General features: G+C 38.6%; 14 protein-coding genes and 1 long non-coding RNA gene across 33 annotated transcripts; 7 read left to right on the forward strand and 8 right to left on the reverse strand.

Moving 5' to 3' along the window:
- Window positions 1–459: 459 nt before the first annotated feature.
- Window positions 460–8,809, forward strand: LOC116261455 (uncharacterized). 2 transcript variants are annotated; one of them, XM_031640220.2, is made up of 11 exons: window positions 460–656; window positions 2,222–2,905; window positions 4,313–4,423; window positions 4,504–4,650; window positions 4,765–4,842; window positions 5,876–5,968; window positions 6,196–6,315; window positions 6,558–6,635; window positions 6,729–6,908; window positions 7,966–8,067; window positions 8,163–8,809. In XM_031640220.2, the coding sequence occupies exons 1-11, from the start codon at window positions 546–548 to the stop codon at window positions 8,394–8,396; spliced, it is 1,938 nt and encodes a 645-aa protein (XP_031496080.1). In that variant the 5' UTR covers window positions 460–545; the 3' UTR covers window positions 8,397–8,809. The 2 variants fall into 2 exon arrangements, with proteins under 2 accessions (XP_031496080.1, XP_031496081.1); XM_031640221.2 differs by having other exon boundaries at window positions 2,222–2,860.
- Window positions 8,810–12,206: 3,397 nt separating this feature from the next.
- On the forward strand, window positions 12,207–14,007 carry LOC116259986 (expansin-like A2). Its single transcript, XM_031638034.2, has 5 exons — window positions 12,207–12,495; window positions 12,606–12,715; window positions 13,012–13,190; window positions 13,375–13,507; window positions 13,641–14,007. The coding sequence occupies exons 1-5, from the start codon at window positions 12,375–12,377 to the stop codon at window positions 13,887–13,889; spliced, it is 792 nt and encodes a 263-aa protein (XP_031493894.1). The 5' UTR covers window positions 12,207–12,374; the 3' UTR covers window positions 13,890–14,007.
- A 1,059-nt stretch (window positions 14,008–15,066) lies between these two features.
- On the reverse strand, window positions 15,067–18,136 carry LOC116259930 (2-C-methyl-D-erythritol 2,4-cyclodiphosphate synthase, chloroplastic). Its single transcript, XM_031637941.2, has 4 exons — window positions 17,942–18,136; window positions 17,583–17,845; window positions 16,784–16,914; window positions 15,067–15,543 (listed from the first exon to the last, which is right to left on the reverse strand). Exons 1-4 carry the CDS (start codon window positions 18,052–18,054, stop codon window positions 15,310–15,312), a joined length of 741 nt encoding a protein of 246 aa, XP_031493801.1. The 5' UTR covers window positions 18,055–18,136; the 3' UTR covers window positions 15,067–15,309.
- A 3,192-nt stretch (window positions 18,137–21,328) lies between these two features.
- LOC116260706 (non-specific lipid-transfer protein A-like) lies at window positions 21,329–21,679 on the reverse strand. The gene has a single exon (XM_031639142.1). The coding sequence runs from the start codon at window positions 21,677–21,679 to the stop codon at window positions 21,329–21,331; it is 351 nt and encodes a 116-aa protein (XP_031495002.1).
- A 557-nt stretch (window positions 21,680–22,236) lies between these two features.
- On the reverse strand, window positions 22,237–25,066 carry LOC116261602 (uncharacterized). Of its 3 annotated transcripts, none has more exons than XR_007574353.1 (2): window positions 24,095–25,066; window positions 22,237–22,889 (listed from the first exon to the last, which is right to left on the reverse strand). XR_007574353.1 is itself a non-coding variant. In XM_031640443.2 (1 exon), the coding sequence occupies exon 1, from the start codon at window positions 24,827–24,829 to the stop codon at window positions 24,194–24,196; it is 636 nt and encodes a 211-aa protein (XP_031496303.1). In that variant the 5' UTR covers window positions 24,830–25,066; the 3' UTR covers window positions 23,734–24,193. The 3 variants fall into 3 exon arrangements, 1 of the variants encoding a protein (XP_031496303.1); XR_007574354.1 differs by having other exon boundaries at window positions 22,242–22,791; XM_031640443.2 differs by lacking the exon at window positions 22,237–22,889 and having other exon boundaries at window positions 23,734–25,066.
- Window positions 25,067–31,240: 6,174 nt separating this feature from the next.
- Window positions 31,241–46,650, reverse strand: LOC116260351 (uncharacterized). 12 transcript variants are annotated; one of them, XM_031638626.2, is made up of 14 exons: window positions 46,520–46,650; window positions 44,995–45,083; window positions 42,304–42,473; window positions 41,991–42,137; window positions 41,828–41,879; window positions 40,385–40,559; window positions 38,606–38,688; window positions 37,601–37,813; window positions 35,876–35,956; window positions 35,523–35,679; window positions 34,003–34,110; window positions 32,122–32,187; window positions 31,758–32,017; window positions 31,241–31,569 (listed from the first exon to the last, which is right to left on the reverse strand). In XM_031638626.2, the coding sequence occupies exons 1-14, from the start codon at window positions 46,578–46,580 to the stop codon at window positions 31,540–31,542; spliced, it is 1,692 nt and encodes a 563-aa protein (XP_031494486.1). In that variant the 5' UTR covers window positions 46,581–46,650; the 3' UTR covers window positions 31,241–31,539. The 12 variants fall into 12 exon arrangements, 9 of the variants coding, with proteins under 9 accessions (XP_031494486.1, XP_049935496.1, XP_049935494.1 ...); XM_050079539.1 differs by having other exon boundaries at window positions 34,027–34,110; window positions 38,606–38,721; XM_050079537.1 differs by having other exon boundaries at window positions 38,606–38,721.
- A 712-nt stretch (window positions 46,651–47,362) lies between these two features.
- LOC116260349 (cation/H(+) antiporter 15-like) lies at window positions 47,363–54,447 on the forward strand. Of its 2 annotated transcripts, XM_031638624.2 has the most exons (5): window positions 47,393–47,409; window positions 48,490–48,616; window positions 50,215–50,380; window positions 51,572–52,555; window positions 52,893–54,447. In XM_031638624.2, exons 3-5 carry the CDS (start codon window positions 50,252–50,254, stop codon window positions 54,189–54,191), a joined length of 2,412 nt encoding a protein of 803 aa, XP_031494484.1. In that variant the 5' UTR covers window positions 47,393–47,409; window positions 48,490–48,616; window positions 50,215–50,251; the 3' UTR covers window positions 54,192–54,447. The 2 variants fall into 2 exon arrangements, with proteins under 2 accessions (XP_031494485.1, XP_031494484.1); XM_031638625.2 differs by lacking the exon at window positions 48,490–48,616 and having other exon boundaries at window positions 47,363–47,409.
- Window positions 54,448–54,575: 128 nt separating this feature from the next.
- LOC116260352 (uncharacterized) lies at window positions 54,576–57,965 on the reverse strand. 2 transcript variants are annotated; one of them, XM_031638633.2, is made up of 7 exons: window positions 57,806–57,965; window positions 57,585–57,717; window positions 56,720–56,823; window positions 56,460–56,631; window positions 56,012–56,152; window positions 55,645–55,904; window positions 54,576–55,561 (listed from the first exon to the last, which is right to left on the reverse strand). In XM_031638633.2, the coding sequence occupies exons 1-7, from the start codon at window positions 57,835–57,837 to the stop codon at window positions 54,832–54,834; spliced, it is 1,572 nt and encodes a 523-aa protein (XP_031494493.1). In that variant the 5' UTR covers window positions 57,838–57,965; the 3' UTR covers window positions 54,576–54,831. The 2 variants fall into 2 exon arrangements, with proteins under 2 accessions (XP_031494493.1, XP_031494492.1); XM_031638632.2 differs by having other exon boundaries at window positions 54,576–55,570.
- Window positions 57,966–59,738: 1,773 nt separating this feature from the next.
- Window positions 59,739–60,095, reverse strand: LOC116260707 (auxin-responsive protein SAUR36-like). Its single transcript, XM_031639143.1, has one exon. It carries the CDS (start codon window positions 60,093–60,095, stop codon window positions 59,739–59,741), a length of 357 nt encoding a protein of 118 aa, XP_031495003.1.
- An 8,757-nt stretch (window positions 60,096–68,852) lies between these two features.
- Window positions 68,853–69,299, forward strand: LOC116260708 (auxin-responsive protein SAUR64-like). Its single transcript, XM_031639145.1, has one exon. It carries the CDS (start codon window positions 68,853–68,855, stop codon window positions 69,297–69,299), a length of 447 nt encoding a protein of 148 aa, XP_031495005.1.
- A 5,993-nt stretch (window positions 69,300–75,292) lies between these two features.
- Window positions 75,293–75,613, forward strand: LOC116260709 (protein SMALL AUXIN UP-REGULATED RNA 12-like). Its single transcript, XM_031639146.1, has one exon. It carries the CDS (start codon window positions 75,293–75,295, stop codon window positions 75,611–75,613), a length of 321 nt encoding a protein of 106 aa, XP_031495006.1.
- A 3,454-nt stretch (window positions 75,614–79,067) lies between these two features.
- On the forward strand, window positions 79,068–83,438 carry LOC116259856 (lysine histidine transporter-like 8). The gene is made up of 5 exons (XM_031637813.2): window positions 79,068–79,767; window positions 79,863–79,996; window positions 81,299–81,726; window positions 81,867–81,998; window positions 82,621–83,438. Exons 1-5 carry the CDS (start codon window positions 79,178–79,180, stop codon window positions 83,107–83,109), a joined length of 1,773 nt encoding a protein of 590 aa, XP_031493673.2. The 5' UTR covers window positions 79,068–79,177; the 3' UTR covers window positions 83,110–83,438.
- Window positions 83,439–84,158: 720 nt separating this feature from the next.
- LOC126410355 (uncharacterized) lies at window positions 84,159–92,818 on the forward strand. 2 transcript variants are annotated; one of them, XR_007574189.1, is made up of 4 exons: window positions 84,159–85,361; window positions 88,756–88,953; window positions 89,859–89,960; window positions 91,874–92,818. It is a non-coding gene; the product is annotated as an uncharacterized LOC126410355 (long non-coding RNA). The 2 variants fall into 2 exon arrangements; XR_007574190.1 differs by having other exon boundaries at window positions 84,159–85,316.
- A 962-nt stretch (window positions 92,819–93,780) lies between these two features.
- On the reverse strand, window positions 93,781–95,122 carry LOC116261220 (uncharacterized). The gene has a single exon (XM_031639873.2). The coding sequence runs from the start codon at window positions 94,887–94,889 to the stop codon at window positions 94,011–94,013; it is 879 nt and encodes a 292-aa protein (XP_031495733.1). The 5' UTR covers window positions 94,890–95,122; the 3' UTR covers window positions 93,781–94,010.
- A 3,068-nt stretch (window positions 95,123–98,190) lies between these two features.
- Window positions 98,191–108,152, reverse strand: LOC116260510 (glutaminyl-peptide cyclotransferase). Of its 2 annotated transcripts, XM_031638923.2 has the most exons (12): window positions 107,994–108,152; window positions 107,720–107,870; window positions 106,039–106,095; window positions 105,212–105,247; window positions 103,768–103,832; window positions 101,892–101,955; window positions 101,414–101,531; window positions 101,152–101,249; window positions 99,668–99,738; window positions 99,499–99,526; window positions 98,709–98,763; window positions 98,277–98,471 (listed from the first exon to the last, which is right to left on the reverse strand). In XM_031638923.2, the coding sequence occupies exons 1-12, from the start codon at window positions 108,020–108,022 to the stop codon at window positions 98,359–98,361; spliced, it is 885 nt and encodes a 294-aa protein (XP_031494783.1). In that variant the 5' UTR covers window positions 108,023–108,152; the 3' UTR covers window positions 98,277–98,358. The 2 variants fall into 2 exon arrangements, with proteins under 2 accessions (XP_031494782.1, XP_031494783.1); XM_031638922.2 differs by having other exon boundaries at window positions 98,191–98,471; window positions 107,720–108,133.
- Between the last annotated feature and the right edge of the window lie 7,282 nt (window positions 108,153–115,434).

Genomic DNA, 115,434 nt, shown 5'->3' on the forward strand with positions numbered 1-115,434 from the left:
GTAACTTTGTTTTAGGGTGCTTTTGTGATGCCACCAACAATTTAAAATCTTAGTGTCAAAATTTGATTTATTGGCTCAACGGGATTGGGCTTGGCTGAGTCGGTTTAAATTCGTGCTGGATTTGGATCCCATCTTGTAGGAATTGAATAGAACCGACTTGCTTTAAAATCGATAGTGTAAATAAGTTTTGATCTCAGTGGGGTTTCAGCTTTTGTATGGACTTAGATCCAGATGGGCAATTGGACGCCGACTCAAACCCAATTAGCGCGACCCGGTTTTATTGAACCTCGTTTACTGGATTTGGCCCATTTGGGTTCACGAAATAGTTCTAATCCATTGGGCATTATCAGAGTCTCAAATATGGGGCTTTTATGTTTCCCAACCCACTTGCCAGTTTAGATCCAAACCAGGCAATTTAGGCCCAGGTCCAGGCTTGGCTTGGGTATTGCAACAGAGTCCGACCCGTGAGAGAGCTCCCCTTTTTTCCTGAGCGTTCACAGTGGCGAGAGAGAAGAGAGGGAGGGAGAGGCGGAGACCGGGAGGAGATGCATCGAGCTCTGCTTTTCCGCCATTTCAGGGGAAGAACTCTCGGGGCTTTGGATGGCGTTGCCCATGGAAGAACCGCCATCAGTCGCCAAATCGAACCAGCGGCTTATGTATGTAACCATCTCTCTCTCTCTCTCTCTCTCTTCCTCCTGAATTCTTGCTGATAGACACCTTCCAACGACGCACGTTTTAGATGTTTCGCTGCTGACAAATGCGGGACATGTTGATTTTTACTGCTTCCTTCTGTTTCTTGTTCCTCTGATACATATACGATCGGCCCCTTATGCAGCTATATATTTATTGACTAGGATATAACTATATTGTCCATTGGACATGATTTACATGACGAGCTTGATATGAGGAAAATGAGCTGTTTTCGTGTAATGAAGTGATTTCCTTTTTAAGGGGATTTTTCTTTTCCCTTTTCTCCGGACAAGCAAGATAGGATGGGAGATGGAAAACCAATCGCATTACTAGGTATCGATTGATGCGGTTCGAATTGTATGGTTTTGACCTTAACCAGTCCACTTGCGACAACAAGAAAATGGGGCGTCTGCATGTTGGACAACCAGAGTGCATCATCTTTCTTTCTTGAGTAATTGGATCCCAATGAAAATTTAAAATGTGGTACTGCAGATAAACCGAAGGATGTGTGGAAACCCTGAATTTTCATCTGGTTGTTGCTCGAGTGAAGCTCTGGATTGTACTCCCTGGTCATACATTGCATCAATTGTCTCACCATTGAATTGGTGATCCTCTTGACCTTACATTTTTGTTCCCCGATTGGTGTGCCCTACCTTTCTAGGGGGACATTTTTATGTCGATTTAGGTTGATCGCTTGCTTGGTTGATCGATGTCATTTATTTCGGTCTCTCTGAGGAATGCTAATTTGGTGTCGTTTGGATGGAAAAATCTCACATTGAAGACTGTCGCTGTTTCTCTTGATATTTCGTTTTGTTCTGTAACTTTAAGCGGTATCATCAGCCTGAAACGCCAATGAGCGTGAAGAGTCAAGTTCGTCTAGGTGTCTCCTTTATGTACTATTGGATTGTATGGCATAAAGGATGTGTTTCCAATAGGCAGACCTCAGAAGAGAAATTTCAAATTATTAAGTTAGCTATGAAGAAGCATGAAATTGGATGCTTTGAATATGTCTATAACAATTGTACATGCATATCTATTCACATGTGCCAGAGGTGGAACCAGTAACACGAGGAGGGGGGGGTGGGGAGGCACAATTTTTTCACAAAATTCTCAATTTAAAAAAAAAAAATTAAACGTTGGAAATTTCAGGAAGGGATAGGACCCCTAGGCCTCCTGATTTGCCTCCCATGTCTTCCTATTTGTCATTATATAGTATATTAATAAGTTTATTAGGTTGTCAAACCAGAGTAAATAGAGACTAGGTGGTTGCACACCTAAATTGATCAAATAAAATAGGGCAACTATGAAAAATGCAGTGATCTCACTGCAATCTTATTAGATTCCTTAATGAAAACAAATAAAACACAAGCTAGTATAGTTTGTATGTTCTTTATGTGTGTTATTTATTTTAACATGTCGTGGCAACATCACAAACATATCCAGTTCCTCTGTAGATATGTGCTTGGACATGCATGCACATTTATTGTCAATAGTTGCACATGTTTTGACTGTTCTGATATATTTCAAGCAGATAGCTTCATCAGTCTCTTCAAGCAAGCAATTTTCAACAGCATCTCGACATAACGTATCTGCAAGCACTTCTCCACCTGAGAAGCCTCCGAGCTCAGGAAGCGGAGCATTAATTCTTGGTAGTGCTGCTGTTGCTGCTGTTTTTTTAGCAGCTCATCAAGCTGGCTATATAGAATTACCTGGTAAAAGTAAAGTTCATAAGTCACCTGACTTAGCCATTCCTGGCACTACAAACCAAAAACCTGAAGATGTGGAAAATGGGGTAGAAAACCTACTCATACCAGAGCGTGGTGAGGACACAGATTTGGTTTCTCATGAGAAACGGGAGAATGTTGCAGTCCAAGGTACTGATGAAGAGCCTGAAGTTACTGAGGCAGTCATCACAAGTACAAATCATACGCATGGGAGCAGTTACGAAGGTGAAAGTCAACAAAAAGAAGGCACAAGCATTCAATTTTCAGAAAGCTTGCCTGATACATGGAAACAAACTTCTTCTGAAGATGATCTATTGCTGAAAAATAAGGTTCCTGCACAGAGCCCATCTCAAGAAGGCACCTCTGATATCTTTAAGCATGAAAATGAAGCCAGTCAAGAAGACCTTAATGTTGAAGTTGAACATGAAGCCAAAGAGAATTCTCAGGTGCATGAAAGTGTGCTTCAATCCGAAGAGCCAGTTTTGCCCCAAGTTTGTTTCTCTTTTCCCTTTGTTCTGATGATACATATATTTTTTAAGACATTTTGTTCTCTGCAATTGTAGAGTCTCATGAATTCACTTATGCCTTTTGCTCCTTATGTTTTCTTTGGTCGAATATGAAGTTGTTAGTTCACCTATCATCTTCGTCGTTTTATAGTGCATTGAAATTTCTTGTGTTTGCTTTCTTCTCTGCAAATATTTAAGCATTTCTATTTGTATCATGATGGGGTTGCCTCTGAATATTCAAATCCATCAATTCTCGTGTGACCTCAAATTTTCTTCTTTTCCATTTTCAAAACAAAATTATTATACATTATTTTGCTTGGAGAATTATAGAACTGATTGATGGCAATACTGAGAAAGAAGACAAGTAAATCAGAGGTAGACTCTGAAATTGGTTTTCCCTTACGAGCTGGGGAAAAAAGCGAAACGAGTTCTGTGCCAAATTCTATGGGAATTAAAATGCTTGATAATACATGTTCTGTATCATATTCATCATATGGAACGTCTGCAGCAAAAAAGCTGCAGCTATCTTTCTCTGGAATGAGATTACATATAAATTGTCATTGTCTGATGGCATATTTGGTTCCCAAATCATTCAGTTGGTCCTCTTCTAGACTGCTGTTGTAAGCAAAGCATAATACAAAGCAAAATGAAATGATAAATACATAATTTATTACCTGAATCAACTACTTGAAAACCATTCAGGTGAAGCAGATGGTAGAATGTAATGTAATTACTCATACACTACACATCTTTTCCAGTAGGACCGTAAAGCTACATGATACAAGTAAAGCATCATGAGAGGGATAAGCAAACTGGTGTCCCTGTCCATAGTATGATAAGATGGTATGCAATTAGGTTTTGGTTAGAGTTATAGTACTCATATTGCATGTAAGAGAGAAACTATATGGTGGTCTACTCTAATACATCAGTTCGGCTGGAGGTCATGTAACTGTCGCTCCAGGACTTAAGAGTCAGGGCACTTCAGGCTATCTGATGGAACCATGCATCAGTAAGGTCAAGCAACTTGGTGACAGTTGATTTTAAGTTTTTAATCTTATATGTGCTTATGTGTGCTTTCAGTTGTTGCTCCTTGAAGATGGATGGTGATATGTGTCCACTGTCCATCTTGATGATGGTACTACGACCACTTAGAACTTATATCAAGTACCCACTAAACTACAAACAGACCTGGTGGGACCATGCTAGTTCCTCTTGTTTTACCTTCCTGAAGGTGATATCTGTGATCAACTGATAACAATGACGAGTTTATAACTGGGACCTGCTTTCTGTGGTATTTCACTGTCTTGTTGACTAATGTTGAATATCGTATTTACTTGATTGTCTTTGCTCCCTGTCTCTCTCTTTTTGTCCTGATGCGATGTGCTTATACAGGGTAGAGAAGACGAATCAACTCACAGAAGTCTGGAAGATTCTCTTTCTGATGACTACCTTCTTCAGGATGAGAGCTCTAAGCTCCCCTTTCCAGGGAACCATAACCAGGAGGTTACTTTACCACATGAATTTTTACCATTTTTGTTTGTTTCCTTATTGGTTTAGATGGTCTAACTAGATGCTAGTCACAGGTGGAAGTTCCTCTACACGATCCCAATAAAGATGCTTCTAAAGATGAAAAGCTAGTAGTAGACTTGATAGAAGCCATTCATGCTGCTGAAAGAAAGCAAGCTGAATCAGATGCTAACATATTTTCTGAAGAAAAGCGACTGTTGGAGGTTGTTGAATTTGATTCTGAAGCATACCATGTTTTGACAGTGTTTCTATCAAATTTGGTCGTCTACTGCATGTAGTAATATTTAATGTGTGTAACATCACATATGGATGTCCAGGAGAAGTATAAAAGAGAACTAAAGGATGCTTGGGCAAGGGAACTTATGTATGCTGAAGAGGCTGCAAGCTTAAATAAGGTACAACAGGGCTTCTAAGTTGATAATCCTATTCATGTTTGCAGATAATATGGTCTTTTTTTGTGCTCATCTTTCTCTTCAGTTGGTCATTGTGTAGATTTCAGATACATTAGTGTGTTGTTTATACGTGTATAACCATTGTGTGTTGGTTGCGCGTATAACCATTGGCTTTCTTCTGGCTTCTTATTTATTTTTGTTAATATTTCTAGCTATCCATGCATTCGTTCATAACTCATTTTCATTTTCTCCATCATCTTAAGTGGTCTAGGCTGATCAGTATATGCGCATGCAGGACAGGTTTAGACACGAAGTAGGATTTTACCATAAAATTGCATTCTTGTAGATGGGCTGTGATGCTGAATAGTTGTGAACGCTGGAATATGGGCATTTACAATGTCATGGATGTTTTTAGTTTGAAGGCGTGTTCAGCTTGTTTTTCATTTGTGTCTTGTATTCTGCGGGTAATTCTTAGCTTCAATCAAGAAAAGAATCTTGTCCTCCAATATCAGGCTTATTTTTCATATACATTTTGAACTAAAAATTTTGGCTTCTTTTTAATCAACTATATGTTGCAGTTTTGTGTGGTTACTGCATGCATGGAAATTTTAGGTAAAGGTTGTTTATTTTTGTTTTTCTGGTGATATGTGAATTTGTTATTTATCGGCAGTTTGTCTGTTGCGATTTTGTTACCCATACATGGACTTATTGTACTTCATTGCTTTTTTCCTCCTATAATTAATGAAAATGTCTTAATATTATATTCTATTACATTTTCTGTGCTTCTTGTGAAAACAGTGGGTTACCTTTTTGTTAAAAGTGAAAATTTATGTAAATTCCTTTGGCACTATGTTAACAAAAGTGAGATTTTTTCTATTAGAATTAAACTGTTTTATCCTTGCTTCCAGGTAAGAATTGAGGGCAAATATCGTGGGTCTTGCCTTTGAATTTCTTTTTTACTTTTACTCAATTATGAAGATTAATTCCGTCATTAGCTTTTGTGCTTCTCGTTGTTTTGATGTGATCATTTGCTCAGGAGCTGAACAAAGAAAGGGTAAAGTCATCTGCTTCAATCAAGTTGCTTGAGGAGAAGGCAGAGGAGAAGCTAAAGGTTGAATTACAGCGAAAGGTGGGCTTTCTGTCCTTCATCGTCTGCCACCAATTTCCCTCCCATAGAGTATGCTTATGGATTTGTTGGATAGCAGCAGGATAAATTATAGCACTTTTACTGTGAATAATATGTAAGGAAATGTTCAGGTGGAAAGCCTTGAAAACTTCATATGGAGGAAGTCAGTTGTCCATGGGAGTAAAAATATTCTTGATCTATGGATTGACTTGACTTTGCCTTTATTACAGGAAGAAGAAGCAGAATTGGAGTTGAAAAAAGCGAAGGAGCTTGCAAAAGCAGAAATAGCAGCAGCAATTGCAAGTGAGAAGTCATCCCAGCTAGAGAAACTGGCTGAGGCCAATCTTCATGTATGGCTTGTTGTTAATGCTATCTTGTGTCTTTGCTTGTGGTTTTGAAGTGTTATTTTCCCTTTTCTCATTCCCAATTTCTTACATACTGTTTATGAACATTGTTCTTATCCGGAATTAGAATTTAGCAGTGTAACTGCATCCTTTTCTTGGGAATTCTTTCTAATTCAAAAGGAATTAGATATGCTTTTGTTATTTTGAAAAACAATTCTGGAGATTTATATCAATTTGCATTCTTTTAGATTAATGCTTTATGCATGGCATTTTATGCCCGATCAGAAGAGGCACGCCAAAGTCACTCTGTTCACAAGCTTGTCTTGGTAAGTGTTTGTTTTTATGAATGGCATCTTTTGTGGTTAACCCCAAGAAAAGGTTTTGGTAGTTTTTTTACTCTTTTGTTATTGACTATACAGGGAATTCTTGCTTTAGAAGATGCGTTAGCAAAAGGCCTTCCAATTGGGAAAGAGATATCTTCTCTGCAGACTTCTGTAGATGGCATTGACAGAGACTCGTTTCTAGATCTGGTGCTTTCATCGCTTCCAGATGAGACATTGAAGCTTGGTACATATACACACTTGCAACTAAATCAAAAGGTAAATGTAATGACAGGATGAAAATATTTGTCTCCTTTCTGGTTGTCTAGTTTGCTGGTGACACATGCGTGCAATCTTTCTCCTTTTCTCATGAGATTATATAATTTATATTCATGATAGGAACTGTAAATAGGATATTCAAACAACTCATTGATCTACGCTTGATAAGCAATAGGTAATCAGGCCATCACATAGATGTGGATAGCCTTAGCAGAAAAATATGCTATGAAGTCTATCCCTTTGCTTTCTGGCGTCTGATATGTGTAAGCAGAATGCTGGCAGATACGGGTTTCAAGCAAAGCTTCTTAGCACATATCATCCACAAAACGTAAATGCATTTGGTCCAGACAAAACGAATCTTCACAGAGTCTTAGACTTGTTGAAAGAATAGCTTCTTTGCATGTGTCACAGGATCAATAATGGTTGTGGACCTAGAAGGCAGCAACTGAACTCCTATCTTGGTTTCAACATATTACCTGCTAAGTTGAAAGCTGCATTTTCAAGGAAATGTAATCCCAAAAACAGATTCCAAACTCTTGTTTAAGAGATCGTACCTTTACAGAGAGTGATTGTCAATGTACTGTGGAAATATCTGAGATCCTTGATCAATGTATGCAAGTTGATTAGATCAAAATTTTTACATTTATCATGTGCTCATATTCAGTCTAAAAGATAATCTATGGATAGTTCAATATCAATTATTCAGAGAAGATATGGCTTCATCAAATAACTATTGGTATCTGCAAATACATGATTGCAAGCGCAGCGCACAGATGCAATTTCAAAATGGTATTGGAACCTGAAGAAGAAAAGAAACATCAGTTTCTAATTCTTTTAAGCCAATTATGTAAATATGAGATTTTGAATAGCTAACATTCTTGGTGGTGGCATATTTCTGCATTAATCCTTTCCCTTTAGTTGATTTTTTTGAAAAACTTAATTTATATTCGTAATTCATCCTTAGATAACTGAGATGGCTTTTGTCTTAGATGAGGTTTTTTCCAAAAGAGTAAATAATTCTTCTTGCCTCACCAAAGTTTGTCATTTCAAATGTTAGTTTGAAGCATCGAAAAGAACACTGCAGCATCTTGCACTTATACCAGCTGGTGGTGGTGGTTTGCTAGCACATTCCTTAGCTTTTGTCGCATCTTTTCTTAAGGTATTGCTTAACTTCTCTTTGTGACTCTATGCCCGTGTTGTTGATTAACAAATAGGACCAATCCAAAACTACTTGTATTGCTGATCTGTTTGCAGGTGAGAGAAGATACTGAATCAGGAAAAGGTATTGAATCTGTAATTAGTCAAGTGGAGAGATTTTTAGCAGAAGGGAGACTTGCTGAAGCAGCGGAGGCATTGGAGCTTGGTGTGTCTGGTAGCCAGGCAGAGGGGCTTGCATCTGAGTGGGTAAAGTTGGCAAGAAACAGGGCAATAACAGAGCAAGCACTTTCATTGCTCCAATCATATGCTACCGCTGTCAGTTCTACTTAAATCTTGAAATCTGATGTGGGAATGTTGCCATGTACACTGTCATTCTGTGAGCACCATCCCTTTTCACCTAATTCTTTTTGCTGTCTTTGTACCTTGAGGGAGATTCCCCTCACACGAATCTTGTCAATTTTGCACCTTTGGCCTTTAAACTGCTTTGGAGGTGGAAAAATCCAGCTGCAGGTACTCCTGCTTTTTTTGGTCATTGTGTCCACACATTCCAATTAGCCACTCATGTGTGCGATAGAAATACAAATGATTTTGATGTCGAGAGAAACTTGTAATAATGTACTTGCATGGGAAAAAGGAAATGGGCTCTTCAACATGGGGAATGAAACGGAGGCCTTTTGTTATGTACTTTATGTTAAAAGGAGGAATATGTGGATGAATAAAATTCTTGCTGACCTTGATGCTTCTGAGCCTTCCAAATGGTGATTGAGCACCGAAAGATCTTCTGTACTTTGAGCATTGGCTTTCTACAATCCTCAGTTTTTAGTTCCTCTTTCGTCTTCTGTATCCCCTTTTGAATTGGCCATCTGTAAAAGTTAAATGTTTGCACCATGGCTTTCACCGCCATACATATTTATGTTACAGAATATGACGAATTCTCTCCGCAATCTAATGATCCATTTGTAGTCACATATTTGTAAGAGGTATTTCGTCCTTTTGTAGCAAAAAATTGTGTCTGAGAACTTTCTTAATAAAGAAAAGCACGAACATTATCCATTTTAACAGTGACTGGGTAATTCGTGAAGAACAGCAATAGACAGACTCTCTTGCATACGGCGTTTCCGTTTTGTGTTTTAAGTAAACTTATTTCATGATAAAATATCTACTTCAGCTAACTTTTTTTTTTTTTGGTAATATTCCAAAGACATGATTTCTAGTCGTCGGTCCTTGCATAAAATGGACAAAAATCGTTTGGTCCACTTCATTATTTTTCCTTGATACGACATATATGGTCATTATCCATTTGTCATCATTTTGTCCTATAGATATACAAACTTATCTGTCAAAGTTTTAAAGCCAGATGACTTGACGTAGCTGGAACCATGGAATCGGCAGTGCTATCCGGCGAACATGCTTGGCGTGATGTGACACACCAAAGTTGTTTTTCCCGTCGGGTATCATCGACCACCTTATCGCTTGTAGTTCAGATGATAATACAATAAGGTAGAACATTTTCAGTAAGAAGTTTACTCATCCACATATTGCTGAACGCCAAGTGTTGAATATTTTCAATTTTCTCGCTTTTTTGTAAATTTAGGTTGATGGTATCATTTTTGAAATGCCGTAGTACAACGCGCGTCGAGGCTTCTTGGCGATCCAAAAATCAATGACTTAAGATGCGATAAAATTCTTTTTGATGCTAATAGTATACATTTTGGTCTAAAGATGTAAAAAAATAGTCAATTTGTAGGCTGTTGATAATGTTGAACACACATGAAGTCAAGCCAAGACAGTTTGCATGGTAGGATCTACACAAATACATATATAATAAATTAAAACTATCACGTATATTTGAGTATAATTTTATGTTAATCGAATATCCTAATCGTGAATATTCTTGAGGAAGCCAATTGACAAGAATGTACTGGAAAACCAGAGTGTACTGGAAAAACAAAATGGAAAAACAATGCATATTTTTTATAACCTAAATGTTTTAAAAGGACATAAAACTCTGCAGCTTAATTTTTTTTTAATTTATAAAATCCTAATTCAAACACACTACATGTTAAAAAGAAAAAGATTTTTAAAAGGTTTCGGAGTATGAACTTAACATTAAGTAAATTAGTTTGTTTCAGAACCAGAGTTGCGTGATGAACAGGTGAACTTACTGTCCCTCTCTTCAACTCAAGAGTAGCACTAATCATTGGGCTTTCTTTGGTCCACCAGCTTGACCGACTATAACCCTTCAGTAAATTAATTTGTTAAAAAATAGATTTAATATTTCGTTAGAGAGACAACAGACAGGAAATGTTTGACAAAATGGGTGACAAGCTGTCTCCCAGTACAAGAACAGCAAAAACAATAAAAAGGCATGGAAGAGAGCGAGAGATAAGCGGGGTAACGTCCAAAACACAAGGAAGATGCATGTCTCTACTAAGGACGTAAGAAAATAAGCGAATAAGCTGTAAACATCTCTGGAAACCAGGTCATTGCGCGTTGCCACACTCACCATCAACAGCTAATGAACCAATGACAATTGAGAAAACGAGTCAATGCTTGTACAGAGCGAGAGGAAGGGGAGAAGTCGAGGGAGGGTAACGTGATTGCAGAGAAATTCTGATGCTGATGTGATTGCTTTGAAGCCAAGTTTGTAGCTTCCGATGACGAATTTGTATGTATTTATTAGGAATAACGGTTGGCACAGCCTTTACAAGCAATGCTCTCGAAGCCTACACCGGGAAAAAGTTAGGCACCTCTTCCCCGCAAGTCGGTAGTCTCCCTAGAACTGCTGTCAATTACTCACTTTGGAAGGAAGACACGGAAATTAGTGATCAATGGCACCCAACTGATCTACAGCTGTAACTTTTGTTGACAAAATTAAAATCTTTCTTTGGGGAGCTCAGTTGAATGCCAACCATCGCCATTATTTCCCCAACGACGAAGTGAAAGGTAACGCCACATCTGATTCAAGCTGCTATGGTGTGAATGCGCGTGCTTTTCTGAGGAGAAAAGGAAAACTTTCGTCAGGAATTTCGGTGGTCTTGATATTTGTTGGTACATGTACAATGTTCCATTTGAGCATATCTTAAAATTTCAGGACTTCAAATTGGGAAAATCTTCCACAACTCCAGGTAGCTTTATTCTTGTAACTCTTGGCGGTGAAGGCTCGTTCTTATTCATAAAAGAATATCGAACTCCACAATTTTTCCCATTTAAAGAATGGTTTTAAAACGAATTTTCCACAAAAAACACGCTACGTGTTGATGTTTTACATTTGCCCAAATTACTGTGTATTACGCAAAATGAGTAGTTGATGGAAACTTGCAACATATATTTTGCTTGTTCGCACAAAGTTAACCGCCTTATTGAAACGTTAGATCGTGATTACACTTGGAAGCCATTGGCAGAAATCTTGATCAATCTGATCTCGAGACAGCGGCTTCCGACCCAAGCAAAACATGCTAGGACAAAGTTATGAATATTGGAGCATAATTGCTCGCGTCCCCACCAAGTCTGTTTGTCGGCCTCTCAAGAAATGGATCCCAATTCCGACGCTCTGTTCATTACTCGATAAAATTGTTAGTCGACGACAAGCTATTTACCCAAAGACGCTTAGCTTTTTAGTTGCACAAAAAGAGGCAGTGCCTAAGTTTGAAAACTTTTCATTTATTCGCTTCTTTTGTCTACTTGATACAGTTAAAAGCAAAATATTCGAACACGATGCACATGTTTTCGTTGAAAGCATGTTCTTGTAAAATATTCTTAATAAATTGCTTTCCGAAATTAAAATGTTCATAATAAACCTACATAAAAGCTATTAATACATGCGAACTGTCTTCCATTTTTTAGTAAGAGGATTCACCTGAACATTGGCAAAGGGGTAAAGGATTGTTCCAATGGAGACGTGATCGTGTCCCTACTTCAATGGCTACAACTTTGGTACGATACTCTTGCTTGGCATGGAGGACAGATAAGCTTGACTCCTCGGTCCTATCTGCTCATCAATACGCACGTAATTAAAGCAGCGCCATTTTTTTTCCAAATTCCTATTCGATGCTGACTTGTTATGAGGGACCGCCATATCTATAATCATCACTTCCACTCTCTGTTCCAGAGTCCTTGTCTTTTACGTTCGTCTCCTTTGTCTAGCTCTTTATTTTAAGAGAAAAACTGGGATCCCCACCAAACACATGGCCATCTGTAGCCCACTGTCATCTTAGACCACCTTCTTTTTTAAGAGGGGAAAGGCGAGGAACATTCTGCAATCTTTGGTTCATCGAGAGCAGGACCTCCTCTGTCAGAAACACCAACATGGGATTCTTCTCTTTGCTGGGCGTCTTCCTTCTTTTCCTTTGTTCTTTATCCATGGCTTGTGATCGATGCGTGCATACTTCGTCTGCTGCTTATTATTCTTCCGCTTCTGTTCTGTCAGGTTTTGCTTTCTGTCTTCATATTTCACTTGCTGTTCTTCCAATTTTTCACTTCTCGTTAGCTCCTTTCGTTCAAGTCTAAAGATACTCGTTTTTTGTTCTCTTTTATCAGTTGGGGCTTGTGGATATGGACCTTTAGCTTTGGATTTCAACGGAGGATATGTTGGGGCAGCTAATTCTAGTTTGTTCAGGCAAGGAATTGGTTGTGGAGGATGCTTTCAGGTATGCATTGGTCTGCTAAATCTGAAAATTTGTTGGTCTGTTGGCTCCCCATGGATCTTTATGTTAGGCAAACCTCTGTGGCTCATATTGATCAATTTACAGGGTTGTGTGTTAAAGATAAGGATTGAATTTTCTCTTAACCATGGTCTATCCAAGATAGGAAGGATAGGAAAATGAGAAATGTCTTCCTTACCCTATAGAGCAGAAGAAACTCATTGATGGTTCATTGGTTCATTGCAAGAAACTCATCGATCAGTTGGATTTTGGATTTAATTTTTATATTGTTAAATGGGCAGATAAGGTGCAAAAACCCGAGGTTATGCAGCAGCCGTGGGGTGAAGGTGGTGTTAACAGATAATAATTCTAACAAAGAAACCGGCTGGGTGTTGAGCAATAAGGCGTTCATGGCTATGAGTCGACCAGGAATGGGCCTGGAGCTCAAAAAACTAGGCATTGTGGACATTGAATTCAAGAGGTAATGAAAATTTGAAATGGCAATTTCCACCACTTTTTCTGTGTTTCATTTGGTATTACAGACCGGGTTGTCTCACTTGTTATGACAAGCGAATTTTGCTTGGAGTACTTATAATTTCATGGCAACTGCTGACAGCAGAAAACTATTATGGAATTAACAGTTCTAGGCATGTTTAAATACGCAGGATACCCTGTGATTATGCAAATAGAAACCTAAGTGTGCGAGTGGAAGAGAGCAGTCAGTACCCACATTATCTAGCCGTCAAATTCCTATTCCAAGGTGGACAGACAGACATTATGGGCGTTGATATTGCTGAGGTACTCTCTCTCTCTCTCTCTCGATACGGGAGGTCTCTTACCATGACAGCGGGATACAGGTGGATCCTCCAGATACTTGATTTTGCAAATGAGAAACCAAAGAACTTGCTTAAACCTGATGCTTTCTTTGCAGTTGGGATCTCCAAACTGGACCTTCATGACGAGGAATCATGGAGCTGTGTGGGAGGCTAATCGTGTTCCCTATGGTCCTCTGCAATTCCGGTTCGTGGTAACGGGTGGTTACGACGGAAAATGGATTTGGGCAAAACAGAGTGTCCTTCCGGCCAACTGGAGACCTGGATCGGTCTATGATTCTGGTGTTCAAATTCATGACATTGCGCAGGAGGGATGTCCGCAGTGTGATGACAGCAACTGGAAATGAACTTACAATGTAAATACTGTAAAGCTTGCACCAGTTCAATACTAGTTTCTTCTTCATAAACAAAAACCTTATACTGTATCACGGGAAAGCAGTTGGTAAAATATCAATTTTTATCTGATACAGCTGTTATGATATCAACTTGTTTTCCTACCCAATTAAGGGTTACTACCCGCACGAGACCACAAGATAAGTTGAAAGCGGTCGATGGTTGTTTTGTTCACTCATCCATTCAAGATAGGTGTGATACTTTTTCTTCTTTGGTTGCAATTTTGAAAGTTCTCAATTCTTTTATAGAGACAAGCTTCTTTCCCTTTTTGTTGATATGAAGATGGGTCGAACAGAATAGCGAATAGCGGATGAATGAACGCATTCATAGAAAGGATTCCCACCTTTCTTCCATTGTTACATAATTCCATAGAAGATACAGGAAACCATGGATAATGTAAGAACCAAGGCAAATTGTTCTGAAAAATATGATATTAGCATCGGCAATGGATTCGACAGAACATTTGTGAAGCGGGAAGCAAATGAGAAACAAAAAGCAAATTTTAGAAAACAAAACCCAGCTTAACTGATACCATGCTCAATCAAACATAGCAATCCAGTATATCATAAATAGCGATCAGGTCTGAGGGTTTTGTCATTTTCTACCATTTATTTATGATCATTTAAGATTTGACGTGTTGGGGCTCTGAGTGACTCCCTAGTACATCGTTGCTCGGGAGGCCTGCTTATCAGTTTGGCTCTGTGCAGGAAAAGACATCAATAATGTCAAACCCATCTGATCCTTCCGTTCTGACACCTTACACTTGCCCCTACCTAACCGCCGGCGCTAGGGGTGCTTGAAGTTTTGGACTCATTAGACAACTTAGAGAACCGATCAAATTCCTCAAAAAAAAAAAGATCCATGTCATTTGACGTTTTATACAACTTACACCAGGAACCTCAGACAGGATCCGGACGGTGTGTCAGAGTACTGTTGATCTACTAATAAACGAAGGAGTGTGTCCAAAGTTGCATTTCACATTTCAAAACAGTGGATGATCCAATCTGCACTCTTAAATGTCACCTGCTTTAACCAGACTGAACTTACAATTAAGTTGGCGCTTCGAAGTTTTTAGGCCCATCTATCTGGGTAGACTCGGGAAAATACCAATTATTACCCGAGTCAAAAGCAGAACATAACATCTAAATTGATCATTTATAATTGGGATATTTACTACAAGGCAAAAAGCCTCAGGATACATGAATACAAAACCATCTCCCGAAGGATAAACATAACCAAGAAGTCAGGGAGAAAACGACCCCACTCTTTTCACATTAATACTAGCTGCACCCAAATGTGCATCTTCAAGGGACCACAGCAGAACGATTGCATCATAGGGCTATAAATCTATCTATCTGGCCATGTCAAGGCAGATCACTTTCTCATTAAGAGGACTACAGTGTGGGCAGCGATGCTTCTATTCTCCCCAAGGCTGTCAACTTTCTCATGAGTCTTTGCCTTAAGATTGACTACAGATGGATCAGCCCCAAGCAACTCACATAAGTTGGCACGTATAGCCTCCTTGTGTGGGCTCAGTTTTGGTCTCTGCAGTATCAATGTGGCATCTAAGTTTCCAAGATCATAACCTGCCTCATGCATAAGCCTGACCTGAAAAACCATGATAACGAGCAATAAATGAATACAACAGAAAGAAAAAGCAAAAAAGAAAGGGACATCTATCCTGCTGAAAGAAAGAAAAAACTTCCTATTCAACAATAAGAACACAGTTGGAATAGCAGCCGAGCAGAATATGATTTCAAAAACCAAATTGATTTTTCAGATCTATGCAGCTAAAGTCGCAGCACCACAACTTCCAACTACCAGTGATGAATGAACTATTAGACTTTAATGTCTTCCATAAAGTCGAGCAAACATGCGTTTACAACTTCTCTGTTGCATCCAGATGCATTCTTGAGTCACAAAAATACAAAGACTGCACTGTCAAAATTTGCCTAAAACTGCAAAAAATCTCCAGACCTATAGTTAATGTAAAGATATTCAGTACGCTATCTCTAGCGTTATTGTTAATGTGAAGTTATTCACTGTGGCTTATAGTAAGCCCCACCTACCATCGATGTGAAGTTGTTCTGTAAAGCATAAGTAGATGGTTTTCAATATTTTATAAGAACGGATTGGGTGAAGTCTCCTATTTTGTATACCGGAAAGAGGAATGATAGATCAGGTTCAGTGATTTCTGATGACCATGTTCAACAAATAAAAAAGAAAATGAGGGCAAATGCAGATACTGCGACAGAAAACTTCTAGTACAGAGCAGAGCAAAGAGCCAACACACACATAAAGTCACTCCTGAGACAAATGGAGCACGTCTGTTTGCATAAATTATTTTAAGAGAGCGAGAGAGAAAGAGGGGTCTTCAATCAATAATTGGAAAAAAAGGATCAATCTGTTGTCCCTGAACCACATTTATTACAAACCCTACCTGTATTCAGACCCCAACTGCATACCGAAAGATAAATTGGCATTGTTTTATAAGTTGTATGTTATTGACTTATTCTGATAGTTATAACAAATTATATAACGTAAAAATAGGACACCTAGCAGTAGTCTTGCTGATTGGTCAAAAGTTGTAGTCACCGAAAATTTCTTTTACCAGGATACACAACACTAGAAAAGAAAAAAGCCGTAATGCCTCCATAGAAGGTCAGAAGAAACAAAGCAATCAAATGATGGTTTCCACATCGCAGATGGTCCTATAGCTATCTCATGGAATGACAAAACAGCATTATTAGTAACCAAGAACAGTAAAGAAGCTCAATGCACATTATAAATTTATAACGACAATAAAAAATTCTCTCATGAAGGGATTAATGTGGATGGAGAGGCATACAGCTTCTTTCACAAAGACTGATGATGCTGCACCACGCCATTTAGGATCACTGTCAGGGAAAATCTGACCGATGTCCGGAAGTCCCAAAGCTCCCAAAATTGCATCGACAACACAATGCAACAGCACATCTCCTGTAATTTGAATTCCCATCAATACGACAGTTGTGGCAGAATTGCTTATCAGATTTAGTTAATGGTGAATTGAAAAGGAAACAAAGGTTGGCATCATTGACAATATTGATGGAAACATGAAACCCGTAGCTTATTTACTTCTCTTGGACTTCCATATTAGAAGGATAAATTTCTAAGAAAATGGACTAGTCTTGCTCCTGCAATCAGAATTCACAATCCCAAACACTTAGAAGAACAACAATAATAAAAGTAAACCTTTTCACTGCAGACTCTATCTCCCCCACCATGGAAACCAGCGAAAAATTCAAAAAATACAAACAAAAATAATTTCTAAATCACGGTTACGGCTGCACCTCTAGTATAAAATTCCAAACTTTTTTGCAATAACTCGAAGCATGAAGCCGAAATTTCGAAACATCAAGGAACAATCAGACCAAGAATTGTCTCACGTGCCTAATCAATCCGCTATGTCAGAACAAGTTCCACATTCTCAGCCGTATCCCCACAGCAGAATTGCATGAAAAGAGAGACTGCAGATGAATATTACAAATCAAATAATCCCCAAACGGATGAATTGACAGAACGCCAGAGAACCATTACATAACAGAATCCCAGTTGACGCAATGCCTGAGGAGAAAGAGCAGATCTTCAGAGGACCACAGCCTTACCATCTGAATGAGCTTCGCATCCTCTGTCATGAGGGATATCGACCCCCCCTATAATCAACGGTAGGCCTGGCTCCAGCCTATGAAGATCAAACCCATGGCCGACCCGAAAAGGAAGCGAAACACGGGGTCGGCTTCCGCTTCCCACCTTCGTCTCCGCCTCGGCCCTGCCGTCGGTGGAAGCCTCGGTCCTGAGAGTAGCAGCGGCCACCCATCCCCTTCTTGCAGAGGTGTTCGTGAGGTTAATTGGGGAAGCATCGAAAGAACTGAACGAAGACCCAAAGTGCCATCAGAGTCAGAGTTAAACAATACGAAGAAGGGAAAGAGAAGCACAAAGGATTCGGAAGGGTACGATCACTTACAGCCTATGAGAAGATAGGAGCATGTTGGGGGCAAGCCCGGAGAGGGATTTTCCAGTAACCTTCACCGGAAGCGTAGAAAAGGAGAGAGCAGACGCAGATGAAATCGTCGCCATGAGAGCGAGAGCGAGAGCGAGAGCGAGAGAGGGAGCGAGACTGTAAGGCGCGGAATTTTCTGCCTTCCACAGCCGCCCCTTACATGTGGGAAGTAAATAGTTCGGTTCCAGATCAGCCCAGCCCGAAGCCCACCACTAAGTTGAAATGTCGACATTCAGGTTCAAATCGGATATCTGGCCATATCCGAAACCTTCTCGCATTAGTAGTAGGTTTCTCGTCAACTAACCTCCTCGGATCACGAAACCGACTTTGCATTGACCATCTGAATCCAAATCCAAATTGTGTAATAGCCGTCTCTGGCGACTTTTGACCAGTCAAATTTCAAATATTCACTTAATTATATTATTTTTTTAACAAAGAAGTCCTTCAAAAGCATCGACGACAATGGGATGAGAAAATATTCACCTATTATGTTGTTTCGGGGCAGTGTTTTCAGGTTGGTAGATTCTGTGGCCGATTCTAGAGTCCCACATTTCATGTTCAATTGTTCTTTTATATTGTTATATATATATATATATATATATATATAACAATTTTAATATGTTTGACCGATTGCAAGTAAATCAATGAATCAACCAACGAATCAGCAGCCGCACCAATTCGGTTCATGAACTGATTTTTGTAAAGCTGGTTCAGCTTAGTTTCTTAGAATGGACTTTTGGTTAGCGATATCGCATAAACGAAGAGTGGGATGGGAAAATGTTCAATTAAGTTGGTCCAACTTGATTCTGTTCTCTTTATATGATGCGGGTGAGATAGCCCTGTAAACGGTTCAAACTCGAGCAACATTCTTTAGATCGGTTTACTGTACAAGTCCAAATCGATGAATTGGATTCTCACTTGGACTCTATTTTTTAAACCATATCTGATTCCACCACCATAAGATCTGACGATCATGCATAATGGAGTCAGATCTTTACCATATCTGGTTGATATTGGGTTTGGATTTGGTTTGGTTATGAAATTGCATACTTAAGTTGGGTCTTATTGGTATTTGAATTTGATTTTGTTTAACTTATCTGATTAAACTAATTCAAAGTTGAATCCATAATTGAATATATCTGATCCATTTACTTCCCTAAGTTAGGTCCCTGCTGCTAAGTTTGAGAACAAGACCATGCATGATTTGAATTGTTCAACTTGTTATCCTCTACATTCACCACTTACCAGCTGCACACCAATTGCGAAGTATAGTTTCTATAGCCCAAGTCATTGGCTACTTGCAGAATGATTTGGAGAAATTGTAACATATTTCCAAAGTTAGTACCCCCTGCCCTGGGGCCTATACTTCATAGAGGGGTTGACACCCACAGGAATCGAACTAGCAACTGGTTACATGTCAAGCATTAGCCCAACTAGCAGGGCGGAGCCAGAGATTTTATGCTCAATATTAGAGATGACCAAGGGCACCAAATAAAAACAACTAAGTAACTGAGTGGCACTAATATATAAATTTAGAAAAATAATTTGGACAAAACAGTATGTATATATATAGATTTTATGGCACTGTGTGGGCAAAGGCCCACACGTGCGCACAATTGGCTCTGCCCTGCCAACTAGTTACACCAAACCCCTTTGCGCGATCCATATACTTGAGATCTTCATATTTACTCTTTTATACTTGCAAAAGTACTATTTAAAAATATTAAGGGGTTGGTATGCTCTTAAATTCACAAATTTAAGTTCCTCAAGATTTAAGATCGAAAGGAAATTAGAAGTAAAGCAAACAGTCAAGAACCCTATATGTCCGATGAATTTTGTTAAAAGATCAGCTTATTGCCAGTTTTATATACTGGATTGAGCACAGCCATCCCCACTTCACAACTCGTACAAACATTATTACTGAAAGAGCTTGACATCGATAATTCAAACAACCTTCTGACATTGACGATCTTGATTCTATTTATGACTCAAAATCATACAAAGGAAATCGAAGGAATAGAAGGGGCACCACCAACCAAGTGAACACACTTTATTAGCCTAAAACTTCTTCACTTTATAAGTGGAGAAGATGCGGCCGTTGCTGCAACACCATCTTCAGTTTTTACAAGAGGATCCTGCATACAGATATAAGTCAACAGATTCAAATGCAAGATGTATATAAAAAGCTGAGTGACAAATTGACAATAATCTTTCCTAAAATGTGAAAGATTAAAAGCATGCCCACGTGAAACTATCAGACAATTTGAATATCGATTCATAACAAAAGACATGCCTATAGAGAACATGTACGTTTCTTCTGGTATTAAAAAAAAGGAGCTAACTATATATAAAAGCCTAGCAATTATGGAGCAGAGGTGGCTCCAACAAAATAAATCAATAAATACATGAAATTCAGGAGAATCTAAGTTGTTTCTGCTTTCTTTTTTGACAAGAAATAAAAGCTCCAGGTGAGTCCTTACCATCATATGCCATTTGAGGATGACAGGATTATAGAATCTGAATACGACTGCAGATTGTGGTGAAGTTAGTTCTGCTGCTGCCAAGGTTTCCAAATTCCAAGGCGCGGCACTAAAATCTCTCTCTCTCTCTCTCTCTCTCTCTCTCTCTCTCTCTATATATATATATATATATATATATATATATATACTGATGATCTATGTACTAGAAAACTTCTATATTCACGAAAAACTTTCATGACTTAGTTATAAGATTGGACATAGCATCTCTAAATCTAACGTGTTAATAGGACAGTATCCTGAGTGTAGGAAGAGAGGAAGGGACAAGGATGACCTACCCTTTAAGAGAATAAAGTCTCTGTCAACTAGCCAATCCGTGCATGCAACTAATTTGATAAAAGCAGACCAACTTAAGAAAAATAAAAAAATGCTCTTCGTAAAAGCATGACCAAAATTTCTGAAGCAATGGTTTCTATAGGTAATGTAAAACACAAAACGCAATAGACACACGGAGTCTCTGCAATGATGCTGAACATTCTAGTTCGTCCACAGAATATACACATACATAGACCTTAAGGCAATCTACACACACACATATATCTCAGAATATGAGTAAAACTAGTTCTGTTTTGAAACTGATTTTCTCAGATTCCTATGCCCCAAGATTCATGACTAGTATTATAATGGAAAGAATAGAGAGCAAAAGGAAAAAAGAAAATGGTGAAGGTGAGAAACTTAGTCTTAAAATGAAACTGGCTGAATGTATTCCGCACCCCTCCCTGTCTCCGTGTATATACACACACAGACACACAAAAATAGATGCAGGAGAAGTGGCTCATGATGCAAGAAAGAAAGATGAAGAGAAGAAAGATTATCACCTATTGCAGTCCATATAGGTAGAGAGCGCGAATGGCAACTCGACATGGCATGTGCTTGGGAGCTCTTTAACAGCAGCTTCCTTGAGGTTGTGGATGCGCCGTGTTGCATGTCGGATGCAGGTACATGCCAGCTCCTTGTCCTCATGAGTTATCAGCAAGCTGCGAAGGCGTTGAAGGCCCTCACAGCAATCAGGGGAAGGCGCACTCTCACTTCCAGTCATGTAAGACACGCATTTGTGCAATGTCATGACCACTTCACCACAAGTCAGGTCAGCCTGGAAGCTTGGCTGAACAAAGAGCTGAACTGTTAGGAAAATTAGCAGCACCAGTGCTGTTGCTTTCTTCATCTTTGTATCAGACCTTCTTCTTCTTCTGTGAACTTGTGTGTGTGTGTATGTGGAGACTCGATGAAGGTGCTACTTATAGCTGGCAAGGGCACAAGCTACAAAAGTCATTTTTGTGGTTGTGTATGCCATCATCAATTTGTTACTGAAGATTATCCTGTATGAGAAAAAATAAATATCAAATCAACAGACATATTTTCGGTCCTACCATGATTTTCCGACATATTAGATGGTCAATTTTTAGTAGTACGGTAGGTCTATGCTTCCAGTTTTCTTTTTCTTATGTTAAGCAGTATGATCCGCATATATGAATTTAGCTTCTTTGTCCGTTTACTCAACAATAAACTGGCTGAAGAATGATCAAGCATTTGAACTCATATGAATATACTGGAGAGATGTCCCTGATAATTTGAACACACATGCACACACACACACACACGTATGTATATAACCACATTTTTTGCGCAGAGACTGGCAAGGCATATTGGTGCACATACGAAAAAACAGACGTTTATTTTATATTGCACTAAATGCTTTTATATATGAAGTTGTGTAAGTATATGAAAATTATGCAAAGAATTCCCAAAAAAAAAAAAAAAAAAAAGACAAGTGGAGGAAGTTTCTGCCCGCCGGTTTGCACCAAAGTATGGCAGCCACAGACACATCACTCCGATCAGTGGCGAGGCGAGTAGTCCTTTTTATTATATAAAGCCATTAACAATGTCCACAAATTTGAAAAGTTCATCAGATTGATCATAGCCAGAGAAGCAGTGGGTAGCACAGTAAAGGACAGATCTGAGCAAATGGGGAAGGAGGGTGACACATCTGCTTACGTCGGCACAGAACTTCCAGGCAACCCTCATGCTTCTCTTTGGCATAACAATTTTGGCAACATCGAAGGTGGACAAATCTCACCATCCTTTCCCCAACAAACTCGTTCATCCTTCTCTACTGTGACCTTGGCTCACCAGACTGCCAACTGCTAAAGCATGACGGATCGGATGTATCCGGCTCTTCCACTTGACTGAGCGCCAATCAAACAACTTGAGTGATACAGATCCGTGGTGCTCTTTATCTTTAGCCCTTCTCGTTTGAAAGTAAGCACAATGGTTATTCTGCAGTAGTCCAGGATCATCCAGTTTATTTCACAACTTCTCTAATAAAAATTACACTTGCTGGTAAAAGCTATCAAGTCGGCACTTAAAATAAACTTCTGTTAACATAAGAAACAAAAAAAGGTTAGCTAGAAGAACGGCAATATAATTTAATAATAAAAGGTAGCGTTGAAAAAAGATTGCAACTGGCGTTCATTTTTCAGGTTATAGGAATTTCCCTTCAAGTCCTTATTTGAAAATTTTCAAATTGGCCTCTGTTTTGAAAACTGTAGACAAAAGGCAATCCCCAAATAAAAGATTTTTGCAAAGAGATTATGGGCTTCGACCAATCGCATAGAGATTTTCACATTAAAAGCGGGAAAAAGAGAAACGCTTGTAAAATATTAGAATTTCATATCAAGTTGGCATTTCGAAAGGAAGAGGTTTCATCCCCCAGGAAGGCAATTCTCTAGGAGTACATCCAATGGTCCATATCCAGAAATTTCACAAGTAGTTCATATTCGACGTTGCTTTTTCCTGTTTCAAATGCCAGTAGGGGATGATGCTCCCACTAGTCATGGATAATGCATCATTTCAGCTGGGCGTACAGCAGTGAACCGCGTGAGAAAAAGAATCACCCCAGAGTTCGGCCACCGGAAAACAAGTCCATTCAACCAAGAAAGATCCATGCAGGCGTCAAAACATATATCACAATGCATAAAAAGTTGATGATCATGTGTTTCATCACATTCATATGCAAACATTTACTGGTAAATGTCATAATATTAGAAGCATGTTTGAACTTTCTTGGAGTTCCAAACAGTTGCTTTTAGCTGTAAAAGTAAAACTGATAAAGTGTTTCATTATCTCCGAACAGTCTTATTCAATAACAGAGGGAGGAGTCTAATCTTAAATTAAACCAGATCAAGGATAATCAAATGGCCATGAAGAGAAATAAGCAAATGCAAAACAATCCATGATACCACAAGTAATTACCAGAGCTCAAGTTACAGGCAGCAGCAGGAGAACAATTTAGTAACTTGGAAAATAGGGTGATTGGTTGCATAATAACAGCAGAGGGAACAGCACAGACCATGTAATTCTTATGGCTACGTGAAGCACCCCTTGACATTCCAGAGAATTCAAGGCAAACCAGTTTATACATACGCAGCGAATTCCTCAAACCACAGCCTCCAGATGATGGAGGCAAGAAAGGTCTTCACAAGGAGGTTTTGGTATCATCAATTACATCTCAAATTACAAACTAAGGATAGTAGGCAAAGGAAGAACCCGTCCAAGCAAATCAGGACTTCCGAATTCTCACCATTGTCCCAGTGTGTCCCAGAGTTAACCCTGCACAGGCTCTCACCCTCTACAGATAGCAATCGAGTCACGATTTCTCTTCAACCGAAAAAATTATTCTTCATTGTTTACGCTTCTCTTTCTTCCCAACTTCTACCTTCATTTTACTCTCAGCTCTATCATCATCGCTTTCGTCATCGTCATCGTCATCGTCACCATCGCTACCCTCATCCTCTTCATCACTTCGAGAAGAATCAAGACGAGCTGCGTCCTTTGCCCACTCCAACAACTTCTGCACCTCGCTGTCGAAGTCCTCGTCTTCGCCACAACCATTGCCAGCAGCCACCGATAACGAATCCATGGGCTGCTTCATTGCCACATCTGCTTCCCCTTTCATCGGACCCTTTAGAGCTAAGAACCTGGCAGATAGCTCCGCACCGAAGACGTCGCCCGACTTCCCGTCCCCAATTTGACCACGCTTTTCCTCCGATTCATTACACGCTGCGGAGGGATTAGGTTTTTGCGCGGACGGGACTTTTAGTGCCGCAAATCTTCGATCGAGATCGGCGTCCAGACCAGAAGAGGAAGAATGGAGACGATGGGAATTGACGTTCAGGCGAAGGAAGACGTCATCCTGAGCGACGCGGAGGAGTTCCTCCACCTCATCGACGTGGCTCCCGTTCATCGGCTCTGCCCATTCAGGGATAGGCGCAGAATCAGCACCGCCGGTGGCTTTCTTTCCCTTTCCCCTTCTCATTCCCTTCCCCGTTCGAGGGCTCGCGGCTTGCCACAGCAAGGATCAGGTGTGAATTGTGGAAACCACGACGGTCGGAATCGAGTTGGTTAAAGTCAAGGGCATGTTAAGCCAATCCAATTCTCAAACGAATCTGCAGAGACAATGGCATGTTCATGACCGCGACACGAACAGGATTCACAGACTTTCATTCAGGCCAGGCCATTACAAGCCTAGCGGAGCCAACGATGGCTTTCCATGTTTGCTTGGGCGCCTAACTTTTCTTTCAATCCTCATTTATTCAACCCAAGTCATTTTTTAGCCCAAGAAACGTTCAACTTTTTTTTGTGCAGCAAAAGACATAAACCCGTAGCTGCATTCCTAAGGGCCATCGCCACTCTCACTACACCATCCGCTCTTCCTGGATTGAAAAAAGAATCCGAAGTCCAATTTTTCACCAAATCCAACTAACGAGAAGGATTTCTTGCATTTGTTGTCGCCTATTATTCAACAGCTTATTTCTTTTTTCAACTGGATAGCTGCAACGTTCTATCCAACGGAAGTCCATATATCATTTTATAGTTTTTTTTTTTAATATCTAAAAGGATATAACTTAATACATGCATACGCTAAAAGGGAAAGCCCTTTTGACTTTCCCAAGGAGGCTGGTGCAATGTGTTGAGCTGAGGATGTCAGAGTTCTACCAATTCGGATTTAAGTAAATATTCGATCGGATATTTAACCATCTTATCCGATCGGATACGGATTCAGATTCAGTTTTAAGTAAATATTTGATCGGATACTTAACCATCTTAACAAGTATATGCGAATCCAAATTACAGCTTGATATCCGAATGTGAACTGTGAGTTGCTGAGTTGATATCCGAATTCGAATTACAGTTGATATCTGAATCCGAACCTGTATACACCAAACACCAACTTAAAGTTATGATATAAAAATAATATAAACTGTATATGAAGGTATAATTAAAGCACCAACTAAACATTATATCTTAAATAATGTATTTATTTAATTAAAAAAAATAATAATAATCTTCTATAAGAAAATTTCAATAAAATTAGTATTTTTAAGAATATGAAAATGAATCACAAATAGATATATTTAATATGAAAAAAGTCTTGAACTCATAAAAAAGTTTTAATTTATGAAATTAAAAATTATTTATTCAATCAATCAAGTAAATCATTTTGTATAATCATATAATATGTTCAAAAGTCTTAGATATTTCATATATAACACATAATTCACCAATTTAAAAACAAAAACATTAACTATTAAGAAAACAACACATTGTTTGATTTAATAAACTATCTTACATATCATTGGAGTAATTATAAAATTTTATGTAAAGAATAATTATTGTAATAAAGGTTAGATGATTTATAAATTATTTTATATTATTAAACACTCTTTTTATGTGTGTAACACAAATTATTTTAATTAACTCAATAAAATGAGAAAAAATTATTAAATAATATTTTTTTAATGATAAATAATATGGGTCATCATCATGAAATAATAGTTTACTCATTTTAAAATATATTATTAGTTATAAATAAACTAATTAATGTTCAATGTTCACAATTTTAATAACGAAAGCATGAAAGCTTCTTCACCATGTATTTTAGCAGGAAATCTTAAATAATATATTTATTTAATTAAAAATAATAAAGAAAACTTCAATCAAAAAATTCAAAAAAAAGAGAATTTTCAAAAATATGAAAAAGATACTTTTTAAAGCTATAAATTTTAATAGACTGCTATGTCAAATTAGTTTCAAGCATAATTATATTATATATTTAAAAAAGTAAAGGTGTCAAGAAAAACTATTGGCATGTATGTCACGTATGAAAAAAAAAATTGATAGCAAAAAATATACTTTTTTTAAAGCTAACTTAAAATAAAATATGTTTTATAATAAATAAAAAATCTTAAACGCATTATGATATTCATTTTAGTTGAAAGCTTGTTCACTGTGCATAATCTCAAATAAATATATTTAATATAAAAAACTGCTAAACTCATAATGATAATGATATCTGATATATCATTGAACACCCTTTTTACGGATGTAAAGCAAAATATTTTAATTAACTCAATGACATGAGTAAAAATCATTAAATAAGATCTTTTTTTAATGAGAAATAATATGGGTCACCTAATTTAATAATTTGCAATAAGTAATCATCATCAAATAATAGCTTTTTTATATACGATATACTTACTAGTTGTTTTGTTGCCAGAGTCAAACTATAATTTTAAAATTTTAAGTGAAGCCAAAACATAATTTTTAAAATTTTTTTTAGCAGTGAGTCACCCTAACTGTTTTATTTTAATGTCTCATCCGCGTCGCATCAAGTCAGGTGCGCACCAGACATGGGTGCGGCTCCGACTCACACCCGAGTCCAGTTAGAATGTCATATTATTAAATTACTTACATTATATGTGTTGTTTTGAAATTTTTCTATGAAATACAATTATTCAAATATGTTATATACATTAATAACTAAATTGTAATAATAATATATACATGCCTAAAAATACTAATAATAATAAAATAATATTTACAATTTTCAACTAGCTTTAGGTTGGACGAAATTAAAAAACCATAGTTTTTCCTTTAAGTTCAATTTAAGTTGACCTAATTTAAAATGAAAATTAAGCTTCCCGCCCATTTTGTTTGCTTGTAAAAGCAATAGTTTCTATAGGCTGTTAAATGAACGTTATTGAAGATGATTGGTGTTGTTTCTTTTTTCCTACGGCCCAACAAAAAAACAAAAAAAAGAAACAAAAAAAAAAGAAGAAGAACTGCTTGACGTTCTTCCTTCCCTGCACCGAAGATTCCAAGAATAACCCTTGCCATTCTTCCTCTCTTTTCTTCTCCCTCTCTCTCTCTCACACAAGATTCGAAGATTTCGTCCTGAAAGCACTCACCCTCATCGTCGCCAACTCACTAAGGTAATGTTGTCCAGGCCTGTGGTTTTGATGTATTGCTTGCCGTCTGAGGGAACGACATCTACACTCAGCGCAAGTGGGATTCTCATGGTTCGTCTGGCCCCCATCCTATCGGACTCATTTTCCTCGAATTCTTTTTCCCTTCTCTTTTGTGATTTTAATTACAGACTCACGTTTTCCCAAGTGTGGGATTTAGCGAATGGTCCCCATCCCACTTGAATGTATTTTATCGTTTTCTCTTTCCCTAAACAACGAAAGGGGTTGGAGAGTTCTCAACTTTGTTATGGTTGAAACACCTCATACAGGAGAAAAACTTGCATCAGTCATCAAAGATTGTTTATTAAAATGGAACATTGATCGCAAGTTATTTTCAATTACATTAGATAATTATTCGACAAATGATATCATGGTTACAAAATTGATAGAATGACTTCTTGAAAAGGATGCACTTGTTTGTAATGGAAAATTTTTTCAGGTTAAATGTGCTGCTCATATTTTTAATTTGGTTGTACAAGATGATGTCAAATAAAAAAGTGATGTGATTGACAAAATTAGAGAAAGCATAAAATATATTAAGGTATCTCCAGCTTGATGTTAAATTTTTGATCGAGCAGTGCGTCATGTCAAAGTTACTTGTGAGAAAAAGTTGTGTCTTGATGTTCCAGCTAGATGGAACTCAACATTTCTTATGCATGATATAGCTTTACAATATAAAGAAGCTTTTGGTCGTTTTGAAGAACTTCATTTCAGACCGACCAAGGATGAGTAGAAGAAGACTACTATTATTCATAACAGTTTAAAAGTATTTTATGATGCTACTAATGTCATTTTTGCAGTCAAATGTCCAACTTCCAATATCTTCTTTAAAGAGTTTTGTGAGATAAAATTGGAAATTGAAAAAATGTGTTCAAGTTCACATATTTGTCTTTCAAATATAGCAATGAGGATGAAAACAAAGTTTGACAAGTATTGAGATATATGCAATTTAATTTTAACAGTTGCAATGGTATTTGATCCTCATTATAAGATGAAAATAATTGAGTTTTATTATAGGTAATTTTATAAAGATGAAGCATATGAACTTGTCTCTGCAATTAAGAATTATTTTAGTGATCGTTATGATGAATATAAAGCTACTTATGCATTGAAAACGCTCTCTGTTGGTAAGCCTGGGCACCGGGCCGGGCCGCCGCCGGGTACCTGGTACCCAGCCCACCACGGGCCCAGGCCCGGGCCTTGACAAAAAGGTTTTTGGGCCAAATTCATCGGGCTCGGCCCGGCCCGGGCCTGCCACTGTGATCGGTGCCGGCCCGGGCCTGCCACTGTGATCGGTGCCGGCCCGATAAGCCCAACATGGGTTTTTTTTTTCTTTAAAAAAAATGAACTTAGAGAATTAGGAACTTAGGGTTATGGGTTAGGTTTTCTTTTCCTCTTTTCGTTTCATTAAGAAATTTCATCGCCGCGAGCTCGAGACTGCCTCCTCCAGTCCTCCAGTCTTCCTCATCGGTCGTCGCCCCTTGGCTGCCTCCTCCGGTCCTCCCGTTGGTCGCCGCCATCGCACAGCTGCTCTACTTGCTTCATCGTCGGTTGCATCGAGTGCTTCTCCTCCAGAGGACTACTTTCTACTGGTTGGTGTTGTTCTTGTTTTTGTTATTTTATTAAGTGCACATGGTTTACGTTCGTGCTCATTTTTTGAGTGAGCTAGAGGCTAGCAAGTAGCAACCCGCCTCAAAGCCCATCCCAGCCCGCCCGGCCCGTTAATAATCGGGCCGGGCCGGGCCTCGGGCATAAACCGAAGCCCGAGGCCCGATATTACATGGGCCCGGCCCGGCCCGTTTAGAAACGGGTCGGGCCTCGGGCCAGCCCGTTTTGAATGCCGGGCTTTGATTTTTTCATTTTTAACGAGTCGGGTCGGGCCGGCCCGGCCCGATGCCTAGCCTAATCTGTTGGTAGAGGTTACATTGTTGATGTTCAGAATGATAATGATGCATCTAGTTTTACTTTTGATTGAAGTTTCTTTTAATAAGAAACCTAAAACAAGTGCACTAGATGACTTTCTTGAAGAATCATCACAAAGCCAACGCACAAAATCAAATTTAGAGATATATTTGGAAGAGTCCATTTACCCAAAAAATAATCCAATTGACATTTTGATTTGGTGGAAAGTCAATGCACCTAAATACTCTTTGTTATCTAGAATGGTATGTGATATTTTGGCTATTCCTATATCAACTGTTGCATCAAATTCAACATTTAGTACATGTGGACGTATTCTTGATTTATACAGAAGTAAATTAGGTTGCAAGACCGTGGAGACTTTGATTTATGCACAAGATTGGTTGCGAGATAAGGCTGAAGGTAATTTACTTATTATTAATGTTTTTAAACATATTTTTGTGTTGCTTATTTTATTTTTTTGTTAGATGATTCCGATTTGCCTACACTTTTACTTGAAGAGGAAGCACCATTTGCATCTGCATACATTGAAACTGGATCATAAATTAGAGGTATATATTCTTTTGTATTTATCTGTTTTCATTGCATCGATTAAAACGTACAATTATGTGTTATGTATGTTTAAGATGTTTATTTAATTAAAGTTTTCATTTGCATAATGCAGGTTAATTTGATATCATTATCCTCAGGACCTTAATATATTATCAACATGGTTGAAGTATATATCCAAAAAGAAATGTCATATATATTGAAGGCATTGAAAGAAAAATTAGAAAAATTTTGCAAGCTTGGACTATATGATTATTTTTTTTTTATTATTATTGAAAGTGTGAAAGATGACTCGTCTAGCCTCTTGTTGCATCAATGAACAACAACCAAGTACAATTTTTAGAAATTTATATTTTTCATTTGACAGTCCAATTTGAACTAGTGTGATGTTAATTGACTTTCATAGTTCATTTAGTGTGATGTTAATTTCAGATTTGGATCAGATTTATATATGACTTAAAAGTCAGAAATTGGATTCAGATACAACTTAAAAATTGAATTCAGATTAGATTCAGATCGGATTCGGATATAACTTAAAAGTTAAAATTCAGATCGAATTATGGTATAACTTAAAAATCAGATTCGAATATTAATATTCAAATTCAGATCGGATTCAAGTATAACTAAAATTTGGATTTGGATCGGATTCAGATATAACTTAAAAATGATATTTGGATCAGATTCAGGTATAACTTAAAAATCGGATTCGGATAGGTTTCGGATATTAAAATTCGGATTCGGATCGGATTCAAGTATAACTAAAAATCGGATTCGGATATGGTATAAAAAAAATTTCATCCGAATTCGAATTCTAATCCGAATCCGAATATATGAATATCCGAAAAATCGGATATGATAAAAGGTATATCCGATCTGAGTCCGATCCGTTGACATCCCTAGGTACGGGCCATGGGAGTGAGAATACTGGCCACAAGGTTTTATACAGCCAAGCATACAACTAAGTCACATGTTCGATGTGGTTTCCTTGTGTTAAAAATGAAAACATGTGAAGCTCATAAGTTCTTCATCCCTATAAAATAAAAGGGGCTAACGTATTTAACTAGAAAGTTCAACTGGTTCTCATTTCATAGTTAGTGCATGATCATCAGTACACTGACGATCATGCCATGGAAATACATGCAGCCCTCGCGTATTGTATGGACACCAAGTGACCTGATCTCAGTTGGCTTCCATTGTCAGCTCCCACCAAGAAGACACTCTACAACTTTCAGTAGGTTTTGGTCAGGAAACACTAGCTATTTTCAGCAAATCTGCCCAAGTCCTGCAGTTGAATAAAAATGAACATATCATGTAAATAATTAAGGCACAAGATTGCAATAATCTACAGGAAGCTACTTCAGGAAGAGAGCAAGAAGTTTCAGTAAGACCACCAATCCAGGTACAACGATTGGCTTGTATTTAGACCAAAACAAAGAACTGACAGCCAATCAACAGAAAACAAATACTGACCAGCTCGGTAAAATCAAGAATTCTCCTTAAACTTTCAACATCGTCCACCTTTTGGACAACTTCCTGCCACCATGCACTGTCCCTTTTGATACTGTCAGTGTTTGGAATGGATGAAAATGGCTTTTCATCTGTTTCACTGAGTTGTAAATTGAAATTGTTATTTGCTGTTTCTTCCTTTATATTGCCTTGAATCGTGTTGAAACTATTGAGGCTACGGGGGATCACATCATAAGGTAGTGGGTGCATAGGAGAACGATAACCTGATGAAAATCCAATTTCAAGTCAAGCAGGGATAAGCAAGAAACAGCACAACCACATGATATCACAAATTATCTAGAAAGGTGAGCTGCTTCAAGTTTCTCACCCCGGCACTCAGGATCATGGCACTTCTGGTAGTAGCAAGACCTTCTGAAATCCACAACATACATCACTGTGACGAACACAGAAGGCAAGTCACACAAAATATTTACCTAACATACTGATATCCTAATGATCTCGATGGTGAAATTGAAAATTTTCCACTAGCTCTTCAATAGCACATGAATTCCACAAAATGGTGTCCAAAAAAGTTAAGGCACAACTAGAACATAAAGCCATTTCAAATTGCATGGACAAGCATGTGAAGACAGCTAAAGAGCTTAATATCTTACCCATGTGTTATGGGCAATCTTCTACAATTCAGCAAGCACTGTGTACAAGAGTGGGACCAGGCCAAACCCAAAAAGTAGGCGAGCCATCACGCTCTGAGGTCTTGATTTATAGTTCAAGAGCTCATTGTCTTAGGCACCGTCCACAGGCAGGCAAGAGTGGAACCAAGCCAAACCAAAACCATGGGTGACCATCATGCTCTGAGAATCAATTTATAGTTCAGGAGTTCATTGTGGGGACCATCCACAAGAGTGGCACCAAGCCGAAACCAAAGCATAGGTGACCATCCTGCTCTGAGATCTCGATTTATAGTTCAAGCATTGTCTGAGACTCATGCTGGAAGAAAACAAAATATGCTTGAACGTTACAGAAATGGAGGACTGGTTCAACTTTTATCTGCCAATGACGATGTAAGTCCAGACAGCTTGCAGTATGAATCAAAATTTCTGGCTTATCCTGAGAGGAGAAAGGTGCTTTTATTTAATGCTTCACCATATACCAAACTTAATCAGGTTCAAACAACAATTATCAATTTTTGTCCTGTCCAGGCAGGTGCCAAAATTTTATCATATTGATAGTGCAAGTAACCAGGGATCTGTGCTTTTATAGACAGGGGCGGAGGGAGGGGAGGGCCCGCCTAGGCCATGGCCCCACCCTAATGAATTGAAAGAAAAAAAAAATACATTGTAAAAGATAAAACCTCTGTTTGGCCCGCCCCTGAAAAAAATCCTGGCTCCGCCCCCTGTTTATAGAACCATGTGTAGAGTATAGAAATGTGGAAAGTTTACTACCTGCCCAACCTAGAATGCTAGAACAGGTCAATCCCTAAGCTTACAAGCATGTTTAAGACTAGCAGTGGATTTGGATTGGTGGTTCAGTAGTCATGACGTTGAGTTCATTTCCCCCACAAGGAGAACTAAAATTGGTTGCATCCAGTCAAACCAACATTAGCAGGCAGGTCTCAGAAATTGGACAAACTGGTGTGAAATACACAAAAACCTACGGTCTCAAAATATTAATTAAAAAACTGACAAATTCAACTGCCATAGGAGAATAGAAGCAACAAATTAATATGCATACACCGACAGACAAAATCATACTCCAGTAGAAATACAAAAGATTCATGCAAAATTCATATGCATGAGCTTAATAATTTAGAAAGTTCCACATCCTATAAAAATGACCGAAAGTGCAAAAATCTGTGTAAACTAAGCAACAAATTCCATTATTGTCTACAATTATATCCATAGACAGAACATGCTCATCAACATCTCTTTAGAGGAACAGACGAACATAAATCTTGCTCAAACCCCGCCATTTTCCTTTCAAAGATCCTAGCCGCCAGTAAATAAACACAATAAGTTTAAATTACAACAAATTCTAGGCATTTGATGTGGTCAGGTAAAACATACAGTCAGGGCAACAAGCTAAGTAACATAATGCACCAGGAAAACCATGTACTCAGACAACAGACACTTCACTTGGAGTAAATAACAGAGGCAATAATTCCACACCAGATGGTACTATAGTTAGCATAAACATCTTCAAACAGAATGAAAACTGAGTAGAAGCAGAAGCAGTATGTCCCAAGAAGTACCATGGTTACTTTTATGCTGTCTACCTATTCTTTCACAGAATCTATTTCCAGCAATGTTGTAAACCATCAAATCATAATCTGAAAACCAATACCAGCTCCGTATCCATCCTGTCAGATGAATATTAGACTGAAAACAGGGAACTTCTACAATTCAGTCAACATAAATAAGAAAAAGCAATAGCAATACAATGAAATCTTTGCACTGGATACATCCATAGACACTCCATTATATGTTGACAATATCAGAAAATGTACAAAAAAATTCACTTCAAACCATTGTATGGAAAACCAATATATTAAGGCACAATAATCATGTTTTCTAGGTCCAAAAAGAAAACGTATACCACAAGAATTTCGAAATCACCAACATTGTCTCACAGGGTCAAGTTTCATTTACACCTTAAAAACTGAAAACCAGGAACCAGCATTATATCATAGAATCTGCAAAATATGTTTGCCATATATCTTCAAAAGTAACAGAGAACAACAATTTTCTGGACAGTTATTTCTTAGTTCAGGAAGACAAGCAATGATCTTCCTAAAGTATCAGCTCAAACAAATAACTTGGGCAATCTTATTTATGTGCATCTCAAGAAACAAATGGTTTTCCAATCTAAATAAACACAAGAAGAAGAAGCTGCAGTTAGATTCCATTCATGAGACAGATTAGCACAAGAAGATAGGATATTATTTTCCTTCAAAACAAAAATCGAGAGGTCATATGGCCTGCATAACATGAAAAAAAGAAAATTGACTCTTCAACTCCTTAGACATGAACAAAGAACCCAAGGTCCCAAACTACAATATCTGATTTAGTACAAAATGTAACACAACTTGAAGCCTCTTTCATAGTACAAACATCTAACTTCTTTATGAGGCCCTGCAGTGCCAAATTTCAATGAAATCTTTTCAATAAAATATATTATAGATATACCTGAAAATCCCCCTTAGCATCTTAAGTGAAAAACAAAATGCAACAAAGTTGTAAGACAAGAAAATGCGTCTTATGTTACAATTATTCTAACTCTTATATAGTGTATAACCCTGCAGGGTGCCAGTTGTTGACAGCATGGAAACTATACAAAGTTTAACTTTCTGTGTGGTTTCTTAACGTTTCTTTACCAACAATTTGAGGTTGGAACATGGATAATGTTGAACGTAAATGATTTACAAATGGATAGATACCTTTTGACAGCTAATCCTCTTGATAGTACGATGGTAGCAACGAAGATTCTAAATATGCAAATGTCATAGAAAAAGCAGGGTCAAATTGGCAACAATTGTCAGCAGTTATTTAGTTTATAAAAATATGCTTTACCCAAATACATTGATAAATATCTGAACGTAAATATTGATGTTCAATTGTTTTCATTTTTCAACCATTTTGTCAGTGCTAAAATGTCAGTGATTTCAAAAATTGTTTTTAGCACTTAATGTAACTAAATATGACAATAATTTGAAATGGAACTAACAAAAGTATACAAGGAAAAAATAGAGTTGATATCAGTGATGAGACCAACCATGGACGCTGCTGTTAGATACCATAGACTCAATAAATCTGTCCAATGATATAAAAGGTGACTTCCCTGACAAGTGTTCCTTAGGCATATCAGTTGTGAAATGGCAAGCCGTTAACTCTTGTGAAATATATGAAGCTGGTTCACGGTTACTGTTTTCCTAGCACAATAAAAACATTAAAAGGGATAAGAATTAGATTAAAAATCCTCATCATTGAAAAAAATCTTAAAGGGTTGATTTGAAGAAGTACTGGTTATTATTGGGTGTCCATGTGGATGAAGGGGTCTTGATTGTTCATGCCAATTACAGTTTCTTGCCAAACCAAAAAACTTGGAGAAAACAATAAATTACTTACCTCCAAATTAAAAGTGAGTAACTCCTTACAGTTGACATCCATTCGACATATCAAGGACTCCATAAATATCTGTTGCTTGCTCTAGAAATTTGAGACCATGGTTAAAAAAAAAAAAGAAACATCGATTATTAACAAATTAACAATCCCATTATAAGGACGTGATGGACAAAAAAAAACTACCAATTGGAGGAAATAATACAATTCCCAAGCAACCAACTTCAAACAAAAGAAATCATTAAGTTGGTTCAATACATGCATCAGGACAAGAAGCTGCAAGCATTGAACACTTATCCACCAAATATGGTTGTAGAAATTGATACCAAAGGGTAAAATTTTAAACTAAGGCAGTGCACCTAGTCTCATACTCATCAATTGACATAATCATTATGCCCAAGGCTCATATTTCTTACGAGGTAAATGATAAGACCACCTGAATTATACTGTTATCCCAAATCAAGAACTAGGGGCAGTATTCATAGCAAGGCATTCATGCAAAGGTCTAGAAGAATGCATACCAGTCTCCTACATTATGTGTTGGAACTTGGAACATGCAGGGTACTTTGTTTATTTATCTTGTATCAGGGTCAGAATTCTTCAAGGACTAAATGCAAAAGCCAGGAAGCAATACATAGCAATTGGATAACAATATATATGCTAACAAATGCACCAAGAACCACAGGAAGAATTCCTGGTAAGGACAGCAAAAAAGGCAGATGAAATGTAGAGACATGACTGTAACACATATGACATATCACAACATGCAGGGTTTTTAAATCACTTTGATGTATCAGGATCACTTTCCATAGTCTTTTCCTTCTTGCTAAGAATCCAAGTATACAAATATGAGTTTTTCCCATGAAAGAGCAAGATAATCATTGCAGCATCCTTGCTTAGCTCTATATACAATATTCTTCCCCTTTATAATCTCAAGCTTTTCCCAACAAAATTAAGGTATAACCTCATGCTTGAAATTATATTGTGCTGACAATACAAAGGGAAAATCAACACAAACCCATCAATAGATTTGCATGAACCAAGAAGCTTTCACAACACTCGATATTCTCAGTACGCTCCTCAAATGCATACATGAATAAGACAAACTGAATGGAGGAAAAAATCTCATTTCGTAGAAAACCAGAAAGGACATACAAGCCTGTACGCAAGAAGAGGTAAAGCCTCAACAAGCGAAATCAGGTAGAGGAAAATCTAGCAATTGAGCTAGCTCCAACAGCTAGAAATCTCAGAGCTAAGCTCATTCAGCCACTTATTTGGCTGAAACAAAGAAAAATGAAAAATAGAATAATGAAAAATACAAATCTAAAGTAAAGCAATTGGAAAAGAAAAATAATACATGCACGTGCATGCAAATATATGTCATCATGTACACTATGTATGCATAGCATCTGCATGTATATAGATACAAATCTGAAAGTGCACTATGTATGCATAGCATGTGCACATATATAGATACAAATCTGAAAGCGCACAAACACATATGTACATAAACACACTTAAAAGATATCCAAGCATATCTGTTGAAGTCATCAACAAATATCACGTAGTTAAAGAATCCTCCAGAAAATACAAGAGGAGTGGGAAATTAACAAGTTCAAAAGGCTTCTTGACACACAAGCTTGTATTAGGCAAAGGCAATGTCTTCATTCTTCCCATAATGCAACCACAACAGTACATATTTGTTTTGGCTTATGCAATTATTGTCCTTACCAAATTATTGCATTTGAAACGGCCAGTAGGCAGCAGCACTGACTGTTTCCCTGCCTTTGAAGAGAATGGTAAGCGAAAACATCGATTACGAGAATAAACAGATTTATCCAAGAAAAGCTGAGTCGAAGATTCAGATGAATTTGCATCTTTTGCAACATACAGTTGATTAAATCTTGGATCCTTGAGTTTCTCACAGGTAATTCGTGAGCACACCTGCAGCCATAGAAAGCAATTGGCAAAATAAAGATATCACTTCATTATGTGATTTAGGCCAGAAATATTCATAGCTCACAAAATAAAATGCAGATCGTGAATAGTGATATCTTAAAGAATTCAAGAACAAGCACCCAAATCATAAAGAAAGAGAGAAAGGGGGAGAGAGAGCGAGCGAGCGAGCGAGAGAGAGAGAGAGAGATCTTCTGCAAGTATTTGTTGTAGACCATATTCAAGGAGAACTACTTTCCTTGTAAATTACTGACTAACATGGATTAGAAAAGCATGAAAACGGAATATCGAATAAAAAAATATAAGAAAAGGAAACAACAGACAAAACAAACACAGGAGAAGAAAGAAAAGGCCAGGTGAAGGAAAACACAATGCAAAAAACATTGGCTCAGATTTAGAGCCAGGAGGAGAGTTCTAAGATCTAGAAAAAACAAAGCAAAAAACCTTACAATGTGTAACCTCTCAAGTCTCACCTATGTTTCTCAGTTAGGCAGTATTTAAAAAAGAAGATCACAAGAACGAGTTATAACCACAGCAAGCAAAAAAAATGATCTGTTATATATATGGATAAGTTTGATATACACCGAACAAAAAAATGATCTGTTGTAGACATGGATGAGTTTGATATATACCAAACAATAAAATAAAAAAATAATAATAAGACTAACATATTACAAACCGGCAATCCAATATTAGCATCTCTAAAGGCATTTAGCATGGTTTTCTTTTTTCATTTGGCTACAGTACAAGAATGACCGTTCTTTCACCACAAACACTCACCTCAGCAACAAATGCTCCGACATGAGAGTTGTCTTTAAAGGCAACATATGGTATACGAATAATCAGATGGCGTGAAAATTTCTCTGGAAGAATATCAAGAAAATCAATTTTTATTCCTACATACAACACAGGACACTAAGGCAAAATAAGTGCGCATAATGAATAAATATGCCAAATAAAGAGAACAAACACAATAAAAATTTAAAACTACTCCCCATGATACATAAACACCGCAAATGACAGGCAAAGAAGTAACAGTGTCATGGGAAATAGCCAGGAGAGTCCATGATGTGCAACTGAGTCCTCATTATCCAGGTTACAGTCAATGAACAAGTTAAGAAACATAAAGTGTGAGTAGTGGCAGAGGATTACAGATAATCACTGATATTGATTTTGAAAAGACCTTCGCTTCAGTAAAGTTTAATCAACCTTAATCTCCACATGAACTCTCAAACACTGGCCACTGCTAAGAGCAGTTCCACACATCAACCAGATGTAAACAAATTTTCCCCTCACAGGAATTAGAATAAACTATTTACATATGAAACTTGCTGTGTTTAATGTGAATCAAGGCTATGAAAAAACATGCCCGCCAAAGGAAACTATTTACCAAATCAACAACAACTATCAGCTATGTCATTAGGCATGTGTTAGGTGTCGGACCCTGGGGGTTGTGGGCCCAGTTCAGTAGGGAGTCACAGGTTTGGTCCTTCAGGGCTGAGCATGCATGTTTGAGTCTGTCATGTTAGGTAGATGGATCAGGTGGACAATAGGAGATAATAACCCACCCCAGTCAAGTGAATCAGAGTATATAAGGTCATTAGGGAGTTAACCCCAATTATGAATGAATACCGGAGATTACTGTGAAGGCTGGGCTTTCACTGGAGCAGAGTGTGTGAGTTAATCTTCCCCTGTTAGTTGCAGATGCAGGCTAATAGCAGGACAAGAATGAGACAATGGAATTGTCCAAATGAAGTCCTCAATGATGAGGCCCTCAAGCAATTGCATTATCTTTTTTCCATTGAAGTACTAAGTTAATAAACAAGCTGTTTTTTTGTTGTAAAGATGGTACATAGTGCATTTGACAGTTGATTATGCAGCATTTTCTCAATTTTTTGGTATTTGCTACTAGAGAGGGTACAGTTTCTTTAATTCTTCTTGACTTGTAATGCTTATAAAAGATGTAACAGGCATGTGTTTTATCTTCTTAATTATCTGATACCTCCTTTGTCTATTTCTTCACCTTCTTTCTCAGTAATTATCAGAACTGAAAGATGTGTCCTTAGCAGTTAGCACACAATGATCTACATACACAACAAAATGGACATACTTAATTACCGGTGCACAGTCAGGTGTCTGCACACACATACTGATTGATCTATATGGTGGCCTCATAAATATGGTGCAGCAGATTGTCAATTTTAACAAGCAAACATATGTAAGTTACTATGAAGAAAAGTAAAAGCATAAATCTAGCAACCAATAGATCCAGAATACCTCTTCTATAACTTTTAGAGGTTGACAAAAGAGACCTAACTTTTGTTATGTAAGCATGCACCAGTCACATGCTCCAAGTGGCTAAGTTGGAGAAAATTTTCATCTAGTTCAACTTTAGAATTGATCTGAATAATCATAAAGTGAGAATATAAAAGATACTTGCCATGCCAAGAAATTTAACGGAGAAGTGCAAGTATTTTGCAAACAGAATAGGCTCGCTAACTTTCATCAAAATCCTTCACAAGAATGAATAACAGAATTTTTTATTAAATAGAAGCCAACCTTGGGTGGAAGAATCAAGCTCCACAACCCAGTCATGCTTGCAGCAGATACCATATGTGTCATGGATGACTTCAAAAATAAAAGACACTAAAAGATCAACCATATGCACACCATTATGCTCTCTATTCACTTGTGTATTAAACTCCAAATCAAAGTACAGGTGGCAAGGCAAACCCTGGAGAATGAAAGAATGTATAAAATTACTAAAATATGCTGTCTCAGGAAAGAAATGAAAAAACTTGGAACCAACCAAACTCATCACTGAGACACATTTAATAGCAAATTTATTGTAGGGCAACTAAGATGATTCAAATTGGATTAACAGAGAAGCACCAACAGTTTTTTCACTGAGAGAGAGAGAAGTTTACTACTACTTTCCAAGCCTTTTCCACAATATAATTAAAGTACGTGTCTGCTTTGCCTGAAAATGATTGCAATTGAATATGAAAAAACCTGATTACACTGACAGAATGTGAAATTGTGAGTGCATGAAAACTATCATTTTTATAATCCCTTTTCATTCCATGGGATATCATTAATACTAAAGAAAAAGAAACAGAGAAAAATTATGCAAGGCCATTGATTGAGATGTTGCCACTGTACAAAGATAAGAGAAGTAATTGAGCTCCACACATTGGTTCCATTCCAGATACATTAGATCCATTGCCACTTCAGTTCTACCATGATCAACACATCGACCACATGTGTTTGTTAACCAAAGCTAATCATCAAAGCATAACACAATTCCCCTTTCCATGGACTTGACAGGGCAGTATCTCTAAACAACTAAAGGAGCATGGAGTAGTCATGGATGGCGCTATCCATGCTTAGCATGCATTCAACCCTCTCTATCAAGGGAGCTGTGGTGATCCGGTTTCAGATTGACACACTCAGAAGTTGGACACAGGCCATACAAGACACTGAAAGGACTAAAAGGGACTAGCCAGTCTGGCTCAGTCCAAAGTTGGTTGAATGTTGATAAATAAATAAATACATATATTTTTATGGAAAATATAAAAAAACACATATATCTATAGAAAGAACGTCCATACAAGTTTACAGGTCAGGGTTTAGTGGACAAACCAATGACTAGGCTGTCTAATTTACTAGTCTGGCCAACTGGTCACTGGTTTGAAACACCACTTGGTTGATAACCAGCTCAACTAGCTAATCGGCTGATTAGTTAGGATTTTGCCAACTAAGGTACTACTTGGGATTTTGACAACCAAGGTATAAGTAAATATTGAACCACATAGTTGCAAAAAAAAAAAAGAAAAAAGAAATGGGACATATAAAAGAAGCACAATTAAGCATCATACAAGGGATTTACAGTTTACATCATTAAAATTACCATGATTGACAGTTTACATCATTAAAATTACCATGATTGACAGTTTACATCATTAAAATTACCATTTAAAGAGAAGAACCAGATACACTTACCCCTTGAATTACTTCATAATGATGACGAAATTTTGAATCCATGCTCGAGTATCTGCACCATCAGGAAGCAAAAAGAAACTATTCAGCAAAAATCAAAAGCCCAAATATGATATTCGCCCATTGCAAGTAAAATCAGAAAAAAGTCGCAAAGAATAATAACGACCTTTGCCAAAACTCCTCATAGGATGACACAAGAAACCTCCTTTGTCCACTTAAATGATCCTGATAACTAAAAACAGAAACATCTTCATGGCTATCAGCAAATTTGATTGCATCATCTTGTCTTGGAAAAGTAAGCCAAACACCCCTCCTACAAAATAAGAGTTACTTATAAGCTGTATAAGTCAACAAAGGAACCATATGTAAGAGAGCAAATTGTGAAAAGTGAAAACCTCTGATGTTCCAAATAGGTGAACATATTAATGCATGCCCCAATAAGGTCAACAACTGTCCAACACAGTGTGAATGTGAAGTACCTTATGATCAGCTCAGTCCTTTTGCTAAGATCACCAGTATCATTCAATAATCTCAACAATTGATGTGGATTTTTAGCAGGTGCACCAAGTGGTGATCCATAGAATACGCCTGGAGAAATTTGCTTGAAACCCCTATTCAATTTCCTTGACATGCTTGCTGATGAAAAACCCTGGAATGGATGCACTTCACAATTAAGGGCAAATAGTTCCCCAAGTAACATCAATAGAAAGAACAGCCAAGGTATTGTCCAGCAGCTTTTTTGTTAGAAATACTGTTGCCCATGTTACAACCTCTCATGTACTAACCTGACCGTACACCAACTTTTATCCAGTCAACTTGAGAGGACCATCAAACCACTGCTCATATTGAAAAAAATGGAATTATACTATTACAGTTAATAATACCAGGCATTCATTCAGTGCCATGGCATTTTGTCATGGCTTTGAGGAACAAGGCCTGCCTTGTCAACTTAGGAGATCCGAGAAGTTAACACACTGTCAAGTTTCAACCTTTCAAAAATGTAATTCTGAAGAAGGTCATGCCCATGTTGATACCTGTTGGCACTGGTACTGGAACATGGAAACAAGTCAAACAGTTTCTCTTTTACCTAATCACACTCTACCTATTGGCTGTCATGTCGGTTCATTTTATCCAGTTTTAAGATGGATACAGTTATGTTCATTCCTTCTTATATGATAAAAGTAAAATGCATATTCATATGCTCATGAATGCATACATTAGTGTGAAAAAATATATTCAAATTCCAAATAAAGTAAGTGCAACAACAATTTCCACCTGAAACTGCATACCTCATTGGCACCACATTAAATTACCAAAAGCAGTATCAAACCTGAATTTTCATAGGCCATTGAAAAATTAATAAGGTCCACATGCGAAGGTTAAGTAACATCATTCACAACTCAAAAATCATTCTGGGGATTCCCAAGTTCTAAATTCAAGTCAACCTGCCAGCCTTCTTATACATGTAAGAATGACAGAATTATGGAACCAGAAAAGAACAAAGGAGATGCTGGAAAAAACAGTCGTTTACTCTTCTTTTTTTTTTTTCTCACACAAGACATATTTCAACATACAACCATATACTAACAAAATTATTCTCCGAACAAGAACGGCTGCTAATGACAGTCCAAAAGAGTTTGAGATTGTGTTTGTGAAAGCAAAAGATATGGACAAGCAAATAGGTTGAGAGCTAGATGTGGCTTGCATGAGATTTGGCATGTTTGTTTTAAGATGTTTGTTAAATATTTTCAATTTTGATCAAATGCTTGTTATAATAAATTTAGTAGGAAATTCAAACTTTCATCTTTTATTTTTTTAAATCAAAATGCCCGAGATATTCTTGAGAAAAACAAATTTCCCAATTAATACTTGAAAAATTGTTGACCAATAAAAACCCAAGAACAGTATTTTGACAATGTTTTGTCAAAGTCAAACAATTTTGTCGACCAATTGATCGTAGCAGCAAGAGCAACCAACAAGTCTTTCATTTCTTATAGAGGTATTTTAGACTATGCATGATTTTATAGTCTAGCCATGAAATTGAAAACTTATCATCCTCCACTATGTTCTTGACCTCAAGCAAGCGCCCAAAGAAGACCTTGATGTAGTCTTGAATAGAGTCGGTCTGTGACAACCACCAAAGTGCTTCACAGGTTTGTCATGCGATGTTTACAAGCAAGAATTGGTGTTTGAGTTCTTCTTTCAACTTCTCCCAATTAGAGGTCATTGCACAGTGCACACAGAAGTTCTCCTTCCAATTTGTTTTCCACTAAAATTGTCATCATGCAAATACATGTCTGCAATAGTAACTTGGTCTACTTCTGGAGTTGGGCAGCCTTAAATCAGTGCAACAAGTCTCTACAGTTTCTTTCCCCACAGAGATCTTTAGGTTATGATATCTTTTGCAGAAGAGGCTCATCCCATCATCAGCACCAAGAACTTGCTTAAGGGTGCATCCACACCTGGAGCTCCAGATTCTTCTCAAGGAGTTTTGCACTATGGCTGTCATGCCTCTGTTAGTCGCAGTGCAATGCACCTCCAAGTTTCCTTGAAGGTCTAATCTAAATTCCCACAGCATAAACCCAACTTGCCACTCTAATCATGTCTTGCGAGACCTCGATGTCTGAGGCACTTCTTCATTCGAGCCTATGGTGGCTCCACAACGAGCCTAGTCTTGGCACCAAGCCAGATCAGCTACACAACAATGTCAATCTACATACCTCTAGCTACTTCTGGAGCCTTTTGCATAGTAAGTGAGTGATTGAATTCCCAAAGGTCTGCACACCTTGGCTGAGCCTTGGTCCATGTTACACATGCCACTCCTTGCAAGAAGATACTTTTCAACATGCACTTTGTTTTTGAAAGTCTCAAAACAATTATTTGATATTTTGATGAAGTTTGTCGCAAGCTTTTCAATATCAATCGCCAATCGATTCTATTACCCAAAACTAATAGAGCAAAAAATAAAATCTGGTAAATGCAAGGAAGCTCAATTACCATGGTCAGCATGTTGTATAACATCTGAAGATCCAGTTCAATTTTATGTTGTACTTGCAAAATGATCAGTTTCACTATATAGATGTACATTGTACACAAACAAGTGCATGACCTTCAACTTCTTTTGGAAGCAGTAACTCTTCAAATATAGCCAAATTCAAACTGATACCCACATTTTCCATCAGCAGAAACTTGTCAGTAATACCATCATCCCTGTGTTGTGTCAAAATAGGTGAACAGAGTTGCCCAGATGGAGAAGCTTCTGCACATGAAGTACACAAAGTAGCATGAACTGTCTCACGTTCAGAAAAATTGTCTCTTCTATACAGCAAATATTCTTAAGGAGAAAATGAACCCATAACTTTCACACCTTATATGCACAAAGAGCATGTATTTGTGCAGGCATATTTATGATACAACAGAAAAGGGTCAAACAAATGCAGCAAATTTTCCACTTCAAAAGGGCACTGAACATAAGAATGTACACATTTATATAAGAAACTACACGTTTTAGCAGATAGTCTAAGGAAATAACCTTTTCATGCCAAATTACAACGAGGGAACAAAAAACTACCCGTAAAAATCTAGAATAAAGAAGCTATTCAACATTTTTTTGTTTTTGTGTGGTGAAGACAAATTGGAAAGGCTTATGGTTTGCCATCCATCAACATCATACGAAGCTTGAATAGATCCCATCAACCTTAGAGATACGACTTTAATGGTTATAGTGTATGACAGAAGAATATCAAAGAACCTATAATACAGTGGCCTGTGAGTAACTTTAGACAGTCACAATTAATTATGAACACCTGCATGACACATCTTATATATAGGGAAATACAAATCAAATGACTAATTCAAGTTATAGAACTCAAAAAGTCAAACTATCTAACGCAGCTCAAGCAGGGTAACTGAACTGCATTTTTTACCATTAAGAAAACTATTGACTTCATGGGCTGTTTCATGGCTAAATTTATGAAAATTTAATACTGAAACAATGACTTGCAAATTATAAGAAAAAATAGATCTTATCTTGAAGGGAAAAAATAAAAAAAAAATTGTCTATTCAAAGGCAAGGGAGCCACAATGGAGTAAACAGCAAATCCAACAGCTGGCAGTTTACAGTTCGGGACAAGTTGGTGATTGTGAAACTGAAGATTCTGCCGATCACTAAATCTGCCACGAATGTCTCTTACGTAATCAAGTAAATTATGCCCGTTATGGGGAAGAATCTATTACTTTAGGATATAATGTAGCATGCCATCCAACGACGGCGATCAGGACGATGAGAAATAAATCTAATAATACAACTAAGTGAAAACAAAACGCCACACTTCTTCCCCGGTTGTCCCCTACTTCCATAGTCCAAACCAATCATCTTAACCTAATATCCACAGGCTTCCGAAATTCACACCACGAATCTATCTGAACTTCACGATTCAAGAAAGGAAACCCATACCGACATAAATAACAAACCGTCCTGGTGAATCTAGACCTCCCAATTGCTACATAAGGATCGAGAAAGCACAAAGAAGCAAAACATCGATCAATCCAATCGTCGATGAGTTCTTCCCTTGCCGAAAAAGAAAACAACCATCACGGATCGCGATCACGACGAACCAAGCACACAAAAAAAGGCATCCAAGAATCGCAAGAAGACAAGGGATTCGAGTTATCGATTCAAGATCGAAAGAGTACCCGGCTCGGGATCCCCGTGATTCATCGCCGGCTCGCCCATGGCGCCACCTTGGCCGTCCATGACGTCAGGAAGTGCAGCAGGGAGGGTCAAAGGAACGTTTCATCGTTCAAAAGAACGACGCGGACGCAAGATGATGAAATAGGCGGGAAGAGAGAGATGCGGCCTCTTTATAACGGCATATGGTTTTTGGACCAGTTTTTGTTCGCACAACTTGGATCGAACCCGCCTTTCACTGTTTTAAGTGAGGGGAGAGTGCGAGACCAACTTTAGGGAGTACTACTGGGTTTAGCTAAAACACAGTTTTTTCTAATACCTGGTTTTTAACTACGATCACTCTAAATTAAAAAAAAAAATTATTGTATTTTACTTTCACTCAAACGAAATCCTCATTTATTTATTTGGCTTTAAATTTTAAATTTTAAGTTCAATTTTAAACCCAAAACAAATTTGCGACTATTGAATCCAGAACCCAAACACAAAATTGAGGACAAATTGAATCAAATATGAATTCAAAACAAGACGGGAGTTACTCAAAATAAAATGGACCACTTGTTTGTAACAAAAACTTTTTTGTTGCATATCTTAAATAAAAAAATGTTTGACGGTTCTTATATAAAAACTTTTTTATTTATTTTATTTTGTTTATTTAAGAAAAACTCGCACGCCCACGCGCTGGCGCGCGCTCTCGAACGCGGCTTCGCGCGCTGTGCGCTGCAGCGCTTCCCCCCACCCCACCCAATTGCTGAGCGGTCAAAAACTACTCGTCCTTTTCAGGTGTTTCCTAAACTGAAGGCATCAATACCACCTGGCGCGCGCGCAGCGTCTTCAAATTCGTGCCTTCCATGGTGCTCATCGTCTCTTTCCAACTATGACGGAGAAGTGCATAAAGGTAGATTCGTCCTCCTTTTTTTGTTCCCTTTACTTATATTTCTTGTTTTTTTGACTGCCTGTCCTTCGTTTTCTTCATTTTCCGCCGGCTGTATCGACTTTCGCGTTAATTCTCTTCGTTCTCGAATCGGCTTCGTTGTGGTTTTTTTTTCTTATCTGGAATCTTTTTGTTTTGCTGTGATTTTGAAGCGAAATTCTTCTCCGCTTTGCTGTTTTCGGAGGTAAATTGAAGAAAATTCGTACTTGGAAAATTTACCGATCGATCCGTCCTTTTCTCACCTGAATTCATTTGTTTCATTCAAATAAAACTCTCGGTCCTTCACTTTCTTTGCCTCTCTTGGAGGTGGGTTGGGCTGACTTCCTTTTAATGGTGTTTGGTGATTTTTCTGTTTAGTAAATGCTTTTACTTCCTTAGGTTGGAGAATTTTGACTTCATTAATTTAGAATTCTGGGCATTCTTTTGATAAGTTTCTGAAGGTTTTAGACGCTTCATCAATTTCTCACCTATTCGCAGTCTTAGCTTTTGCTTCTTCCTGTTTTCTCCTTTCTTTGGTTATCGAATTGAGTAGGCGCCTTTCTGCAACACTTCCTTTCTGACAACTTTGGCTGGATTTTTTTGCTTATGAACTCGAGCTTCTTCATTTCCTTTTAAATCTTTCCAGGTTCCAGCTTTCCTTTTTTTTTTTTTACTTTTTCTTTTCATTTATCACGTTTTGTGTTTTGTACCCTAAACCACTCCAAATTTTGATGAAAAACCACACTCTCTTGGGTGGGCATTGGGCATTAGCCCTGCCCACACCCTAAATGGGTGTTTGCACGGGCCAGTCTCACTTAATGAAAGCCTATTTTAAAAAAATAAAATTATTTAAAAATATTTAAAATTTATATAAAAATCTTGTTAAATAAAAAAAAATCAAATTTTGAGTTTTTACTCCCAAATTCTATATAAATACCCCCACAATCTTTCTTCTTGGACATAACTAACCCTTGGGGAACCTTTAGTGCTCTTTCATTTGAGGATTTAGAGTTTTTCTTAGCTCTTTTTCTTTATTTCTCTCTTATTCTCTTCCAACCTTGGAAGCAAACTTCTTCAAGAGAGCACAAGAATATCTCTTAAAGACATCTCCATCACCTTGGACCTTCACCAAGAGCAGGCCTAGGATCATCCAAAGAAGGAGATTCATTTTTCAAAATCATTATTGTTAGAGGTATGTAATTGACGTTTCCATCTTTTTTTTCCTTACATTTTTTATTCTTCATTTCCCCATGATCATATAAGATACCTTTCAAATCTTCACCTTAGTGTCAAAAATTATTCTTGAGTACACCAGGAGCATAAAAAAGTAAAGTGAGTTTTCATTTTAGGATTAAAACATGTTTCTCTCTTCTCTTGGATGTTGTTTTGTTTTTAAATGTTGTTCAATCATTGTTGATCGATTTTTCTCATTTATATATTAATGAACGGTGAGAATGAGTGTTTGGGGTTAAGATCTCTTCATTTTTATGTTGATTTTGAAGTTGGGGTTTGTCTAATTTGGGAAAGCCATTCACGAATATGTACATATTGAAGTACATTTTCATGTCATTTTCACGCTTAGTTTCTTTCTTAATCACATGATTAAAGACCATAATGAATGTTTTCTTACGTTGTTTTTCGTTTTATGAATGTTGATTTTCTTCCATACCCAATGGTAGAAAAAAATATATTATCTTGTAACAAACAATTATGATTTTACGTTAATATACAAAATATTTGGAATCATATTTTCCAAAAAAAATTCAAAAGTAAATATCATCTCCAACGATGCATTGGAGACTTAGCTTAGACTCTTGCATGAGTCCAAGATCCTCTCCGACCCACATAAAAATTGAAGTCAGATATTTTCAAGTTATTTCTTGATTTTAACTCTCATTGAGATATATACGTATATATATGTTATACGTATACATGCGCATGATTTATCTCTTTTTGTCATTCTTTTTTTATGATTTAACACATTCTTTTACAAACTCTCATATACGTATACATGAATATATATATGTATATTTGATTTTAAAATCTCTTTATTTTTTTCTAAATACTATACTCTATCTAGAATGAAAAAAATGTTTAAGTTAAAACGAAATGCATCAAGGATAAACATAACTTTTGGATTGATTACCTCCGATAAAAACACCGAAAACAGTCAATCCTCGTATGGACAAGCGAGTCCCTTTCTTTCTCATTTCAAAATAAAACTTCATTTTTCTAGAGCACTCTAAAAACAAAAAATTTTTGAGAATGCCAACACCAACCCTCCTACATTTTATTTACAAAAACTTGGTTTACATGTTTACCTAAACATAAAAGCAATTTCATAAAAACTCATTAAAAAATTTGGTTTTCACAAAAATTGGTTTATGAAACGTGTCATTTGAATAAATCAGGTCATACATTGTAGCTCCTAATGTTCCTTCTAGTTGAATGGAAGACCATTATACAAAAGTGAAACTTAAAATTTTCATCAGTATAAAATAAGAAAATGTGGGAAACATGTCTTTTCCATATTAATGACATGACACAGCAAACAAGTCCGGAAGCCGAATAAAGCAAACCAACCACTTCTAGGTCCCCCCTCCAGCTCCTTCTCTCCATGGCTTTCCTAATTTAGGCGCTGCTGATTTATGGTTCAGGTTTGTCTTGTTGAGAAACTGTCATCTCAACATGCTTTAACTTTGTCTTGGAAGCGCATCCTACGAATCACGATGCATTTCTAACACTGAGGACCTTAGCTTTCTATCTTTCCAACCCTTTTTCTTCTTTCAGATCGATTCTGTTCATCTTTTTCGTCGTTGGTGTCTCGATGGGCTGCGCTACCCAGGCAGGTGCAATCGTGTTGTTAGGCCAGGCAATTTCCGTCCTTCTGGTGTTTCAGGTGGTTCACTTCTTCATAAAGAGGATCGGGCAACCTCGAGTTATCTCAGAGATTTTGGTAAGAATCAATTTATTGTTCTGCATATGTGCATATTTTACCATGGGGACAGGTATTTATCTCGAACAAATATTCATGCTTTACTAATGCATTTGTCTTTATGCAAAAGAACATGGAATTGGGTAGGCATTCAATTGATTCTAACCCGAATTATGAAGAAAATGTGGTAAAAAAATTGTCAGATGTATCGAAGTCCTTGAATTGTCTCAATTCCGGTTCTTTATGGTTTGAGCATTTTCATTATGTTGCCATCAGAAAGCATGGTAACAAGTCTACTTGGGTATCCCTCTTTCTGATGGGCTTTTTGGTGGCCTGCACTTAAGGGTTTCTGAATAAAGAAAATGTTGCATCTAGATGCGTCGATTAGGGTTTATCTTTTTGGTTCCCCTGGAACCTTACATGACTGTTGTGCATGGCATTGTTTAAAACTTGAATTCTTGTTGGGTTGTTCAAATAAGATGGTAAAAAATTTGATAGGCTTTTATGATCATTCAGTTGCTACCTTATTTGTGTTTAAGGTCATTTTTTTGTGAAAGCTGGCATGTGATTACATCTGTATGGTTAGATAAGAAACCAATTTGAAGAGTTAATTATGTACATCAAGAAGCCCTACCGACATATGAGGTGGCCAACTTCAGCATTGGCACTTGAATTTAGTTCCCTCTAAAGCAGAACATGATTAAATTTTAATTTATAGATACCCACTTAGAGTCTAGATGTATCGTTATCAACAAGGATTATTAAATTATCTAATCTATGATGAATATATAAAACCCACTGTCATCATTTCAACAACCTTGAAATTCTTGTGCACAGAACATAGAACACGCATCCATTCTTGTAAAATTGGACATAAGGATGCAAACAAAATTAGTGTTAGATTTAAAGAAAAAAAGTTGTACATTTATAAAATTTCATCAGTTGGCATATCATCCAAATTAAACGTCGGTTTTGTTCTGTTTAGTTGTATACGTGCCCAACTTTTATGCAAGTCTATTGAACTTGTTACGGTATGTGTTGCGTTCTATCATTTGAAAAGGAATTGTACTTTTGGGACACCACCTTATGCTCTTTCCACAAAGTTACAAGCCTTCAGAAGTGCGAAGGTGGACGACCACTTAAGCTTCTGAAATATTTGCTTCCGAATCAATGCACCGGCAACTAAACATTCATGGTCTGTGGATGGTGCAGACGGGTATGCTGGTTGGGACGGTGCTAAGCAGGATTGGGCCTCTGGGTGGTGAATTCGAGGGTGCCTCACGGGAGGTTCTGGGCGGCGTCGCCAAGATAGGGCGCACCTTGTACATGTTTATGATTGGGTTGGAGCTGGAACCGGCGTTCCTGTTGCAGAGCAGCAAAAGGGCGTCGCTAATCATGGTCAGCACCCTCTGCGTCTCCACGGTTATCAGCCTCGCCTTCACGCCGTTGGTGATGGACACATTGCAAACGAAGATGGGCTACTCTCGCTTCGTCTTCCTCTTTACTGTCATCATCGCCGGCACCAGCGCCCCCACGGCCGTCAGGGCTGCAGCTGAGCTGAAGCTCGCCACGACAGACATTGGCCGCCTGGCCATCACCACTTCCATCCTCAGCGACATGGTCGTGCTCTTACTCGTCGGCATCAACCCCGGGCCGTCATTAGTCGTGTTTTCGGATATCGTACACGACACTTGCTTGCTCGCCATCAGCCTGATTTCTACACTGTACGTCTGTCGTCCGGTGCTCACGTGGTTGAACAGGCGGAACCACGGTAGGGAAATAAACAACTTCCAGTTTGGCGTCCTCATCGTGGGGCTTCTGTGCCTGACGATGGGTGGGAGCGAGGGATCAAGCGAAGAAATCTTCTTTGCCTTATTTATGGGGCTGGCATTCCCGAAGACCGGCAAGCTGGGGAGGTCGGTGGTGAGGCGGATGCGGTCACCGGTGCACGAGCTCCTGCTGCCGCTGCTCTTTGCTTACGGGTCGATGCAGGCGGACGTGAGGAATATGCGTGGGAGGGACGTGGGGCTGGTGTTCGCCACCGTCGTGCTGTCACTGGTGGGGAAGATATTGGGAACCACCTGTGTCTGCAGGCTGCTCGGCATTCCATGGGCACAGACCACCGTTATGGGACTCCTGCTCAACGTCAAAGGTCAGGTGGATCTCATCATTCTCAGCCGAACCGTCAGCAACGACGTAAGTGATTTTCTTTCTCTCTCTAATTATTCTAGTGGCAGAGCCAGCCAAAAATTTCTGGTTGACGGGCACTCCTATTTCAAATTTTAAATTTTTTAAAAGGGGATTAATATGTTAATGAGAAAATAATTAGCGGGTATATTAAACATGATGTGTAGGTTTGCGTGGGCAATTGCCCACACATGCCTACTCCACTGCTCTAATATATTAAGTTGATCAGCTGCTACTTTTGATTCCTTTGAAAAGCAAATATGAAATGTAACAAGTTCAAAATGCAATACGTTGTTCTGCTTAAACTATAACCAGTGCTAACTCAATGGTTAGGCCTGATCTACAGAAAGCAGAGCAGGAGGTACTCCTAGTGGCGATAATCAGCGCCATTATCAACACAGTGATCACACCCCCTATGGTGATGGCAATTGTGAAGTTCGAGCGGCAGAGCATCACCGGATACAAGGCGGTGGGTCTCCAGCTGCTGCCGCCAGAGTCCGAGCTGCGCATGCTCACGGCCGCCCACATGACCGCCTCCCTCCCTTCCCTCCTTAGCCTCGTGGAGGGCATTCGCGGCCCCTTCGCCTCCCCCACCTCCGTGTACTTCATGCAGCTCATCGAGCTCACCGACTCTAATGCTTCTACGCTCCTGCAAGCCGAGCGCGAGAAGCCCTCCTCCCTCAGAGGTAGGCCCGTCAGTTTGGATCCCGCAGATTCATCAGTCAATGCCGCCGCCGCTGCTGCCATTGCCGACGACGAAGAAGATGAGAACTCAGGCACGACCTTGGCCTCAGAGACGAGGCAGATCGGGATAGCGCTAAACAGCTTCAAGCAGGCAACGGGCATCTCCATCCGCCATGTCAAGGCCATCTCCGGCTTCTCTAACATGCACGAAGACATCTGCAACGGTGCCGAAGACCTCCGCGCTTCCCTCATCATCATACCGTTCCACAAGCAGCAGATGGTCGACGGTGGAATGGAGACCGTCAACGAAGGCCACCGCTCGGTGAACGAGAAGGTGCTTCGCCACGCCCGGTGCACCGTCGGTATACTAATAGACCGCGGTCTGGGGCTGGCAGCCCAGGCTCCGGTGGCGCCTGGGCTGCTCTACCAAGTGGGAGTCCTCTTCTTCGGCGGGCCCGACGACCGTGAGGCCCTGGCCTATGCAGCTCGGATGCTGGACCACCCAGGCGTGAACCTGACGGTGGTGAGATTTCTACCCAGCAATGACGAAGACTACGGGAAGGCCCTCGAGATGCAGGCAGCGATCGAGAACAAGGTGCTGACGAAAATCAGAGAGCATGAGAGAGAGAGAGCGGACGACAATAACTACGTTGCGAAATTTTACACGCGCTACGTCGCAGCCGGCTCGGTCACTTACCTGGAAAAATATGTCGCCAACTGCGTGGAGACGGCGAACGCGATGGACGAGCTGCAGGGTACGTACCACCTCCTGGTGGTTGGGAAGGGGAGCAGCGAGGGGACGCCTCTGACGGCGGGGATGGCAGATTGGGTTGAATGCCCCGAGCTAGGCCACATTGGCGACCTGCTGGCGTCGACGGACTTCGGCTACCCAGGCTCGGTGTTGGTAGTCCAGCAGTGTAGGAACAACGAGAACGCGGAAGAGGAAGACGATTTTGCTTAGAGAACAGACAAAAAAATTGAGCTTGAGCTTGTCATCTCAGCTCGTTTCTTGAGCATTCTTCGGTGGTTCGGCATCTGGGATCATTGGTGGCAGAAGCTCGTTCGGGCTGCAAATGCTGCAGGGCGCAGGTCATTGAAAGATGAGACAGACTCTGGGTGTTCCACCAGCACCAGAACTTGTCTGAAAACTGATGGCGCCACAAAAGATATCACGAAGAATGGCAAATAGCTTCCTCTTGTGTATTATTTACGGAAGCAGGATTGAGGGTCTGTGGTGGTTGTATTTGACACAGATTTTGTACATTTCATATACATAAAAAAAAAAGAGAGGCAATTGGTAGTCATCGATTTATCTAAATCTAGACACAATTGGCATATCTCCATATGAAAGTAGCCAAAGAAAAAGCTCTGTTGACCCCGCCAGGAAATTTATATGAAAAGTAGCTACTACAAATTTTAGCTTCAAAAACATGGAGCTGTAACTACATAGAAGAGTGGAACATACTAAAGCTGCGAGAAAAAGAAAACTGCAGAACATACAAATTTAGTATAGCAAGTTTCGGTAGACTATTATGAAAGGGAGTGTTGCGTCATATCTGAAACTTCTGTGCATCACACTCCAACATGGAACTTTCAGTTCATTATTTCGGAAACTTCAATGCTTCAAACCGTGCTGCAAGAGAATCATAATCCGGCAACTTGGGATGAACGTGAGGAAGGGATTTCCGTCTCCCATCCTGCAGATCTTCCATGGCAGGTGGGGTTGATTTCATCGGATCAGTGGACAATCGAGGCAGTGATGGAGCAGGTCTGCTGGGTGGCCCCGATGAAGGGCTGATCTGACGGCTATTGTATAATTTATGATTGTTGAAACTATTGGTATAGCCAGATTCACTTTCTTCCTCTGTTTCATCTCCAGAGGAAGCATCAAACCTTGGACCGGAGGAGCCGTTGCTGTTCGTTTGAGGCAAGTTGCAGCTGTGCCTTCTAAGCAACTTCTTATTGACTAAGCGAGCAGAACTCTCTTCATCACTTGAATAATGCATGTCGTCCGGATTTCGAGATTCGTTCCCTCTGCTGCTCTGAAGGATGCTGTCACCAACTCTACGATTATAGTTCTTTGGAGCAATGTAATCAAGTTCAGAAGCATCTGACGTGAAAGGCTCAGTCGGAATAGGCCTGTTGCTGCTGAATTCTCCACTGTTCCTCCTGGACTCAGATCGCAACTGAGAAACTCTTTGATTGAACTGATCTGTGCTCTGATTAGCGAGAGAAGCAGCAGAATGTGCAGCAGCAACTGCTTTATCAGCATACAGGGCTGCAGCATGAGCAGCTAAGGCTGCGCTCTCAAAATATTCAACCTTGGTATTCCTGCTAGCACTACCAGCAATGGTTTTAGCACACGGAAAGGGGAAGTTTATGAAAGAAATGACTCTCCAAATTACAGAAGCTACCTGTCTGGAGGATGATTAATGAAATTATCGTCTGATGTCACGGTTTCTGCAGACAAATTATTAGCAGGACGGGGAGAAAGAATGTGGTCCGGTTGTAAAAGTTTTGCTGGCATACTATTCTCAGGGTTACGAGAACTGTTGTGATCTGATAGCACAGCCTTTGACGGCATATTGTTTGCGTGATGGTGGGAGATGTTATGATCAGATGGCACAACCTTTGCTGGCGTACTATTTGCACTCTGAAAGCGAGTTGGACCTTCCTGACATGTATGCAAAATTTAGAAAGCAGGAAATTAAAGAGTAAGAATCCATCCAGAGAATGACCATATGTGGGAAAATGGCTGACAAGAAAATGTTTATTACGTACAAGCGCATCTTCAGGAGGTTTGAGTAGTTCTCTCTCCGTTGCGGATGAATCCCATTTGACCTGATACTCTTTGGCTATTTCCTGAAGAACCCTCAGCTTAGTCTCTCCGGAAGGTGCCTTGACAGTCAGCCTCTCGATTAACTGTTGGAAACAATAAGGATCGTCATCGCTTCAACCACTAGATACCACTACCAGAAAACAACTAATCCCAAATGTAATTTGTTTCTTATACATTTGGACCTTCACAACAAAGAGAGCATGAAGCTAGATGAACACATGGGAAGTCAATACCACATGTTTCAAAGCCAATCTGAATGGACATAGATCAGCAGATTTCAAATTGATCGCCAGTCTATTTCAATATTGTTTCAATGTTTTCCATCAAAAGAGTAAGTGCCAAATAACTTGTTCATATTGCAAAACTTTCAACGTTCTTTAGAGAACTTACAGAACGGTTCACGCCACAGTCTGGACGCAACTCAGCTGCCCCAGCAACGAACTCTTTGCCATATTTCTTCTCAACAAGTTTACTTATTTTCTGGAGTTCAGGAATGTCAGCGCAACGAGGGGCTGCGAATATTAAGCTGGAGATTCCTTCCTTAAGATCAATGGGACATCCCCTGGTAATTGGTATCAATTGAAGACAACATTAATATGATTGAGTTCTGTTATTTTGAAGTCTAAAGCAGAGAAAATAACGAAACAAACCTTTGTGATTCGATTACAGACAAGCGGGCTATGACAAGCTCACAAAACAGCTCAATGATCTCATTTGCTGCCATAATATTTTGTTCTCTGATCACATGTTCCACCTATAATGCAACAAATGCAATTAGTGATTAAGCTGAATAAACAACAGAACCCCGTGTGTTTCACCTTCACAGTCTTCCTGTATGTCCACAATGAAAACACCCTCTTTCTGAAATATAATGGGGAACCATTCATGTTCGATAATGGCGTTTTACATGCCGAAACCACTCAGAGACAGTTAACGTAAAAGCAGAGAACTCTCCGAGCTTGGGGTTGGGGGTTGGGAGGGATGGCATCTTATTATAGTTCACAGAAACAACCCAGTTGCCAATGATGGAAATGGCCCCTAAGGATCTATCAGTAAGCCAACCTGTGGCATGATTTTTCAATGAGTAAAGAATATCGATTTATCTTGCTCTGTCGGAAAAATTTTCCTGTTTCTTATCCTTGGGGCAAAGGGATGCACACTGCAGGCATTGTAACTCGGAGGATTTAAAGCGACGAGAACTTATCAGGAAGAAGAAGACGATGGTCTTCGTTCGCATATGCTCATATGGCATATGAGAAGGAAAAGTATTTGGAAATCTCCCCGTAGAAATGGCTGCTAATTCCCCTGATGGCTAAGCCAATTTTGGAAAATCTCGTAAAATTAACGTTCTGTAACATTGTCCCTTTAATTCCTACTGAAACACAGTAATCGGTCCGACGGGTGACACAATGACGCACATTCTGAATACAGCACGAATCTGTGCTTTCCTAATCTGTAAACAGTAATCGAAAGAGAAAAAGGGAAAAGTATTAGATCGGTTTGAAGCATTAATACCCGAATCCTGGCGCTGGTTTCCTGCCCGGACTCCAGGAGCATGGCTACATCGCGCTTCATCTGCTTAAGCACCGCACTACGCTTGTTCCTCAGCAGCTTTATCCTCGAAATCGCAAGCTTGATTGCCGTTTTCCTAGCAGCAAAACCCTCGTCAGGAAGATGAAAGGCGACAATAAACCCCCCAAAAGCAAAAAAGAAAATATCCACGCTTCTTTTCTTACCATTTCGACGAGTTGAACCCCTTGAAGAACATGGCTCCTCAAAATCGGCGTCTGAGAATCTCTGCGCCGAAGCAGAGAAGAAGGATTTTAGCGAGGGAGGAAGAAGACAAGTCGGTGCCTCCGAGTCCCTCCTCTGCGCCCGTTTCTTTTCTTTTCCAACGGTCACTAAAAAGAGTTCGAACGGGCAGAAAAGTGTGGGTCGGTTGCTTTTGATTGGGACCCTCCTGACTTCAAGTCCCGTCCGGATCGGGTCCCGAAATGTAAGCGGTTCGAATCGAATTTGGTGTTTCGAGCATGGACATTGTTGGGTCCCGGCTAGTTATTTGGATCCTGGATCAGGTAATACGAAAATCTGAACGTAAGATCTGAGTTACTGGTTCTAATGTCACATCAGCATTTGGATCTTCTGTAGCCAACCTGTCATGGGGAAGTTTATAGGTAGCTCTTGGGTCTCTTGAATATAAGAAAAACTTATTTCATGTTGAATATAAGAAACCTAGGAATAGTTTAGGAGACGAATCGAACTTGGATTGATATTTGAAAAAACTACTTCAAAACAGTTAGACGTGAAAAAAATCCAACAACTAATTGAGAAATTGGATCAGATTCGGGTTTAAGAATTGACATGTGATCAGATTCTAACTCTAATTTATTGTTAAATAAATATCTGATCAGATTTCGGATTTTAATTTTGGATTAGTTTCAAATAGTTGTTTGCATGTCCAATATCTATACATGTTGAGAGTCAGTTCTCAACATAGCATGTTGCGGTTAAGATTAGGTTGTGTATGTTAAAAGTTAAATTCTGATTGAGATATGAATCTAAAACTCCGATTCAGATATGATTTGAATTGTGAATTTAAACATCAGATTCAGATATAGCATGGACTTTTCTTCATTTATACTGAAATCCAAATTTGAATTCTGAACATGTGAACATCTGATAAATCGAACATAGTAAAGGGTACATTTTAAAATCATAACATGATAACTCAAAAGTGCCGGTCACCCTGGACACCCAATTGGGGACTTGATTTCAGCTTATCTCTAGATAGATGAATCAAGCTCTCCCCTACAAATTAAACTGCCAGTTGAGCTATATGATGCTTGGATTCATTATTATCTTTTTTTAAGAGTTTGAAACAAACTCAGACATGGATTTAGCGGGGAAGGGGCGGAGAGACACTCAGATGGGGTCTTGATTTGGATGTGATTTGGAATGCTGATTGAAATGCAAATTTAGAAGAGTCTGATTTAACAAGTGGGTACCTGATCATAATTTCCTTGAGGTATTTTAAGTTTTTATATTCAAGAAAGATTTGTTCATAATTTCAGGTGAACAAGGGGTGAACAAAAGATTAACAATCCACCACTAGGAAAGAAGCAGGAAGGCCTCTCCATTCTCTTCCTCTTCGTCTTTGAGGTTTTGAATTGCATGTGAACCAGTATGGTACACCAATGCGATCCTCCCAAGTATGAAAAATAGCAACCCATAATTGCGGAGGGACTTGATCAAGGGAAATTTCTTGAACGGAGCCAATTAAGCCAACGAAATTCCGACTGCATGCGACCGGTAGAGACTAATGACTTCAATCCACAGGGCAAATGAAGTGAAAGTAGAAAAGGAAAAGGATTTATTAGAACTGGTCACCTTTTCATGTGATACCAAATACAATACAGAAAGATTACATCCCAAAGAGGAGAAAAAATTTTGGTTTCACAACCATCCAGTGCTCTAATCCAGCTCTCAATGTTAAAAAACAAACGGGAAGAAGAAATCGAATATATTAAGAGGGAAGATCAGGTGGCTCCATTGGTGGCGCTGCTAAAATATTGAAACACCATTAGAGTCCACAAGTTTTCACTGTCTCGCCGCTGGCAAGAGACCAGCCTCGCTATATAGTGCGCACTTTGAACATTTGATCCTTTCTGCTTAAAGACAAACGCCGGGAGAAGAACATGTTAGAGAAACCAGCGCCTGCTCGACCTGCTGCGAAGGGTTCCTGTTGAGCAGAGAAACTATATAGTCCATCAGCTCCCCTTCACAAGGAAGCCTAAGGGGGCCATGCCCATCCAGCCCAAATTCTTCTTCTGCCATACCCAACAGCTCTTTGAAAATTGGGTGATTCAAGTACGTCAATGGAACCACATACCTCTTGCCATCAACTGCATAGACTGCAAAATGGCCCTTACTGTACCTACCCAACGTACTCTCATCTTCTATCTCCACCTTTCTACTCTTCTTGGCCAGCCACTGCCATTTTCTGGCGATTTCAAAGAGAAGGACCATCTTGGAGCTAAGAACTGGCAGAAGAGGGAATAAGGGGAAGCTGAAATTTAACATTACTGGGAAGGACAAGAATAGTGTGGGAGGAGTGATTTATAGCAGTGCAGATGGGCTGGCTTGCAGAAAAGAGAAAGGGTGGAGGCGGTGGTGTGACATGTGAGTCTGAAAGATGGTGAAGGGTGGATTTTGTATAGAATGATGATTGGGTGCAATGTAAAGTTGTGCAGTGAAACTTTGAGAGCGCTTTTTCTAAAGTTTCTTTTTTCAAAAATCTTAGTCTTACACGTGCATGAAGCCGCAGTACGTCAGATCCTGCAAATCTAGCAGTCTTAGATCCTTTTACTAGGGTATCTGGATAAGATTTTATAGGTCATTCAATCTTGGGAGCTTTTAGTTGTTAAATTTTTTGTTCCCATAAAAATCCTACTTGCAGATTCAACTAAACCCATCCAAGGTTAAACATCTGGTTCATGAACTATGAAGAACGCATCCATAACGTTGAATTTGGAAAAGAAGCTAAGAATTAAGTTGACTTTTGAAGTGCAACTGCATAATCTCATTGCAGTTTCATTGAACGGAATCTATTGTGACTTAATTGCTATGTAGAGTTGATGGGGGCTTGAGAAAAGAAAGTGTGCGTGTGTGAGAGAACAAGGCTAACAGTCTCTCATCTCATCCATCAGTTGGGGAGGGGCTTTCATGTGATGCTCTTAAATGGGCTCCTGCTTTTCTTTAAATTGATGGGCTGCATCAATTTGTGTGGCCGCTTTTCTGAAAAAGCAAATTTTTTGGCTTTGATTGTACAGTAGGATATGGTTTCTCGCTTCTTCTCTACGGATTCGTTTTTATTTTCTTTTGTTTTGTCTTATTCATGTTGTGATCTTGCATCCATACTCTTTGAATGCTTTGAGGTTTGTTTAATAGAAGTTCCTTTTCGCTAAGCTCGTTTAATCGAAGTTCTCCTCTCTGCCGTCATCTTTTTTATGGGTAGAGATTTGTGGTGTGGGACAAACCTGAAGAACAAAAAAGATCTGGTGGCTTAAGAATATGTTACTCTGCCTAAGAATTACAGATATCAGAAAAAAAAAAAATCTCTTATTTTAAAGTAGTGGGTTTTTATCCAAGACTCTAATTCAATTTGTGCAATGGCCTTGCGACACAAATACAATTTCATAGCTTCTCTTTTCTCTCGAATAGATGAAGAGTTTTTCATTTGATGAGATCTTAGATATCTACTTTCATTAAATGCAGTTCGAAAACAATTTTCACAAAACATTTTTCTCCATTGGCATGAGATGGCACAAAGTGTTTCTCTCTACAAGGTCAGCTTGCTTCAACCTCCTGGTGTTGACTCCCTCATAATCTCCTTTGGGCTGGGGGTCCTACTCACTGATCCAAAACTATTGCATGACTTATTCTGTTGGGCCGCATTCAAACTCAAAATAGCGTTAAAGGGTCTGACTTTCACCTTATGAGCAGGTGTCTTCTATGTTGTTGTGTCGAATAAACTACCAGTCACTTATTGTGGTTGTGTCTAGTGTCTCAAGATCTTTATGCACTTACTTAGTCTACGTCTCGCATTGAAGTTATAAACATATTTACAGTTTGGGACCTGAACCATGAACCAGCTAAAGTGAAAAACAACAGGAAATGACGTATCATTTGGAGAATTTAGTTGTTTACGTTTTGATGGGCCATTTGGAACTTCAGAAATGATATTATTTATAGGAATAAGTTGTCTCCGTTCAGCGCATGACATCCTTTATTTTGTATGATGTTTGATTAATTTATCATAACTTATGGGAGAATGGTAGTATCTTCATCTCTTGTCCAGGTTCAACGTTTCTTTGGACTTGTGTTAATGTTATTCTCTTCTCTCTCTCTCTCTCTCACACACACACACACAATTAACATGTTATTACTAATAAAATAACTGTATAACATGTCACTACTAATCACATAAATGTAGAAACGAACTAATAACGAACCGGATTAAAAGAACAATTGTGTGCTTGGCTCCTTTTTCTTTGGTACTGTTTTGCCGTTCCAAATCCTACTTAATTTTGATCCCCTGTTAAAGTTACTAATTCATTATATGTTAATGACCATGGATCTCAGTTAACACCCATTATAAGCAAGTTGATTGCGAATGATATGTTCATAGGTTTGTATTCACCAGCATACTCCAAGCTAATTTTGTCAAACTTTTACTCTAAGTCACGTGTTGTATGAATACTGTGAAGTGGATACAGATACACCGATTTTAGAAAATTTGGGTACGAGGTGTGGCAATGTAAACATATACTTATACATATAACAATCCACAAGAATATCAAAATTAAAGATAAATGAAAGAAAAATATAGAATCTTGATGGAAAGAGAAATAAAAAAGAAAATCAAAATCAAAATTAAAAAGATTAAGTCTAAAATTATAAATGTTTTAAGTTTTAAGATACAGATGTACTTACCTGTGTCTGCGTATTTGAGTCGTCATACTCGCAGATCAGACTACAAAGTTACAAACATCTTCCCTGTTTCTCCTCAACAGTGCGTTTCCTCTAAAGCTTATCAGTCAATGCTAAGAAAGTGCACTATTCTCAAGAAAAAACAATACGAACATCACTTTTTCTTTTGTAACTCTTAGTCAGATAGAAACAAACTTTCTTGCTTTTTCAATTTCATATGTCGCATTCTTGTTCATAGTTAGTACATTGCCATTTACTGATATTTGGGGAAAGCGATATCTGTGGGTTAAAGGAAGATGGTTTGCTCTTACAAAAGCGAAGGCCTTACCTCCATCCTTTTGGTTTTAACATGGTACCCCACGCACGTGGAGATCCTTACAAGGTGAGGATACTCACTAAAGTGCAAACGGTTGTTGCAACTAAATCTACTTTATCTCATAACTTCATGGATTTCCCCGCTCTCACTATACTAGTACACACAGATTTCACTTTTTATACTAAGCAATAAAAAGTAACCGAAAAAAGAACTGTTTTTTTAGTCTTAAAGGGTTCGGCCTAGCTGATAGGGGCGGAGCCAAGGTAGGGTCCTGCATGGGCTTTGGCCTTACCTCAAAAAATTTTTTTACAATAATTTACATGTAAATTTCAAAAAATTTCACTTGTTTTATATAAAAGTTTTGAAAAATGAATATTTTGGCTCTAGTTAAAATTTAGAAACTTTAATTCGGCCCCCCTCATAAAAAATTTCTACCTCTACCCTTGTAGATAGCTGGTTGGGTTAGCAGTTAGTATAAAACCAGTCGCTGATTCAACCCTTCATGCGAGCCTAATCAAACACAAGTCCTAGGAGCAAAGTACTACCCTCAGGATTGTATAATGAGTGGCAAGCAATAAAGTCTCTCAACCTGACTTGTAGTTATCAGAAAAAAAGATGTGTTGTTCTTCAGACAAACAAGCGATTTAAACATATTTGAAAATTTTCTGTCTGAAAATTTCACCTACTAAAAGTCTATGCATGGCAGCGTGTTCTTATCCGTTGGACAAATTTTTCCTTGTTTGTGTGCAACGGGAGATCAAATTAAGTTGATAAAAAGAGAAAGAAGAAGAAGAAGAAGCAAGGGGAACCGCTACTTGCCAAAAAGAAAGCCTTCATATGTGAATAAACTTCTATAAAGATTTGGAAATATTTAGAAATTTTTCTCATGAAATTAGTTTTCTTCCATGAGAAAAACAATTCCACGATGATGTTCTATTTGCCGTTTTCCAATTTCTTGATTTTCTTATCTTCTCATTCCAAACGTGGCCATAATTTTGTGTAGAGTTTATATTTCAAGCAGAGAAGACAGGGGGGACAGGTCCATCCACCATGTTTCTCAGACTAGATAAGTTCATTTTGATGGGTCCGGTTCAGTCTTCAGAGAGGCTAGGTTTGACCGGGCCGGCCAGCCCAGTCGTCACACGGGCTGCACCAGACCAACTGAGTCCACCGACCTAACACATTAAAGGCGAGTGAATCCCGCGGATAAAATCTAACTGGAGCAGCAGTTCGCTCTCTAGAGCGCGTCCAATTCGGGCCCATCGGCTCCCTCTACACAGACAAGTGACAACCCATCGACCCGTAGCGTAGGGTGCCCACACCCTGCTGATTTGCTTCCAATTTTTATACATGGTCATAAACAACGAAGAAAAAAGTATGAACTAATAATATTAGATGATGAAAATATCCATATATATATATATATATATATATATATATATATATATATATATATATATATATATATATATATATATATATATATATATATATATATATAAAATTTGACGAGAATCATGTACAGTGTCGATTTCAAAAAAACTGGCACGATCAAGATTAAATTACAAATATCGAAGGTCAAGGTGTGTTTTTCAAGAATGACTTACATGTAAAATGAAACAAATGTTTTTTTGAGGGAACATCAACAATACCGTAAAAAATACGGTGACCATATAAAATGAATTTCACGTTGGAATTGGAAAATGAGAATCCAAATCCAAGATATCAATACTTTAAATGTAAATAATTCAATACTATGAAATCTAACCTTTTAACAAGAAAAAATGTAACATACTTCACTGCACCATGGTCTCTCCGTCAATGTATCCACTTGTAAAATTTCTGAGATCCAAAACCAAATTTGAAGACGATTCCTTTTCCTTGTGTATATCCTCTCTCTCTCCTTGACAACTTTCGCGTCCATCTCTTTCTACCAGAAAACAACTTACTGGAACCAATCAATTCTTTCGGACATTGCTAGCTATCGTCCAAAGCATCGCAAATTAAGTTTGAGATGACGTTGCGACGGATCCATGAACAGGTCTGGTCCACCAGACCAACACTGCAGGGTAGGTGGCACGCACCCACCTGCATGGGTCCGGGCCCGGGGTCGCCTTCCTTGGCCGACTTCTCTAATTCGGGTTCATGGGGACTTAAATCTGCTGGGGACAAACCTGGTCTACCCTTCACCTCCTGGTCATGTTCATGCACTGACATAACGCACGTGTTACGTAACTTATCCCAGCCCTTTGGATCTTGGAGGTTACCAGGTGGCCACTCCCAACAGGTCAGATCCGCGACAATTGAGATCAATCATACATGATCAGATCATTTTTCTGTGAGTTTTAGACATTGCGTTTCTCGATGTCAATGGATTGGATTCGAATAGGATTTACCTTCTATGATATTCTATTTATTGATGTTCCCATATTTACATTCGAATTTGGATTTAAATGTGGATGAGGAAAAATTTATACCATCCAACGTTTAAATTCATATTTTGAATCCAATCTAAATCTGTCTTTTAAAGAAATTATATGGATATTGGATATTTGTTCCAGAGTGAAGTTGACCCTGATATATATAATTTGAATTAAATATCCAAATGCTTTAATAAATAGCATCCAATCGGATTCGGATTCAGATTTATAAAAACATTTGATCAGGTTTGGATTCAGATTGTATTTAGTATTAAACCTATTCCTTTTGAAAGTCAACTGGATTCGATTTAAAATTCAGATTTGGAATAAGATGTATATTCAAATTGTGAAATCAGATTTTAGATTTGGATTTGGATACGACTTTTCTTCATTCACATTCGAATTTAAATTTGAATCCGAACATATGAACTTAAAAAAAAAAAAAAACAGATACGATTAAAGTACATCCGATTCAATTTGATCTGTTGACATCTCTAACCAAAATCAAACACAACAACTTATCATTTCTTAAATCTGAATCCAATCTAATATCTCAATGGAAATATTAGATTTTTTTCATATCCAACATATTTAAAGCAGTTCGGTCTGATATTTGCCAAACTCGCTCCATTAAAGGGTATATGTAAGTATGCTTTTATGTTCAGGAGTAAGGGTTTGATATATGGCTCATTAATGAGCTATATCTGGTTCAAGTGTTTTGTCATTTTCTACTACATTGAATCCGACTGGTGCTCTCCAGTGTTTGAGGGTTTGCTCGCGCGGAACAAAACAGCTAGATCGACGGAAATGTGTTCATCCAGTGTAGACAGAGACCCGTTCTTTGCGTCCCCTGTTTGCATCGCTTCCGATCCCCTCAGGAATATCAGCGAGGAGAACTGTCATCAAGTATTATTTTCTGTCCTAAAGTCTTCTCTCTATGCGACCCTAGTTGTCGGATGATGGCCGGGTCGGCGTTAACTATATTTTGAAAAAAAAAAAAACTAAAATTTCTTTTTGTCATTTATTTATCGACAAGCTTGTGGCCAATACATTTATTAGATTAACTTTTTTCAGAAATAATATATATATAATTCTTGTCTTATTCAAGAGTGTGTGCCCTTTCCAAAACACTCCACTTTCTTTCACAAAGTTGGAAAAAAAAAATCGATCATCATTTTTTTTGTCACCATGGATGAAGCCCTATAGATCCACATGGTGAGTTAAAAGATTGGTTATTTTTCAAATTAGTTGGTTGAGTAGCGGGTATGTAAAAGGTGTATTGTTGTTACCTTTTTAAATTGTAAACGGTAAGTCGTGACACTTTAGTTGATAGGTGTACCACATCTTATCCAAGTCTCAATGTAGCTTAAGATCCCGAAAACAAAGGAATATATTATTTTCTGTGTTCTAGTTGTTAACCTCTTGCTTACTCAAAATCGAGATTGTAATCCAATAAATAAATAGTTGTGAAGAAAAAAAAAATATTTCTATGGAACAATATATGAAATTGCCATTGCTGAAACTTGAAATGGATGGCCATGTGATGATAGAGAAGAAAGGAATGCGATGGCCATTTAAGACCATAGCACTTGATGATGGACGCTTCAAACATGACAGGTGCATTCATCCTTCTACCATGCAATTATGTCACATGATGTCAAATATGATTAATTATGCATGGCCAGTAGCGTTCAGGTGCATGAACAGGCGCCCCATGTGTTACTGTCCATTGCCTTCCACATCAAGCAACATTGATAAATTTGGAGCCCGCCGTTTGCGCATGAATATGAGCACATCCTACATGCAATGTTGGGTCATCGTGTAGTGGTTCTTTGGATCCCTATCCAAATCCATATTTATTAGGACCTAACCTGGGTTCGGACACTTAGTTTAGTGGATCTCAACCTGCCCCCAACAATTTTGATTCTTTTTTCAAAAAAGTTACAAACCAGGACAACCCATTAACAACCTTCTTTATAAGTATCTTAAGATTATTCACAATCTTAAATATGAGACTAAACTTTTATTAAAGTGTTACACTATTCCAAACATTAGATTAAATCCGATTAGTCCATAAACCAACCCGGGCCTTTTATATATTAAGAAAACTAGCTAGTTGAAAATTTACATCCAGATTTTGTCTAACCACATTAATATGGCACATAGCATTAAGAACCATGGAGTCTAGAATTTCAAAAAAGATGTGGACAATGGGGAAGGATGTTTGAAATTTTCATTGCTTAGTCTTCGAAAAGTTGCTTGGAATAAGAGTGATCGAAACTCTGTGCCGCATCAATTGACTTGCTGTGAGATCTCCTCCATGATTTTGAGGCCCAAGATTTTCATCAAATGCACATTGATTTGACTGTCAATTGGATGCGCAGTTCCAAATTTCGGATCCGAGTGGAGTTGATTTGGATCTTTTGGCCGAGGACCAAAATTATGTGGGACACCTACCAAGTTTTTACGTTATTCTTGGTGCGTCGGTTGAACTTATGATATGTTGCCAACTCCGGATCCAAACTTTTTCCAAGTGATCAGAAACGAAGAATGCCTGTTCCCCGGTCAACCAGTGGCTGGACCCGCAAAGTTCATTAGAAGGACACTGGTAGGCCACTAGCTGGTCTGGAACCTCCAAAATTCTGAACTATTCGGATCCATACTTAGTGTTGTAGGCAGCCCATAAAGGTTCAATTTATGGTCCTAGTCTCTTTTGACCAAAGTTGCGGGCTTTGCAAGTTTCTGGTAATATTGGATTGGATTTAGATCCACGGCTTATACTTAGCCATTATGGATCTCATCCATTTGCATTCTAACTACTCGATCAGTTATGGTATAGACTTGTCTTATTCATATTCAATTCTAAAATTTGAATATATATATCTGATCCAAATCCGATCTATTAACATCTCTAACTAATGCAAGCTGCATGAGTTATACTTTCTTATTGAAATTCATAAACATATTTTAGACAGGGGATCTAGGATCTCTCATGAAACTCATGAATCCAAGATCCTCAACCTTAGATCCCAATCTTGCATCACTTAATGCAAAGTCGATGAGGTTGAAGCCAAACTGTGTCCTACGTGGGCCTCTACCGGCTCGGCAGGTGGCCGCTTGCGGACAAGTTAGTTTCCGGCCAACGGCGGCCGGAAGTATGCCGAAGCACCTATCAGTAGCCTACCATATACGGGAACGGCTGTAAATGGAGACAACGAAAAATAATGGTGCTGTCCTACCACCCATGGTTTCTTGAAAATCTGCTGTTCTAAAGGTAGGTGACTTGACTCGCTTTTTTGTAAGATAGGTCCCCACAGGCGGCTTGATAGAGAAGGGCAGAGGCCGATTGCATTGCCATGATAACTACCAGCACACCCATTTTCCTTGTTCATCTCTCATGGCCCCCACCCCACATGCATCTCCACTAGCCCTTAGACAATGAAGATGAAGACATACCAATCATTCTCTCTCTATATATAGAGTACCTCAAGATCAAGATTACTCAAGCTTTAGCAGCTTTCCCTCAAAGTAGTTTCCTTCATCATCGAGCTCACAAGAATGCTAAGTGGAAAGAAGCTGGTGGAGATGGCCAGGAAGTGGCAGAAGATGGCTTCTAGGGGGCGAAGAATTGCAGATGGTGATGCCGAAAGCGGTTGCATCGGCGGCGGCAGAGCCGCAGGAATTGCAGACAAGGGCCATTTCGTGGTGTATGCGGCCGACGGCAAGAGGTTCATGCTTCCCCTGGCTTACCTCCATAGCCCTGTTTTCCAGGAGCTGCTCAACATGGCCGAGGAAGAGTTCGGTTTGAGCATCAATGGTGCAATTAAATTTCCCTGTGATGCCGCCGTCATCGACTACGCCATGTCGCTTGTGCGCGGAAACGTGCCAAGGGAGGTCGAGAACGCGTTGATGGTGTCTCTGAGTAGCAGTAACAGCAGGTGCTACTCCTCCTCTGGCCTGTCCCGAGGGCACCTCTGCCACCACACGCCGCTTCATGGATTCTGAAGTGCTGTTGTAAAGAGCGGAGCATGTCCATAGTTCCATACTGGCATATGCAAACATGTACAGAGAGAGAAATTTTGAGTTAAAATCTTTTGTATTCCTTTACCATGACAAATTCCCAAACAGTATAAAGTTTGTGCCTCTGAAACTTCATTCATGTGATGCATCAATGTAACAGTTCAGTTAATTGGGAATACCACTTAACTCTGGGGTCTTCAAAATCTCGTTACCACTTAGCTCTTCAACAGTAGAGTGTTTGAGTGAATTCCACGAGGGAATATGCTTGATTCTATCAAGGTGTAATAACTGCAAGGGAATTAATTTTGTCGGTCGGTAGAAAGTTCATCCTTATCTGGAGGACTCTACAGAGAAAGCACCAGAATCATGGAAGACAAATTCGGGGCTGCCTCTACGAAAATGAAGGAAAGTTGATTACTCAAGCCGAACGTTGTTGAAAATTTGTGAGGGGAAATTATGTACGTTTTGGGTCGTTCTGTCACGGTAAACTCACATGTTTGGAACGGTAGAAACGCTTTCCCATTCGGGCAATCGAAATTAGTCTTATTGAATAGGAAAGTGTTTCCCAGTTATCAGGAACAACGCACGGGCAACGATGATTTCGGGAACACAGTAACACAGAATCTCAGATTGACAAACGCGCAATTTGAAGCCGTCTCTCCCAACTTATCCCTTCACTAGATTGCCCCCAGCAGAAGCAGAGATAGAACCATTTCTTTCTCTAAAAGAATGATGCTGACATCAATCCCGTAGAGAACAGTTAACCATAAACACAGATCGTGTGAAACCTACGACTTGGATTTGCAAGTTCATCATATCTCATTTTCATTTAAAACATGTCATGGTCTCACATTCAAAGTGAATGTTTGACCCTCTTTCTTACTGTGGATGGAACATTGATTGTGGAGACAGTGTGCTTCGCTACAGACACTTGTTTTCAATCTGAAAAGAGAAAGAAAGAGAGAGAGAGAGAGAGAGAGAGAGAGAGAGGCTCCATGGCTCCATCTCCGGACACGGGTTACGTAGCTTCAGTGTGCTAAGAAGGAAAGGAATGAAGAAAGTTATTGTGCAGTTTTGGTCTTACACGGGCAAGTGGGGGGAAAAGTGCAGCTAATGTGATTTATATATTAGCTGTTGGTTTAGGCCGTATAAGACGTTTAAAAGGAAAAGAAAAGGATGGAAGGAGCCGTACGGGATCGGCTTAAGAAAATAACTTGGTTTGAAGCTTGTCTGACAGAGACTTCAAACTGAGTTTTCTGAAGTTTCAGATCAAAAAATTGAAATCCTGCCTGGAATGAACTTGGAAAAGTTTTGATTGAGTGCAGTAAATTTCCATAAAACTTGTTTATGGTGCATTGCTAGGGGCCCAGGGAGCCCATGTCATGTACTGGAACTATTCTGGCAGGCTAGCAAAAGGCTCTCTATGATTTTATCTTTTTCTCTTGGATTTCCTCATCCCCATCATGAGGTGACCTAACGTGAGATGCAAACTGTGCAACTTTTGGAAAAGAAAAGGGCAAGGCATCTTGGCACTTCAAGAAGAGCAGTTCTCAATGAGTGCAAGTGAATCATTCTTCCAAAAGGCATCCAAATTAGTAATGGCACTCTCATGTCTCCCTCTGATGATACAGCCCTTTGTGCGTGACATGCCCGTACAGAACGAACCTAGAAATTCTTCATTACAGGTGTTGAACTATAGTTTAATGACTTAAAATGTAAATTTTCAAAATTTTTATATATGCTAAACTAAAAAACTTAAAGATCTATTGGTTTCGTTACAAATGAAACTTGTTGAGTTTTTTCAGATCCAAAGTTAACTTAAAATTCCAACATGGACCACATTACAGGAAAAACTGATAATGCAAATCTGGTACAAATCGTATCCAACCTGAATCCAAACCACTAGGAAAACTTGGTGAGCAGAAGGCAATTGGGAAACAGTATTAGAGGAACTATACTACAAAGAAAAGTATGCAGCTGAAACACCCAACAGAAAAATACAAACCAAGGAATTGATGACTCTAAATAAGCAAATATGTCACGACATTTAGTACCGGGTAGCTGTCAAGTGGAACAAAAGTTTCAGGTTCAATCTACCACATCTTGTGTGTGATGACCGGGGACTTTTGTCTCTCCCTCAAAAGTTCCAATTATTTAGATGGAAGAACAAAAATACCAAGACCAATTATTAAAGTTTTATATTTGTTTTTTCATGAAACTTTCTTGGAATTTTGAGTCCCAGTTCCACTTCTCCAGTGGAGCACCATGTCAATGGATCTAGAAGCCCGTTGCATTTGGGATTAGATTCAGTGCTGCTTGGTTCCGGATCAAGTTTTAATCAAGATCAATATAATTTTTATGTGTGAAGTCGTGTTTTTTGCACTTTTTCTCATATCTAGTTTGTTTTGGACATGTTTCTATTGGATCCAGTAATATGACTAGATTTTTGGTTTCTGATTTATAAGATCCCAAGTGCGGTATAGTTCATGACATTTTTTAACTTTTGGATTGTTTTCCTCTATATATATATATATATATATATATATATATATATATATATATATATATATATATATATATATATAATAGTTTATTTAATTTCGTTGTTTTTTTTACATTTTCTCCTCAAACAAACACGGGAATCATTTGCTCACGTTAGTCGGACAAGATCGGGTTTCCTGGCGGCCGACTTGGGTTTGTGCATCTTGGTCTTGTTTCTTACTGCACTTCCTGTTCGATTGGGCGTGGAGAAAAATAGTGACTTTTGCTTCTATAGGCGTTTGTACCTATCGAGGGGTCTTCGGGTTCTAGCCTTAATTTGAAACTTAGGGATGAAGAAACCGAAACGTCTGGGAGGTTGACCTCCATTGCGGTGAACTCTCCCCGATCGGTTTAAGAGGCAAGAATGAAAGCAACGATTTTGAAAGCAAAAACGCTTCTGTGAGCTCTCGATCTTTACTCACATCATAATTCTGAAAGCAAAAACGCTTCTGTGAGCTCTCGATCTTTACTCACATCATACTCTAGTTGACATTTCAATGCAATTGATAGATGCACGATACTCTAGTTGACATCTCAATGCATGCAATTGATAGATGCACGATACTCTAGTTCAAGAGATCTCAGACAGAAGCGTTTTTGCTTTCCGAATCCTTGCCTTAATACTCTTAAACAAAGCAGAGATATCAGAGAGTTCGCTGCAATCCGGGCCAACCTCCCAAATCCTTCACTTTCATCATCCCTAAGCTTGGAAAGGCTAGAACTCGAAGGTCCCTCCATAGGGACAAACGTTTATAGAAGCCAAATTCACGATTTTTCCTAAAAAATTGATCTCCACGCTCAAGCCAACAGGAAGTTCAGTAAAAAAGCAAGACCAAGATGCACAAACCCAAGTTCACTAATCTTGAATACTGTTAAAAAAAACTTATGAAAAATAACAAACTAAGGAGATGTAACAGGGTTTTCCACCACGGAAGGCCTCCAATCGATCTTATGGATTAATTAAATTTAATTGTGATTCTAACTAAATAAATTAGAGGTTAGTGGTCATGTCAAATATAATAGAAAACGACAAAATCCTCAAATCAGATTGATCCGCGTGTAGTCTGCAGCAGCTAAGAAAAGAAAAGGAAAGAAAAAAGAGACAAAAGCCTTATGTCCTGGATTTGCTTGAAAAGTGTGGGAAAGCTTACCATTTAAACACATGGCTTTGTTGTGTAGCAGGAGACATTAAGGGTCATTCGATTGAAATGGTTCAATTTGGGTTCTTCTCATCCATCCTATTAGGAAAACTAGGTTCTTTCGTGCTCTCTTAATGCATCAAGAGAATAGAAATCAGATAAGTCCATGACCACTACATAAAATAAGTCCATGACCACTACATAAAAGCAGTTTTCATTATCACCATAATAACTAGACCCACTCCTGAACTCGAGCCCTTGGTTTGACGGATTCCAATCCGCCCCTTAACAATTTTGACTTCAACTCAAAAAATGCTAAGAACTAAAACTATCATCTCATTAATAACTCATTTTATAAATCATTGAAGATCTCTCACAATCTTTCAATACTGGACTAAGCATTTGAGATTAAGGCAAAACCCAACATAAAATTGATATAGATGCTCTTACAAAAAGACTATCAAGTATGGATTAGGCTCCACAGTGCAACACATCCTGCCTTCATCATCATACTCTGCTCTTGAGAAGGGCCCATTTTGATACGCTCCCAACTCAGTTGTAAATTAAGTTCGACGTTGAAACTTGGTTAAAGAAATTAAAAAATAATTTTAAAAAATTAAAATATATTAAAACTTAGTTACTTGCACTGATGTGGGTTTTGGTTGGTAATCTTAGAAATACTTAGTTAAGACCCAATTATTATGGCATGCTAGCAAAAGTCTCTCTATGATTTGTCTTCTTTCTCTTTATTTCTTGGATTTCCTCATCATGAGGTACCTTTTAATAGAACAAGAATACCAACAGGTTAGTATCATTAGAAGACGCCAAACTAAACTTAATCACAATTATTACACAAGAAACAGAAACCCAATTTAATGGCGTTTGCCGGATCGGAAACAAAAAATTCAAAGAGGGTGGGACTACGGTCACTCCATAGGTCCCGGGCGGGACCTGACGAGCCAAATATGCCGATAACTAGTCGTGATTTACGAACTTGTAGCTCTGATACTTAACACTGATGAACTTTGTCCACAGAGGATCTGTGAAGGAATATAGAGATGTTTCTAGTCCTTCATGGTTGTCCATATATGTAAGGTGAAAATGATTGATGAACGACTGCATAAGGTTAGAAATCGGGGACCAAGTTTTCTATTTGGGGTACACTACCCGGCACTGATGTCCCACGCGCGATTTGGTTCTGAAAGAAGAGTTTGAAGGAAGGAAGAATTGGTCTGACCGGATTTCCGGTTGTTTTCAAACAATTCTGACCACATAAAAGCTGTTTGATTGTTCAAACTACTATCATTTGACAAGTAATTAAGAGAATAAACATGCACGTAATATATATAGTGTCTTATCTGATGGAAGACAAAATCTTGCTTCTTTCTTTTTATATAAATATTGAGTATAAAAGCTTGTACTTTTACACATACAGACTAAAAAAGCTGGTGCAATGGATGTAATATATATATATATATATATATATATAGCAATTGATGTAACTTTGGTAAGAAAAAAAAGAGAGTGAATGATGCTATTGTAGCTGGAAATCAGCAGTTACAAGATAAAATCAGTTGTATTATATACTTTTGTCTTTTTGTTTTTCCGGTTTGCTTTTGTATTTAAGAAACTTCTTGTCTCCCAATTTTATTATATATTTTTTATTTTATTGGCACATGACACTGGTTTGACTAGAGTATAAAAATTTATAGTGGAATCTCAGCATATGAAATGACATTGGTGGACACTAGTCGATCTCCATATGTTCAACGAAACAGAGCAAATTTAGTGGACTAGAATCCTCAACAACGAAGAGTGCCTGCACATACCCTGTACCTGAACTTCCTCATCTGCTGAAAACAACTGACCTCCATTATGATCCGCAATCGCGGCACAGTCTTTTTTTCTCGAAGCTCATCAATCCAAAACATCTTTCATGGATCTTCGTGTTCCACGGAGCACCAAATTAAAGCAACAGATTCACTAAGGCCAAAATTTTTCAGTGGAGCAGCAGAGCCTCCAGGACCCCATCACCTGCTCCCCACCAAAGATCCATGGCGCCCTCATTTGGTGAAGTCTATTCGTGTTTAACAGTTGCCCAGATTCCAAAATATCAAATCATTAAGCTAAACTCTCTCTCTTTCTCACATGCTCCTGTCCTCACCCGGCCTCCTTTTCATGCGAATCCCACATGGCAGTGTCCCTTCCTGGTTTGTTTTTCCTTGATCACTTCTGTGTATAAATTCATCGAGTGAGGCGCATGTCTGAGTAAGAGGAAAGAACTAGACGGTAGTGGTGATGGGGAAGAGGTGGCAGATGCCAACAATGGCGGTGAAGTATGGGACGAGGGAGAAGGAACCAGTAGCCAAGGGCCACATAGCAATATACGCAGGGAAAGATGGCAGCAGATTTGTGGTTCCATTGAGTTACCTCAGGCACCCGATCTTCAGGTGCTTGCTAAACATGGCAGAGGAGGAGTTCGGGTTCTCGCAGCAAGGGGGGCTCACGATTCCTTGTGAAGCCTCTTTCTTGAGGAAGAGCATCGATCAGGTGAGAGGCAAGTTGGCTCCACAGGAGTATTGCAGTTGTGCTGAATTGCTTCAGATTGGGTTTCGATAGAACAATTTATTTGATGCACCAATTCATGTAAATTATTGTACATTAAAGGGAGAGAGAGAGTTATGTTGGCTAAGAATTAGCCATGCACCATGCAACTGCTAACTGCTTGGGCCGATTCTTCATCTTTTGGTTTCCCTCAAAATATTACAAAAGGTTTAAGTTTAATTTTAGAAAAGAAATAGGAAAGCATAAAACTAATTTAAAATTTTACAATATTTCAAAAAGTAGTACAATTGAACTAATTTTGGTACAAAGTATCGTGATTTGATTAAGGCCCATCTCACACACCTTTGCATTTTTTTTCCTAAAAAGAACGAGTAACTCAGCATTTAATTTTACGATATAGTATTTTGAGAAATTTAAATTTGCAAAATTAGTGTCACCATGAAAATACAGGGAGAACAAAATCACAATTATTTTCAGAACATCATTGTCATGTTGTTTGGCTTAGATATATAAAGAACGGTCACAAACAGATCCAGCAAGGTAGTACCTTGTCTGGAAGTGGAAATTGGTACGACAAATTATCTCGGGACACATGGGCAAGGGCACGTGGTTCGTCTCAATCTTACTGACGATACCATCTTTACCCTGACTTTAAACCAGTCATTCACCAACGAGTTTGGGTCCGGTAAGCATAAGATCCGCTTTTTATATTGGGTTTCAATTGGATATGCTACTCGGATTCAGATTTGATTACGAATCTGCATGAATATTCTGGTTAATGGTTGGATCTGAATTTGTTTACGAGATCGGACTAAATTAGGAAGGCATGCGCCAGCTTGATCTCTTATATCAACAATAAATTTTTGCCTCCTTTTCAGTTGCGTAGCCACATGGTGATTGGTGTGGGCAACTGCCCCACCAGATTTGAGTATTTTTAAACAAGTGCTCTACTACTGCTCCTTTCCTTTATCGCCACATATCAAAGGTTGCTTTTAGAGTCTCAAGGTTGAAATGTTTCAATATATATATCGGTGTCACTTCTTGAAATAATTGATGTTATGGAACTTGCAAACAAAAATTAGCTGGCCGGCCGCATACCAACCCTACGTTGTCCATTACGCCAACCTCCTCACTATCACAGAACTTTTTCTTTTATGTTTTAAAAATTCATTGTCAACTTGAAAAACTATAATCGATGGTCTACCAACTGGTCAATGGGCAAGTCAAGAGCAAACATAAAAAGAGGAAGAAGAAGATCCAAAAGGTGAACATCCCGGATCAGATATTTGGGTTTGTTATGTTTGGGCAGGAATGAAACACATGGGAAGAAACGGAGAAAAAGAAAAAAGAGAACACCCCCGCTTTTCAGGGGACCGGCTATCCCGGCATCTTTTGTCTAGAAAAAGGTGAAGAACTATATATTTTTCCAGCATCTGATGTCCTTTTCATTCTTTTTCTAGCACATTTCAATTGACCAACGCCTGACTAAAGTGGTCTTCAATCAAATGCTTGATCTCCAATACATTGTGAACACAAGACTAAGAATTTTAGTTGGCCTCAACAATTCACCAAATTGATTTTCTGTGTGATCGGTTTCGATTGATCATTTAAAACTGAAGTCGGATCCATTAGCATAAGATCTGACACTTATATGCAACTGGGTAAGATCTTTATCGGATTCGAGTGGAAAATCTAAGCTCGGGTTCAAATTAGTAACCAGATCTTGACTTGACAGATGAAAAAAGAGAAAAGAGTAGCTTCTTATATAATGAATGAATCACCAATATGACCAATTAAATTCTCTTATATAAAACATTCATACATTTTAAAGGTCGGCGGTTAACATGTCATAATAGAAGTTAGATTGACGGTTTTGAATTTAAAAGTTGGAATCTGGAGACAACTTTTCTTAAGCATCCGATAAATCGGACATGGTAAATGGTACATCCAATTCAAATTTGATCCATTGCTTTTGCTAATTATGTATCAAGTAAGAATGGTTATATAAACCGAACGAATGTTAATAGAAGCACTCATTTTTCACCTTGGTTTCTAACAAGACAAGCATTTCCGGTCTTCATTGTCACGTTCACGCGTCATTTCTCTGTTTGCGTGGTGTGTTTGGATCCCAAAATACTTGTGGACATCAATTCACACTGGAGGAGTCAGTAAGAGTCGCCGTCGCAAGCACGGCTTGTGGACGAAATAGATCACCGAACTCTTCTCTCTCATGAGATCAGCCCCTCCTTCCTCACATGCTTGCGTCATAAACCATCAAATTCACATCATATAAATCTATGCGTAAAATGAATATATTTTTCAAAAATAACTTTTAACGGCCTGGATTTTCAAAAATTACAAAGTAGCGCTTTTATTTTTAAACGAAAACGAAAGTTGTTTAGGCCATGATACACTTTTCGGTGCCCAAGAAGTTTCGCCGCACCATCAAGAAGTTTCTTTCCTGAACCCACGAGGCAAGCTTCTTCATGGCTTCCTTTCTCCCAAAAAGGCGCCATTCTCACCCCACCTTCTTCTTCTTGCTTTATCAAATTCCTTTTTCGTTACTAATCCCATGCTTGTCTTTTCCCTTTAGCATCTAATCTTAAAGCGGCACCGACTCTCAATTATTAAGATATATATTTAACTGAACCAATAGTGTTGTGCCAACGTAGATCAGCCTTTATAAAACTTCAGATTATTCAAATTGTCAGTAGTGTAGTGTCACTCTTTATATTTGATAATTAGTTTTTTTTTTTCTTTTATTTTAATAGATTCCGCCATTTCTTTTTCTACGAGGAACTCTCCGAGAACCAGATCGCTTTAATGATCTTCTTGCTTCATATTCTTTACGAAGCACAATTCTGGAATATATTTTTGAAGAAACATTAGTTGAGCAGTTTTTTAATGTAGATGATCCAAATTCTCAATGGACCCACCGGTTATCTGTCGTGGATGCTTCATTCTGATGCTGATCATATGGTTTTGGTGGACGGCAAAAAATGCCCGATATTCAGGGCGGCCGCAATTTTTTTCTTGGGGAGGAATTTCCTGCATCAGACATACAGTTTTTCCAATATCTGCAACATTTTTAAGCTTTTCCCAATTCCATGGTCAGACCTCAGTGTTTCTGCCAAGGAATTTTTGTAGTTTTAGAATGCGGAACCCTGCATAAGTTGCATGTAATTGGCAATTATAGCAAAAGAAAGGCATGTTATTTAATACCCAAAATAGTTCACCATCATTGTGGAATTTTACAGAAAAAGTAGTATGAAATCGAACATTTCTTTCTTTTCCTGCTCACCGTCGCATCATCTTCCACAGAGGAAGTTCACTCGAAACCACATCCCCACCTACACACACCTCTCTGTAGAGAGAGAGAGCAAGAGAGAGAGAGGCAGAGGAGTTAGGTAAGTACGCACCAAAAGAAAGACAAGCCATTAAAAGCCAGAGAAGGACACTTGACGAGTCCAAATAGAAGATGTCTCGAGTTAAAGGGGCCATCCCAAAAATAAAGGAAAAAAATATGGTCAAACTCAGCTTCCTAGGCGGCTTCCCTGACACCGTTAATATTATATATATAAATATATATATATATATATATGTCTACATCAAATCCCCATGATCTCAGACTTACGGCGGCCACAACTCTTCTCTCTTCTTTGCCGATCAACATCTGCCTATATATATAGGCACTGCACGTACTGGCAGCACACCAATCCATCTCATTACCACAAGGTAGAGAAGATGGGTGTTGAAACTGAGGTTGTGTCGGTGCCTGCAACACCAACAGCGGCATCAACGCCACCGTTTACAGTCCCTCAGTCACCCCTGAAGCCCACTGCACCACCATCCTCTGCCTCTTCCCCTTTCCATTGCCCAATCTCTGCTCCGCCTTCCAGCTTCCAGTACTCCCCTTCTATGTCGAGGTCGCCCTTCCTCGCCAGGATCTCCTCCGCCGCCGCCAGCCGGTTCTCCTTCTCCGGCAACGCCACTCCGGTGAGGAGCAGCCCCATGAGGAAGGTGATCATCAACATGAAGAGCTACCTGGAGGAGGTGGGGCACCTCACCAGGCTGGACCCTCAGGACGCCTGGCTGCCCATTACCGAGTCCCGGAACGGCAACGCTTACTACTCGACGTTCCACAACCTTTCCGCCGGAATCGGGTTTCAGGCTCTCATTCTTCCTCTCGCCTTCACTTTTCTTGGATGGTAGAGTGACTCTCTCTCTCTCTCTCTCGAAGTGGGCATGATGTTACTCTTTCTTTCTCTCTCTATAGTTGCTTAATTTTCTTGTGTGTATGCAGGAAATGGGGAATTATGAGCTTGTCTGCTTTCTACATATGGCAGCTGTATACTCTTTGGATACTCACCCAACTCCATGAATCAGTACCAGGCACACGTTACAATAGATATATCCAGCTAGCTATGGCAGCATTTGGTGAGTCTCTCTCTCTCTCTCTCTCTTCTCTCTACAGTCAATTGTAACAGTAATCTACTCAAGAGTTTTAATTCTTTGGGCACAAGAAAAGTTTGAACTTAAACATTTTGGAAGAAGGTTTCTAAACAGTTAATTAGAAAATCTTATCCAGGTAAAACTTTACCCCAAGATCTTAGAATTTGTAGCTTGGATGGAAATACTATGATTTTTAATCTCATGTACTGGGGAGAGAAAAGAAAGGACGGACCTACATGGCCGGTCTTGGCGGCGGCGTTTGGCGGCCTCCTACTAAACAGCAAAGCAAATCTAGCCTTGCCCACACGCTAGTAAGGGGGTTCGCAATCATGGGCCACACCAGCTTTTCTTTTTGTCTTAAGCTCTGCTTAAATTCCTAACCATGATCTTGACCGCACCTACTCATCACTTCATTGGTCCAGATCCTAATTCAAAGCATGTTGGCTTTCAATTCAACAAAGTTGAAGCCAATTTCTCTTGGTAGGCAAGGAAAGGGACATGTGGAAAAGCCTTAAGCATGTTGGAGATGTGAACCGTGTTCGGACTTGGATTAGACCCGGATTTTGATTCAGTTGTCAAATTGAATACTGAATTTGAATCCGACTAGGAATTTGATAAGAATTTCTTTCTCAGTTCCAACCAAATCGTTTTCAAGTTAGGATCAGTTAATGTCCAACCCATCGAAAATCTCCATTTGAGGATCAACCAAGTTAAGTGGTTGTGAACTTGCAGTTTCAAAGTCGGCAAATTTTGAGACAATCAAAAGACCTTTCTGCTTCACTTTAATGGGTCATGATAAGTTTTAAACGTGTTAAACTTGCCAACCTCATGAGGAGCATGTCTGTGTTTTGTCTTGTTTCAATAATGTTTCCGTGCAACATATAATCCTTCATATTGCGGCGTTTTAGATTCTTAACTCACAACTGAGTGTATAAAGCTTCCTTCTAAAGCAACTCCCAATTCAATAAGTTCTTGCCATTCCTACCATATAATTTTTGTCTGCTAAAACTTCTTATTTATAATATGCTTATTAACGAAACAAAACTAGAGATAGTGTTAATGGTTAGAATAAATATGGTTTCGAGATATCAACCGCCGTTTTCAGGTGGCACCAAGTTCGACCAAATCTGATTGAATCTAATTCTATTTCAAACCTAACCAAAATAGTTAATTTCTCTTGTTCTAATTTAAAAAGAAGATGAAAGATCCATCTATTGAATTGGTCTTTTCAAAAAAGTTGATCGTATTACGATGGATGAGATTAATGTAAGTAAATATTTTGATCAGGTCCAAAGCTCGGGCTGTGCCTGACGAAGTTTCCCATAATGTATCTCTCTGCCGGAAACTGCACTGCGCTCATCCTCATCGGTGGAGGCACCATGAAGCTGTTCTTCAGGGTCGTCTGCGGCAACTCCTGCCAGTCGAGGCCGCTGTCGACGGTGGAATGGTATCTTGTCTTCCTCTGCCTGGCGCTGGTGCTGGCCCAGCTGCCCAATCTCAACTCCATCGCCGGCATCTCGCTGGTGGGTGCCATCACCGCCGTCAGCTACTGCACCCTCATCTGGGTCATCTCCGTCAGCAAGCACAGGCCGCAGGACATCTCCTACCAGCCGCTCAAGGGCGAAAACGACGCCGCCACCGTCTTCTCCCTCCTTAACGCCCTCGGCGTCGTTGCCTTCTCCTTCAGGGGTCACAATCTTGTCCTTGAAATCCAGGTTGGTTTTTTTTTTTTTCCATCCCGACGCCACCATTCTGGCCCTTTCGTCCTAGTAGAGACAAGGAATCAGGAAAATCCTTTATACTTCCATAACGAGTGACTGATTTTTGTTTATTGCATGATCTTGGTCTTGATCAGGCCACAATGCCATCAACGTTGAAGCATCCTGCAAGTGTGCCAATGTGGAAGGGAGTGAAGGTGGCCTACCTCCTCATCGCATTTTGCTTGTTCCCCCTTGCAATCGGTGGATATTGGGCATACGGCAACTTGGTAATTAAGCATATTCTCTCTAATCTTTTTTATTATCATCATCATCATCAATCATCTTTCCTTAGAAACCGTCAATAATTTCCCCTGCATTTATACCCCCACTTCTAGCTACGGCATTTAAGACTCGTGATGTGAGGGTATATGTCGATCGTCACACCTTATGTTCTCCATTTGCGTCACATATACACGTCATGCAGGCCAACATCAATGTAGCTCTCGCATTAAATTGACCTTCACTGATCTTATTGCATCTGAAAGTATATAAAACAAGTCTCACGGACAACCGCTCTTAGCCGGCCATTTCTTATCATGCAAACGAGTGGTGGAGATTGCAAATAATTATGCACCAAATTACAAGGAAAACTAAACTTCTTGTTTAAGGGTAGTGGTTCATTCCACCGCCCTCTAAGAGAGGCCACTGACCTTCCTTGTGGCTGGCCACCTTCTTGGGTTTTCACCATTAATGCTTGGGGACTCTTTTACGAGATAGAGATAGAGCGCACTAGAACGTGACAGTGACCACTCTTAGATCCTTAGAAAAATCGGACCACCTTACCGTCCAGTATGCTATCACCCCTTAAGATAAGAAAACTAAACTTAATTTGAATCTTTTGAATTGCAGATACCACGATCAGGGATCCTCTATGCTCTGCATGAGTTTCACAGCCATGACACATCCAGGGCGCTGCTGGGGCTGACCACTTTGATGGTGGTGATCAACTGCTTGAGCACATTCCAGATCTACGCCATGCCGGTTTTCGACAACTTGGAGTCGAGCTACACGTTCCGAACCAACCGGCCGTGCCCGTGGTGGCTCCGGTCCGGGATTAGGGTTTTCTTTGCGTCGGTCGCCTTCTTCATTGCCAATGCCCTGCCTTTCCTCACCAGCCTGGCCGGACTCCTTGGTGGCATCTCCTTGCCTGTCACCTTGGCCTACCCATGTTTCATGTACAACATCATCAGGAAGCCGGAGAAATACAGCCCAACTTGGTACCTCAATTTGGGTCTGGGAGTTGTGGGAATGGTTCTCAGCTTCCTATTGATCACTGGGGGGATTTGGAGCATTGTGGATACATGTCATAATTTTCACTTCTTCAAGCCCCAACAGTGATCTGGCCAGATCCAAACGGTTCGGGTCCGGGGCGGTTTTGGTCGCACGAGATTTGGATCCGGTGATGCCCGGAAGGAGTTCGGGCCAGATCCGATCCATTTGCTAGTCCATGGGTCCTGCGGATTCATTGTGGTCTTTCAAAGGCTTGATTCTTGCTTGTGTAGATAGATTCGTAATCGCCATCCTCTTGTAAATGCTTTGTGTTTGTAAAAGGAATGGCGATTGATGCCGGCTCTTGCCGTGGTTGTGATTCTTATGAAATATTTCTTCCATGTCTGTCGCCAAATCTTGTTTCCTTGAATCTTATTTTACAATTATTACATTTTTAATGACGGCATTTTTTATTACAATTACGAGAAACTTTTATTCGTTGCCTCAAGATGCCTTTTGCCGCTATTCTAGAGAGCACGTTATATGTTATGGTTCCTAACAAAATCCGTTAAAAATGGTCAAAATACTTTTTTTTTTACTTAAATAGAAAGATCTCTCCTTGTAATGGTAAAAGTGAAACCTCAAAAAAAAAAAAAAAAAAGTCCAATAAAATTATTTTGCCTTGAGCTTTTATGTAATGTGAAGTGGCTAGTAAGGAAATTAGAAAAAAAAGTGGTTCATGGATCAAAGTTATAAGTAAAAGGGAGGGTTGAAAATGAAAAATCTAAGTTTTGTTTTTCGAAAAGAAACACACTCAACTTTTTAATTTTTAATGTTACAACAAAGACACACTCGCATTTCCATGTATTTTATATAACTGGTTAAGTTAAATACAAAATCAGATTCGAGCTTAAATCATTTTTTTTTTACATCAGATGTCGGATGAGGTGACATCGCTATCCAAACCCAACTCCAGATCCAAACCAAGATGTCGTTCCTTGAGAAAGGAGGCAGCCGCACTACCGTCGGACCCGCAACGACCTGCTTGGATCCCACGGTTCAGGTGTAGCGGACCCGCGCCGCGCAACGATGGCGGGAAGTGAGGCTTACGAAATTCCCAATTAAAGGCGGCTGAGGCATAACCGTTTGAAATTCTTGGTATTTGCTTGCTTTCATCATCTCTTCGAGTCCGTTTGTCAATCAATGCGCTGATATTCCATCGTCTCCGGTTCCGGTGGACCAGATGCCGGCGTCGAGGAACAATGCTCTCTCTCTCTTTCTCTGGGATGGCTTTTGTTTCTCTCGTCTGAAGTCTTTACGATGGAAATCCTGATTCTTGGTTGATTAGTTTTTCTCGATCACCAGAGCCCATCAATCTTCTTTTCTATTTATATCTGAGCATTCTTGTTGTTGTGTGGTGCTTCTTCGTGCTCGATTGTTGGTATTCGTTATCCTTTTTTCCCCTTTGGGGTTCCGATGAATCCATTGGTACTCCCTCTTCTTAGATGGCCTCCTTTTTTGTTTTTGTCTGAAACCTTGACAGAGGAATCTGTTTGACCTTCTTTCCCGATTCTTTTTCGGACCTTCTTCCGATTCTTTCTTCACTCTTTTTTTTTTTCTCTTTTCATCGAAGAGCCTATCGTTTTTTTTTTCTCCTTTTTCTTTTTTTTTTTTAAATTGCTTGGTGATTCTTAGTTCTTAATCCTTGTTCTATGATGATTTTACATGCTTGATTGTTGCAGTCTAGCGGTTCTAGTTTTTGTTCCTCGTTATGGTTAAATCTTTTTGACGATCTCCCCCTTAGATGGCTTTGCTTCTTTCTTGCTAGGTGTTATTTACCGTTTCTTGGTTCATTGTTTTCTGATGGATCATCGGAGAGCCTATCTTGCGTCTCTTTTTTCTGTTCCCTTGTTTCCCCTGACATGATACTGATAGTTGGTGATTCTTCATTCTTGCTTCGTAGTGTTCCTTTTTTCTCTTTTAACTTCGTTCTCGGTCTTCCGTGATCCCTGTTTCTATTTTCATCTGAATGATTATGAGAGAATCCGTCCGGTATTCTCTCCGATCCTAGGTTCATCGGTCTTTGCCGATCCTTAGAGAGCATATAACACCTCACCTTTATCTTTTCCCCTTCCTTTGGATATTTCACGGGCATTGAGTTTTGATACTTGAGGGAAGCTCCTCTGCTCTAGATTTCGGTTGTTGCACTATTGATTAAAAATGATCGGGCATTATTTCTGTCAGGTTCTGAGACTCTGAGGTGGCGTTTGTGAGAGGAAGATGGGTGACCTTGGAATAAAGGAACGTTCTGCGGGGTTGTTTTCGTTGGCAAGCAGGTGAACGAGATTGTCAAAAGTTTTTTATCCACAAGAGCTATGCAGGTTTGTTAGAAAAGCAAGTTAGTGGGACTTGTTGCCCTTTTGCTGTTGGATGCACTGGATTCATCCAAGGGGTCTACAGTAGATTGACGGCCTCGCAGTGGTTTTATTTTAGTAAAACGAAATGGTTTTAGTTTTTAACCATTGGAAGATGATGCGTTTCTTGTTTAATATTGTTGCTGGGTATTTGGTTTACTCCTTTGTGGTTGTTGGTTTATGCAACATTCTTTACCTATTGCCTACTTGAACATAGCCAGGATTAATCTATTAGTCAATGATGTCTATCTGAATTATTTGGCTTGGTTTCTTTATTTGCAACAGTATACTTTTGTATTATCCTCATAATACTATTTATAACCACAACGTTATGAGTTATTTATCCCTGGCACTCGAAGTGTTGTGCCCATAAATGTTAAGGAATTATTTGTTTTATATTTTGTTTCAACAAGTTTCTATGCCTGAAAACCTTGATAGGATAATGTGTAATCTTGTTCTTCATTTTCCATTATTCTGCTATTTTATTAGCTGTACATTTATTGAAGAACTTATTTTTCAAAGATTGTCATTTTTTTAATATCTAATTCTTTTCAAAGGTTTAAAATAGGTCATTAAATGACTTCTTTTGCTAAAAAAGCCTAATGCTGAGAATTTTGATTATGATTCATAATGATTCATATAGATGAGCTATGGAAATTGTAGTTTCGATGCACATTTGCTTGCACATTTAAAAGTCAGTATGAATATTTGCAATAGTTGCTGGCTGCAAAGTCTGAGCTGATCTTTGTCGGTCACAAGTGTTTGTACGATTGGATATGCTTTTGCAGAATATGGCCTTATGAAGAGAGTTGGCAAAGCAATTCCATCCTCAATACCAAATTCGAACACCTGTTAGAAAGTGAATGTCTTGACAAGCTAAACTTCAGTTAAAATTTGAATTTTATCAATGTCTTGTTTCATGTCCTGTTCATGCCAAGTTAATATAGGATATGAGTAGTTGCAAGTAAAGTTTCTTCAATCATAATTGTTAGTCTGTCATCACAAGCAAGACATTTTCCCTGTAGGCCTATGTTATTGAACTATTGGATGGTACTAGAGGATTTCATTGACCTTCTTTTTTGCTTGAAGGTGGGATCTCTATGATATATGCCAGAGCCGATGGAGATTCCTTTAGGAAAGATCATATTGAGCATTTTCATGACGATTTGATTAAAAAATTAATGTATCATGGAACACCTTTTATTGGCAAATCAATGGGTTCCTGGGGTAATCTAATTTGTAATTATGGGGGAATACAGAATTTGAAAATTACTCCTGCTTATTCTCAAATTTTCCCACCTTGTGAAATCCAAATCGAGATAGATAAATTTAACAAGTATGAATGTCCTTCACTGGGATGTACCATTAAACTAAGATTGCGGTTATCTGCAAATCAATTGATTGTTTTAAAGATAATGAATTTGGATTGTCATGTTACCAACCAACAAAAGGTGGTGAGTCCAGGTCCAATGATTCACAACTCTTCAAGTCCAAAAAGCCCTATCCTTTTTATGCTAATAGAATTTTGCCTTCCTTATTTCTAGTTATTGTGGAGGGCTTAGGTTGTCCAATTTGGCAATTTGTTGTTGCCATTCTTGACATGAATGAGCAAGGCATCATCATATGATGTAATGATTTGAGCCAATGTGCTGAAAGGTGCATGGAATGATGTTTGTTGAATTGGCCATGTTGTCAACTTGGGCACAAAGAAACTGATGATTGTATTGCAGCAACAAAGAAAATTTTGTGAGAAAGCAGTCGAACAAAGAAAATTTTGTGAGAAAGCAGTCGACCATTGTTTATAGCTTCAAGTTCCAAAAAGGTTGGTATTGTCCAGTGAAGCAACAATTATTTGACCAAGGATTGATAAATACCGCTTTGGAGGACATAAAGAGATGTTTGCTATGAGTATAGTTAGTAATACCTAGCAATTAACTTGTATAGGCATTTTATCACATGTAATATCATGTGAAAGTGAATTAGCACTCAGAAGATTGTGAAGATGACGATCAAACTTGTTTAATAGGAAGATAGCAACAAAAATTCGATGTAAGGGCATGCATTCCATCTGAGGCTGAACATACATACAATGATATAATTGTTATGTGTGAAGTTGTATGCGTGAGGTTCTATTTGTCCTCATGGTTTGGTTCCCTTCAAAATGTGAGTTGGATTGTAGTGATTTTTTAGCACCTACCAGAGCCATTTCTGAATCACATTGTAGTTTCAATTATAAAGATCTATTCGACGGTGTCATGGTGCCTTTGGGAATCTCGTGCTAGGGGAAATTGAACACTTCAGTACTCAATTTCATATGGACTTGGTTGTTTTATTAGATTGATATCTTTCATTTATCCTGATGTGGTTCATTCTAGACTGGATTTCTTACACCCAAGCTCTATAGAACATTTTGTGATGTTGCTTGTACATCTGTACGCTGTTACTTACTTTTGCTAGTGTTCCATTGTCATGACAGCAGGGGAACCTTAGAAGCACTAGGACTTCAATGGGAGTCCAATCAGAACTTCCTAGTTCCAACATTACTTTAATTATCAGATGTTGACCTCAATCTCCTTCAGAACCTAGATTTTACTGATTAACACTTCCACTTTCTGCACAGCTGTGTACTGTTTCAGCGTGTCTTATACACAGAATTGCAGATACTTTATAGAGTTTAGCGTTTCTTGCATTTGCCTGTGTTTGTAATTGCGTGTTGGACTCCATATGACCTCAAGATAAATGCTACAAAAATTATGCTATAAAAATTAGTGGTTATGGGAACTGGCTTTACATTCCTAGTCCTTGTAAGTGATGGGCCCCGTGATTCTTATATTTTTAGTTTCATTTTCCTCCTTTATTCTTTCCGTTTCCAGTATAATTGCATAAAACCACAAAGCTCACTCTCTCTCAACTTTCAACATAGCATGGTGAGGGAGGATGGGGGGAAATTTTGTCGGGTTTTTAATTAATATTCCAAAAAACTTTGGCATTTTCATAAAATAAACCTGTCCATAAAGGCAGTGAAAGTTTCTTTTTTCAATTAATGCACGTTATTGCAAGACCGTTGAAGAACATCTGAGTCTCGCAAGCAAGAGAGAGAGGGATTTGGTAATAACTCATATGGTTACACACACACGTGTAACCGAAAGAAGTTATGAAAAATGCATATAATACTTTTTTTTCTTGTTTTTTATGTTATGGTGTTTTTTTTTAAAAAGACGCTTCTTTTTGTTGTTTTATACGGCTGACTTATTTTTCACATATTTAACATGTCTTTTTCGATTAAGGCGCGATATTTGTGACAGTGCATTCTCATGGATTTGGAAGAGTTTTCTAACTAGATATGTAAATCATGGATTAGGTTGCTGCAGTCTTCAGCAGTACAGCTACAGTAGTGGATTTACTCGAGATTTGGGAGTCCCTTAATCTGGGACATAAGAATCATGTGAATTGTTTGGAAAAGGGAAAATAGAATGCGTTTGGCTCTGATAAAGAGATTTATGGTATTCATCTTGATGGTGAAAGTCATATTCCCTTCAGGCTGCAGCTGAACTGATAGGTAATTTACCTTATTCATGTTTGTCTTGTCCATATTTATTATTTGGAATGAATGTTTTTTTCTGATATCTTGATCGTGGAAATCATATTTCCTCTACCTGAAATGATGGGTTGGCGTACATTTTCAGCGATGAGACAAAATGCTTAAAATTGTTGAAATATTCGCATTTTTTGGAATTTCAAAAATTTCGCGTTTTGTCTAAAATATTGCATTACACTTGTGTGGCGGCCATGCTTCCAAGTTGTCCTCCAAAATGCTTCCAAGTTGTCTTCCAAACAGGCAATGGATACTTGCTGTCCCATCTCATCTAATTCATGTATAATTGGACAACGTATTCATGTATAATTGGAATCAAAGAGTCTGGTTGGACAGATCGCCTGCTGAGCAAGTCTAAGGTTGACCCTTGGACAGCTGCTCAAGGATCAAACATGCTTTTAACATATAGTACAGGTTCCACTTAATTTAACAACCGTGATTTTCGTATCCTCGTATAATGATTTTTCTTTGTTTTCACCGCACTCTTTTTTCTTAAAATTTTGTAGTGAAACTGTCAATATTCATAAATAACGTTTGGGAGTTTTAAACAGGGAGGTTTTTTTTTAGTATAATATGTGGGGTTTAAAAATATTGCAAAAAAGATTTTTTTAAAAAATTAAAAAAAAACTAAAAATAGAGAAAAATAAAATAAGTGAGAAAATAATAACACAAACATTAAAAGGTAAGTAAATTTGTAATAATAAAAAATATTAAAAAACTGTTTGGCATTAAAAAATAAAAAAATGAAAAAAAGTGAAAAAATGCTTTTAGAATGCGTTTTTTTAAGTTTTAAATGGTATTTTATTTTCTTTTGTTTTTTTTCGCGTTTCTTTTAAAAAATAACACGTTTTTCGTGACTATTGTTTCAGGTGCCTTTGCACTTGAGGTAGTGTCCACAAGGACTGATGCTGGACTGCTGTGTCACCTTTCTTTGAACGATGGAACCATGACTGCACCTTACTCGGACATTGGTAGGGCATAAGTAGATACTTAGTTATTTGTTCTCAAATGTGTACTCTTAATTTATAAAAATAGATAAATATAGAAACGGAGATGGTTTCTATACTAAAAGTGGGTAGATTCGTGAACTGGAAAATAGAAACTAAAAAAGAGATCGGTTGGTGGTTATACTGACGCTAATTTTGATTTAAAATAACGAAACATGCATGTTTGGTGAAATAATATTACATGTATTGGGGAAAGTCCACTCTCAATTTCAATTTTTTGAAAGTAGTTAGCTGTACCAATAAGGAATTCGGACAAAAAAAATAAAGCACCTTAGATTGTAGAAGGGATGTTTCTTTCAAAGCAGAGACCGCTACTTATATAAATTCAGTCCTAATCCTTAGGTATATTCTATAAAGTTGAGCTAGTTTTCATGATTTGGTGGTTTAAGTTTTTTTCTTTTTTTCTTTTTTTTAGTGATATGCCCTTGCATTTGAACCTGCTTGGAGCATATAACGATCATTTGGAACCCAAGGGCATAAACACAAGTGACGGCCCTGGTTAGTAGGCAGTGGTGGAGCCACGTGTCAGCTCCTCAATGTTTTTTTTTATTTTCACATTGACCGCTTCAAATATTTGCTTTTTCATTTTTATGACTATCCCTTAAGATATAGAAATTTTTAAAAGAGTGTCCATCCAGCAAATTTTTCTGACTCTGCCCCTATTACTAGGATATAATACGAACCTTATTTTGGTTTTGATAAAGTTTTACTGCACTTGTCAGGTTCTTGGGATTGAACTTTAAGGTGCGTTTACCTTGATCGTTTCAACTGCTGCAAAGGAAATCACGAATAGGCTGCCTCGAAAATGGTTTATTTCCTATTCAAACAAGAAAAAAGGAAAAACAGTAACATGATTCAAGCCTCATTTCTTACTTGTTTGATAATTATGCGATGCAATACTCATTTCATACCCCTGCGTTCTACGGGTTGATGTGAATAATGGGCGAAAGAGGGACTATGCAAGCAATTCTACTCTGTAGCTCCACAGTTTCAACCAAAGCAAATATCAGCAAATCGGAAAGATAAAGCAAGTTCAAATTTGATAACCGTAAGATTGTATCTGAACTACAAACGTTATTCTGCTTTCGAGGGTCGAACTCCTTTAAGATTGTTAAATTGCTAGTAATTGGCCAGCTAGCTCATGTAGTTCCGATACTACCCGACATCTGATTTTAATTTGAACTCCATTAGTAAGTGGACTCAAATCTGTGTGTCAGATTTCTCTTCAAAATCCAACTATGGCAGCTATCTGCATCCAAGTACTTCCGAACTTTGTTCTGTATTTTGTATCCCTAAATCGAACCTTTTACATCCCTGACATCAGGTGAACCCTTCATCTGAAATAGGGCTTCTTATTTGATTAATCAATCTCAACTAGTGGGGTGTGGTAATGGCCACATTCTAGTTTTTCAACTCCACTGTTGCCGGTAAGCAGACCACCTTGGTGTGGTGGTGGCCACGCCCATGGATTTGTCCTTTGTCATTTCTTCTTATTGATTGAGGGCTGAATGCTTGTCACATGCACGCCAGCACAAAGGAAGTCACTAAGTGGCATGAGACACCAAAGCTTTGGCTGTTAGGCCTTTTACATGTTTCTTGATAACATGCATTCCCACTATGAAGGTTAAGATGCATGTCTATGTTATCTCAGACCAACTTTTTTTTTTCCCCTTTCTGAGGGAAGTTATGTTGCCAAATAGAAAACATAATTTGCTGGCCTAAGTTGTCAATGCAGAAGCTGTTCACTACAAGGTTCAGTATCGGTGTATCTAGCTCTACATTTTGATCTTCTGCTTGCTAAGTCTGAAGTGCATGCTGTCCGTGTTAACAAGGTACGGCCATTTATTTAATCATGTTGACGTGAAATCTGCCGTTAGGGAAGAGATGATGTTGTAAGCCGTAGCAGCCAACCAGCAACAAGTTCGTACCAGGAGGACAAGGAAAACGAAAAAAAAACTGAAGGCGCTTGTAATTATCAGAGACCTGCAGTAATGGCAAGGCGGACATGGTGAGAAAGCTTTGATGGGCAATGTATATCATGTTCTAAAATTTACCGGCCATGCAGCAGCAACGTGGTACTAGATGGAGCGGAAGATGGAGAACAGCTGAACTCATTATAATGAAGTTTGCAATTATCAGAGGCCTGCAATGCTGACAAGGTACACAAATTGACTGACCGAGCTTTAATTGGCGTACTATATCAACCAATATGTAAAGCATTTAGGGAAGAAAAGAACATGGTTCTGTCAATGTCCACAAGGGCTCTGTTCATTTGGTAGGGGCAACTTGGCCTGCAAGCAGGAGTACCTGGAGCGTTTTGGAGGTCAGTCAATGTGCATCCAATGATAGTGGTGGTGATCTGTTGCCTTCGTGAGAAAAGAAAACTTCATAAAACGTTCCTCTTCTTTTCCCACAGGAGCACATGGCAAGAAAAAAATAAAAATTGATCCACCATTTCTTTTTTATAGGGTGCTACTTTCTTGGTGTTTTGAAATGGTGCGGAACTCAAAAACCAGGCTGGCTTGTTGTCCTTTTGTTCAACGTTGTCTGCTTTCGTAAATGGTTGGCAACTAATGATGAACATGATTAGGTTAGTTTTAATTCAATGATTGTACCTAGTCTTGCCGATGGGGTTCCCAAATTTTCCAGAAAGAAGCAGATCAAACAAATATGGACCTTCTTTTCAAAGTAAAGCATTGACGGCGGGAAAATCAGCATACTATTCTGTGCAGTGCCGGAGTCTTTAACAGAAAAAGTTCGACGTTGATCGCTATCTGGTCAATATGAACCCACCGATGCGTCATGAAAGAACTTATGATTTTGTGAACCGTGAAATTCTGGCGTATCTACAGCATCCTTCCATCTATACAAAATATGCTTATTGGCTTGTTTGGTGAAGAGAGAATGTGAAAACAGGATGAGTGAATTTCTACTACAGAATTTATTCTGATTCAGAACTACCAATTGTTCTCCGTTCAGATTCTAAGCATCATCAGCATCATCGGAATAAGAACATAAACCGCAAGATAGTTTTGATGGTTTCTACGGTTTAAGTAGTTCTGAAGTAAGTATAGCCTACATCTTTTCCTTTTACTGTGCAAGCTGGGGTAAGCATACCATATTACATTTTAACGTGCCAAATCGCTTCTTTCCTTTTCAGATTTATAAGATACATAATCTTCCTCATCCATTTCTTGTTGGGCCACGGCTTCCTCATCCATTTCTTGTTGGGCCACGGATGAGCCCGACGAAAGTGAGAATGTAAATCCCTTTGAAGGAGGATCTGTCGGAAAACAAAATCTGCGTCCGATAAATAACATGTTCGTTGTTCATAGCATGACATATTGACAACCCAGAAAGCCATCACCTAGCTTACTATATCTTGCCTAATTTGATTGGCATAAATCTGTTCGAGTAAGCTGCAGCTTGATTTATTAGGCTTTTCAACCATGCCTAACTCTGTTAGATTTAGATACGGAAGAGTGACGCTTCCAGTTTCACAATACGTTGGAGATTTTTTCATTCCCTTTTCTTTTGAAGGTTCACGGAATCATATTCCTGCTTGTGCTTTGCTTTTCAGTAACTCTTTCGGATTAATTAGAGATGAAGATGAATTCAGGCTTCTTCCTTCCAAACGTGCCCTCATAGATGTAAAAAATTTGTATACTTCCCAGCCCACAAACATCTGCTACTGCTCTGGATTGCAGTGAAGGATGCCCTCCCTGTGTATTGACCTCTTTAACATGCTCGGGTGTGACTGCCTTACACTAACCGACTGCATCGGTTGCGCAAAAACTCCGTTCATTTTTCATATCCTTTGAATCGAATGTAATGCAAAAGAAGAGAGAGAAAATGTTTCATCAAAACAAAAATGGTTATATCAAAACGTTCTCTTGTACGTTTTTCCTTCATAAAAACAACTGCTGTACACAGAGATGGCTGCTGCAAAAAGGCATAAGCTCTATCTATTGATGAAACAAACAAAACCCAAATAACGAACAGGAAACAAGCTGTTTATTGTGTTAGAATGTTGAGAATGGACACCCTAGTGTTGATTAGCCCCCTAAATATAGACTCGTTCCCATGCTCCAGGCCATTAAGGCAGTCCTCCAAAGCAACCATACTCTCTAGTGCCATCTTAGACGTTTCATCATCCAAGCGCCCTCTGCATCTCAGAACACAGTCCAAGACAGAGTCTGCATCAGCGATTTCCTTTATACTCTCAATTCTTCTCTTAGGCAAACCTACCCATTTGCCAAAGACCCTTCTTGGTGTCCAACACAGACCAGAGACTATAGAAATGGCTATGGACACTGTCAACGCTTTGACATCATTGAAGATGGCTAATATCTCCACCTCTTCTCTTGAGATTTCTGCTGCTGATGGCTTGATCATGCTCTTCAAAACAGTTATCAGTTTGGTCATCTCCTTGTTGGCTTTCTTTCTGTGGCCTATGAAGGACTGCGCGTTAGCTTCCATGTTGGTCGAATCTCTCCTTCTCAGCGAGATCAGAGTGCTCAGGTGGTGCTCCTTGAGGCTTGACAGGACTGTGCCCACAACGCCAAAAACTTCAAGAAACTTAAGTAGATCATCTAGAAGGAGATTGGCCCACCTCTCATTGTGGGAGACTACTTCTTGAGTTTGTGGCAGCTGAAGAAAGTCATCCATTGTGTCATACAAGGACTTGAGCATTCTAAGGCCTGATAGCAGATTATTGAAAGTGGAATCCTTCTTGATGATCCACGCGGTGATCTTGTGCATTTGATCCTTCACCAGGGCTAAGTCCGGGTGAGCCCTGCATGGCAAACTGGTCGAGCGAACGTGGCACGATTTCGCGGCCTTCTGCGTTGGTGGAAGAGAGAGCGATCGCTTGAAAGCTGAGTAGACCACCATGTCTAATCAAGTTGGCTTTTGCAAGCAGCTCGATGCAGTATCGCCCTTCAATCTTTTTGAGCGAAGCGATAGATCAAAAGGAAAGGGGAGTTTATGTCAAGAACTCGACTCTTCAATCCTTGAGCCACGATATAAGATTGCAAGGAAGGATGAGAACTAGAGTTTTATGACAGACGCTTTTCCTCCATACGGAGGATTTATACAGAATCGCTTTGGGCGTTGGATCTACACAACATTTTGGCTTAGTTTAATTGCACACGGGTGGCATGGTAGCCTGGATAGGGATTTGTAGGAATAACGATTAGTTGGCACTGTTCATGTTGCTCTGTCACCATCACGTGGCCAATCTGACGAGTTTTCAGGAATTACGAGGCGAGAAAACGTGTACCAATTAGTTTAATCGTGCATGCGGTAATATGATCGTGGGGAGGAGATTGATGTTCATGTCAATGAAGATTTTACAGCTGCACGCACACGGAAGCCTTTTCTTTGAGGTCACATACTGGAGGTCTTCCCTTCTAGCAAAAGGGAAAACGCGGTCGTCAGACGGATTCGGATTCAAATCACAGCCACCAAAATCAAGATTTTAAAAGTATTCTTCTGTTTACGTTCGAACTGAACTCCATGAGTGCTTTCAACCAGTTTGGTGGTCGAGAAGTTTTTTTAGTTTCAAATAATACACTTGAGATAAATGCTACAAATTCAGTGCAGAAACTCCAAGTTTACGTTGATACACAGCTTGAACTGTGTCTATGAAAACTCACAAAAACTTGAGCCTGATCTGCTAATCGTGATATCCCATTGACAGAGTTAATGAGCTTTCACTTTCCCTCGACTTTTCACATTAAATGAGCAGCACCTTCATAGATTTCTTTCTGACCAGCGATTATCTAATGCGCACACGCGCATACACACACACACTCCCACTGAGTTTATCATCAGATTTAAAATTCAAAAGGAAAAATCGTTTTCTTTATACCAAGACTGATATTCTCCGCCTCGTGAGAAGTAACACATAAAATTTTATCAACTTGGGTGATGTCTCTCAGTCTTAAGTTCCTCGAAAACAACATGAAGCAACTGGCGAAACTGCGGAAAGATGGAGCCAGCTGGTGGCCCTTCCAGTTGGCTCACGCGTAGGGCCTCTTCGCCCCTCTCCTGGCCCTCTGCCATATTCGCATCTAATCTGCAATGCCACGTTTAAGTAAAAGAAAACACCACTAAGATCATGCAATCTAAAGCTGTATTCAAACAGGAACTATTTCTTATTCCTCAAAGGAGCTCAAACACGTGTGACCCTCTTTAGAGAAAAGGAAAGAAATCCTTTTGTTGGTCGTTAGTGGCACAAGAGAAGCCAGCGACTGTTGATCTATTGGAAAGGGTGGTAAGGCCCCTCGTGTTTTAGGTCCACTCTGTGGGATTTTTAGGAATTGAATATGCCAGGTAACTGGATTCCCCAGGGAGGGGATTTGTGGGTTTCGCAGATCTTCCACCATTGGCCCCGCCATGATTCAAGTCATTAGCATAAATTAAGTGGGGGAGGGTGGGGGAGAGGTGGCCAGTGAGGTGCTGAAATGGCGCCTTGATTCCATGGATGTGTGATTGCGAGGGGAGAGATGTGGATTGAGGGTATTTCCAACTCCAAGACATGACAGAGTGGATTGCCGGCTACTGCGCTTTGTCTCCAACTGTGCCGTAGTCCTCCTCTATACTGCCTAAAGATTCTCTCTCTCTCTCTCTCTCTCTCTCTCTATATATATATATATATATATATATATATATATATATAACCAGATGAATATTTTGTGTCATTAAAAACCATCCCAAAGAGGTAGCTTACTGTTTATATATAGACTGTTAAGATGGTTTATATTCACTTTATTTGACTTTAAATCAATTATAACATTTAAATTATTTTTAAATAAAGAATACGGGACAAGTCCATACAAGTTACAGCATCAAACTGATTCACTGCCGATGTCAATATTGTCATTGTACTGTTGTACACGACAATCATTCGTGTAACATCTAATTTGAGGGTTACCATCTAAATTGCATTCAGTCAAGCTGTTGGCTGGATTTGGTGGTCTGATAGTATAGATGTATTCAATATGGTTCTTTTTCGATCAAATTTGTATATCTTTATCGACCTCCAAAAGCGGTTCTCTTAATTTGTCCGCCATTAATTTTTGGGTCATAAGAAAATCTTGATATACTTCCAACTTTTGAGATAGATAGAGAAGGAGATGAGATTTGCATTTCTAGAAGGTTTTTTTCTGATTTCACATATTTAACCATGAAGGCAACAATGTCCAAGAGATTGCACACTGCAACTTGCGTTTGTTACCAGGAGGAGGTAACGTCTATCTAGCTGTCCAATGCTCTCCCTCTAATGAAATCATCAAGCCGATTATGACAACAACAGCTCTGTCCTAAAAGAAGGTTAAGAATTCTGTACTCAAATGCATCTCCTTGTATAATCTCGCAAATATCTTGCTAACACAACCTGTTAATAAAAAAAGAGAAAAAAACAACATGCCCTTCTCGATTACACAACTGGTTGCCCATTGTTTTTTGTGATAGATCCAGGTGGGTAAGGTCCCAACCATTCACAGTGCCAGCTAGAGGTCACCCGAACATTGAGAGCTGGATCCAAACAAGGAGAACCAAATTCCATAAATCAGTTCAAATCCATGTTCACTTAGATTTCAATTTGACCTCAATAAAAAGAAACACTAGAATTCCTTTAAGAAATGAAAAATCTAAATCATTGTGCTTTCAAATGATCCAATTGTATCCAGGCTACCAAGGTGCAATGCAATTCAGATTGGTTTTCGCCGAAATTGCTGTCGACGTCAGAATACACGCCTATGATACGACCCGCAAGAATCTTTGCGTTTTAGCACGCCTTCTAGGACGCAAGCAAGCAGGTTATTTGCTTTTTTGCTCAGGAAGAACGAAGGATATTTCTCTGTTACGTGTCCGAGATCTTAAATTGGAGTCAATAGATTACATCTCAATGGGCCTTTTATTTGAAAGTTGTTAGCAAAAGGGTGGGCCATATCAGGAAACTCGGAAGCATGTTGCTTTCTGTTAAAATTAAACCCAAAAGGTTGTCCCGTTGCGGAAAATTTTCACCTCCCATTTTCATTTTCTCATGGGTTAAGAACTGGGCGAAATATCTGTTTGAAGATAAGCAATTTGAGACAAATGGAAAGGCCAGAGAGGCACAGTCTCGTAGCAGTGGATCTTGGATTCAGCTTCTAGCTGAGAGCGGCTTACTAATACTTAATAAGAGAGCTATTGTGCAGTTTCTTCATCGCATTGCCATCATTATACGTATTTAAACCTCACATGGAGATCTACGTTGAAACAAATGCTCACCCATGAATAGAAATATGGAGATTCAATATTGAGAAATTGTTCAAAACTCAGGACCGAAAATTGGATCCCACCGAGTAGAGCTTGTTCAGTAAGCATTGCCCGCTTTCCTCAGCTGGCAAACATTCACAATGTCTTCATAATGTTCCTTCAGTGGCTGAAGCTTGATCTCGTACAGCTTTGGCCAAAGTTTTCCGGTAACTGGGGAAGCCAAAAGGTATAAAGAGCATTAAAACTTGTAATATTGAATTTCCATATACCCAAGCATGTGCATCAGCAAGTCAACTCTTATGAAAATATTTCCAGGACCAACAACAGCCAACCATCGATTTTCTGGGCGTGCATAAGTTAAGGCAATACATTTCTTGAAAATTGCTTTCTTAAAACCTACTACATTATGAAATTCTACAATAAATGAAACGAAGGAATAAGACATACCAAATAATCGTTTTTGTTGTGCATCCCATGCAATACCATTCAGCACATCAATTTCCTGAAAATTTAAGAACCTAATAAGAAACAATTTAATTTGCGTTCCTTCGCATTGCTTGCAAGACTAACTAACATGTTCTCGATCAACTGACCTTTTCATATGATGCAAATAACTAAGATATGCAAAAAAAAAAGGTGGAGCCTTTCCATATGAGTAGACTAACTGCAATGTGCTTGTCTTTGTGACGGACTCACATATTTGAAAAGGACAACTGGCAAATGTGCATGTAAAATTGAAGGTATCAGTGGATAACCTCCAATTCATTGAAACATACCAGCAGAAGAGAGGAACACCAAGGGTATCACAGACAGGGCAACACCACTGAACAACCAAAGAAAATTAAAGGGAGTTGCATTTCATATGTTTCCAGAAACTCTCCCACTCCATAGCAATTTCAATAGCCAAGGAATGCCAAGAGATCATCATGACGCATGACACTGGTAATCTTTTGAACCATGGGAAAACTAAAGCATAAGCAATGAATTGAACAAGTGCTTCATGCTGCAATGAATTAATAATGTTTCAGTACATCAACATATGTAAGTGTAATCATGTGGAAATCCTCATGATCATCTTTCGTTTTTAAACATGACCCAAGCAGGGCTGTAGGGCTAACATCACATAGCCAATCGTAAACAAGTATGAGGATGAAAGATATAATGTACGAAACAAGGGAAAATGCAGCAATACATGGATTCTGTTTACAATTTTTGAAACATAAAAAAGGTGACTTACATTATGGGCGGATGCATATAAATTTTGCCTGTAGAAATGGAAAATAACATCAAAATAATGTGTTAAAGAAAAAGAAAGAAAAACTTTGGCAATAATAAAATTATTTGACGCATCAAAAACATAATTTTTGTTTGATAGCAGTACTTTGTAGGCAAGCACAGAACCAGACCTTAATTTATGCAGGAGAATCCATCCAAGCACTGATCCTGTTTTAGGTGAAATTCTAGCAATACAATCTGACTGCATCAAGTAGCAATTAAACATGTGAAATTGAAAAAGAAATGATACTACAATTTACATGTATGGAAACAAAAATACAAATAGGGGAAGACCAAATATGGGCTTTGATAAAATATCAGGCAAATGGAGAGACTATCATCAAGTATTACAACTTAACCCATAGAAACTGTCATGACTTGGAGAAAAATCTTAGCTGAACCTTCATAAAGCCCACTTCCAAACTGCGATTGGTTTCCGTTTCAGAGTCTTCCATCATGTTGCTAGGTGTTTAGAGAGGTATTATTTTATGTACATGCAGAGAGGACATGGAAACCGACTGTGAAAATATATACCAAAGCCATATATTGTTTTCTTATTGTATTCATACTCCTCCTCACAACATGGAAATTATGGGCAATTATATGAACTGAAATGCCTAGAGAACTAGATATAATCAGATTAATGAATTTTTTTACCTAATATGGTTGACATAAACTAAAGTCAGCATCAAACAATAAGAAAAAATTTATTTGGATAGGCATCTGGATTGTGCACTAGATGTAAGGGTATCTGTGAATGTATACATGTACATGTGAGCATGCATACATGTGTGGGTATAGATGCATGAACACAACTTGCTTGATATGTTTCACCTTGTGTGTGTATGTGATTTTTTTTTTAGGGGGGGGGGGGGAGGGGGGAGGGCGGCCGGGGAAGGTTGGGGTGGGTAGATAGATACACAAAAGTAATAAGGTGGTTGACAAATAGTCAGTACATTAATAAACCAAAGCGCCATATGACATTTTTAAGGTTAAAGGATAATATCATAATACAATGGATGAAATAAGTATATGAAAAGAGACAAAGCTGGACTTAGTCATTGTTGATTGAGGTCATAATTGGACAGAAAAGGGCTGAAGATGCATTTCCACACACAACATGTGACGGACCCTGTTCCAGCCATGTCCTGTATCTACTCCCACGTCCTGAAGTTTAAAAGTAGGTGTGATCTCCTATTGGGTGTTTCCAGTCACATAGGTTTCACATAGTGAGAACTGACTGTTAGACACACACAACACGGATGTCCAATTGTTCATAAGTTCCAAAAAATCACTAAGTGACCATCAAGTATTTAACTCCTAGCTAAGAAAGATGAGCAAAATCTGCAGTATCTATGAAGAAACTGTTAATAAAGATGGAATTCATACAGATGTTTCACAAAAAACAGAAACACCAAATGCAATCTCACGTCCTATTCATGGAGCATTTTTTGCTAATAATGACTATTATAATGGTAACACTCATAGATGCATGTCCACAATAGAAGAAATTCAAGATCCTGAGTATTGCATAATTGATAGCTTAGAAAAATCAAATGCCTGCAATTGACAGAGGAGACCTTCATCTCATCTAACTGATAGTTCAGAAACTTACCATCCAAATATTTGCCCAGACTTCACCATTAATGTACTCAAGCTCATTTAAGTATAAAATTTCGATATCATTGTACTTAACAGTGGTTTCACCAATTCCTGCAGATCATAGAGGTGATAAATAAGGAAACAAATATCAGATGAAAGATATGGAAGTCTTGACACTTGAACTCCTCTCACATAACAGCAATGAGAAAGTGAATTGCCGCCAACCCAAGATGAATAGCATGATGAGATCAACAATCAATGCTTGCTTGACAAACCTTTCAAGGTATTTGCATCTAACTTGTACAAAGTTGAAGTGCCATCACTCCCAAATATAATATTCCCATCAGTAGCCAATCCCCAGCCATCTTTCATATGATGAGTAAATGTTCTCAGCTGCAGAAAGAAAGTAAATTGAGCACAACTGCCATTCTGTTGACAAAGAAAGATTTATCCCAATACATGCTCCTCCAAAAGAAGTATAACTGTGACATACAATATCAAGACGCTCCTCCAAAAGAAGTAAGTGTGCATAACATTGATTTTAGAACAAAGTGTGCATAAAGAAATAACAAACTTGTTAGTTCTTTGAAATAGATGAAAAATAGATTGCTTTCATAATATATTAGATTCATTTAAATCTTAACTTTTCAAACAAAATATAGAATAGTAGTTTGAAAACAAACAATGTAACTTTATCATCTGTTGAACATATAATAAAGACTATGAGAGAGAAGACAAAGTTCGACCACTAACTTGATTAAGAGTACTTTTATCATAGATGAAGCCTGTCTGTGTTAGCCATGTCACTTGAAGCAACCTGCACATAAATGTATGGAGTTATTGAGTTAATTATTAGATGTGTATCTCCAAGCAGAGGTCTTCTGCAGCAAAAGCAATACTCTAACAGGAGTTGTTTGGATATTTCCTACAGTAAAATTGACGAAGACAAGTAACCAGTTATACAGACAGAAAAGTTGTTGAGAGGGACAGGGTTGGAGCCAAGGGGTGGTGGCAGGGCCCGGCCACACACCCACCACCACCCCACCCCCCTCCTCTTTACTATTTTGGAAAATGAATTTTACCAGTTAAGATTTACAAATTTTATTTTCGCACCAGTAGAAATTTTGAAAAATACAGTGGTCCCTGTGACAATCAGTCTCTAGACCATCTGCCCCACTCAGAAGCAAAATTCTGGTTCTGGCCCTGGAGAGGGGCACAATATTCCACAAACTCAACAGTTAACAAATAAATGAAATTTTTTTGTTTCAATTATCATACTAAATATCTTTTTTCAATATCAATTTTTTTAAAAATTTACTATAGCTTCAGCTTATACTTCAAAATTTATTTTTATGTTTTCAAGTATCTCTTGAAAAAGTATTTAAATGTGATGGGATTTATTCTTGTCAAGACTTTTCTTAAAGTGAGATTTTCAAAAGATTTATTAGTTTTAAACCAACAGTAATTTCGTCATTCTAAAAACAACAAAATGAGAAAAGTAGGTGTTTTCTTTTCCTTCAACTTCTGTAAGCAACTAAAGCACATATAAATCATATATAGGCTCTTGAATACAAATAATAGAAATTTATGTTTTTGACAAATGTGAAACGTTCAAAACTTCAAAAGCACCTTACAGGATTTAACATGTACTTGTTTACTGCTACAAATATTAAGCTCAAATAAAATTTTTGAAAAATTAGCCCTTAGAATGAATTGTATATCGAGAGTAGATGCAAACTCAAAACTGTTGTATGCATTTAATGCTACTCTCTTCCTTGAGAAACTAAATGACATCTGTGCATATTACGTTTTTAACATTGTTATAGACTGTTTGAGTTAATTTTTCAATTTGAAGGGCCAAATGGAGATAAAAAATAGCTAAGTCAGCAACCTATAGAACTAAAGGGGCACTAAATTCGAAGAATCTTGATCATAATTTCTTTGTCAATAGGAAATTTACAAGCTACGGTGGGCAAGTGGCCATCTGCAGCATAATGTGGCTCCATAATTGCAAGCAACTCAGAAGAATGTCATTGTCTGCGGGTATGTGCATGTGTGTGTGCAAAAAGAGGAGAAGGTTTCGAGGATTCCCAGAGATGCTTGGATCTACATAGTACACACTGCCAACTAGGTATGATTTATTTTACACCCATCAAAGAGGCATTTTGGATCACGAATCAGTTTGCAAACATTTCCTCAAATAGAAGGCAGAAGTACAAGTCGTACCAATATGGAAAGTGTAAAACTTGTCTAAGGGTACGCTATATTTAATCCACTGGTTAAGGAATCACAGAATCCTAAAAGAGTACTGACTTTTGGTAGGTTGTGATCTTTTTCTTTTTTTCCAAAATGTGATTATGAATCAAGAAAAAATGTTATCAATTGATGATGCAGTGGAGCCAATCAACTCATTCACCTAAGCATGAATCAAGCTGCTGTTTCTGACATAAAAGATGCCTACTTCACTGAGAACAGATGATAAATGAAATACAGGTAATGTGTTGCACTAGCAGATTACAATATCTTATGAAAGTGCCGGAATAAAGAGGAAGAAACCACAAGTTCATTTAGATACTTGATAAGCAGTGGGAAAATTACTCCAGTAAATTGGATAAAGGAAATTAAAGACCTTTCACCAGACATCGTTAGGCCTTCTCCAAAGTATGATTTGTCCATATGATGAATATCTAGAACCTGCCAATCGGATGCAATATTCCAATCAGTATAGTTCAGATTTACCATAGGACAGCTGTATAAAAGGAGCTTTGAGAAAGGATTTTAGATTTTCCATAATGGTGCTCGGCAGAACTAGAACCTGATACTGGTACCTAGAGGACCCAGCAACAGAGGAATGTAAAGCATGCTAGAAAACAAAGGTCTTCTGGAAAAATAGCATCCTTATATTGGGAGAAGAACTAAGGCCTTGGTTCGAAACCTTAGCGAAACTCCAAACCTATTGGAACTGAACTAGACATGACTGCACAAGAATTTTCTGCAGCTCATATCCAGGTCAAACATTTGGGAGATTCAAGTTGGCTCCAAGCAACTCAGTTGGGTTCATTTAGCAGTTCAGGAACAGAACTGAACAGAAAAAAATTGTTTAACAAAAGTTCAGGTTAATATAAGAGTGACTATTCTGTGAATGTTATGATAATATACAGAATGTGTGCTCCTCAGAGAAGGTTGTCCTTGAGCTATAGCACTTTGAAGCTAACTGGACCCATTTAAAGTCTATGCATGCCCGTGCAAATATGTTGTCTAGCCAGAAAGATACTAGGCTTGTCTGGAGTAATTGGTCACAGATCATGAGTTGCCAAGTTCCCCAAGCATGCTAGGGTAGGTACAACAGTACAACAATCTAACAACCACCTTCGGCATTCTGGGATGCTGGGAAATGCTGAAACTTGTTCCACAAGTCACAATGCAAAGTATGGAACATCCTACAGATTCTCCAAAAAAGTGTGCTGTGTACTAATCCCTTTTTCCAAGTTGCCTAGTTCCTTCTCTCCTTTCTACTTTAGTCTTTATTAATAATCATGCACTTCATAAGAATTCAGAACATACATTTCATATCAGATAAAGCCAAGTATATATACCATAAGAGCCATTCTGTAGAGTTACAATCACACCCTGGCTCCAGCCTAGGCAGAGGAACCTAGGCAGTCCAAATATAAAAGTTTTTTTTTTTTGAAATTCAATCCCTTCTTTTTTAATTTCTGTCTACTGGTATATTTGATAGAAGTAGAGTTTCTCCAAACCCCCACCTTGATCCTTGTTCCACTTTTTCTTTTTCCCTATTTTGTTTACCACCTAGGCCCCAAGTAGGGACCACATAGGCCCTGCCTAGGCCTTATTATGGAGTCTGCTGCTTAGGCCGGCCTAGCACTTTTAATTACTTAAGAACCACATGAATCTCTAACTGAAAAATGTATTTCACAAAGTAATATTCTACCTTTTATATCAGATAAAGCCAAAGACATATTGTATGAGGTGTATGGACAAAGTATGCAGAATGATACTGATCTTCAAATGAGGCATATGAACACAATGTGCAGAAGGATAGGGATCTTCACCTTCCCAGTCTGAAGATGAACCCGGCGAACTGAGGACTGTAATTGCAAAGCCACATATCAGAAAATTCATGAACATAACGATGGAATACATGCATGACTTACTGGCAAACATGAGAGGAACAATAATCATATTAAGAAAATTTCAGCAGACAAAGGCCAAGAGAAATTTTTCCAAATTCTACTCAAGGATAATGTCAAAGCATAAATCCAGCAACATCAATAGCAGGTGCACGTATTAGATATAACCCTCTATTACCACAAATAGCTGTAACCAAGAATAGGAATCAGGTCACCACCTGTTTCACCTTTTCACATTTACCAGCCACAGGACCAACTTGAGGTTAGCAGTGTGCTCACATCAGTACACCTACATCTCTGGCAGATCAGATGTGTGGGTCCAACTTGTTGGGGAAGGCACAACGGTGGTTACCTCAAAATGAGAAACCACAGAGACTAGGCATCCTCTCATAACAAAACCATTAAATGAATGAATTATGAAGGCCGAAAGAAAGTATCAAACATAAAAATATGGACACATGCACCCACATGTACACGGATGAACTATCAGGACTAGACAAACTAAATTAGGGGAAAAAAATAACCAAGGTTGAGTTTGTTCGGTTAGTTCTTCACACAATGTTGATTTGAATTCTTCCTGCTGCCGTAGAAACTGAAAAACTGTTTAGCAGCAAGAATCTCAAACCCCTGAGGTATCGATCTTTGCTCAAGTACAAGGAAAATGCAAAAGAGATGGAGTAGGTACAAAATAATTCAACAATATGATACAAGAAATCTGAGAATTATCATCTTGAACTTATGAAACTAACCTTTCCATAAAGACCAGTCGACTCATAGAATGTATCATTTCCACCATAAAGGAGGCCCTGAAATAAAAAACATGACTAATAGAGTTAACTCTGCAGCAGAATTTTGTATGATAGATAGGTACGATCATGAAGAGTAATCGCTGGCTGTTCTTGAGAAACACTTTGTGCAATATGACGGTCATAAATAGGAAAAGCACATTGAATATGATAGTGCAGCAATATTGATTCCGCTGGAGAACTATGATCAGCGCGGAACCAAGATTGAGAACTTGAGGCAATGGGTTCATCCAGGGACTTGTTAGGTAGGAGGCTGACATGATTTAGGAATATGTGTAACCATTTATGTTATTGAAGCTATACATTTATGACATAAAGATTTGGGATTAAGTTTTACACGTGATTCACCGAGACATACGGGTTCCCCTATCCAAGGACAGGTTCGAACCGTAGTTGCAGGTCCCAACCGTATTTTGAAAATACCGCAGTACAAAGGAAGAATAAAGCTAAAACAGTAGAATATTTAGAAACTATCAGATACTTATTTCTCTCTCAATATTACCATGATAATATCATAGGACAGAAAAAAAATTGTTATTATTGCTATTCTCTTTTGGTAATATCATAGTATAGAAAAAAACTTGTTATTATTGCTATTCTCTTTTATATTTGCTCTGCCTTAATTATGTTCTTTCTTCTTGGTGTTTTATATCTAAATTTTTATTACTTCATTTGTTTTACGTCTTTTGCTATTTTTGTTAATTCTTTTGGGTACCTTCTAAGATTTTCAAGTGCTGAATTTCATGAGGTTGAACAAAGAATTTTCATCTTCAACTTGTACCCAACATTACCCGTAAGCGCACTTTCGCAAATCGCATGCCACGAGCATATGGGTATGACACGCACATCGAGAGCTTAAATCTCATGTTCAAAATTTATATTAATGATAGTAATAATAACAACAAGAATAATAATAATAATAATATAACAACAATAAGAGCCGATTTAGTCAATCTACAAACTTTCTAATATTTTTAGGTATAAGATATGTATTATTGAACATTGTCTGAAAAGTGAAACATTGAGATAACAACATACTTATCCGGGTCGGAATTCATCTTCGTGCAGCCAATCTGTCTCCCTATCAGCAGGACAAAATGACGCGTTCTTGTGTCATACCCATAAGTTGCAGCATTCAAATTATGTTAGAAAGTCTCTCCGGTTTAACTTAACTGGTTAAGGCTGGTGGACCGTTAAAGTCGGAAAACTTTTTTCTAACCGACTCCAAATCGGGTCAGACTACTGCCTATTGTATCCCGAATCGAACCAAATCCAGAACGAAGATCTCCGATCCAGATCCAACTGCCAAGCAGAAAGTAAGGGGGTTTTGCTGATCTTGGTAAATTGGCATTCGGCCCAAAACGACACCCATCTCCCTTTTGTATAGCGTGTCTCCCTCCCTGATTCAGCAAAGGACGACGACTTCTGCCACTGAACCATTGACCCGGCTGGATACACACATCATCCATATCCAGGATGTCCGGGAAGATCAATTCTTACTGAAAGACTTATTCACCATCACCACCATCATCATAGTAACAATCGCTCATAATAAGCAACAAGCAACAGTAACTCCGAAACGGAAAACATTAAGAGATCGAAGAAATTGAAGAACGAAGAATACCTGCGTGAAAGCCGTCTCGTCGTGGGGAAACTCCTTGACGATCTCGAAGGAGTAGAAGAGGGAGGGAGAGGCTGAGAGCCGGGAGGAGGAATTGGCGTAGAGCAAGGTCGCCAAGGAGAGGAAGGATACTGCGGCTAGGATTAGGGCCATCCTGCGATTGAAGATAATGGATTTCATGAACGAATTCGACTCCAGGGAAGAGTAAGAGGAGATGGAGGAGGAGAAGGAAGAAGAAGAAGAGGAACGAGAGGAGGAAAGGGAGATCGTTGATCGCCTTGATCTCTTCTTCAGAGCCACACCCATCAAGAGAAACCGAATCCAGGGAATTTTTTTCCCTGGATTGGGGCCTCTCCGCTACCGAATCGAGCGGAAGAAAATCGAGCTGTGGGGATTTTTTTGGCGCCGTCTCAGGACCGCGGGACGGGAAGACAAAAAGAGAGAGATATTTTCATCTCAAGACCTACCTTTTACGTAAAATTCCAAAACCTGCTGATCGATTTATAAAATATCGAGACGCCTGCTTGACTTTTGCTTGCAACTATTAACGGGTGTCATCGTCTCCTTAACAGCTTAAAATCCAAATCTGCTGAGCAAAACCACAATAATCAGGGACGCGAATGTTTCGCTTATAGTTAAATATTGGATTCATATCCAAATTTAAATAATTTGACTTGATTAAGAAAAACACATTTGGTTAGTAGTCAGATTCAAATTTGATATAGACTTTTCTTATTAAATTTGCGGGTATCTAATTAAAACATTAATATTCAAATCAAATTACATACATAAATTTGAATGCATTTAGGGTTTTTGAGGCTGGACCACTAGATTTCATCCAAAAGATAGTCCCTGAATTAAAATTCTTATAGAGGGCAGGTAGTTTGGTTGGTAAGGAAACGACTCGGAGCAGGATTTGAACCGCATTTTTTTTTCTGGCTTTTTTCTGAACTAAAACGCTCCACTTCTACCAACTTTGGTGTTGACCCGATCAAATTAGAACAGGTTATGTGTTCGGTATAGAGCACATGTTCGGGGATTCCCTTCTACTTCTACCAACGTTGGTGTAGACGGGGAATGTGTTCGACTTAGAACACATGTTCGGGGATACCCCTCTATGCCATGAGGCCTGGTGGGCCTTCAAATATTTAATTTAAAAACTTTAATTTGGTATATGTTGGGGGATTCCTGTTTCAAACATTGAGATAGACTCATGAAATATTAAAACCCAACAATGAATCTGTCCAAAGTTACAATGTTTGATAAATCTGTTTCAATATTTGAGAAATATTCATTAGATTACAAAACGCCATTTGGGGTCAGTGATGCACAATAATTTCTAGATAATGATTTTTTGTGGAAATACAATAACAAAGAGTTGCACATTGAAAGGTATTTGTTATTGTATTTCCACAAAAAATCATTATCTAGAAATTACTTCAAACTTACATGAAATTCAGAAAAAATATAAACACAAGTACCAAATTCTGAAATTTCATAAAGAAGCGAGAATGCTTAGAAAAATTCAATTGTAACAATAGATTTTCTTGTCCCTCCAAACTTCTAGAGAATATCGCATCCTCACAAAGAAGGTTATCGTGAAGTTAACGAAGTCCCGTTCTTGTAAGATACAAGCAAAATGAAAAAGCTGAGCTGACACATTTATTTAGCCTCCAAAATTGGAGAAAAAAAATCATGAAATATCCTTTTACTTGAGATGCAACGAATACGTATATTTTATAAGGACCTGTTCCAGGTTAGTAAAATATTTATCAAGCAACTACATTCCCAAAATAATTGAGTAGTTTTTCTTTTCTTCATCCTTCTGCTGTTTTCATGCTTGCTAGGTAAGTTGGTAACACTAAACATGGCCGAGCCAAAAAATTTTCATGAAAAAAGCCAAATTAAAGTTTCTAAATTTTAACAGAGGCTAAAATACCATTTTTCAAATTTTTTATATAAGACAAGTAAAATATTCTAAAATTTACATGTAATTTTTATATTCATGATGTGAATATCCGCTTGTGACAATATTATGACATACTATTGTCGATGGGTGAACTACATCTTCACACACACCTCATAGGTGGGCCTATTGACTATGAGAAATCATACTCATGCTATGAAATTTTATTATGTTTCAGGTGATTTTGACGCACTTCAACTGTGACCAAGGGAGATCCTCGTAGAACTGACAATTATGGCTTGTGGACATCTATGCGATCCTTATTTTAGCTTTTGTATATATTTGTGTAGTTAGTTTGCAGACATTTTGTGGGACACTCAATATGTAAATTATAAAGTTGGTTTAGATTGATGTGAATTTTTGTACTTGTGTATGATTGTTAACCACACTATCAACAAATGTGAACCTGGCCCTTTATGGTTTATGACAAATCGAACCTATGCTAACTACATAGGTTATGTGATTGTGAATGTTGCGCTATCAAAAATGAAAATTTAGAGAGAGAGAGAGAGAGAGAGAGAGAGAGAAAGAAAAAGAAATAAGAAATAATGTCAAACTCTTGATTGTTTTTAGATCAGTTGAAAGAAAAATAATGAGAACAAGATAATGGAGCATTGTCCTTATATAATATTAGTTCAAAGATATTTCTTTTTATTTTACTCTTAAATGTCGATCTGTAAAAGTTTCAAAGGCTGAGATTATTCCTTACCAGTACACCATTTAAGTGTTTAACACCCATCAACAAACTGTTGTTATATATATATATAACGAATCCCTTTTGATCAAGGCCGTTCATGCATTTCATACGGTGACCTTTAATCACGCATGCATTTATAAGGTTCCTCCTGCCAAACTTGGTCAGAAAAAACCAGTTTATATATATATATATATATATATATGGCACGAAAAGGATAAGAGTGAAAGCAGAAGAAGCTAAAAAGAAGGAGACAATGCCGCCGAAAAGAACCCGTGAAATGTTTTTGACAAGTTCACCTAACCGAGAAATTTGGGGCCGCAGTTTCTCAGACAAGTATGGGAAGAGATTCTCGGCGATTTTATTCATTACGTAGGGCCCCTGAAAATACGGCGACAAGTTCCCCCCGTCCTTTTTTTTTCACCTTTAGCCAAACGATGCGCAAATCTAGCTGCCTCAACACCTGACTGCTTCTTTTCTCTCTCTCTCTTTCTCTCTTTTGTCCTTCCCCACCTGACTGCTTCTTGGGGTCATGTCTAGAGGCCGTGGCTCATTTCAACTTGGTGGCGCATTTGGGTGGAGCGCAACAACAGAGTCTTCAGGGGCACCTTCTCTTCACCAGATTCTGTGGCTCGTCTTGTGCAAGGGGATATCCAGTTCGCCATTCGGATAAAGCGCCGCCGCCTGACTGCGGTTGGGTGACTGTGCCGTTTCGTCTTTCTTCTTCTCTCTTATTTTTCTGTGCATTGTATTGTTTATTTGTTCCTCCTGCTTGCGTAATTTTGTTCTTTGCGGATTGTTTTTATATTTAGGGGACCTTTTGTCCCCAAATTTTGTTTATATTCCCATTTTATCGGCTCTTTCTCTCTCTCTCTCTATATATATATATATATATATATATATATATATATATAGCTCGTGACCCCTCTCTTCGATTATGCCCCTATTATTATATGACAACTTGTATCTATACAAAATAACCACATGAGGGCGTTTTCAGGGCGTTGAGAACGGATCACGGGCGTGGCTTCTCCAAGCGCCCGCAATCAACAGACACTGCACGTGATGGGGCCTCCCAAAATTAATACATAAGAAAACTTGGTGTTCCTAACACATGATGGCGTGTCACGGAACAAGGTGTTCCTTCTTTGCTGTTCTTCCCAACCGTATAATCCGATTATAACCTGAAATTGGATCCCAACAATAATCAGACTCAGATTAGGTCTTGTATGGTTCTAGCATCCGAATCTGAACCAGTTGAGGTCAGAAAAGATCGAACTTAAATTCGCAAGAAAATTCAAGTCCAAGTCCTAATCCAGGTTTGAGACTTATTAAAGTAAATCCGACTACGGTAAAAGGCGAGCTTGCCTACACTGTAATACTGAGAAATGTGATGAAAGATAGAGCACAAACCATAAAAAAAAACACACACACACACACACACACACACACAAAAAAGGAAGTGCTCATGATCAAACATGAGATTCCGATAATGGGTATAGATATAATTGGTCACACTAATAAAAATGCAAGAAGGGAAATCATTATCTAGTGGGGAATCTATTATTGCACTTCCAATCATGAAAAGCGTGGAAACTGTTCTTCCAATCCCCGAAACAGACGAGGATCACAGGACTCTTGCCTCCAACCATCCAACCATAAAGATTCCAAAACTTTTGCCTCGAAATCTTTCCAATCTGTATCCAGACAACCACTTGAAGCAATTTGCACACAAAGAGCACAATGGGCAGCTGGTCCACTCCATGGCTCAGTTATCCCACCAACCAATTCGACTTGGCCGGCCGGAAAAATGGGTCAGGCCTACCCCCCCAGCAGGTGTTCACCGGATTCCGGGAAAGGTCATTTGAGCTCAAACGTCACGACTCCATGAATTCAGATCATTTCCGAGCTCTTCAAATTGCATAAGTGAAACACCAACTTAGCGGCAACCCCTCTAATCCAATTCATTCCTTCAAAAAAATCTCAAATCTTCTTTCCCCTCCTTACCATTAGTACAGGAATAAAAGTTCTTAGCAAAGGCTAAAACCGATTGAAAGATTACGCAGGATGATCGTTTAGAAAAAAAAAAAAAAAAGACTCGTAGGCAAGGCCGACGTCCGGGATACTGTCGCTGTTTAACCCTGGGAATTTTCCATTGAGGAACTTAGAAGAAAAGACTGAACATAGATTATTTTGTGAACAATAATTCAGTGAGCCAAAAGTTTGTCGAGTAGAAGCTGTTTTCTGATCTCTTGGCCTGTCCAAGAGGTGCAAGCTGTTCCTTTGATGTGCATCTGTGACCTAACAACTCGAGCTATTTAAAATCTAGACTGTCTAGTGACTCATCGACAGAGAAAAAGGAACTGGATGATCGCTAATGTTCATTTATTGGGTATATCGGATAAGTCATTGCCATTTAAAAGATACAGATAGTCATATATAGTGCACAATTTTGTCTGCAATAATAAATGATCGAAATAACTGCTGTGTCACACTAACTTGAAAGCAAGTTTCATAAGCACATTCAATTGATGTCACATTGTTTCTAACGTATGAGACTTTGAACTTGGTAGATTCATGATAAAACTGCAGCATCATGTTGGTGCAAAACCTTCAGGTTGCTTCTAATCGCCTGGAACATGGGTGGGCTTTTGCCCACACTTGTCTCCACCATATGCAAGCATCTTCAACATTGAGATATGGTCTTCCTTTGGAGGTTTGAAGCCCGGCTGCCCCCTCAATTTAATTTGTTCTTGTGCCCAAACAAGAGTCTCTTCTACCCAGTTATAGATCGATCATCAAAATTTCAAGGCACTTTGAGATCCTTCTTTTTTTGGGAAAAAGAGATACCATGTCATGAGGTGAAGTATTTTGCAAATTAAAGCAGTACATGCATGTAGAATGTTTCAATGGCGAAACAAACAACGTGAAATGCTCCATTTTATTTCTTGAACTAGAAAGTAGAACATGTAAGCTTGGAAGTAATTAGTCTACCTCATTTCATTGAGGTGTATCGATCAATATGATACCAATATATACAATTCCGATACTCGGATATACACTATCCGAAGACGAATCACCGCCCTCTCTAGATAAATCTCCGCCGGTAAATTTTTCCGGCTTCGAACTTGGGCTCATTCGCGAATCAGTTGTTAAGGTGGTGTACTGTAGAGTAGAGAAGCAGCAGGATTTCATTTTTGTTGTTCTTTCTTATGCTAATAAAAAATTCAAATCAATGCCGGCTTGGATCGAGTATATATATGCACCATGCAAGGCGGAGCACAAAGCCTTTCGATCCGGGTGCGGACCTAAGCATATACTAACACAAGCCCGGGTCTGGTTTTGCACCCCTTATTAGGGCATGAAGGTGGACAGCATTGCGTGAATGCGACCTTAGGGTATTTTCGTTACTTTTTTTTTTAAAATTAAAAGATATTTTGGTTAAGGCTCCGTTTGATGCACAAGAAAAACACTATGCAGGGTGGATTTTTTTTTTAAAGTTCGTATGGTTTATCTTGCAACATCAAACAGAAGAAATTTTACCATGCATTTTTCTTTGAAATGAAGAAAAATTTCCACGCAAAAAAGTCTGACCTCTTTAGGTCCGACTTTTTTCCATGAAAAAAACTCCATACCGTACAATGGTCATTTTACCGTGCATTTTTCTTCATGTGCATCAAATTGGGCCTAAAGGGGACAATTTTTTTTATTTTTACCGGTCTAGAAGAAGGTGTATACCTTTCTAAAAAAAAAGAAGGGCACTGTGGAAATTTTAGACCCTAAACATGCAACTCGTGTGTTCGGATATGAAAAGTTGCCCGATAGGTCGGATCGAGTTTGAAGGTGTTACCTCATCACATGCAATCCAATTTACAGCTGATGTCAAGCATTGCACTTATTTGCTATGGGATGTCCTTATAGACATGTCCTTCTTTCTCTTCTACTTTTTCCTTTTTAAAGGTGAGTTGTTATTTTTCCACCATCTTATAAAAAAAGAAGACCCACCAATGCTCCTTTTAGTAGGGTTCATAAAGCATGCCTCGAGACCTTGCCAGAGTAATGCATCAAATTATAATAGCGACCATAGTTTTCTTACATGGTTTCATAACACAACCCTCTTAGAATGGACACCTTGCCATTTAGTACGCTTTCTCTACCAACAAAGTTTGGTAGGATTGCAAAAGGATATGTCTATTTTGCTGTTTCGTTTGTACCAAAGCTCAACTGTGAACCGAATCTCTACGTACTTAACTGATCCAAATCCGACTTTTTTGGAAACTCGTCACCGTCGTCGTAACTTTCCCAGCAAGGGAAAGCTGTGTTTTCCTAAAACCCAAACACTCCCTTGAAGAAAAGGATTCCCAAATCCCAAGCAACCGCACAAAGTGAAAAAAAAAAAAAAATCCGTCTCATTCTCGCAACCACTGCGACAAAAGCAAGAATTCTTGCACCACAGATCTCACTAATTTTTATTTGGCTGAGAAGCTTTCGGTAAGAAAATTGAAAGTTCAAAAACCGAAAAAAATAAATTAAGAAAAAAATTATGATAACTTGATTTCAAATAGCACGGTTTTATGGCTTTTTTATTTTACAGAAACACCTGTCAGTAATTTTGCAGTATCTTCCTTCCATGACCTGTGCGGATTAAGTGATTTGTTTCATTTTTTATGATTGTATTACCACTTTAAGCATTAAATATTGTACTTTTGATGGGTCGTACCATTTTGATTAGAGTGGTCTGGATAAGAACGATCGACGGCGATGATGTAAAATCCCGATATTGCAGATGTCCAGATTAACTAATATCCGGACATATTACCTGGACTCTGAATCCCTCCAGCAGGAATTTGGGCCTCAAGGGCATTTGATTTTGTGGATTTTTTGTGTTCAGATCTTCTGGCCTCTTACAACTTATCATCTCATGCAATGTATAAGTAAGTGGTGGTGATTATCTCAAAATGATAAAAAGATTTCATATATATATATATATATACATATATATATATATATTCTTTTTTTCAAATTTAACACCATTGACACCCTCAAAAATAGTTGGTT

This window comes from Nymphaea colorata, chromosome 9 (assembly GCF_008831285.2).
Source record: "Nymphaea colorata isolate Beijing-Zhang1983 chromosome 9, ASM883128v2, whole genome shotgun sequence".
Lineage (NCBI taxonomy): Eukaryota > Viridiplantae > Streptophyta > Magnoliopsida > Nymphaeales > Nymphaeaceae > Nymphaea > Nymphaea colorata.

Bases quoted from the DNA above. Each gene is read 5' to 3' on its own strand.
- LOC116261455 (XM_031640220.2), top strand. From the start codon at position 546: ATGCATCGAGCTCTGCTTTTCCGCCATTTCAGGGGAAGAACTCTCGGG. The intron at 4,843-5,875 runs GTACAACAGGGC...TCATTTGCTCAG, and splicing joins AGGCTGCAAGCTTAAATAAG to GAGCTGAACAAAGAAAGGGT. The intron at 6,909-7,965 runs GTAAATGTAATG...TTCAAATGTTAG, and splicing joins ACTTGCAACTAAATCAAAAG to TTTGAAGCATCGAAAAGAAC.
- LOC116259986 (XM_031638034.2), top strand. From the start codon at position 12,375: ATGGGATTCTTCTCTTTGCTGGGCGTCTTCCTTCTTTTCCTTTGTTCT. The intron at 12,496-12,605 runs GTTTTGCTTTCT...CTCTTTTATCAG, and splicing joins TTCCGCTTCTGTTCTGTCAG to TTGGGGCTTGTGGATATGGA. The intron at 12,716-13,011 runs GTATGCATTGGT...TTAAATGGGCAG, and splicing joins GTTGTGGAGGATGCTTTCAG to ATAAGGTGCAAAAACCCGAG.
- LOC116259930 (XM_031637941.2), bottom strand. From the start codon at position 18,054: ATGGCGACGATTTCATCTGCGTCTGCTCTCTCCTTTTCTACGCTTCCG. The intron at 17,846-17,941 runs GTAAGTGATCGT...GTCTTCGTTCAG, and splicing joins CTCCTATCTTCTCATAGGCT to TTCTTTCGATGCTTCCCCAA. The intron at 15,544-16,783 runs GTATGCCTCTCC...ATGGTTTTTCAG, and splicing joins CAGTCTTTGTGAAAGAAGCT to GTCAGGCTTATGCATGAGGC.
- LOC116260706 (XM_031639142.1), bottom strand. From the start codon at position 21,679: ATGAAGAAAGCAACAGCACTGGTGCTGCTAATTTTCCTAACAGTTCAG.
- LOC116261602 (XM_031640443.2), bottom strand. From the start codon at position 24,829: ATGAGAAGGGGAAAGGGAAAGAAAGCCACCGGCGGTGCTGATTCTGCG.
- LOC116260351 (XM_050079537.1), bottom strand. From the start codon at position 46,580: ATGGACGGCCAAGGTGGCGCCATGGGCGAGCCGGCGATGAATCACGGG. The intron at 45,084-46,519 runs GTACTCTTTCGA...CTTCATGTGCAG, and splicing joins TCACGGGGATCCCGAGCCGG to AAGCTTCTCCATCTGGGCAA. The intron at 35,957-37,600 runs GTAAGGACAATA...TCAAATTTCTAG, and splicing joins GTTTCAAATGCAATAATTTG to AGCAAGCAACAGATATTTAT.
- LOC116260349 (XM_031638625.2), top strand. From the start codon at position 50,252: ATGGGCTGCGCTACCCAGGCAGGTGCAATCGTGTTGTTAGGCCAGGCA. The intron at 50,381-51,571 runs GTAAGAATCAAT...TGGATGGTGCAG, and splicing joins GAGTTATCTCAGAGATTTTG to ACGGGTATGCTGGTTGGGAC. The intron at 52,556-52,892 runs GTAAGTGATTTT...CCTGATCTACAG, and splicing joins GCCGAACCGTCAGCAACGAC to AAAGCAGAGCAGGAGGTACT.
- LOC116260352 (XM_031638632.2), bottom strand. From the start codon at position 57,837: ATGTTCTTCAAGGGGTTCAACTCGTCGAAATG. The intron at 56,153-56,459 runs GTAAGTTCTCTA...TGTTTCCAACAG, and splicing joins ACTGTGGCGTGAACCGTTCT to TTAATCGAGAGGCTGACTGT. The intron at 55,571-55,644 runs GTAGCTTCTGTA...CATTGCTGGTAG, and splicing joins ATTAATCATCCTCCAGACAG to TGCTAGCAGGAATACCAAGG.
- LOC116260707 (XM_031639143.1), bottom strand. From the start codon at position 60,095: ATGGTCCTTCTCTTTGAAATCGCCAGAAAATGGCAGTGGCTGGCCAAG.
- LOC116260708 (XM_031639145.1), top strand. From the start codon at position 68,853: ATGCTAAGTGGAAAGAAGCTGGTGGAGATGGCCAGGAAGTGGCAGAAG.
- LOC116260709 (XM_031639146.1), top strand. From the start codon at position 75,293: ATGGGGAAGAGGTGGCAGATGCCAACAATGGCGGTGAAGTATGGGACG.
- LOC116259856 (XM_031637813.2), top strand. From the start codon at position 79,178: ATGATCTCAGACTTACGGCGGCCACAACTCTTCTCTCTTCTTTGCCGA. The intron at 79,997-81,298 runs GTGAGTCTCTCT...TATTTTGATCAG, and splicing joins GCTAGCTATGGCAGCATTTG to GTCCAAAGCTCGGGCTGTGC. The intron at 81,999-82,620 runs GTAATTAAGCAT...TTTGAATTGCAG, and splicing joins ATTGGGCATACGGCAACTTG to ATACCACGATCAGGGATCCT.
- LOC116261220 (XM_031639873.2), bottom strand. From the start codon at position 94,889: ATGGTGGTCTACTCAGCTTTCAAGCGATCGCTCTCTCTTCCACCAACG.
- LOC116260510 (XM_031638922.2), bottom strand. From the start codon at position 108,022: ATGGGTGTGGCTCTGAAGAAGAGATCAAGGCGATCAACGATCTCCCTT. The intron at 101,956-103,767 runs GTCTTTAATTTC...ATTTATGTGCAG, and splicing joins CTAACGATGTCTGGTGAAAG to GTTGCTTCAAGTGACATGGC. The intron at 101,250-101,413 runs GTTTGTCAAGCA...TATGATCTGCAG, and splicing joins AGATGCAAATACCTTGAAAG to GAATTGGTGAAACCACTGTT.